The following is a 144,179-nucleotide window of genomic DNA, read 5'->3' on the forward strand; positions in this document are numbered from 1 at the left end:
AGGTTTGTCAGCACCATACCCGTGCTCGTGGGTTTCACCGAAGTGGTAATCGTCTGGGACCTGCATTACTTTGGGCTTTCCCCCCACATTAAGCTGACACGCCGTGATATAACTGGAATACTGTTAAAGCGGCGTTAAACGCAACTCACTCACTCACTCTGGGCCCATCTCAATCTCTGACGACGATGATGCGCTATCAATGACGTGCATGCATGCGTGCATGCGTGCCTGCGTGCCTGCGTGCGTGCGTGCCTGCGTGTGTGTGTATTTGTGCATGTGCATGTGCGTGTGCTAGCCTGGACCATTGCCGATTTAATAGCGTTAGCGCCAGGCAGGGTAACAACAAGGATCATCGTTTAACGTATTTTGGTAATACTCGGCCGGGGATCGAACCCCCGTTCTTCCGCTTTCCGGGCAGACGTTCTACCATTAGACCACGGAGGTGGTCGAAAGTTAAAATAAACAAACATCTACGATTGGAACAATGGTAGATTTAACAATTCTCTGAATGACAGGACATGCTTGTCTATGATACTCACATCACAAGAGGAGGATCCTTATGTTTATGTCTGTTATGTGTGTATCTGCTACGATCAATACGTCGTCGCATACTAACCTACAATGTAGGGTCTGTCGGGTAGCCTAGTGGTTAAGCGTTCGTTCCTCACGCCGAAGACCCGGGTTCGATTCCAGACATGGGTACAACGTGTGAAGCCCATTTCTGGTGTGATATTCCTGGAATATTGCTTAAAGCGGCTTAAAACCATATCACACACTCACTACAATGTAAAGTTGTTATAATGGCATGTCATTTATTTATACCTACTATATGATGTTCCACTTCTTTTGCATTCGACCTCGGATATAACAGGCTTATAAACAATAATTGGGATAAGTGATGTCACAGATTTGTGGAATGCAACCTTTTCCACAGCATCGGTCATCCGATTACCATTAATGCCATCCTGGTTGGATAACCAGCAGGAACGAGAATCTGTAGGGATTGCTGATCTTGAGACTTTATTGAGATGTTCTAAAATGGCCTTTGATACGGTTCTAAAGAAGGAAAATATACCAGGTGATTCAACGACAGCAATTGCGCCGCCGTCTTTGGGTCTGTCTGGAAATGTGTGAGTATTATCATTTCTTCTAAACTGAATACGGGTGGCCCAGTCGTCTAAGGCGCCGCGATTCGCTGTGCAGAGTTGCGTCCCTGGACACGCCAGAAACCTATGATTGTGGGTTCGAATCCCGGTTCGCCCCGATTATGTTTCTAGGTTTGTCAGCACCATACCCGTGCTCGTGGGTTTCACCGAAGTGGTAAACGTCTGAGACCTGCATCACTTGGGGCTTTCCTCCAACATTAAGCTGACACGCCGCGATATAACTGGAATAATGTTAAAAGCGGCGTTAAACCCAACTCACTCACTCACTAATTAGTTTGGGTTACGTCATATCTACCGGCAGCTTTACACATTAACACCGAGGAGAAGACATATTCTGAGTAGGGAATATATTATATTTTTGTCAGATTAATATTTGCAGGTTGTATACGTCCTGGGTCCACTTGCACAAAGCGATCTTAGCGTTAAGACTATTGTAGGCCTATGTTAATGTATGGTAGTTACGATCATTTTAGCGCTAAGATCGCTTTGTGCAAGTGGGCCCTGGTATACTAAGTGGCGAAATAAGCGGTAATGTTATCGTACAAGGAAACAAAACAGCAATATACAGGATTGGATTAAATGAATATAGTTTTGTGATACATTTATAGCGTTGATACCAGTCTGCACTGAAAATCACGAAAAGATTTGGAAAATACATGCTTTGCAAATTTTGCATTCGACCGAAATCTGCACGGCAGTTTACGAACCGGATGTCGCTTCGTTACGCGCTTCGGTTTGGACTATGCATGGACTCATTAGTCCAGCAAAAATGTAACTCAATAATTCTAGCCTAGTTCGGCAGTCAGTTAACTCCTTTGCCTCGGGAAGATGGTTCTTTGTATATACCATTACCATAGTCTCTTCGAACTGTCTGAACCTCAAGCATGTTTTTGTGGCCAGCTCCTTAAGACACATATCATGGAAGATTTGAATGGACAGAACCAACTTTTGTAATATAAATAAGGATTTATGCATTTAATGGTTGTTCTAACACGTATTTTCACCCTGCAACTGGAACATATTCTTGTCTGGACTCAAATTTTCGACCCATTTCATTGACCAGCAGCGTTTGCAAAACCACGGAACGTATTGACAACAAGTTGACATGCTTACATTCCAATACTTTATACAGAAAAAAACTTCCATTCATCATCAATGCCAAATGTTTTGCCTTGGAACGTTCAGCACATCTGTTCTGATATTTGAAAAGTATATTCAAACCAATTTAATCCAAAAATTGACTGCGTATTGACTTCATGATTATGGAACCTTTTAAAAACTAAATCGTATCGTATTCAACCTCCATGTATAAGAATACTGCCTATTTCCTATGCTAATACAATCTTGTCACTAGAGCCGTCCTCAGCAATATTCCAGCTATATGACGGCGGTCTGTAAATAATCGAGTCTGAACAAGACAATCCAGTCATCAATGTCATGAGCATCGATCCACGCAATTGGGATCGATGACATGCATCAACCACGTCAGCGAGCCTGACCACCCGATCCCGTCAGTCGCCTTTTACGAAAAACATAGTCGCCTTTTACGGCAAGCATGGGTTGCTGAAGACCTATTCTACCCCGGATCTTCACGGGTCTCATCAAGACTACCAGACAACAGTTCAATTTCCTGCATAATCAAATCCCATTTTAAACTCTCTCAAACATATCAGTAAACAAGGCAAACACTAGCAGTTTATAATAGGCAATAAAAGATATTGACAAATTCACTTTTACTTGAAATTGTTGAATGCTAATGGCCAATACCACTTCATTTTATTGTTCGAATTCGTTACCCGGTTATGCTGGAATAATTAGTAACATGATGACTGATACTGCAGCAAAAACAATTACTCAACAAATCTGTGACATCACTTTTGATCCTACTCAATGATTACAAGCCTGTGATTTGATCATATTTGATCATAATAAGAAGTGGGACAGCCTCGTAGGTATTAATCATTTACATGAAATTAAACCAGGTGTCGGTTACTTGAGTTGTCCGTCCAAATTTGAAGATGTCATTGTGCGACATGTCGTGTTGGCCATTCTCTGCGTGAAGTCCATTTCTGGTGTCCCCCGCCGTGAAATATTGCCGAAAGCGGCGTAAAACCATGTTCAGTCACTATTGCCCATTCTCGTTTTACGCATTAAATTAATTTCTTTGAAGGGTGAGGATCCTCCGTTTTGCATCCCTTGTGATGAGAGAATCAGTCAAGCATGGGTTTTTTCCAGCACAAGGGATAAATAGTCCCAATAATCATCAACAAGGGTTATTTTAATCAAATGTTAGCATTCATTTTATAAAAAAATTTAAACAGAACTAGAACTATATCGTGAATTTTGATTAATAAGTGTTGTATAACATAGATTAGCACCTAAGATTTTTAGTGTCTGTATCTAGGAAGGGGCTTAAAGTAGTGTAAATGTATTGGTCGCCTAAAAGAATACGGAAGTTCCACATCCATCACAGGACATATGAGCCAAACGCGTTTTTATATCGTAAATTTTCCGGCTTAAAATGCCAAAAAATTGCCAGCAACTGAAGGGATTTTGAAAATCCTGCTAGGTTTACCGTGCATATGGCACCAGTTCCGTAATTCTGGTGATCCATAGCCCGCTTTTATAATGACAAAGTCTTATGGTAACAAACTAGTTTATAAATCTGCCAAAAGAAGAGTCAATTGTACGATTCCGACTACATCACGAGCATGTGTTTATAAATCACTATCACATAGTGATGATACCAGGTTTTCGCGAAAAGATAAGCATATCCTGTCACACCGGTTGCATCCGTCACAAACACATGTAAAGGCAAGTCAAGTGTTCACCTGAAAAGAACACCGAAACATATGGTACAAAATAGGAAATTGCATTGGACATCATTTTTAACATGGACCCGTGAAGATCCGGGATTGAATAGGTCTTCTGCAATCAATGCTTGCTGTAAAAAGCGACTTACCTGATTGGGTGGTCAGACTCGCTGACTTTGTTGATGCATGTCATCGTATCCCAATTGCGTGGATTGATGTTCATGATGTCAATCACTGGATTGTATGGTCCAGACTCGATTATTTACAGACCTCCGTCATATAGCTGGAATATTGCTGAGTGCGGCGTTAAACAACAAACAAACAAAAACCAGCAACGAACTAAAGCTTTATTAAAGTCCGAGTTTCTCTTGATCAGAAACTAATAGGTATTTTGTTTTGCATGTATAATGAACGTCTTTAATCAAAGCGCAAAATCGCACGTAGAAATTTCGTTGCGTTAGTGTGGGCTTGCCTTGATAGTGTTCTGAATTAACTTCTGTTTTCATTTGGACACATATAGTTAATCGAATCATCATGCTCAAAAACATCCTCTAACTGCAGCATAGAATGTCGAGACACAATTCGTACATCACCAACAAACCTCTCAAAGACAACCAAGGAGCCAGCTGTGAATTTAAAACGGACCAGCAATTGACAGCCATGCGATAAGTATCATATACACGTAAATCGATCAGCAGCTCCACTGTCAAATCCCTTTTTCAAACTGATGTGCGTACAAGTATTAGTATCTAAACAGTTACCTTAGTAATTCCATCCCTAAAAAATAGATATGTGCTAAAAAAATGCACGGTTAAATGTTTAAATTTCCTTTCTTTATTATATTTCTTTTCAAATGCAGTGGTCTGTAAATCTCAAGAAACTCCAAATCGGCCCTTTAATCAATAACAACATTTAAAGCTTAAAAGAAGGACCGTCATCGCATCACGTGTAATTTTACTAATGCTCTAGTCAGTGTATGTTTGTTCTTCTTGAATTGATATGGTTGTGCACTGGGTAGGAGAACTGCCAAACCTAATGAATTTAATGTTTGTTTGTTTGTTTGCTGTTTAACGCCGCACTCAGCAATATTCCAGCTATATGACGGCGGTCTGTAAAATAATCGAGTCTTGACCAGACAATCCAGTGATTGACATCATGAGCATCGATCCTCGCAATTGGGATCGATGACATGCATCAATAAAGTAGCGAGACTGACCACCCGATCCCGTAAGTCGCCTTTTACGACAAGCATAGTCGCCTTTTACGGCAAGCATGGGTTGCTGAAGACCTATTCTACCCCGGAATCTTCACGGGTCTAATGATTTTAATGAGTTCGATGACAGGCAACGTTATGCATTCCATTTTAAAGGAAATCCTGACTTGTAAGAATTGTGCAACAGCAACATGCATATAGGTTATAAGTTAAACAAGAACATATTTACAGTACAACTTATGACAAGAGAGCAGCATGGCACATGGTCAGTTATGCAGTTGTGTGCAAGCTGTCCCTGTCAGCCATAGACGAAACAGCAGAGAGATGTTTTACAAAGAGTTTACCAAAGTTGACAATGTGAGTCCTACATTAAACTACCCCGCAATTCCAATGCGCACAAAGAAACCTTAATTACGTTCGCTCAAGAAATAGATATTCGCGTTTCAATGCAGCTTGTATCCAAGCAGCCCCGGTGCTGAATTTCTTAGCATTGCAAACAACGCAGACATTCTTGTTAAACATGAAGCTGATCAAATCAGTGTTTAATTGAGTTTCTCAAACTTTTCATTTGCTGAAGAACCCCTACAAACGTAATTAAATGTGTATCGTTTATCACAGTTCCGTAAATATAGCTCTTGTACAGAAAACATTAGGATATCAATTTGGAAACGTAATTACATTTGCTGAAAAGGTTTTACATTCGGTGACCCTCTGTTGTTAGCGGGATTCTCGTGGGTATGATTGCCTTCCCTTTACACCCAAAACAGATTACTTCCGTTCACCCCTGCCACCCGTATTCCTGTGAATCTCTCACATGATCAAATGTTAAACGACCTCTCAACCCTGCATCCGTCGTAAGAGATATCAGCAAGAACGCTTAGTCTCTCAATCGTTGATCCCCTGAGCTTCAGCGCAACAAAACGTAAAATACAGATCAAAATAATTATTTTTTAAAAATTTATCATGGCTATTAGTACATTATTCTCAAATTGACCAACATCTTACGACACAATGCCATATATACACATTCGATATCTCCGCACAAGATTTTCATGTCAAAGAATAAAACTGACTTAATTATTCGACGCTTCTTTGACTGACACCAAGGCAGGCTCGCGTCGAATGGTAAGAAGCCTGTGTGCGCACAGCGAGGTTCTAATCAAATTTGATTGGATAAATTTCAGAAACTAACGCCTTGAAGCCGCAAAAGTTTCGTAATGGGGAATATTAAATCAAGTTCTCGCGATCCGATCAACACAATGAGCCGACCGTTGTAAATTACATTTAGAACGTTCTTAAAACCACCAGCTAACACAGATGGATAGCTACTTCCAGTCTCGACTCGTAGAGGATGAGGACCCCACCCTCGGACCTGACCGACGCTACTACCACCTGGGGACGTCCATGACGGACTTCGGCGTGCGCCCAACCCCTGGGCCCTATTCTGTCAATGGTCTCCTTGCCCCGTCACAGCCTACCAACAATCACCACCCCAACACTCCACCCAGGGAAAACACCATCCATCCAAGCCATCCGACTAATGGTTTCGACGATAGATATTTAGGTAAGTCTTTTGGGCTTGATCGCTTCCTTAAAATTCTTTTTTTCTCTGTACATAACAGTGATGTCAGGAACGCTTTTTGACATCAAATTAAGATACATGTTGTACTGTTGCCAAAATGATGCATAAGTGAATAGGGTCAAATGATGTGGTATTATTGCGGTAAGATTCTCACAGGTGAGGTGAGGTGAAATGGGGTTTCAACGTCGCGTCCAAGATTATTGCACTTATATAGCGACGTGCATGCACGTGTATGTGTGTGTGTGCCTGCTTATACTAGTCGGACTGATGCCGATTTTTAGTGCTAGCTCACTGAGATACCATGCCGCAGTTTAACATGAATACCCCACTCAGACACAGTATACTGACTCCGAGCCGACCAGTCCTTGTTTAATGCCGAGCGCCAGACAGGGTAACAACAAGTACCATCTTTTAACGTCTTTTGGTATGACGCGGCCGGGGATCGAACCCCGGACCTTCCGCTCCCCTGGCGGACGCTCTACCACTAGACCACGGTGGCGGTCTAGATTCTCACAGAATCTACGCTACATATGCATAGTATCCAGTTTATATTGAGGAAGAGAGGGGCGCTGGGATAGCCTGTTGTATAAAGCTTTGATTGCACAGGTTCCTTTCCCTGCGTAGGTTAAATGTGCGAAGGCCAATCCTGGCGCTCACGACTTAAAAGGTTGGAAAAGTGCTTAACGGGCGTAAAACAAAAGTCATTCACTAACCTTAGGCGGACGAATAAGTTATCATATCCAGTTTGTGTAATCTGCTGAAAATGACAGCTCGCGTTAGTTTTATTTTTTTATAAAAGCCCCAACGTCCAACAACAATTGAGGATGTTTTGGTAAAGCCGTGATGTCGGGATGTATGAAACAATATCTTTCAATCACTTTCCTCTGTGCAGTTTTTGTTGTCACGTATATAAAGCGCAAAAACCGTTTCCATAATCATATGGAATTTCTTCTGAAAGTACAGCCCATTGACGATTCCGACTACGTCATAAGCATATGTTTATGAATCACTATCAAATAGTGATGACACCAGGTGTTCACGAAAAGTTGCGCGGAGCCTGTCCAACGGTGTCACCCGTCACAAACACATGTAAAGGCAAGTCAATAGTTCACCTGACTAAACACTGGATCACATGCTGATGCGTCAAACTTGGAGATGTCCTCCACGTTTTGAGAGCTTTGCGATGGTGTAAACCTGATCAAACAATTTGTCAAGCCATACTATGTTACCGCGTCATTAAAAGCTAACCATAACTGTAAGTTCATCTAATTACAAAATGAGGAATACCTCAATACCACTTGAGGGCCGATGGAGTAGCCTGGCGGTAAAGGTGTTCGTTTGTCACCTCAGAGTCTGTGTTCCATTTCTCACATGGGTAAAACCATTTTTTTTTGCGCCGTCCGTGATACTTGAATATTGCTAATGCCTGCGAAACATTCAACTCATTTACTCATACACAGACCTGAATCTGTTCCTCTCACTCACACACAGACCAAAATCTGTTCCTCTCACACACAGGCCTGAATCTGTTCCTCTCACTCACAAACAGGACTGAATCAGTTCCTCTCACTCACACACAGACCTAAATCTATTCCTCTCACTCACACACAGACCTGAATCTGTTCCTCTCACTCACACACAGAACTGAATCTGTTCCTCTCACTCACACACAGACCTTAATCTGTTCATCTCACTCACACACAGACCTTAATCTGTTCATCTCACTCACACACATACATGAATGTGTTCCTATCACTCACTCACAGACCTGAATCTGTTCCCCTCACTTACACACAGACCTGAATTTGTTCCTCTCACTCACACACAGACCTGAATCTGTTCCTCTCACTCACACACAGACATGAATCTGTTCCTCTCACTCACACACAGACATGAATCTGTTCCTCTCACTCACACACAGACATGAATCTGTTCCTCTCACTCACACACAGACCTGAATCTGTTCCTCTCACTCACACACAGACTTGAATATGTTCCTCTCACTCACACACAGACCTGAATCTGTTCCTCTCACTCACACACAGACATGAATCTTTTCCTCTCACTCACACACAGACCTAAATCTGTTCCTCTCACACACAGACCTGAATCTGTTCCTCTCACAGGACTGAATCTGTTCCTTTCACTCACACACAGACCTAAATCTATTCCTCTCACTCACACACAGGCCTGAATCTGTTCCTCTCACTCAAACACAGAACATGAATCTGTTCATCTCACTCACACACAGGACTGAATCTGTTCCTCTCACTCACACACAGACCTAAATATGTTCCTCTCACTCACACACAGACCTGAATCTGTTCCTCTCACTCACACACAGACCTGGATCTGTTCTTCTCACTCACACACCGACCTGAATCTGTTCCTCCCACTCACACACAGACCTGAATCTGTTCGTCTCACTTACACACAGACCTGAATCTGTTCCTCTCACTCACACACAGACCTGAATCTGTTCCTCTCATTCACACAGACATGAATCTGTTCCTCTCACTCACACACAGACCTTAATCTGTTCCTCTCACTCACACACATGCCTGAATCTGTTCCTCTCACTCACACACAGACCTGAATCTGTTCCTCTCAATCACACACAGACCTGAATCTGTTCCTCTCACTCACACACAGACCTGAATCTGTTCCTCTCAATCACACACAGACCTGAATCTGTTCCTCTCAATCACACACAAACCTGAATCTGTTTCTACCTCTCTCAGGAAAGAAACAAGTTACAGAAAAACGTGAACTTTCAAACGTGAACACAAACAGCAACTAACGAGAAACGGACAACATGTACCAAACTTGTCATCAAACTCGAGTAAACAATAATCATGATGCAATGTTGTCATATATGCGTATCTCAATATTTCGAATGTCGTGCTTTTATAGTTATTTCGGGAATGCTGTGATATTTAACTCCCTGTCAAGAATAGTTTAACACATTCTGATGCTCGTGAAGAAAGATTCGTATTTCACTTACACATTCATCATTGATTATCCCGTTAGTGTTAGGTCTTTCACGTTTTTCTGATTTGTCTATGGATGCAATTGTTTGTTTCTTTGTTTATTTGTTGTCTAACACCACACTAAGCAATATTCCAGCTTTTTGACGGCGGTCTGTGAATAATCGAGTCTGGACCAGACAATCCAGTGATTAATATCATGAGCATCGATCCACGCAATTGGGATTCGATGACATGCATCAACCAAGTCAGCGAGCCTGACCTACCGATCCCGTTAGTTGCCTCTTTCGTCAAGTATGGTCGCCTTTTATGGGTTGTTGAAGACCTATGCTACCCCGGAACTTCACGGGTCGGTAGAGAAATGTGTGAGTTTAATCACATCGACAGTATTTCAGTCATATCGTGACAAGAAAATGTTATTAACACATAACACCAATTTACTGAAATTTTTCAGCGATGGACACTATAATAACTAGCAATATATCACATTTATGTTTTAAAACCACTTAAGGAACATTTAAAAGAGGAAACAGTTACTTAACACAAGATAAAATGGGTTATAGATCCCCAGCAGCCAAGGTTAGGCCTCATTCAATGAAGTGAGTGAGTATGGTTTTACCCCGCTTTCAGCAAAATTCCAGCAATATCACGGCGGGGGACACCAATATGGGCTTCACACATTGTACCCATGTCGGGAATCGAACCCGGGTCTTCGGCGTGACGAGCGAACGCTTTAACCACTAGGCTACCCGACCGCCCCACATTCAATGGAAGACAAACGTGTTATATCAAAGTAAGATTAGGCAGATGTCATAATGTCAACCTCTTTTTATATCGCCAAATATTCGTCCACTTTGCACAAAGCGATCTTAACTATGGACATTCAACTCTCATATAGATGTTCCGTCCCAATGATATCGCTTTAGTGTGCTGAGACCAAGTCATATTTAATCAAGCTGTTTGCTGTTAATGACGAAAGGGACATCAACAGTTATATTAAGAGGATTAAGAACCTGATAATATCAGCGACATACTATTGTAGCAGAGGTATCAGAGGCACCCTAAGTCCCGATTGTCTTTATTATTGTAGGGGGCACGGGTGGCCCGGTCGTCTAAGGCGCCGCGATACGCTGTGCAGAGTTGCGTCCCATGGGTACGCCAGAAACCTATGATTGTGGGTTCGAATCCCGGTTCGCCCCGATTATATGTTTCTAGGTTTGTCAGCACCATACCCGTGCTCGTGGGTTTCACCGAAGTGGTAAACGTCTGAGTCCTGAATCACTTCGGGCTTTCCTCCCACACTAAGCTGACACGCCGCGATATAACTGGAATACTGTTAAAAGCGGCATTAAACCAAACTCACTCACTCATTATTATTGCGGTCTTCCTTTGATTGCTGGCGATCTATAACCCGGTGTTATATTGCACTGTCAAATAATAGTAAGAACATTTTAACCACCGTCATATAGCTGGAATATTGCTATATGCAACGTTAAACAGCAAACAAATATAATATTAAATGTCAGTGCAAGAGAATAACCATTCTTGATTGACACAGATACTAATAAACAACTAACATAACTCTAATACCAGTGTTAAATCAAATCAAGTTATTGAACTGTCCATCGTCGACAGGTTTTAATAAATTTACATGCTCTGGCTGATATGCTGCGATGTGACTGTACAATTTAACTCACTCGCTGACATAACATGATGGCGCTTATGTGTCTAATACTGTAGAAATAAAATGTCCCGTGGCAGAAACACGTAGTTAGAAATTATCTGTAATTATGTTATTAAATTCTAGCAATAATAAACAATTATATAAATTAGCTAAAATAGAGTTTGTTTCTTTGTTGTTTAACGCCTCACCCAGCAATATTCCAGCTATATGACGGCGATATGTAAATAATCGAGTCTGGACCTGACAATCCAGTGATTAACATCATGAGCATCGATCCTCGCAATTGGGATACGATGACATTCATCAACCAAGTCAGCGAGTCTGACAAGCACAGTCGCCTTTTACGGCTAGCATCGGTTGCTGAAGACCTATTCTACCCCGGATCTTCACGGGTCGGTTAAAATTAAAACAAAAAAAAGGCATTAATAACAATATCGTCTCCCATTGGTATGCAAGCATGACTAAATTGTTCCTAACATAATTATATTTTTTGTTACGTCGATGTGAGGATCACCTCGTGGTGTTAACTGAGATTGAGATTCGGGGGATTATGCGGAAGCCATAATCATAACAGGCGTGCTAATGAAATTCGGAGACCAGACCAAAATACAATCTTCCGAGAGACATGTACAAAAGTTTGTATCTCGCCGAACACACCGCCGCTCTGTCTCAAGAAGCTGGCAATGGCTTCATTGTCAGCAAGCTTGACGTATAATCAGCGATCAGCCAAATATCCTCCTAACTTAATACCGTGAAGCCAAAATGGTTTCGACAGCTGAAATACAGCATAAGGGCGAGCGGGACCATCTTGATTGCAATCATACCATATATCGAGACTCAGTGTCGTTGAGGAAATTGACTACGGTGATAGAATTGTAACAGAGGGTAGCTGCAAACTTTGGAGTTGAAAATAGTTTTCTTTCGATAGTTTCGCTGGGTTTCGCTGACACTCGAAATCATTTCGAATGTTCTGTAAATTCGATAGAGCAATGTGAGAACACAAAAGATCTGTCTCGACGACAGCCTGAAATTGGGACACCACCATGCACTTGTATTGAAGGAGAAGTGTTAATAACACAGTTTCGTGTCATGGCAATTAACTACACAAGTGTATGGATGTGTGTGGTGAAAGCGTTCCCTTAAAATGAGAATTTTACAGTAATGATGACGATGATTTACAATGAATTCGTATTCCATTAAGGCAATATTTTCTGGTTGGTTGGTGTGTTGTTTAACGCCACACGCAGCAATATTCCAGCTATATGACGGCGGTCTGTAAATAATCGAGTCTGGACCAGACAATCCACTGAGTAATATCATGAGCATCGATCCACGCAATTGGGATCGATGACATGCATCAACCAAGTCAGCGAGTCTGACCACCCGATCCCGTTAGTCGCCTTTTACGACAAGCATAGTCATCTTTTACGGCAAGCATGGGTTGCTGAAGACCTATTCTACGCCGGAATATTAACGGGTCCAATATTTTCTGATATTCTTCTAAACTTAAACAATAATTACATTTACAGACTTGGTATCTATGCTCTGCGTGTTATACAACTACAGTTTTGTACTTTTCGTGATACCTGATACCTGAAATCTTAGGTTCCTCAACGTTGTCAAGCCAACATCGTACTTGCTCATAAACCCACCTGATTTTGTGAGTAGATTAAAGTACAGCCATTCTTAAAGTTATCTGAAGGTAAAGTAGTGTATATACAGCCCAATATCAGCCATCACACAGTCCATATGCTCAGACCCGTGATGATCCGGCGTAGAATAGATCTTCAGCAACCCATGCTTGCCGTAAAAGACGACTATGCTTGTCGTAACAGGCGACTAACGGGATCGGGTGGTCTGACTCGCTGACTTGGTTGATGCATGTCATCGTATCCCATTTGCGTGGATCGATGCTCATGGTATCAATCACTGGATTGTTTGGACCAGACTCGATTATTTACAGACCGCCGTTATATAGCTGGAATATTGCTGAGTGCGGCGTTAAACAACAAACCATCAACAACAACCATGTGCTCAAATGAACGCGTGTCTTTTAAAGAATCCTCGCGTGTATTAGACGTCACAAGTTGGAAAGACAACATGCTTCTCGGACAAACTTGACGGGATTCTGCCGTCGACTGTCGCGCACTGCCAACGCTAACCATGTGGTCAGTGGACAAATGAAACCATATATGTTAATTTGTAGGAATATGTAATCCGTTATAGTCATGTCCTGTAGACTTGACTTAATGCTAATGGACATGGGAAGATTGGAAGGTTTCAGTCTAGGGCTTGGTGAAACTGTTTTCTTACACTGATGCTTATTCAGAATAGGCAATCTTGTTATTAAAACGGGAAAAAATTCTGCAAGGCAAAGAAAATTCAAACAAAAAGGTCATCTCGTGTAACCTTAATTTACTACTTTGGAATAAAGGATAAACTGTATAACAGTGTATAACATTGTTTTGTGATATAATAGGATCCCAAAATGAATAGACATTATCAAAACAATTTACACATACAGATTGTTTTGAAACAGATGGTTCCTTGTATTCTTGGAGGTTTCGTGATTTAGAAAGATTACTTATGCTTTTGGTTGGTTGGTTGGTTTGTTGTTTAACGCCGCACTCAGCAATATTCCACCTATATGACGGCGGTCTGTAAATAATCGAGTCTGGACCAGACAATCAAATGATTGATATGAGCATCGATCCACGCAATTGGGATACGATGACATGCGTCAACCAAGTCAGCGAGCTTATCCACCCAATATCCTTAGTCGCCTCTTACGGCGAGCGTAGTCGCCTTTAACGACATTTATGACCAACATATACATACAAACAGTAATTATATAACTGTCGTCCGGTAAGTTGTAAAATGTAATGAATGTCTGACGTAACCTCAGAACATACAACCGACACTGAGCTAAACTATAACCAACATCATAGCATGTCATGTACAGACCCAACATAACAACCAAAATACAATTAAAAACATAACCAAAATACAACAAACGTCACAACGGAAATACAACGAAAATATTAAGGAAATACAACCAACATAATAACCAACAAACAAGCAACATTATTACTATAATGCTACCACAATAATATCCATACTACAACTGACAATATTCAAATTACAACTAACGAAATAACATAAATACAACAAACGTCATAACGGAAATACAACGAAAATAATAACTTATATGTAGCCACAATAATCGCCAAACGAAAACTGACAAAGGAACAATACCACCAACATCATAACAAAACATTTAATAATCATAGCATCAACAATACAGCCAAAATTAAATACTTAATATAACTGGACTTAAATACAACCAACATAATATCAAAAAAGCAACCAACATCATAACTCAAATAAAACCACAATATAATTCAAAATACTGCCAAAATAATCACTTAAATACAACCGACAAAATACACAAAAGCAACAAACATAATAACTAAAATGCAACCAACTAAAACCATCATAATAACCAAACAACCAACATTATGACTCAAATACATTCAACACAATTACTAAAATACAACCAAAAAATGATATGGGAAAGATGTTTCAAACAGGTTTAAAACAATAAACTGAAATGGATTTGGAACACATCCGTGTGGAGAAAACCAATAATATAATGTATTGTATAATCATAGTTTATTATTTTACACACACCGTCTTTTTAACAAATGCATCCAAGTTCTATAAGGTTTCATGTCTTTAGATGATGTCGAGAAAGTGCCAAAACCTGCTTAAATATTTTTTACACAGCGTAATGTCTAATATTCACCTAACTGTAACATTGTTTCTATAGTTTAGTCTAAGTTAATTTTATTTTTATGGTATTTTATGTAAAATAGTCACTCGTAGTTCCGAAAGGAACGGCTCAATGATTGCTAAGTATATGCTTAGAAATATTTAATTGTCCGATAATATTTTGTGACCCTATGTGTTCTGTATAAAATCCTGCAAGTTCACTGATCCCTCAATTTAAAATCCGTTGATATACATAAAAATGTGTTACGATAATTGATATAAATTCAAAATTATTACGAAATGTCTTCGGTGTATTGACCAATAAACTACATTTATAGCAGTGTGGCTTTTCAAACGTTCATATTTGTTTCTAGGTTTCACTCCAAACTCAAGTTCCTCCTCCTCGGCCAAAGAAGACAACGAACCAAGGCTTAATAACTTCGATATATTCAACCCAGAGTCTAAAGTCAATTTTGATGCGAGCACTGTTCGTAAGTATTCATTATACATAATACCTCATAGCGGACGGACTGGACTGACGCCGTTTTAAACGTATTTCAGTTACATGTATATCACGATGTGACAACCTCATGTAGGAGGAAATATTGTAACTCTAACGCCAGAGAGCAATCAGTCGCAATTGTTTGCCCAAACAGATTCCTCTGGTCGTAAAATGCAAAATAGTCATGAAAAGTATAAGGTATATACTGATTGTCCTGTCCTGTATGAAAGCCCGTACCCTGCATGTCCTGTCTTGTATGAAAGCCCGACGCTGCATGTCCTATGAAAGCCCGGACGCTGCATGTCCTGCCCTGTATGAAAGCCCGGACGCTGCATGTCCTATCCTGTATGAAAGCCCGGACGCTGCATGTCCTGCCCTGTATGAAAGCCCGGACGCTGCATGTCCTGTCCTGTATGAAAGCCCGGACGCTGCATGTCCTATCCTGTATGAAAGCCCGGACGCTGCATATCATTCCCTGTATGAAAGCCCGTAGGCTGCATGTCCTGCCCTGTATGAAAACCCGACGATGCATGTCCTCCCCCGTATGAAAGCCCGACGCTGCATGTCCTTCCCTATATGAAAACCGTGACGCTGCATGTCCTGTCCTGTATGAAAGCCCGATCGCTGCATGTCCTTCTCTGCATGAAAGCCCGGACGCTGCATGTCCTGTCCTGTCCTGTATGAAAACCCGGACGCTGCATGTCCTGTCCTGTATGAAAGCCCGGACGCTGCATGTCCTGTCCTGTATGAAAATCCGGACGCTGCATGTCCTGTCCTGTATGAAAGCCCGGACGCTGCATGTCATGTCCTGTATGAAAGCCCGGAGGCTGCATGTCCTGCCCCGTATGAAAGCCCGACGCTGCATGTCCTGCCCTGTACGAAAGCCCGGACGCTGCATGTCCTGCCCTGTATGAAGGCCCGTAAGCTGATGTCCTGCCCTGTATGAAAGCCCGTAGGCTGCATGTCCTGCCCCGTATGAAAGCCCGGACGCTGCATGTCCTGCCCTGTATGAAAGCCCGGACGCTGCATGTCCTGCCCCGTATGAAAACCCGATGCTGCATGTCCTCCCCTGTATGAAAGCCCGGACGCTGCATGTCCTGTCCTGTATGAAAGCCCGGACGCTGCATGTCCTGTCCTGTATGAAAACCCGGACGCTGCATGTCCTGTCCTGTATGAAAGCCCGGACGCTGCATGTCCTGTCCTGTATGAAAGCCCGGACGCTGCATGTCCTGCCCTGTATGAAAGCCCGTAGGCTGCATGTCCTGTCCAGTATGAAAACCCGACGCTACATGTCCTCCCCTGTATGAAAGCCCGGACGCTGCATGTCCTGCCCTGTATGAAAGCCCGACGCTGCATGTCCTTCCCTGTATGAAAACCGTGACGCTGCATGTCCTGTCCTGTATGAAAGCCCGAACGCTGCATGTCCTTCTCTGCATGAAAGCCCGGACGCTGCATGTCCTGTCCTGTATGAAAACCCGGACGCTGCATGTCCTGTCCTGTATGAAAGCCCGGACGCTGCATGTCCTGTCCTGTATGAAAGCCCGGACGCTGCATGTCCTGTCCTGTATGAAAGCCCGAACGCTGCATGTCCTTCCCTGCATTAAAGCCCGGACGCTGCATGCCCTGTCCTGTATGAAAGCCCGGACGCTGCATGTCCTGCCCTGTATGAAAGCCCGTACGCTGCATGTCCTGCCCTTTATGAAACCCGGACGCTGCATGTCCTGTCATGTATGAAAACCCAGACGTTTAACAACGTGGTGAAATCCACGAGTAATGTGACGACAAACCAAGGATGTCCTTCTGGGACTATTGATCGAACACATGATCACCGGATCCTGTCACGACTAAGGGACACAATATTGCGTGTTGTATTGCGGCACCTCAGCGCACATGTCTTGTAACTGGGAGTACAGGGTTAGAATAGGTTCCCATCATCCTCTGCTTGTCGAAAGGGACCACTACATTGATCGGGTGGGCAGGCTTGGTGACGTGGTTGATATCGTGTCTTCGAACCTGTGGGCGTGCATCGTTGCTCATGATATCAATCACTGGATTGCCTGTTCCAGACTTGATTATTTACAGGCCCCAGTTTAACGTGTAGCTGATACAATAATGTGCGATGTTCAAAGGTACATTCGTCTTTGATTGTTGGTTTGTTTGTTTACTTGGCTGTTTGTTTGTTTGTTTGTTTAACGCCGCACTCAGCAATATTCCGGCTATATGAAGGCGGCCATATTGACAAATTGATCACATTACACTTGAGACTCTAAACTAGAAGTTAAATATAAACAGGACAAGGAGTATTGTTATATATAGCAACGTCTTGACAATACTTCTTGATGAGAGTTCGTGCTGCTTCATTTCTAGGTAGAAGTTGTTATCCATACTAATACTCCACAATACACTTTATATATATTACAGGGAATAAACAATAAAGCGCATACCTTATTTGTCATCAGCACGTAATGCATGCTTCTGTCAAAGAACATTTCGTTTTTTCATTGATATTATTTTATGTTACCACCTCATCAATGAAATGATGAAAAGAAATTATGACCTTGAAATGAGAACACATGCTATTGTTAAAATTCCCATTGTTGATATTTATATAATACGCGTATAATTCCCATAGTTGGTATTTATAAAATACGTGTATAATTCCAATTGTTGGTATTTTTATAATACGCGTATAATTCCCATAGTTGGTATTTATATAATACGCGTATAATTCCCAGTGTTGGTATTTATGTAATACGTGTATAATTCCCATTGTTGGTATTTTTATAATACGCGTATAATTCCCATAGTTGGTATTTATATAATACGCGTATAATTCCCAGTGTTGGTATTTATGTAATACGTGTATAATTCCCATTGTTGGTATTTATATAATATGCGTATAATTCCCATTGTTGGTATTTATATAATACGTGTATAATTGCCATTGTTGGTATTTATATAATACGTGTATTATTCCCATTGTTGGTATTTATGTAATACGCGTTTAATTCCCATTGTTGGTATTTATATAATACGTGTTCAGTATTATGAAGTCATATCATACACTTCCATCGCTCATGATATAGCCGGAATCGTACAATCGACCCTGCTTTATGCAGAGATTTCTATTGCATATGGAAATGGTTTTGTCGTTTTTTTCATTGATTTCTTCACCCTCACACTTTGTCTCGCAATACGATATCATTTTATACTCTTTCATACGACAATGACGATAAGAAATCCCAATTCCAAAACACAATTACGCACTAGTTTTATAGAAAATCATATGTCGACATTCATATGTTTTAAGACCTGTGAAGATTCCGGGGTAGAATAGATCTTCAGCAACCCATGCTTGCCGTAAAAGGCGACTATGCTTGTCGTAAAATGCGACTAACGGGATCGGGTGGTCAGGCTCGCTGACTTGGTTGATGCATGTCATCGATCCCAATTGCGCGGATCGATGCTCATGCTGTCAATCACTGGATTGTCTGGTCCAGACTCGATTATTTACAGACCGCCGTCATATAGCTGCAATATTGCTGAGTGCGGCGTTAAACAACAAACAAACAAACAAACAAATCATATGTTTTAAGGATTAACAAATCACCAAAATGGATGACACGTTATAAACATTACACAAGATACGTATCAAACCTTCCCAAAGATGGCAAGCGGCGCGAAAGAACAAAGCCAAGCCTGAGCTTTTTCTTCAAAGGATATCGATTGCGCTGGAGCGAGCGCCTCGGCATGACAAAGCCTGGTTACAGCGGCTTAGTGTCGTGCTGTGTGATACTGTTAGGTTTCAACGCTAGCGGGACTAGGATCAGATGTCCCCTTGAGATAAAGACATGTTTGGTCACAATTATCCCACACGCGCTGCGTACGTTCAGTGTGGCATTTGAGCGAAGTCAAATAAAGGGATGTGATCTTGAGAGCTCTCAATCGCCGTAGTGTTGTCATTTTCCAATCATGGTACAATTACGATGCCTGTAAGTGGGATTGAATGTTATTGATGCCCCTGCATCGGAATCCATACCCACAGATAAATATATTAACATGTCGGTCGGTTAACATGAATTAACGGATCGGTTAACGTGTGGAGAATCTGTGAGAAAATCCGGAATAGGTATGTGATTGAATTAACAGAACGATTAATGAATCCAAAATACAGCCGAGCCTCTTTATCTCGAACTTGTAACTTTGAGATATCCGGACATTCGAGATAACGAGGCATGTACATCCAGATAGATCAAGTAACCGTGTCGTAGATCCATAGCAATACGATTGCATAAAAATTAAGAACTCACCATGACAAATTGAAATGTATTTCACCGGAAATGATCAATAACAATTGTGACAGACCCGTGAAGATCAGGGGTAGAATAGGTCTTCAGCCACCCTGCTTGCCGTAAAAGGCGACTATGCTTGTCGTAAGAGGCGACTAACGGGATCGGGTCGTCAGACTCGCTGACTTGGGTGATGCATGTCATCTATCCCAATTACGTGGACCGATGCTCATGATATCAATCACTGGATTGTCTGTTCCAGACTCGATTATTTTTCAGACCGCCGTCATATAGCTGGAATATTGCTGAGTGCGGCGTTAAACAACAAACAAACAATTGTGACAAATTATGTAGTAGATGTAAGTTTGACAAAACATGTACAAGTACCTTATACGACATGGCAGCAAACACAAATTACCAACAGCTGAATGAGTGGCACGAGTTATTAAGCTATAGTCTGTTCACTTGACAAACACAACGACGTGTCACATAAAACGATTGAATCATTTGAACGATTGGATAAAATTGCTACGATAAGTAAATATAAATCCACGATGAATGAATGGCTTAATGCAAAGATCTAATTGACATTTACACAAAATTAAATAATGGCATACGGTATGCATGTCCGAAATGGCCATTAAAGTGTTCTGAAAGATATTTTACCGTTACTTCAACGTGTCGAAATAGGGAAGTAAGAACTGTTAAGGTCATGTGAAAGCTTTAGGATATTTTATATGTGTAAAAAACAGCCATGTTCTGATCAAAAGTTTTAATTATTTGCTCAAAATAGCGCAGGCGATGTGGAACTCCGTTCTCTGTTTGTAGCTTTATAAAATAACATACAAAGGCCGACAACTTCTGTCTGAGGAGAGAATTTGTTTGGCTTCATCCTTGCGCCATCATGCCTCACAGCGCGTTCTACAATCACGTGACCCCCGGCCGTGTGAGTTCCGGTGCTGGGAGACAATTTCGCTGACTGAAGGCCTACAAGAGACAGCGCGAACAACAAATGTAGGGGAATCCGTACTTGCGTAAACTCTGATTATATCCAATGAACGCTGCAGTGGTAATTTGACAAATATTGTTAGTTTAATTAAGTTTGCGAAATGAGAAGAAATATAACACCTCCAGTCAATTTATTTTGTTATAAACAACGTTACTGAAATTACGACAGTGGCTGCACAGCCTATCTGGAAACATAACAAACAAATCAGTTTTACCCTCGAAGTAAATGGAAATTATAACTTGATTTTACCCGGCAATGGTGGTGTTTTGATATGGCAAACAAATGTCCGACTGTCTGTTTTCGTTTACTTCCTCATCACACCTTCTTTAATCCTATTTTCGATGTCTCATACCTTGTGTTGCTCTTGTCTGTTGCGGCATCTCCTGACTCATCAATCCAGTCCCCTGGTGAGTGAGTGAGTGAGTTGGGTTTAACGCCGCTTTTAACAGTATTCCAGTTATATCGCGGCGTGTCGGCTTATTGTGGGAGGAAAGCCCGAAGTGATGCAGGTCTCAGACGTTTACCACATCGGTGAAACCCACGAGCACGGGTATGGTGCTGACAAACCTAGAAACATAATCGGGGCGAACCGGGATTCGAACCCACAATCCTAGGTTTCTGGCATGCCCAAGGGACGCAACTCTGCACAGCGAATCGCGGCGCCTTAGACGACTGGGCCACCCGTGCCCCCATGTATTATTCCGTCAGTTGTGTACGATACTGGGCACCGTTCCTCAAAGCGATCTTACCGCTACGACTATCGAAAGCCAGTGTTATAGAATGGGAGTTACGATCACCTTAGCGCTAAAATGGCTTTGTGGAACGGGGCCCTGGTATGAAATAATTTTATTGTGTATTAGTACACTGTAGAACATGTGCTTAGTTCCCAAACACAAACCTAAACATGTTCATTGTCCCATAGTTTTGACGCGTTTAGGTCTAAACATGTTTAGAATCTGACCATGTTTAGGAGCTAAACGTGATTTGGGTCTTAAGGTGTGAAGTATATTTTACATCTTATCCATATCTGACTTAATGCCCAATGATATGGACTTGATCTGAACATGTTTAGATTATTAGGATCATACACAATTATATGCATTTTGCGTAAACATGTTTTAATTCTAAACATGTTTAGATTATGGGGATGTTGTGTTCAGGTGCTTTAAATAGGCTGTGAGACGATAGCTCATTTCATGTGCTCATATACCCTTAACGTGTTAGATAGAACACGTCAATGTGTATTCCGTTTAGGATTTTAACACATTTCAAAAGATGTTTAGATCTAAATATGTCTTGCATTTTAAATTTTAAACACGTTTTACAGTGTATCCACGCGAAGTAATCTGATAAAGATGTTTGAGATTCATAATGTGCCATAAATTCTTATCTGATATGATTGTAAAAACGTTCAATATAACACTCGAATTTAAATATAAACTATATAATTTCGACGCCTATTTTGTTGTACAATGTAGTATATACTACATAAATGCGAAGTTCAATTATGCGAATATAGACCACTCGCATTTTTCGCATTTAATTCACGCTCGCGTCTTTTTCAAGATTTACAGTACTCGTTTAATATTAAATGATAAATACTAGCCTGTCATATTTAACTTTTACCTAATATATGGCTAATGGGGGCATTTGTTCATAACATAATTAAAAAATACTGTGTTATTCGTTAGTGTACTTATAATAATTGATCTTATTGACGTCATTTACGTGTTTATCCACTTAAGACTTAGACTTTACTGTAGTGAGTTATACCGCGTTTTGAATCCGTCGTGTTGGAGTTGGAGTTTTCTACGAAGGGAGCTAACTCTTGAAGCCTTATTCGTTAAAGCTCACGAGTTGCGTATACTTTGTTTGTTTATTTGTTGTTTACCACTGAACTAATTAATATGAAGGCGGTCTGTAAATAATCGAGTCTGGACCAGACAATCCAGTGATTGACATCATGAATATCGATCCACGCAATTGGGATCGATGAAATGCATCAACCAAGTCGGCGAGCCTGACCACCCGATCCCGTTAGTCGCCTCTTACGACCGGCCACTTAAGTCGCCTTTAGCGGCAAGCACGGGTTGCTGAAGACCTATTCTACCCCGGATCTTCATGGGCCGTTTGCTTATTGTGACGATTACGCCAGTTATATTACTCCTTCTTACAGAAACAGCAAACAACAGTAAAAAGATAATAAATGGATCACTGAAATCAGTGATGACACCAGGTGTTCGCGAAAAACGTATGCATGTAAGCTCAATCTATTTCGTCCTCCATATTGGATACAAAATATCCTTTTTTATATTAACAAACTTATTTCGGATGGTTCTTCGACACGTGTACTCATTCATTTTGATGCGCGCATTCTGATTGGCTTGTGTGCAGAGAGGGACGCATTCGTGACCAACTCGTGATATTCCGGGACAAGCTTCTTGCAGGTTACGGAAAGGGGCGAGTAGTGACGAATGAAAGGGAAGATGTCGAGGTTACGGAAAGGGTCGAGTGGCGACGAATGTTGTGTTATTACTACGACGTATGAATTTGAGACCTCAGTAAATGAGTTTTGTAATGAATTTCCACCAGCTGACAGTCAGTGATTTGTAATTGAATTTGGTAACGTCATTTAGATAGAGATTATGCCGGTTTGAAAGTCTCGGCACAAATTATCCCTTTTGAGTGATACGGCCGTTTAAATATGTTTAACGAATGTATTTATAGAAGGAATGCCATCAAAAGCACAGATACGACACATAAGCTTATGTATCATTGACTGTTTGCAATGGACAGGGAGAGAGCACAGTCCAAACTCACAAAAGGTGATGCCGTGTGTCGATGCAAGTGATTGATTGAAGCGCACGTAATATCCAAAATATTTGCCAAAACGACTTTTGTAATCCCTTGATGCTGTTAATCGCATGGACCTAACTTTAAGATGACACTTGATCTTTACAAAGAGTAATGTTTGATGTGATGTGTAGGAAGTGGGAACACCTCGTCGTCTGGGTTTCAGTTATCCAGCCATGTGATTTTCAACACTGTTTTGCCTTTTCCGCCCCGTGGGACCTGTTTCTGCAGACATTCGAGTCTGATTATCCACTGGTGCTCACGTTGTATGTCATATATTGATATATCGTCTATACGAAGTCATTCATTTAAGAAATAAACCACGATTGGGAGTTATTTGCCGTACAATAAAACGATGCAGAGAGAATAAACCATAAGTGATTTATTCACCCTGTGGGGTTTTATTATACGATAAACAACGACCACGAGTCGTTTACTTCTTATGTGAGATATGAACATTTTGTACAGCCTCTTAAAGATGTTAATAAAATGTACAAGCTTTAAAAATGCTTAACCGTTTTTGAATAATGAGGAGTCCTTGAATACAATCCGACCTCGGCAATGTCGGACAAGTCCATTTTATGAACAGGGGGTAACGGTTTGGTTGTTGAACTCATCAGTTGAACATGATATGCCATGTTGTGTTATTGAATATTGTGTTGCGTTAGTTGGAATCCTATATAGACCTTTGTGTGAGCTGGCATTTTTTTTAACTGGACAGGTAATCTCTCAGACTTGCCAGTCCGAATTCTAGCTGTAATTATCTGAATTTTTAACACTGCATGTATTTGTATTTTCTAGATGGACAAGCTAGACGCAAACAACGACGCTACCGCACTACTTTCACCAGTTTCCAACTTGAGGAACTTGAAAAGGCTTTCCAAAGGACACATTACCCGGATGTATTCTTCCGCGAAGAGCTAGCACTGAAAATAGACCTGACAGAAGCGCGTGTTCAGGTGCGTTTTGCTGAAGTTAACCATAACTGAAGGGTTGGTTGGTTGGTTTGTTGTTAAACGCCGCACTCAGCAATATTCCAGCTATATGACGGCGGTCTGTAAATAATCGAGTCTGGACCAGACAATCCAGTGATTAATATCACGAGCATCGATCCACACAATTGGGATTGATGACATGCATCAACCAAGTCAGCGAGCCTGACCACCCGATCCCGTTAGTCGCCTTTTACGACAAGCATAGTCGCCTTTTACGGCAAGCATGGGTTGCTGAAGACCTATTCTACCCCGGATCGTCACGGGCTCATAACTGGAGGGTGCCATTGTACACGTGTAGTATCATGTAACGTCGTATTCCATTTATGGAACACCGGCCTGTATATTATCTAGTTTGGATCAGAAAAACGGGCACGATGACACACAGTCAGCTGAGTCGAAGCTTACCACCATATGAGTCGACAGAGAGGTTACTGGGGATTAATTCTACTTTTTGTTTTCACTGTAGAAAAGGAATCACGTGTCCTTTAAATGTGTCTTCATTTTTGCTTTTTAGAGTCAAAGACGATGCAATGTTCATGGGCCTAAACGCCAAAATACCTTGATAAATAAGTACAAGTAGAACTGTTTCTTATTCGCATACCATCAAACGGCGTTAAACGCTTATGACATATGAAGTTAGGATTAAAAAGTACCCTGAATTTTGCTACGGTGATATTTAAGGTTGATACGGGCGGCCTGGTAGCCTAGTGGTTAAAGCGTTCGCTCGTCACGCCGAAGATCCATGTTCGATTCCCAACATGGGTACAATGTGTGAAGCCGATTTGTGGAGTCCCCCGCCGGGATATTGCTGGAATACTGCTTAAAGCGGCGTAAAATCATCCACACTCACTCGATCTGGTATTAACTTATTGCTGTTTTGTCACAGTTATATCTAAGGACGTGCATTTAGTCATACTTAATTACAATGTGTCGATAATGTAACTTTCATTGACATGTTATCTTGACCGGGATGTATTTCTGTTTTGGGTACAACCAACTCCCCCCAATAGGTGTGGTTCCAGAACAGACGAGCTAAATGGCGGAAACAGCAGAAACAGCAGGGCAAGGAGCCAGAGTCATCACAAGGTAAGAGGTCGCTTAGCTACCTGGGTGTCATTTCACAAAGGCTCTTAGCGCTTAGATCGCCTATACCACGTCGTAAACTACGTCATAACGTTTAAGGCCGTTTCACAAAGCCTCTTAGCGCTACGACCTCCTATATCACGTCGTAAACTACGTCATAACGTTTAAGGCCGTTTCACAAAGCCTCTTAGCGCTACGACCTCCTATATCACGTCGTAAACTACGTCATAACGTTTAAGGCCGTTTCACGAAGCCTCTTAGCGCTACGACCTCCTATATCACGTTGTAAACTACGTCATAACGTTTAAGGCCGTTTCACAAAGCCTCATAGCGCTACGACCTCCTATATCACGTCGTAAACAACGTCATCACTTTTAAGGCCGTTTCAGAAAGCCTCTTAGCGCTACGACCTCCTATATCACGTCGTAAACTACGTCATAACGTTTAAGGCCGTTTCACAAAGCCTCTTAGCGCTACGACCTCCTATATCACGTCGTAAACTACGTCATAACGTTTAAGGCCGTTTCACGAAGCCTCTTAGCGCTACGACCTCCTATATCACGTCGTAAACAACGTCATCACTTTTAAGGCCGTTTCACAAAGCCTCTTAGCGCTACGACCTCCTTTATCACGTCGTAAACAACGTCATCACTTTTAAGGCCGTTTCACAAAGCCTCTTAGCGCTACGACCTCCTATATCACGTCGTAAACAACGTCATCACTTTTAAGGCCGTTTCACAAAGCCTCTTAGCGCTACGACCTCCTATATCACGTCGTAAACAACGTCATCACTTTTAAGGCCGTTTCACAAAGCCTCTTAGCGCTACGACCTCCTATATCACGTCGTAAACTACGTCATAACGTTTAAGGCCGTTTCACAAAGCCTCTTAGCGTTACGACCTCCTATATCACGTCGTAAACTACGTCAAAACGTTTAAGGCCGTTTCACGAAGCCTCTTAGCGCTACGACCTCCTATATCACGTTGTAAACTACGTCATCACGTTTAAGGCCGTTTCACAAAGCCTCATAGCGCTACGACCTCCTATATCACGTCGTAAACAACGTCATCACTTTTAAGGTCGTTTCACAAAGCCCTCTTAGTTACACTACGTCGTAAAATCCCCCTAAATCTGCGACAGCCCAAGGGCCCTCCTAAGTAGTTGGGACGGTCGGGTAGCCTAGTGGTTAAATCGTTCGCTCGTCACGCCGAAGACCCGGGTTCGATTCCCGACATGGGTACAATGTGTGAAGCCATTTCTGGTGTCCCCCGCCGTGATGTTGCTGGAATATTGCTAAAAGCGGTGTAAAACCATACTCACTCACTCACTCCTAAGTAGTTACAACCTCGCAATTTCAAACCATCATGGCGACACATGCATTCCTTTTACATATTATTGTTTCAATATGTGCTCCGACGCCGGCCAAAGGATCTTCAATATCCCAAAGTCCAAAATTCCTCTTCCGCTTTTTGCTTTTGATTGATGCGTCCACAATATGTTAAACCTTCTCGCTGGACAAGATTGACGTCTGCTTTGCCAAACAAATCAGGGTTAGGGTTAGGGTTGGGGTTTGGGTTAAATCTTGTTTCATTTTTATTATCAAAGAAGAAGTGTTAAATAGATTACACTTGAATAAAATTGTCCCTTAAATAATCTCCGACATATTGATCGTTTATTTTGGAAATATATATGATTAGCGACAAATAACCGAATAGTGCTTTCCGTATAGTGTTTTTAGCCCATCCTAACCTTTTAAATCTCTGGAACGAGAACTGTCTCAGTGTACAAACGTTCAGCCGATCAAATTGACAGGTGCCCTTTTACTTCCGGGACCCGTTGCTTTGTAAAACACGATGTTGTACCGTTTTGCGACATCCTGGTTTAGGAGTTTAAGATCAACTTAAGGACGTTGTTAGGATGCTTTCGTGAAACGGTCGTAAGAAGATGCTTAAGAGGGTCGGAAACCGTGTCGTACCGGTTAGGAGGTCGTAGCGTTAAGAGGTCTATTGGTAGAGCGTCCACCAGGACGAAGGAAGGTCGTGGGTTCGATCCCTGGCTGCGTCATACAAAAGGACGTTAAAAGATTGTTTTACCCTGTCAGGCGTTCGGCATTAAGGGACTAAAACAAGACTATGTCGGCTCAGAGAAAGTACACCGTGGGCTAGCACGGTAACCGTCCGGACTATTACAAGCAGCCACATGTGCATGCACGTCGCTGTATAAGTCCAATAATCTTGACGTTAAACCAAATTTAACCTCTCCTCACCCTTGGTCTTTCAGCACCATATCAATGCCCGTGGGGCCACCAAAGTACTCAGCGTATGAGACATGAATCCTTGTGAGTGAGTTGGGTTTAACGCCGCTTTTAACAGTATTCCAGTTATATCGCGGCGTGTCAGCTTAATGTGAGAGGAAAGCACGAAGTGATGTAGGTCTGACGTTTACCACTTCGGTGAAACCCACGAGCACGGGTATGGTGCTGACAAACCTAGAAACATAATCGGGGCGAACCGGGATTCGAACCCCCAATCATAGGTTTCTTGTGTGCCCAAGGGACGCAACTCTGCACAGCGAATCGCGGCGCTTTAGACGACTGGGCCACCCGTGCCCCCGAACTTCGTACCATGTATTCACCAACTTTATAACCCAACGTACTGTTGATGAATACGTATACTAATATAACGGCAATATTCATCTTTAAGTGTTTATAAAATATATAACACAAGGACGATAATGGTTATTCTAGTGTTGTAAAGACTTTTTACTTGACGACATGTCCATCACAAGTGGTTGTTTTCACAGTGCTTCCACCAAATTCCAAGATCCACCGGAACTGTCCGTCCAATGGCCTCCAAAACACCAGCGTCCCCCCAATCACTGGAGTTCCTCTTCCCAGCATGTATTTCCATGGCAACCTGAGTGTTGATTGGACTCCCCCCTTCAGTACATCAGTCAGCCAAACATCATTGTCATCTTTCTTCGCCAACGCCGGAAAGTGCCCCAGTAGACCCGTGCAATCGGATGGTAAGTGTCCTTAGTAGTGCCCCGGTAGAGCCGTGCAATCGGATGATATGTTTCCCTGCAAGTGTCCCACTAGACCCGTGCAATCAGATGGTAAGTGTCCCTGCAAGTGCCCCGGTAGACCCGTGCAATCAGATGGTAAGTGTCCTTATACGTGCCCTAGTAGACCCGTGCAATCAGATGATATGTTTCCCTGCAAGTGCCCCGGTAGACCCGTGCAATCAGATGATATGTTTCCCTGCAAGTGTCCCACTAGACCCGTGCAATCAGGTGGTAAGTGTCCTTACAGGTGTCCCGGTAGACCCGTGCAATTAGATGGTAAGTGTCATGATAAGTGCCCCGGTAGACCCGTGCAATCAGATGAAAAGTGTCCTGATAAGTGCCCCGGTAGACCCGTGCAATCAGATGGTAAGTGTCCATAAAAGTGCCCTAGTAGACCCGTGCAATCGGATGGTAAGTTTCCTTACAAGTGCCCTAGTAGACCCGTGCAATCAGATGATATGTTACCCTGCAAGTGCCCCGGTAGACCCGTGCAATCAGATGATATGTTTCCCTGCAAGTGTCCCACTAGACCCGTGCAATCAGATGGAAAGTGTCCTGAAAAGTGCCCCGGTAGACCCGTGCAATCAGATGGTAAGTGTCCATAAAAGTGCCCTAGTAGACCCGTGCACTCGGATGGTAAGTTTCCTTACAAGTGCCCCGGTAGACACGTGCAATCAGATGGTAAGTCTCCTTATACGTGCCCTAGTAGACCCGTGCAATCGGATGGTAAGTGTCCTGATAAGTGCCCTAGCAGACCCGTGCAATTAGATGGTAAGTGTCCTTACATATGTCCCGGTAGACCCGTGCAATCAGGTGGTAAGTGTCCTGATGAGTGCCCTAGCAGACCCGTGCAATCGGATGGTAAGTGTCCTGATTAGTGCCCCGGTAGACCAGTGCAATCGGACGGTAAGTGTCCTAAGTGCCCCGGTAGACCCGTGCAATTAGATGGTAAGTGTCCTTACAGATGCCCCGGTAGACCCGTGCAATCAGGTGATAAGTGTCCTGATAAGTGCCCTAACAGACCCGTGCAATTAGAGACTGTAAGTGTCCTGAGAAGTGCCCTGGTAGACCCGTGCAATCAGATGGAAAGTGTCCTGATAAGTGCCCCGGTAGACCCGTGTTATCAGAATGTAAGTGTCCTTATACGTGCCCTAGTAGATCCGTGCAATCAGATGGTAAGCTCCCTTACAAGTGCCCTGGTAGACCCGTGCAATCAGGTGGTAAGTGTCCTTATACGTGCCCTAGTAGACCCGTGCAATCGGACGGTAAGTGTCCTTACTAGTGGCCCGGTTTACCCGTGCAATCGGATGATATGTTTCCCTGCAAGTGCCCCGGTAGACCCATGCAATCAGATGATATGTTTCCCTGCAAGTGCCCTAGTAGACCCGTGCAATCAGATGATATGTTTCCCTGCAAGTGCCCTAGTAGACCCGTGCAATCGGATGGTAAGTGTCCTTACAAGATCCCCGGTAGACTCGTGCAATCAGACGGTAAGTGTCCTTATACGTGCCCTAGTGGACCCGTGCAATCGGATGGTAAGTGCCCTGATAAGTGCCCTAGCAGACCCGTGCAATCGGATGGTAAGTGTCCTAACAGATGCCCCGGTAGACCCGTGCAATCAGGTGGTAAGTTTCCTTACAAGTGCCCCGGTAGACCCGTGCAATCAGATGGTAAGTGTCCTTATACGTGCCCTAGTAGACCCGTGCAATCGGATGGTAAGTGTCCTGATAAGTGTCCTAGCAGACCCGTGCAATCGGATGGTAAGTGTCCTGATAAGTGTCCTAGCAGACCTGTGCAATCGGATGGTAAGTGTCCTGATAAGTGCCCCGGTAGACCAGTGCAAATCAGGCGGTAAGTGTCCTAAGTGACCCGGTAGACCCGTGCAATCCGATGGTAAATGTCCTTACAAATGCCCCAGTGTTGCTTAACGCCGCAGTCAGCAATATTCCAGTTATATCCTTGAAGCTTATTAATATATAGAATCTTGCACATGCAGACCATTGACCATGAACAATGACCCACGCCATCAGACTGACATTGTATACATTCGCCAAGCTCGCTGAACCTCATCCAATTCAGTTTTGTCGATACTTGGTGCTGAGGCGTGTTCGCTCGACCATGAACACTACAATGTGAGACGTCGCTTGTCAACATGATACAATCCCATGTTATAACCTTTTACATGGAGTTTTCACACCTTACTCACAGGGGCGGTCGGGTAGCCTGGTGGTTTAAGCGTTCGCTCGTCACGCCGAAGGCCTGGGCTCGATTCTCGACATGGGTACTATGTGTGAAGCCCATTTCTGGTGTCTCCCGCCGTGATATTGCTGGAATATTACTAAAAGCGGCGTAAAAGCATACTCACTCACTCACCTTACTCACAAGCACTTACTTTGTTAATGAAAATTGTGTGAATGGTGCTTGCACTTTAGCGTACCCGGGTGTCATCACTGATTTTCAGTGATCCATTCATAAAACTTTAATCACTATTTGGCTGTTTACGCCTTAAGGAATCTGTTTCGGCAGATATTCGAGACTGATTTTTCTCTGGCGTTGTCGGTGTTAATGGGTCTGGTATTGATTGATTGTCCACTTAGCGTCTGAAGTACATTTACATCTGCCCTATGTTTTATTGAAGGACGGGAGTTTACTGGACACGACACACTGAACCACAATGGAGTGCATCTGGACAGTGGCAAGTGTATGGGCGAGGCCAATCCTAGGTCCTCAAGCATCGAACAGCTTCGCCTGAAGGCCAAGGAACATTCCCAGGCTCTTGCTATTGCCCAGTGAAGATTCCGTCAAAGCACCCTGTACCGTTCTCTGTGTACATGGGTTGTCTATAAATCTATATAAAATAATTTGCTATATGGCCAAAAGCAAACATTCAGTTGACGTATACGTACCTCGCCTCATATATTAGCTCTACCAGTTGTCTCTAACTTGTTAACTTATGACACCAACGCGATAGTTACTCATAAACACATGCTTAAGATGTGGTCTGAATCGTACAAAGGTTTTAATTTGCTAATGGAAAGGGTTTTGTCGCTTTTATTTACGTAATGTCTTTCGGCATGATACCTCACATATTTAGCTTTACTCCATTCATAATCTGAAACGTGCATGCTACATTTACCCACGTGTAGTAAGTGATGTGATATATGCTAAATGCGGGTCTAGGCTAGAGTAAACTAGCAGTCCCAGTACATTTGATTTAAGTTTGACTGCTGGTTCAATTTCATGAGGGGGCACGGGTGGCCCAGTCGTCTAAGGCGCCGCGATTCGCAGTGCAGAGTTGCGTCCCTTGGGCACGCCAGAAACCTATGATTGTGGGTTTGAATCCCGGTTCGCCCCGATTATGTTTCTAGGTTTGTCAGCACCATACCCGTGCTCGTGGGTTTCACCGAAGTGGTAAACGTCTGAGACCTGCATCACTTCGGCCTTTCCTCCCACAATTAAGCTGACACGCCGTGATATGACTTGAATACTGTTAAAAGCGGCGTTAAACCCAACTCACTCACTCACTCACTCAATTTCATGATGTTCATCAATCTAGCAGTTGATGCCTAGCCAAGCTATACAGAGACACTTTACTAATCACAATGTCACGATTGAGACAGACAATGGACAAACAACAGCACGTTTACCTTACTTCATCTTTAAATTAATATATGTCACATTTAATTCTTAGTGCGATAGATATTTCGCGAATAATCACATATACCCCTGGAGATAGAAAATGAACACAATCATGTAACAGGCAGTGTATTAATGAGTAAGTACTCACCTAAATGAATGTAAAATTTTACTGTTATCTGGTTTTGATCGCTTATGGTGATTCGGCATACGATATATCTTGATAACATGAATACAATTATACAGAAGCCACCTACACGAAGCTATTCTTGCACTGAGACAAATATATACTATCATACTGTAACGTAATTTTACGTTGTAGTGCTAAACTCGCTTTGTGCAGGTCGGTCATGATGATTGGTAAAACTGTTTAGAATTATGATTATACTGACATCGATAAGCATTTGTAATTGGCGCATATGCATTCGGTTTTTTGTTAAGCAAACCTTTGAAACTCTCATTGAGGATTGAGGATATATTAAAAAATATACTCACATGTTTCTTTCAGTTTGTTACAACTAGACTATACAAATGAACGTCAGTCGATAGGTAAATTGATAGTGTTAAGAGGTCTGTACTGAATACAACAGTTTTCACATACTGAGTCTCGTGATGAAACATGTGTTAATAAAGGCTAGCTGATGGCTATAAGAAACAGGCATGGTTGACTTATAAACTACCTCCTATTATCCCGCCGGTTTATTTAATTAGGTCTTCACGCATTTTTTTATACGGCAAATCATCAACAAAGACATTCTTTACATACCAACATGTATCTGAAGATGAATACAAGAATTATTCAAAATAAAATCATTCCAAAAACAACAACCCCTTTCATCCGTCTATTAAACAAACACATAATATTCTAGAGATTTTTCTAGCATATTTCAAGGCGCATTACCAACATCTTCACGACTGGTTAAACAGAAACAATAATGCATTCGCGTGAAATACGAACGGACAGAGATACACAATCGACCGTTGCAATGTCCCATTTAGACCGATTGGTGATACAATTTCTAAACAGGTGCAAAATGCACGGTGATGCGCGTTGAAATATATACAACAGTTGATAAAGTCAGTATATATAAAAAATCACATCCTCCCATCCCCTTCATTGCAAATCATCACAACCTAATTCTCTGAATCGTGATCTTGTGCTTGTAGTTTATAATTAACAGCATATGTAGTATCGGTTTTATTGTGTATACAAGTTGAACTGTGTAAGTGATGATCCAGTGATATATGTGACCAATATATACTACTCAAAAGAAGTTAAAGAACACTATAGTTATTACTATAGCTAATCTGTCACTTCTTTAAGTATCTGTCCTTAATCCAGCTTATTCCTGTTAACATGTCAGTAGCAAGGGACACATACAAAGCACATTTTGTTCCCTGGGTGCGATCAGGTTGCAAATACCCATTTGCAACAAAATGACATGTTTCCTCGAGTTCATCACAATTAATATTCTCATGGGAACGTTTTCAAAATTGTAACAAGTATTAACGTAATCTATTAATAAAGTATGTCATAATATCTTGGATAACGGGAGTTTCTAAATTTAAAATTTAAAAAAAAGAACATATAAACAATTATGTACTAACTTGTCTCTTCAAAGAAGTGTCGGTCGGGTGAAAGAAAGCAATACAAAAATGGAAGAAACATGTTTTTTTGGAAATGGTTTGAGGGTCTATTGGTCTACTTTTAAATTTTGTGTAAGGATTTTATGACTGACATACATACTCAGAACTATGAAAAAGAGAAACTTCTCAAAGTTTATGTATTCCACAAGTGTTGAAAAAGCACGATTTTAAAAACAAAACGCGTAAATGTAAAGTAAAATATTCGGGTGCTGTGCCGATCCCTTCAGTTGTTATGATAGCTGCGTCTTCATTATTGTATAAACAATCTTCATCACACTAAGCAAAGATGTGTTCAACAGGTATAAAAAAAATTCAAACTGACAAGGTGTCAGGTTCATGTTAACGGAAAGATTTTGTTTTGGTCGAAACTAGTTTGATTCATAACCAGATCGTGTTGCGTTATTTCAAGCATGAAGCAATCATGCTCACTGAACACAATGAGCCAAGAAAAGTAGGAACATCGACATTTTGCAGCAGATGCTGGAAATTTATCTATTAAAATGGGTCAGGGCCTACACCAATAATCTGATTATGTAGTTATGTCAGTGTGTGATGTGTGTAAGAACTACAGCCTAATGTATAGGGAAAACACGCCTCCGAGGTTTAAGTTGAAAATGTAAACACGATTTCCCGACTCCCTTGTGTTAACCGTCTAAAGAAATATACTCAAGAAATACCAGAACGTTATAAAACATCGGGATACCGTTTAGTGAAACAATACAGTGTGTCGCGATGTAAAGGGAATGCGATCAAGACCTGCGATAGAAAGACCACGTGCAGCAAGCAGCACAAACTGAAGTCATGACAAGTAAAATGTAACAACATTTCATTATTTGTTCCGGTGGCTCAGTGGGATACAGTGGGTTACGAAACTAAACACGATATGCGCAGGTTCGATCCCCGTCATCCATAATTATAACCTTCATTTTTTGTCTTCGATTTTAGAACATTGGGCGTTTGAAACACGTTTGGAAACAAGTACATATTTCATCTACATGTACTTCTCAACTCACCAGGTCTTACTATGAAAAAGTAAATCTCATTCTAGGTCTTACTAGGAAAACGTAAACCTCCCAAGATGTTATTACGAGGTAGGAAGATACCTAAAATACAATAGGCAAAAGTGGCAATATATTTATGAAAGGAGTGCACGTTTACCTGACGAGCCCAGGGAGCCTTATGTTGTCGAGAGTCAAAGGTCACCTAGTTGTATAAGGCATCTCAATATGCTTCGTTGAGTTGCGCCCCTTAGTCGAGCTAGAATCCTATGATCATGGGTTCGATTCCCAGATTTGCGTGTGTAATATTTTTTGGTTTATCAGTATTAGTTCATTACCAGCACGACTTGAAAGAAGATATTACATGCACATGTGGTATTTAAAGCGTTATTGACATAGTTGGAGATGCAAAATGTAACCCCTTACACGGATTGTAACCACGTGATCGAAACTCAGTGATGTTTATCGCCAACAAAATGGATATTTTTTTATTTGAAAAGAGCACTTGAGAAGCTGTAGAATAATGGAACAATTGGAACGACTTCTACCACAATACTTAACCTATTAAGCAGAAAATATCATAATAAGAACATTAACATAATTGTATTATCGTATCCAAGAAAATTATATCAGACTTTCGTATGAATCAAACAGTTTATGTGAAAGTGATATATGTGTGTGATTATAGTGGGACCTTGTGGATGTTCTGTCATATTGCATAGTAAACGCATTATTGTAAACTGACCTAATAAAGTCATCTAAGGAATGTACGCTGATTGTTTTGTTTCAAGTGTTTATTGCTGACCGTATGTGTTTCATTCATTCTGTTTCGCTTTTTATATGAACCTGAGTTTATTTCAACCTTTTCGTTACGTGACTGAGACAGCGTCTATGAGACGTTAACTTTCCGGGACGTTGGATTTGTTTGTTTGTTTGTTGTTTAACGCCGCACTCAGCAATATTCCAGCTATATGACGGCGGTCTGTAAATAATCGAGTCTGGAACAGACAATCCAGTGATAAATACCATGAGCATCGATCCACGCAATTGGGATCGATGACATGTATCAACCAAGTCAGCGAGCCTGACCACCCGATCCCGTTAGTCGCCTTTTACGACAAGCATAGTCGCCTTTAACGGCAAGCATGGTTTGCTGAAGACCTATTCTACCCCGGAATCTTCACGGGTCTACCGCACTCTGAGTGGGCGGAGCTTATACTAGTGATCGGACAGGTCAGTATGACGTCATGCTAACGCAAGTTTCATTAATTAATGCGTAAACGGGTGACGTCATGTAAACACTCACCCACGGGGGCCGTTTGACAACAAGGACGTAAGTTTTAATGGTAATAAATATCCATCAAACGATTCCAAGACTTTTCAACAAACGCGTAGGTCTTTGGTTTCAAAACCTTCCTGCCATGTCGTCTTAACATCTCATAAAATGATACTGTATGTGGGATGTCCACGATTTATCCAACACAGTCCAACACACAAATAATAGTTCTGCACTATTCTCTGGACGAGAACGAAATACGTTTGTCGTGATGAATAAGGGCAGCGTAATTGAAAAAAACAACATAATATACTGAACAACAAAAGTTCTGTGACATTGAATAAGATTTAATGCAAAGTTATGTTTTTTACCAAATCTGAAATAATTTCGGTTTGAAATAGATAAAAGACTCCTGTAAGTGTTCAAATGGTTTAATTTGCCATACTCACTTCAGAAATGCGTGATTTAAAAAAAAAACATGAACATGCCAAAATGTCAATTTACAAATCAATAGCGTGTGTGGGTTTCCCTCTACCACTATCAAACGGGTCCTCTGTCTTGCTGTCATCCCACTCCATACCATAACGCTGCCGCCCCTGAACCGATCTTCTTCCATGACACAATGATTGACGTAACGTTCACCTCGACGTCGGTACACTCGAATCCGTCCATCGCTGTGGCTGAGGTGAAAACGAGACTCGTCAGTGAATAGAACTTGTCCCTACTGCATGGCCGTCCAGCGCAGACGTTGTCTGCACCACTGTAGACGTGCTTGACGGTGGTTTCCTGTCAAAATGGGACGTCTTTCGGGTCTTCTGGTGACAATCCCTGCACATCTGAGGCGACGACGTACGGTTTGTGAAGATATTCGTCGAAGGCCAGGGATGCTTCATGCAGTCACTGTTGCTGGCTGGAATCGATTTCGAAGGTGTGTTGTTCGAATCCAGTTGTCTCGTCGATTATTGGTTACGCGTGGCCTGCCACTCCGAGGATCGTCTCTGACTGGATTCGTTTGTTGCCAACGTTGCCATCAACATCAAATGGTGTTTCTGTGGACGTTAAATTGTCTTGCAACATCACGTTGACTCGATCCTGCTTCAAGCATACCAATGGCTCGCAGACGCTCATTTTCGGACAGGCGTGGCAGTTCGTCATGTTGAATAATTGCGTAATTTTGTTCTTTTCTTGGGTGGTTGTTGTCAGCACGATGCTAAACAATGCATATGGAATCTCATTAACGCACATGTTTTTTATACCCATTCTTGGGTAGTGAAATGCATGGGGCTTGCATAAAAGTCAACTTTTGCATGGAATGCATGCTTTTCTGTAGCAGTTGCGTTTTTGTGACTTGATTCCATACATGTACTACAATACTGAAAACCAAACTTTACTTGTTTGAAAAATACACTAAAATATTTGTGTCACAGGAACTTTTGTTGTTGAGTATATGTATCACGGCACTAATCGTAATCTTGTGGTGTACGGTATATCTAGATCTGCAGTTTATGAATAGCATTTCTCACAATACATTCGGTGATTTTAACAGTGTTTGTTTCGTTGTGTTCGTCTTGCTTTCATCTTGAATCTGGATGACAACGATCGTGTAAAAAAGCCTCATAATGTCCAAAAAATATTTTTAAGTGGTGAAAGTAGTTTTTTGTCGTTTCCGTTACATGTTTTCATTGCCCAGTAGTAATGTGTTTTGGCAAAGTCACACTTGTCCGAGAGATCCTCATGCCGAAGTCACTCGATCCGTGAAACTTGGCGGGTCCCAGTGACCCAGTTTCCCTGTTGATTGCTATGCCAAGTGTCTTTTGCATAAGGCCATCGGTATCCATATTTTGTGTATGTGTTTCTCCCCTCAAGCCTCAACTAACTAGAGAGAGGGCGGGCGAAATAAACTATTTTACTTATTGAAAAATGTATTTCAATAATTGTGTAAATTATCTTATGACATTCAAAAAAAAGTTTAAACACTTGGTACTAGAATCTAGTCTATGAATTTATTTATGATGTAGATCGAGTCGCTTTCCTTCGGAAACGAATTTTTAATATACAACTGAAGAACGATAAAGTTGACCTGGTTCTTTTATGACGAGGCAATGATAGATCTAGTAGCATTTCTTTTATTAGATCGGTGCAAAATTCTCCACAGCGGCAGGAAAATTAAGACACGGACAAGTGTGGATCTAAGTGTGGATCTAACTCAATTTCGTGTGTGAAAATTCTGTGAAAGAAAGGGGGCACGGGTGGCCCAGTCGTCTAAGGCGCCGCGATTCGCTGTGCAGAATTGCGTCCCTTGGGCACGCCAGAAACCTATGATTGTGGGTTCGAATCCCGGTTCGCCCCGATTACATTTCTAGGTTTGTCAGCACCATACCCGTGCTCGTGGGTTTCACCGAAGTGGTAAACGTCTGAGACCTGCATCACTTCGGGCTTTCCTCCCACATTAAGCTGACACGCCGCGATATAACTGGAATACTGTTAAACGCGGCGTTTAACCCAACTCACACACTCACTCATACACTGCCTCTGACACAGGACTTAGCTCACTCACTCACTGTGAAAGAAAAGGAAATCCGTAATAGGTTTTCTTGGAATATGTGTATTGGCGTTTTCGTTTGTCGTAAGTACAATATTATCTAGATGGGCCTGATGTAAGTCAAAACATCTAGTATATTTCGTTACTTATTTAGGCCTATCAGTTGCTTATGTGCATTGTTTTGTTGATACACGTGACATATTCATATTTTGTAGTCAAGCTTATAAATATTGGCGCAAATTCTGGTGCTTCTTCTTAAACACTAGATGAAAAATATGTCTCATAATTTAAGTTTTATAAATATAATATGATGATTTTGTGTACAGATCTAACTGTTGAATGCAAATGACTAAATCTAAACAAATATCTGTTAAATCCGGATTGAACTGAAAGAATCTTGTCGCTATTACTTATGTTACTAACGTCAATTTCGTATTTATGTATCGTTACTGTTACATCAACTAAAACTGTTGTTGTGCTGCTGTGCTGCCGTAAATATATACACCACAATACACTTTGAACACAAGGGGGGCATTGGTGGCCCAGTCGTCTAAAGCACCGCGACTAGCTGTGCAGAGTTGTGTCCCTTGGACACGCCAGAAACCTATGATTGAGGGTTCGAATCCCGGTTCGCCCCAATTATGTTTCTAGGTTTGTCAGCACCAACCCGTGCCCGTGGGTTTCACCGAAGTGGTAAACGTCTGAGACCTGCATCACTTCGGGCTTTCCTCCCACATTATGCTGACATGCCGCGATATAACTGGAATAATGTTAAAAGCGGCGTTAAACTCACTCACTCACTCACTTTGAACACAAATGCATTGAATGTGTCACATGTAAACATGACCATGTGCTTTGCTATTGATAGCGTAACCCTAAATGAGCTCCGCCCACTGTGATTGATGCAGACGCCAGACACGATCGATTCGATGTTTTTTGATAAAACTACAGAGAATGTACTGTCTTATATAGATATTGAGCCATCTGTGGTATCTAAGGTTTGTCATTCAAGTTGATACAAGTTTGACAGTCAAGGTGATTTCGTTTGCGTACGGGTTTCAAAAAGATTCTCCCAACACTCGGTTGTGTTTACATTGTCAGTCAACGTCGAAACTGAAACAGTGGCCACCTTGCGGGATATTTATAGTCAGTTTGGGCTTTAAAGATTAAATGTGTTTAATAAAACAAATTGAGCGTTTGGTGCCAAGAAAACAATATGCATCTGCTCACAACCATGGCTGAGAGACAGTGGTGAGTGAGTGAGTGAGTTGAGTGAGTGAGTTAAAGCTTTACGTCACATCGGCAATATTTCAGCCATATCGTGACGAGAAATTTCACTTTTTAATACATGTTTTAACTAAATTAAAACCAGTCGTCGATGGACAGTAAAATTACTAGAATATCACAGATTAATATTTAAAACTAGCATACAACTATAAAAGATATCACTATATATAACGGTACAATATAAAAAGGGCTATAGATCGCCAGCAGCTGAAGGTAGATCACCATGCTAGGGTCCATGGGGACTTACAGTACTTTTGCTAGAGACAGTGGTAAATCTGGCATACCATGTCAGAGGTCACGCGCTTCTTGACTGCCACAATGTTGTGTTTGGGAGCTTGATTTATTAGGAAATGTTCTTGCCACATAAATTTCGTATATCATTGCCAGACATTAATGTATTTTCCTGTCGTGTCACCTCAAAACAAACTATCCCTACTTGTTTGGCATTGTATATTTGGCGAGTTCAATTCGGCCTACGAGAAAGGTTAACACGGATCTTAACCTCTATAACAAGATCTCTAGATATAGTTTTATAAATCATTTCTCACTGTTTACTGTGACCTTGTGGGAAATATTTTACTAATATTTGACGTAGTCCTCGTTTTCATTAATTTTAAGTTTTGGTTTTGGTACGTCGGCTCATCGACACTCGTGGCAATTATGCGGACATGTGTGCCGTCATTTACACCAAATACGCCAGGAAAGCCAGCAGTTGCCATGAACGCTGTTTGATTACGTTGGATGTCTGTTCGTTGGTTGGCTGGTTTGTTGCTTAACGCCGCACTCAGCAATATTCCAGCTACATGACGGTGGTCTGTAAAGAACGGAGTCTGGACCAGACAATCCAGTGATTGATATCATGAGCATCGAGCTACACAATTGGGATCGATGACATGCATCAACCAAGTCAGCGAGCCTGACCACCCGATCCCCAGAACGGCAGTATAGTTAGTGATGCTTCAATAGTTTCATTCACTCACACAACCATTTGTTTGTCCGGTAACTCAATTGTATTTTAAAAAGCCGACAGTTTTGGATCCACAAGAGATTTATTTTAAAACATAACTGTAAGTCTTTATAGTAGATATAAACTGTCAATGCAAGAGAATAACCAATTTAGATTATCCGCCAAAGCAGATAAAAATGGTGCAAAGGGGAAAATAGCTGTGAAAAGTATATGAGTGGACCACTGAATATCAGTCTTCGACACCAGGTGTTCGCGAAAAGGGTAGGCATGCTCTGCCCTACCGGTAGCCCCCGCCCTTCACACAATTAGCATAAAAAGAACGTATTTCATGACGCAGCACAGCAATACTCCCGCCATGTGACGACGGTCTGTGAATCAGCGAGAAAATCACGTGATCGAGGAACCAGAAAAGCAAGTGTATGTTTGTTTAACGCCGCACTCGGCAATATTCCAGCAATATGACGGCGGTCTGAAATAATCGAGTCTGGACCAGACAATCAAGTGATTGACACCATGAGCATCGATCCGACGCAATTGGGTTGATGAGTGAGTGAATTAAAATTTAACGCCACATCGGCAATATTTCAGCCATATCGTGACGAGACGTTATACATTAATAACACATATATGTAGACTTTATAAAAATATATCATCAAAGGACAGTACAATAACTAGAATATCACAGAGTCTATGTAAAATTAGTTGAAAATTGGGTTTGTTGGTTGGGTTGTTGTTTAACGCCGCACTTAGCAATATTTCAGCAAAAATGGCGGCGTTCTGTAAATAATCGAGTCTGGACCAGACAATCCAGTCATTGACATCATGAGCATCGATCCATGTAATTGGGATACGATGACATGCATTCCACGCAATTGGGATACGATGACATGCATCAACCATGTCAGCGATCCTGACCACCAGATTACGTCAGTCGCCTTTTACAAGCATAGTCGCCTTTTACGGTAAGCATGGGTTGCTGAAGACCTATTCTACGTCGGATCTTCACGGGTTGAAAAGCCAGTGACACAATGGTGCATCCACTGACTCTGTGGAAACCAATAAAAACGATATGTTAACTTTCAATAACGTCTGCAGGGTATAAAGTAATGAAATGCACGGGTTCTGCGGCTTATAGGAACAGAACACCTTTTCTAACACAGAGTCACGGTAAATTATCTTAGGCGGGCCACCCGATGACCTTGACCGCATCCAGTTCGACCCAGTACTGCGCAGCGGTACCACTAGTAGTTATCCATAACTGGTCTGTCGCATAATTAATCTGTAAAGACAATAAAATTAATCATTTTTGTTTGTTTGTTTGTTGTTTAACGCCGCACTCAATAACATTCCAGCTGTATATGATGGCAGTCTGTAAATAATCCAGTCCGGACCAGACAATCAAGTGATTGACTTAATAACCATCGATCCACGCAATCGGGATACGATGACATGCATCAACCAAGTCAGCGAGTCTGACCACCCGATCCCGTTAGTCACCTCTTACGACAAGCATGGGTTTTTGAAGACCTATTCTACCCCGGATCGTTACTGGTCAAGTTCATTGCAATGAAGCCAGAAAATGTGGATTTCAAATTCATTTATGTAATTCATTGAAAGGAATTTATTACATAAAAGAACTTGAAATCCACATTTTTTGGCTCCATTGACAAACGCTACAATTCGTTGTGCACAATTGAGTTCCTTACCGTGCAAGACACATATGCATATGACAATGTATGTTAAAATCCTCCCAAGTTTGGCCTGGATTATATTCACACATATACCCGTTCATGTAGGTTTTATCCAAATAGTAAATGTCTGGAATCTGTACCACTTCGGTCATTCCTCAAAAACAGTGATGAAATACTGTTCAAAGCACATTCTTCATTCTTCAGGGGCGTTAACGAGTATCCTAACATTTTGGGTATGGCACAGGCACATGGAATGTACATCATTGGTTGGTTGGTTTGTTGTTTTACGCCGTACTCAGCAATATTCCAGCTATATGACGGCGGTCTGTAAATAATCGAGTCTGGACCAGGCAATCCAGTGATTGATATCATGGGCATCGATCCACGCAATTGGGATCGATGACATGCTTCAACCAAGTCAGCGAGCCTGACCACCCGATCCCGTTAGTCGCCTCCTACGACAAGCATAGTCGCCTTTTACGGCAAGCATGGGTTGCTAACCCCGGATCTTCATGTAAATCAAGTTAGGGAAACATATATATACCTGTGGCGTTATCGAGTTAATCCTGCTTGTTGTGATCTTAATCAACTGAGGCGTGGTCCATATAACACCCCAGGTTCCGGTGTGTCTCTTCGCTGAGATCTCCTTTATACCTCCTGCATTATAAGTCTCATAAACGTCAATCTGGAGGATGAACATCAGTTGGGCAATCTTTACCTGGAAGTGCACAGGAGAATACAAGATGAACATTTAGGTTATCTTTATTTGGAATTGACCCGTGAGGATCCGGGGTAGAGTGGGTCTTCAGCAACCCAAGCTTGCCGTAAAATTGGTTGGTTGGTTTGTTATTTAATGCCGCACTCCGCAATATTCCAGCTATATGACGGCGGTCTGTAAATAATCGAGTCTGGACCAGACAATCCAGTGATTGATATCATGAGCATGGATCCATGCAATTGGGATCGATGTCCGTTCATCAACCAAGTCAGCGAGCCTGACCACCCGATCCCGTTAGTCGCCTTTTACGACAAGCATAGTCACCTTTTACGGCAAGCATGGGTTGCTGAAGATCTATTCTACCCCGGATCCTCACGGGTAAAAGGCGACTATGCATGTCGAAAGTGCCGACTAACGGGATCGGGTGGTGAGGCTTGCTGACTTGGTTGATGTATGTCATCGTATCCCAATTGCGTAGAACGATGCTCATGATGTCAATCTCTGGATTGTCCATGCTTGCCGTACAAGGCGACTATGCTTGTCGTAAAAGGCGACTATCGGGATCGGGTGGTCAGGCTCGCTGACTTGGTTAATGCATGTCACCGTATCCCGATTGCGTGGATCGATGCTCATGATATCAATCACTGGATTGTCTGGTTCAGACTCGATAATTTTACAGACCGCCGTCATATAGCTGGAACATTGCTGAGTGCGGCGTTAAACAACAAACCAACCAACCAATCTGGATTGTCTTGTCCAGACTCGATTATTTACATACCGCCGTCATATAGCTTGAATATTGCTGAGAGCGGCGTTCATAATGTAACCACTAAGGTGTCATAACTGAATAGTCCCTATTGGTCGACAGCAAACTATGCGTGTCGTAAGAGGCAAAATAAATTGGTGGTCAGACTCTGTCAAGATTGATGTAATCGTACACTGATGGATGATTGCTCATAATATCATTCATCGAGGGTATTTTCCAGATTTCATTAATTATTGACAGGCCGCGGCCATATAGCTTCAATATTGCTGCTGCGGTTTTGAACAACAACCCTAATTAGTATCATATTTTCACCTTGATCCACTCATCGCCCTTGCTCCAGTTTTTCGATGCCCAATTTCCCGCCAAATCACCATAATTGGGGTACACGTCCGGCGCTCCTGTTATTTTAGCTGCGCCATGGCTGAAAGAATTATTATTTATGTATGAGTATTTACAAGGATATGTTTGTTTGTTTGTTGTTTAACGCCCGCACTCAGCAATATTCCAGCTATATGGACCCGTGAAGATTCCGGGGTAGAATAGGTCTTCAGCAACCCATGCTTGTCGTAAAAGGCGACTAACGGGATCGGGTGGTCAGACTCGCTGACTTTGTTGATACATGTCATCGATCCCAATTGCGTAGATCGATGCCCATGATATCAATCACTGGATTGTCTGGTCCAGACTCGATTATTTACAGACCGCCGTCATATAGCTGGAATATTGCCGATTGCGGCGTTAAACAACAAACCAACCAACCAATCCAGCTATATGACGGCAGTCTGTCAATAATCGAGTCTGGACCAGAATATCCAGTGATTGTCATCATGCGCATCGATCCACGCAATTGGGACTAATGACATGCATCAACAAAGTCAGAGAGCCTGACCAACCGCCTTTTACGACAAGCATATAGCTGGAACATTGCTGAATGCGGCAAACCAACCAATGATTGATGATTTAATGTCTTCCTCAAAAAGCGAAGGCAAATATGGACACTTTAGGGGATTTGAACTAAAATATGCATTCAAAAATGTGTATTAAATATTAAATAAATGTATAGACCTTTGTATTTAATAACTTAAACAAACAATATTTTCCACTTGACAGTTAGACCGGTCAAAATGTTCTCATTACATATTTTCTGCATGTATTATTTTATGGAAGATACATATATACATGTATATAAATATACAAAGTAACAATGTTTTGAAAGGAAAGTTTACCATAAGCGAAAAAAGTAGAGACATGTAGAAATTATTATATTAATTTTCTTATGAAGCTCAAACATGATATTAGAATAGACCAAACTGGAATAGTTCAAAATTACCTAAAGAAAACAGATGTAGTATTCACACTGATAATCATTACCAAAAAATATAACTACTTTGCATGTGATTAGTATATGATTATGCAGTATGAACTATCTTTCTTCCGTCCTGGGGCGATCGGTAAGCCTAGTGGTTAAAGCGTCCGCTCGTCACGCTGAAGACCCAGGTTCGATTCCCGACATGGGTACTATGTGTGAAGCCCATTATTGCCGTGATATTGCTGGAACATTGCTAAAAGCGGCGTAAAACCATACTCACTCACTGACTCTTCCGTCCTAATGAAAGGACTGACTCATACAATACCATTAGGACAAATTGAGTTGTCTTTATCTATTGGGTCATATTGATTTATTGTATCAAGAAGTACAAGAAGATTAAAAATCTTAAAACTATTGCTGGAGGGGGACCTGGTCCGAGCAGACTAAGCCCTGTGTCAGAGAGGTCCGTGAAGATCCGGGGTAGAATAGGTCTTCAGCAACCCATGCTTGCCGTAAAAGGCGACTATGCTTGTCGTAAAAGGCGACTAACGGGATCGGGTGGTCAGGCTCGGTGACTTGGTTGATGCATGTCATCGGTCCCAATTGCGTAGATCGATGTTCATAATATTAATGACTGGATTGTCTGGTCCAGACTCGATTATTTACAGACCGCCGTCATATAGCTGGAATATTGCTGAGTGCGGCGTTAAACAACAAACCAAACCAAACCGAAAACCTGTGTCAGAGGCAGTATATGATGTGCTTGGACAAACAAATGTGAGCATCAGTGGAGTTGAAGGAAGCTTCGATTGAACCCTATTCCCGGGCATGGACATATTAAACAGGTAAACATTTTTTTTCTTTTGGTGATACAAAACCTTTATGATATTTATGTTATTCTTAATCGCTCAAACATTAAACAATTTCGTTTCAGTTGTCAGGAAGCAGCAATCCTTGGCTTTGAATCTGAAGCTTGTGGCGCCTTGCCACATGGAGTACAAGCCCAACCTCAACCCAGCTGTACTTCAGCCTCAGCTGTCCCCTGCACAAGAAAAAAAGACCTAGATGACAAACAGCTTCTAAGAAAAAGGACATTATTAGAGATTGATGTCCTTGAACTTCAGAAAGAAATGCTAACCCTAAAATTAGAGAAGATGAGAAAAGATCAATCTTATAATTGAATAGTAAGTCACATTCTGTGCTAAATTAATTCAAGAAATCAGCTGACTTTACAGGAATTTAAATTACATTTCACTTAAATTCGCATAATCAAGTTTTGTTTAGCAATGTTCTTTCATTTCAGTTATTTCACAAAAAGTCTATAATTAGAGGTAAGAAAGAAATTTTGGTGTTAATTCATAAGAAAAACTATTGCTCATTTGGTTCACATATTTTATCAATTTCTTTTAAAAAATGTAAGAGCCTATTTTTGGCTATATTTCTTTGGGCTATGGAACATTTCAACATGAGAATATTCTTATGTGTCTGTGCTTTTTTGTGTGCTTTGAAGAGTTCTACAGAAAGAAATTACAGATCATGTTTGGTTGCTCACAAGTTTTAGAATGTTATCATATGGGCTATTTGCCATCATGCATCACAAGGAACTTGACCCGTGTAGATTCCGGGGTAGAATAGGTCTTCAGCAACCCATGCTTGCCGTAAAAGGCGAGTAACGGGATCGGGTGGTCAGGGTCGCTGACTTGGTTGATGCACGTCATCGGTCCCAAGTTCGTGGATTGATGCTCATGTTGTCAATCACTGGATTGTCTGGTCCATACTCGATTATTTACAGACCGCCGTCATATAGCTGGAATATTGCTGAGTGCAGCGTTAAACAACCAACCAAACCAAAGCCATCATGTATACTATCACCCATTAAAACATTACACATCAGGCAGCCGGTAAAGAATGTCACAATATGCTTTCATTAAAGTAATAGCAGGAAATATGAGTAAAAGGATTGGCAACAAAAATTTCAACAACAGTATTAACATGAACAATTTCTATATCTTTCATGTAAATATATCAAGTTAAAACTGATTTTAATGTTTAAACCATTTAACCTAAATCAAACTTTTGCATCATAATATGGTAATTTTATTGACTTGCAATTTAATAATATAGATCTCATACTAATTATGTTTGAATGTAGCACATGTATGTTGTCTTTTGGCATAAATCGTGTGATTATTTTGAGAATTCCTTTACATATATAAATATGACATATGTGTCAAAGCAAATACAATTCAAAGTTTTTGTTTTCGACCCAAAATCAATTATAATCTTGTACATTTAGTAGGTAATATTTTCTTATCAAATAACATAAATATCATCATCATCATTCCAATTGTTGTTTTTATTTTACGTAAACCTGACACACTAATGATTTTGGATTTTATTTGAGGAATGTCCTGCATGATTTTAATAGAAACCCGTGTAAAAGGGAAATTACTCTAACCATCAAAATTTAAAGGGGATCTTGATTTGGTTTGTTTGTTTGTTGTTTAACGCCGCACTCAGCAATATTCCAGCTATATGACGGCGGTCTGTAAATAATCGAGTCTGGATCAGACAATCCAGTGATCATCGATCCACGCAATTGGGATTGATGACATGCATCAACAAAGTCAGCGAGCCTGACCACCCGATTCCGTTAGTCGCCTTTTAAGACAATCATAGTCACCTTTTACGGCAAGTATGGGTTGCGGAAGACCTAATCTACCCCGGAATCTTCACGGGTCAAGGGGATCTTGAGGACCGTGCCCATTTTAGGCTTGGCTAAAGATGTCTGAGTATCTGTCATTTGGCAAAATAGTGAAAGGGATATGTTTACCATTTTTAAAAAAATGTTAGTAAAACATTGTTGTGATGGGAGGAAGCTTAAGATCAGATACATGTTTTCTTTTTTTCTACAATTTGGTTTAAAAGTATGTAACAGCAATGACAAACTAATTTTCCCATAGTTTGTTTTAAATGTTACAAAAGCAAAATGAAGAATGATTAAGCTTGCATAATTTGGCATTAACAATTGACATGTTCATATCAAGTTCATAAGCTGAAAAATGGCAAATGGCGATAAGGTGGTAACTTGTTTATGAATAATAAGAATGAATCCTACACATATGATATAAGTTCTATAACAAAACTAAATATATTATGCATACATACTTTGAAAGTGAATGTAAGCAAAGTTCTCACTAAACAAACAACCATCTCCCATAACCTGTGGCAAGTGGTTGGGAGGATTGTTACCATCATCACTGTTGCTGTCATCATCACCAGCACTCCCTGGCAAAAGGATGTTCCTCTGTTTGCATGTATTGTGTTTTAGGTTTGCTGTTTCACGCCGCACTCAGCAAAATTCCAGCTATATGACGGCGGTCTGTATATAATCGAGTCTTGACCAGACAATCCAGTGATTTACATCATAAGCATCGATCCACGCAATTGGAATCGATGACATGCATCAACAAACTGTTAGTCGCCTTTTACGGCAAGCATGGGTTGCTGAAGACCTATTCAACATCGGATCTTCAAGGGCATATATATTGTGTAAGGCACACCCGTGAAGATTCCGGGGTAGAATAGGTCATCAGCAACCCATGCTTGCCGTAAAAGGTGACTATGCTTGTCGTAAAAAGCGCTTAACGGGATCGGGTGGTCAGGCTCGCTGACTTGGTTGATGCATGTCATCGATCCCAATTGTGTGGGACCCGTGAAGATTCCGGGGTTGAATAGGTATTCCGCAACCCATACTTGCTGTAAAAGGTGACTATGCTTGTCGTAAAAGGCGACTAACGGGATCGGGTGGTCAGACTCGCTGACTTGATTGATGCATGTCATCGATCCCAATTGCGTGGGACCCGTGAAGATTCCGGGGTAGAATAGGTCTTTAGCAACCCATGCTTGCCGTAAAAAGTGACTATGCCTGTCGTAAAAGGCGACTAACGGGATCGGGTGGTCAGGCTCGCTGACTTGATTGATGCATGTCATCGATGCCAATATTGCGTGGATCGATGATCATGATGTTAATCACTGGATTGTCTGGTCCAGACTCAATTATTTACAGACCGCCATCTTATAGCTGGAATATTGCTGAGTGCGGCGTTAAACAACAAACCAACCAAACAATTGCGTGGATCGATGCGCATGATATTAATCACTGGATTGTCTTGTCCAGACTCAATTATTTACAGACCGCCGTCTTATAGCTGGAATATTGCTGAGTGCGGCGTTAAACAACAAACCAACCAACCAACCAACCACAATTATCACCATGCAAACCTTCACTGGTCTGACCCGGCCGTGCAGTATATGAAACCTTTGAAGTTGTCCTATACCCCTTTCTACCACACACCTGATGCGTTTGTGAGCTCTAGAAATACAAATGACATCAGTTTTAGATAATGTATTGGTCACAAAATACATAATATGTTTTTTCATTCAATATTATATTGATACTACAACTACATTACATTTACTTTTTTAAATAATTGCAATTTTATTTTAATATTTCATTTTCAAAATTCCTACATTAGCTTGACTTATATACATAATTGTGAAAATATTGTTTAAAATGTTTTCATTTTTTTAAAGTATTTCATAAATAATAAAATGTCTAGATCTAAATTAGTGTTACTTTTTACAATAATTATCAATAATAACAATTGAAAATTAATAATATTGTTTTACAGATTTTTCAACAACACAAAAATGCGATATTCAACTCTTACATTTTCTGTTATTAGATACTTTGCATGTCAGCATACATATAAATTTTTAAATTATTCATCCAAAAAACACAAACTTTACATTTCATTCTTTTCCCCACAATATTCCCGTATTGATATCACGGGGAAGTCACACTAATACATAGTGCACGAGTGACAGATTTGTAAACAACTATAAATGCTACGAATGATTATAACGTAGAATCTTTTGATATTATTGTTATAAGCAATGACAGTAATTCGTCGGTGGGGTTAACAACTTCACGTACCTGTTGTATCTAGTTTCTGGACCGGGTTGGGGGTCTCCGGTAAGGTGTCAACAGCCTTCTTCGACACGAATAGCCGCTGTCTCCGAGCAAATGGCAGCCTTGAGGGATAAAATGTCGTTCGAATGCTGTTCGGACACCGCTCTCGTTTAAAATTCTTGCATCATGATCCTGGCCACTTGGCAACGATGTAAAGTATGTTGTAGTGAGCGTCAAATACTATCTGCACATTAATGCTGTGGAAATGTTTCCTGCAAACGTACGTCGGCTCATCGACACTCGGGGCAATTATGCGGACATGGGTGCCGTCAATTACACCAAATACGCCAGGAAAGCCAGCAGTTGCCATGAACGTTGCTTGATTACGTTGGATGTCTGTTCGTTGGTTGGTTGGTTTGTTGTTTAACGCCGCACTCAGCAATATTCCAGCTATATGACGGCGTCTGTAAATAATCGAGTCTGGACCAGACAATCCAGTGATTGATATCATGAGCATCGACCCATGCAATTGGTTGGTTTATTGTTTAACGCCGCACTCAGCAATATTCCAGCTATATATGACGGCGTCTGTAAATAATCGAGTCTGGACCAGACAATCCAGTGATTGATATCATGAGCATCGATCCACGCAATTGGGATCGATGACATGCATCAACCAAGTCAGCGAGCCTGACCACCCGATCCCGTTAGTCGCCTCTTACGACAAGCATAGTCACCTTTTACAGCAAGTATGGGTTGCTGAAGACCTGTTCTACCCCGGATATCTTCACGGGTGTCTGTTCGTAGTACAGGTATTTTGACAAACTGTCGGACAATAGCCGGTGTTGACAATGCATCAATTGTTTCACTGACAATACGGCTAATGGATGGTGGACTTATTCCAAGATCATCGGCATTACATAGATGCATTTTCCCAGTTGCATGGTAACGCAGCATGACAGCTATTTCCATCTCCGGGGTCAGCAATTTCTTTTTGAGGGGAGGTAAGCCTATCCCTGATTAAATTCGTGACAAATAATATGCCTGCACCGTGCCTGAATACACACTGAAAATGTTTTTCCCTCAGCCTAAAAGTTCTCAGCTGATGCAGCTGCGGTGTCCCAGCTGCCGCCATATTGGATATAAAGTCTTCTTGAGTTCTCTTAGGAGTACTAGCTCTTAGATCTAGTGCTAAACGTTTTTATGAATATGACTAAAGATTGGTTTGTCGCCTTTTTACGACAAGCATATATTAATATGACTAAAGAAAATTTTTAGATTTGAAGTAACTTTTGAAATTTCTTAGAATTTTCTGCGACTTAAGACCTCTTTAGCTCTCTAAGACTTTTTATCCCCCCGGCATATAATGCGGGGGGATATAGCTACGGGCATGTCCGTCCGTCCGTCTGTCCGGCTGTCTGAATCGTTTCCGGAGCAGAACACGAAAACCGTTAAATATTTCTTCATCAAACTTTGCATTTATATCATTTAAGTGGTGAAGTTGTGCCTTTTGCTATTTTTGAATTTTTCCAATTTTTTTATTTTCCAATTTTCATGAAAGCATGCTGGACACGGGCTAACTTTGTGAGTGATGTTGGTTTCCGGAGCAGAACTCCGAAACTGTTAAACATTTCATCATCAAACTTTGCATTTATATCACTCAAGTGGTGAAGTTGTGCCTTTTGCTATTTAGGAATTTTTATAATTTTTTAATTTTTAAGTTTCCATGGCAACAAGTTGGACTTAGGTTCTATAAGGGTGATGTTCATTTCCGGAGTGTAACTCAAAAACCGTTAAATACTTTCTTACAAAACTTTGCATGTCCACTAGGCACATACTGAACTGGTGCCTTTTGCTATTAAGGAATTTTATAAATTGTTATTTTTTTACGTCTCCATGGTAACAAGTTGGACTTAGGTTCTATAAGGGTGGTGTTCGTTTCTGGAACGTAACGCAAAAACCGTTAAATACTTTCTTACAAAACTTTGCATGTCTGCCAGGCACATACTGAACTGGTGCCTTTTGCTATTTAGGAAATACCAGTAAAGGTATCAGGTGCTGTAATAGACATACATGAACCACAGTCGACAGCAGCGAGTAGACCTCTCCAGAATGTATATTGTATACATGAACATGACAGATTGATCGTGTGAGAAGTTTCTGTTTCTTTTGTTTGTTGTTCAACGTCGCGCTTAGAAATAGTCCAGCTATATATGACGGCGGACTGTAAATAATCGAGTCTGGACCATACAATCCTGTGATTGACATTATGAGCATCGATCCACACAATTTGGATACGAAGACATGCATCAAGCAAGTCAGCGAGCCTGACCACCCGATCCCGTAAGTCGCCTCTTACGACAAGCATAGTCATCTTCCACGGCAAGCATGGGTTGCTGAAAACCTACCCCGGATCTACACGGGTCGAGACGTTTCTGGATGAGACAGTTTCCAGAAGGTTGGCTGTTCTTATATTTGAGCGACAAGCGATATTTTGACCTGATTTGTTTCTGTTTTACTTGCCAAGTGGGGACACCTATGTGGAAACACCGAACTCCTGCCTGTGTCCAACACAATTCTGAGACCGCCTTCGTGGTCTAATGGTAGAGCGTCCGCCCGGAGAGCGGAAGGTCCGGGGTTCGATCCCCAGCCGCGTCATACCAAAAGACGTTAAAGGATGGTACTTGTTGTTATCCTGTCTGGCGCTCGGAATTAAGGGGCTAAAACAAGGACTGGTCGACTCGGGAGTCAGTATACTGTGTCTGAGTGGGGTATTCATGTTAAACTGCGGCATGGTATCTCAGTGTTCTAGCACTATAAATCGGCATCAGTCCGGACTAGTACAAGCAGGCACACACTAATACACGCGCATGCACGTCGCTATATAAGTGCAATAATCTTGGACGCGACGTTAAACCCCATTTCACCTCACCTCACCAACACTATTCTGGCCGAAAGAACGGAAACAAATTTAACTCTTTCAAATCATTCAACAGTGACAATATTCTGAATATTCGTGAGGGCACTAACATTTAGTTCTGGAGCCTGTATGGCCGCTGCTACTTATTTGATCCATTCTTTTTCATTCTTTATTGTGAACGTGAAGCGATGTGTTCAAATGTCACTATTTGATTATTCAATAAGTTCTGTACGTATCTTTTTTCTGGGTTCGCGACATTGAACCCTATTTTTCCTCATCTTAATCTTTACGTTTCAAAAGATCGATCCTGTCTGTCAATCAAAACTAGCGCATGCGTGAGAACGAATTTCCGCACTTTTGCACATATGCATAGATCAATACGAGGAAAAGACAACACGTAGCAAGTAAAGATTTTACGTATGCTATAAACAGAGATAATGCTTGTAACTACAAAATCATTTTTGAATTATGTATTTTGGCAACATCGGGCATTGATTAGCAGGTCATATTGCTGAAATGAGACACGCGAGACGGCCGTCACACACTGTAAACAGATATGACTGATCTGATTTCGGTTAGTGCAGATCGAAATCTACGATTATTTACACTGAAGTACAATCTGGTGGAAATTGTAGTCCTCTCTCTTAGATATTATTTATTTTGTTAAAGATTTTTTAGATGATTTTAATTTCAAATTCACAAAAATTACAATAAGCCTATCTATTAATATTGCAAATTACTCGAGCATAACATTACAAATTACTCCTTCAAAAATAATTCTTTAAACAGAGAAATATAATCCTTGTCAATGGTTTTCGTTCCCGCAAAACCTTTCATTTTAATTCATATATATATTCCAATTAAATATTTCAGCATTTCTATGAAGAGGGAGGACCCATGCAGTAATTAATCCTATTCTTGTGAAATGGAATCATCCGTTCAAGGTTAGAAAGCAGAGGAAAATTTCGAGAGAAGGAAGTGACTTACTGAAATATTTTGACAGATTGAAATAAAAAAAAATCTTAGTTAATATGAGAAAATTATTGGTTTAGAACTGTTTAAAACACAAGTTATTCCCTGGTAGTGGAAGCTTACTGATATACATTTTAGTGAAATAATACAACTGTTAAAAACGATTATGTCATTTTAATTAATTTACTTAAAATGGTAGAAAGATTTTTATGAACTTAAGAGAAACATCGTTAAGTAATTATATACATTATAATCTGATCAACTAATTAATGATTATTCCAACCAAATATGTAATTGATCCCGTATCAAAGTCAGAATAACATGATTTAATTGCAGGACCAACAAACACCAAATGATTCATGGTACAACATCCACCTGGTATAAAACTTAGCTTGTTGGCTCTTTCTTTTGGACATAATAAACTAAGCGGCAAAAGAAAGTATAGGTTGGCAATTTGTAACTTTCCTAAAAACAGCGATAACTAGTGGAAAGATGGTATTGGGAATATGACTGCCCAGGAAAGGTAAAAAAAAAAAACCTCACCCGAACGCGCCACTTTTGACGGCGCTCGTGCGGTGACAAAAAATGGTGAAACAGGTTTCCCGCCTATGGCCTAAACTGCACGTGCATGTTAGCTGTATAAATGCGTTCGTATGCAGGGTATAGCCACACGTGATAAAAGCACACAAAAGAAATGCCATGACTGTCACAGGAGCAGAGAGAGAGAGATAGACATCGGTATGGCCGAAATGGGGGCAACACAGGTCCAAATTGCCAGAAGGTTTGGTTGTACACCATTGACAGTAGCCAGGCTGATTCAACGGTACAGGCAGACAGGGAGGACACAGGACAGGCCTAGAACCGGACGACCCCGAGTGACAACACCACTGGAAGACGGTCAGATACGGCTCATTCACCTGCGAAACAGATTCGTAACGGCGACGGCGACGGCAGCAACAGCGTTGGGACATCCAATTAGCCAACGTACAGTACTACGACGACTTCGTGCTGCTGGAATCCGAGCGTATCGTCCTTTCCGAGGAATGGTACTGACTGCTCAACATCGACGCCTGAGACTGCGATGGGCGAGGCAGGTTCGACGCTGGCAAGTGAGAAATTGGCGTCGAGTGCTGTTTACTGATGAAAGTCGGTTTAACTTGTTTCGAAATGACGGCAGAGAACGAGTTTATCGACGCAGAGGGGAACGTTTGGCTCCGGCGTGTATTCGAGAGGTCCATCCATTCGGCGGGGGAGGTGTCATGGTGTGGGGCGGTATTTGAGGAGATCAGAAGACTGATTTTGTGATTATACAGGGAAACCTGAACGCTGTGCAGTACAGAGACCAAGTGTTGCAGCCAGTTGTGCTTCCGTTCTTACAAAACCAACAGCCTGAGCAGGGGACATTGTTTCAACACGACAATGCCAGGCCCCATACCGCAAGACTGACTCGGAACTTTCTAAACCAGCAGAACGTTGACGTTTTGCCCTGGCCTGCCCACTTACCCGATATGAATCCTATTGAACATCTGTGGGACAATCTTGACAGACAGATTAGAGCACGCATCAGCCTCCCGTCAACAGACAAGAATTGCAGCAGGCCCTGGGAGACGAGAGGCAACGGATTCCAGTCCACGTCATCAGAAGACTGACGTCATCGATGAGGCGGCGTATCACAGCATGCATTGAGGCAACTGGAGGTCATACACGCTATTGAAGGCAACTGTGTCGACAATGAACTTGTAGTGTGTCTGACAATTCTTTGGTGACATTTCAGACAACTTTTGAAAATAAAATTTCTTACCCCACCATCGTTTACCTTGAGCTTACATTACCTGTGATTGCACAATTTCATTCAAACTGTGGTTGATCAATCATTTGTTACCCCTCCCTAGGATATATTATAATTCACAACGAAACCTCTTCTTGTTATTTTTTTATCGGTCATGGAACTTAGTTTATTATTTTTTTAAAATAATATTTATTTTAAAAAGATAGTGTTGAAAGTGATAACCAGTATAATAACGCATTAAACATATTTCAAGATACAAAGAATTTGTAAAAACAAAGACAATATCTCTTTGCCACACCCTGATCAGGCATAATCCAGAGTGCCTGATCAATTCTGATACAGAATAAATTCTACATACATTTCATACATAACTGTGATGAATATTGAAATGTATTTAACCCAAAATTTAATTTTTTACCATGATTTGAGGAGATTGTCAATATTTGATAATTGAACAAGATCTGGTATTTATTGAGGATGTTAGTTATGTACATATTGTTCAAGATTTGGTTATGATTATGTTGAGAATTAACTTCATATTTACTTCACAGTGATATTGCTGGCTTCAGGCCATTTTCATGTAAGTTTTTTTTAACTTTTGATAGGACTTTACCACATTTTAGAACAACTTTATGACATTATGGATGACAATCAGTCAGTATCCTAGAAAATGAACTGGTCTGAAAGTGTGGCCATGGATCCGTATCTTAGAATTCCAAACTAAGTGACCTTGGCAAACATATTGGGAACAAAAACTTAAAACTTACGAACCCCTGAATCCGGGGTAGGATAGGTCTTCAGCAACCCATGCTTGCCGTAAAAGGCGACTATGCTTGCCGTAAAAGGCGACTATGCTTGTCGTAAAAGGCAACTATGCTTGTCGTAAAAGGCGACTAACGGGATCGGGTGGTCAGGCTCGGTGACTTGGTTGATACATGTCATCGATCCCAATTGCGTGGATCGATGTTCATGTTTTCAATCACTGGATAGTCTGGTCCAGATTCGATTATTAACAGACCGCCGTCATAGTGACTGGAATATTGCTGAGTGTGGCGTTAAACAACAAACAAACAAACAAACAATCTTCATTTTTTTAGGATGGCATAGATGTTAAAACTTTTGAAGAGGGAAAGTTTAATCACCTGGTGATAATGTATATTAAGAATCAATAAGAAGCTGTAGTATCAGTGAAATATCCCAATTATGGAATTCAACAGCTATATTCTTCCAGTGCTATGACCTTTTATCTATCAAGTAAAGGAATTGAAATCCTGTTTTCAAAATAGGTTGTCACAAACTAAGCGTACTGCCGGTTGATATCTTTTTGTGACATGTAATGTAAGTGGGGGGAATTATTCAATAATATTGTTATTGAAATGTTTGTGGAGTACGTGTTGCCTTCGCTTTGGCTTAAAGGAACTTATATCAGAAGATACACTTACGCAACATCATACTCAGATGAAAATTCCGTGACGGAATCTATCCAGAGTTCTGTAGGTTGCGCAGTCGGAGCAGGGATCCGAGTTCCATCTGCAATATGAAAAACAAGGGTATATATACCTAAGTCTAGTTAGAATCGATGACTAGACAAGATGATAATAACACTTATATCTATAATGATCATTATGATAATAAGACTTTACTGACTGACTGACTGAGTATGGTTTTACGCCGCTTTATAAATATTCCAGCAATATCACGGCGGGGGACACCAGAAATGGGCTTCACACATTGTACCCATGTCGGGAATCGAACCCGGGTCTTCGGCGTGACGAGCGAACGCTTTAACCACTAGGCTACCCTACCGCCCCTATAAGACTTTACAAAAATTAGACTCCGGTCTAAGAAACATCAATTTTCAACGCTCTAATTCAGTACGCCTCAAGCAACCGAGCATGCTCTTTCTACCAAGAGGCACGGGTGGCCAAGTCGTCTAAGGCGCCGCAATTCGCTGTGCAGAGTTGCGTCCCTTGGGCACGCCAGAAACCTATGATTGTGGGTTCGAATCCCGGTTCGCCCATGTTTCTAGGTTTGTCAGCATCATACCGGTGCTCGTGGGTTTCGCCGATGTGGTGAACGTCTGAGACCTGCATCACTTCGGGCTTTCCTCCCACATTAAGCTGACACGCCGTGATATAATGTTAAATCTTGTTCAGAAGTTGTTTGATCAAGGTTACAACACTCAAGGCCCTCCTAGTAAAGCTTTCGAAATATTTTATTGTAGGCATGGGAGAACATTTCCAAATTTGACGCATCAATGACCAAAACGTTGTCCGATGTAATTCCTTATCTTCAATTGTATCATATGTTCCCCTGGATTTTTCTCTCGTGTACAATTGACTTGCCTCTGCATGTGTTTGTGACGGGTGCCACTGTTGGGGCAGGATATGTTCACCTTTTCCCGAACAGCTGGTATCATTAAAATTTGACAGCGTTACACAAACATCTTCTTGTGATATAGTCGGATTCGCACAATTGATTCTGCTTTTAGCAGAAATTTCTTGTAACTATAGACAGTGTTTTTGGTCGATTATATTTATACCAAGTTAGGCTACATATCTCCGTAAAAGAATCAAATGAATTCTATTTGCTTGCATAGATATCTGCATGTAAAATGATTTTTAAAAAACCCAGCAAAAACAATACTGTATTTAAAAACCCAATGCAGCCTTTTCAGCTTCGTGCCGGTATTTTCTAACTTATCGTGAAAGAGCTACCTCTCACTTATTGTAACTCGATCACACAGATATCACCGTTGTGAGCTTGAAGTGCGGTTCGGGTGATTTTCGGCACAGGGGTTCACGCGAAAGTGGAATCCAAACAAAACTGGGTGCGAAAAGCAATGCCTCAAACACGAAATCAAACACGTTATTTTGGGCATGTGACGGAGGTCTGTAAATAATAGAGTATGGGCGAGACTTTCTTGTGATTGAAATCATGAGCATCGATCCACGCATTTAGAATATTGCTGAGTGCGGCGTTAAACAACAAACAACAAACAAACGAGGGCAGTCAGTCATAGATAATACGTAACAATAAATGATCAATTTATTTCCGTATCCAAGTTCGTTTAGTTTTGTGGATCTCCCTCACGGACAGATGCCTCAAAATGCAAGAATAACAATCTGGTCGGTTTCCATTTTCATCCTCGCTGACATCGTTTCATCCAAACTTTCCTCCTCGCTAAGACATTTCAAGACATGACACTTGGTACTTATGTTTGATGAACTTGTACAGCCCCACACCTAAACACTGCACATTTTTGTGTCTTCAATACGTCGAAGATAACAGAAAATCACTCCTTTGTCATGTAGATTAAAGCACTTTAAACGAAACAAAATGGCGGACGTCTCTCCACTATGACGTCACAGCTACAGCTCGTCCTCTTGCTGGTGGTTTCAATATGCATAGGCGCTGGTTGTGGGAGCAGGGTAGTAACAATGAAATCTCATAGGACTCTTTTTTGGTGTAAATGTGTACTTCGTAAGACCCTTTAACGTGTTTTTAAAAGGTTGGGTTTTTTTCAATAGATTTCCTTTATAATTTTCTGGTATAGCGTTGATAGACATAGTTCAATAATGGTCAAATAAGCGATTCCATTCCCTTGATTTAACTACCTGAATTAGAAATAACGGAGACCAGTAAAAGAGCCTCAGGTCGAACAATATTCCCACAATCCAGCATCCCCATTCTTCGAAAATTTCAAAGAGCGTCAAACGACTCTTCCTAAATATGTGTTTGATCAGTGTAACTACTACATTCAAGGCTTTGTAGCTTTTAAAAAGGTGTTTGGTAGACACATGAAGGACGTTTCCAAATTTGACGCATCAGTGGCACAAAGTCCGATGCAATTCCCAGTTTTGACTTGTACAACGTTTTACCGTGTATTTTCAGGCGAGAAGCTGACTTGGAAGTGAATCATAAACACATGTTTAGGATATGATCCGAATCGTACTGTACGTTATGCTTTAAGACCCGTGAGGATCCGGGGTAGAATAGGTCTTCAGCAACCCATGCTTGCCGTTATAGGCGACTATGCTTGTAAAAGGCGACTAACGGGATCGGGTGGTCAGGCTCGTTGACTTGGTTGATGCATGTCATTGTATCACAGTTTCGTGGATCGATGCTCATGATGTCAGTCACTGGATTGTCTGGTCCAAACTCGATTATTGATAGACCGCCGTCATATAGCTGGAATATTGATGAGTGCGGCGTTCAACAACAAACAGACAAACAAACAAAAAGATTATGCTTTAAGCATATTTGTGTGTGATTATGGATATTTAAATAGATCATGAAGGAATTCTTAAGCAAAAAAACATGTATACTCACCAGTGAAGTCATAACCAAACCAACCATCATCGTCCAGCATGGTCAAACTACTCAGGGGACGAGAGCTGAGGGTACACAACCCTGTACTGTTTTCTACAAAGAACGCCAGACACTCCTCTTCGTATGCACATTCCTTAGCACAGTCAGCGTTGTTTAATGACACAAAGCTTCTTATTTTATAGTTGATTGGCTTGACGTCTACAGACCCTGGTGAAATAGTCTTATTATAACAGAAACCAAGGCTGTGACACGGATCAAGAAATGGTAAAACAGACAATATTCCCAGTAAGTCTAGTCTTGATTCCATATTGTCAGCTTTCGAATAATTGAACTTATGCCATCGGATGTGTGAAGTCGACTGATAACCTGTCGCCAACCCTCTGGAAACTACAATCTTCATGTGATGTTATCTTGAATAGATTTTCCCTTGAGGGGAGCACTTCAGGTAAATAGGTCTGTTTAACAGTCAAAGGATTCTTTGTAACTGATGAGTTTTATCGATCCCATCTTGTCCAATCTTGCATCTTCCATTTATCTACCGACATCGATTGTGTTTTTTTGTGATATAATGCATTTTATCTCGTACGAAAAGCACTTTCACCTTAGACTAATAAAATATTCAACAGGGGTCGTATGGCACAATGGGTAGATTGTCTGCGAAGGAAAGACGTAGCTGACAGTGGCTTTCAATTTACCGTTTATTGGAATTAAATACACGTAAATGTACAGCTGTGTACAAAAAGTAGGTTTTTGTTGATCTGAGGCATAGCAGCCATGTTAGAAAACCCTATGTGTGGCCATTAATCAGATATGTTAGTAACAATGTTAAAAATGTTTTGTTTTTCTAAATGATGTATATTTGGACGTTGATAAGGCCTTGCTCTTATATTCTCTCCAAATGTCTTGCTCACATTGTAAAGATCGTCTCCTAAAACCCCGCTGATATTGTAAAACTGAAATTTCTCAGGCTTGTTCCCACTAAAAATGACACCTTGTGTGTTCACGAGGGTAGATTCCGATTTTTACTTTTGCTGCCACAAACAAAAACAATTTTAGCCATTACACAACTATGTTGTGTTGAAAGTGTAAGTATTTATTTTCTATGAATATTTAATTTGCAGTTGGACTCGTAAAATGCATTGTGCTTCTGTAAACATCTTCTCCTCTTAAACTCTGGTATGTATATATCTCCTTACAATGTCATCATATTGTTACAGTAACTGTTGTTTGAGGTCCTCTGTGCACGTGTTTAAGTAAAAAACATTAAAAATCAATATTAGTGCTGACATAAACTTTTGTAAATGGCTGTCTTTGTTGACATATATACCGTGAAGATCCTGGTTAAAATGGGTCTTCAACAACCCATGCTTGTAAGAGCAAAAATCCACCTTTGCTTGATGCATGTCATCTTATCCCAATTGCGTGGGTCGATGCTAATGGTCACTGTGTTGTCTGGCCCAGGCTCGAATATTTACAAACCGCCCTTACATAGCTTGATATTGCCGAGTGCGGCGCTAAACAACAAACAAACAAAAAAACAAATTGACATATAAAAAAGTTGTCTACACATCCAGGTGAGCTACAGTCCCGCTATTTCTAATCTAATATAATCAATATAATTGGTACGTAAACACATTATTTTTTTCCTGAGGCCCCTTTAACGATTGCAATTGTAGATAGACTGAAAGTCATCTGAGCCTTTTGTTGACGATGTGAATAACAATAACATGACGAGTGTACAGTACCGTAACGAAGTGGTCGTTTCAAACTTCACAGCAAGTCACGTAGTACAAGCACATGCTTCATATTTATCGTTGTTTGGTTGGTTTGTTGTTTAACGCCGAACTCAGCAATATTCCAGCTATATGACGGCGGTCTAAATAATCGAGTCTGGACCAGACAATCCAGTGATTGATATCATGAGCATCGATCCACGCAATTGGGATCGATGACATGCATGAACCAAGTCAGCGAGCCTGACCACCCGATCCCGTTAGTCGCCTTTTACGACAAGCATAGTCGCCTTTAACGGCAAGCATGGGTTGCTGAAGACCTATTCTACCCCGGATCTTCACGGGTCTCGTATTTATCGAGTAAAACAGCACACCAAATTCTACTATTCTAACAATAAAAGTTATTGCTCACAAAGTATTTGATAATCAGTTAACGTACATCAATGCGAGAATACTTTTAAGATTATTGAATTACATATACGTGATATTCATGATGTTTACGTGGGCCACGACGAAACAAACGTGTTTACACAAGTACCATATGTAGCTTTTAATTCCGATTTAATCTGGTTTTTTTTATGATTAGAAAAACAGCGAGCCTGTATAAAACCAATGCATTATTTTAAAAGGTTTGGAGTAATAATATTTACATTGATATGAAATTGTCACGATTTTCTAAGGATTGATTGTCTTCATGTTAGGTTGTTGATTTTATTTTAATCTAAAATGTGCGTCGGTACGCAAATGTTTTTACATGGCTTTCTTTCTATCACGTGTTTATAGATGTATTGATAATTGAAGTGTGCCGAATACAATAGCAGAATATGGTATTGTACATTCCGTTGTCGACAAGTTCTTACGATATTAATAGATGAAGATTTGGTCACATCCCGCTTTTTAGATTTTAGCGAACACCTTGCTTCGTCCCTATTTGACGGTTATTCACAACAACATGAAGTATGAAAAGTCAGAATTGTACAATGGAATCGATTATAGAAAGGATATTGTCGCTTTTATGTATATTGTAACTCATTTACTTACCATTTTACTGATCATGATTTTCTTGAAAATATGTTGCCACTTAAGTATACATCCATCCACATACACAGTAAGTGAGTGAGTTGGGTTTCACGCCGTTGAACAGTTACTATATTTCAGTAATACCACAGCCCGTCAGCTTGACGTGGAATGAAAGCCGGCATTCGTGACCAACTCGTGCTATTCCGGGACAAGCCGAATAGCGACTCGTGCCCCTCTCATGGCCATTTTAGCGACCGGGTTCCGTCTGAGCGCAAACGGGCATACCTAAAACAATTGTCACCTCGTTGCGTAATGGTTTACATATATTTCCCCATTTATTATATATATTTCAGATGCAATTTAAAGCACATCGGGACATTATACAGCATGATTGAACACATTTAACTGTGTCTTGGGTATATGTTTAGATGCAAGACATATGTAAAATCAAACATTATTTCTGAGGGATTCTTTGACGAAGAACTTGAAATCACACGCGCATTCTGATTGGGTTGTCGTATTTTCGCATATAACATTCATCAATAGGGGGACGAGTCTTCTTGCAGGTTACGGAAGGGGGCAAGTGGTGACGAATGGAAAGCCGGGTATGATGCATTCTTTAGACCGTAGCTACTGTGGTGAATTCCACGATCACGGCGTTACCCTAAGCAACTTCGAAATTCCCCCTTTTCACTCAGGAGCAAATGGGTACACGGCAGGAGGTTGGTTAGTTGGTTTATAGATAACGCAATAGTCCAGCTATATGACGGCGGTCTGTAAATAATCGAGTCTAGACCAGACAATCCAGTCATAGATATCATGAGCATCGATCCACGCAATTGGGATCGATGACATGCATCAACCAAGTCAGCGAGCCTGACCACCCTATCCCGTTAGACGCCTCTTACGACAAGCAGGGGTTGCTGAAGACCTGTTCCACCCCGGATCTTCACGGGTCACACGGCAGGAGGAGATGGTGAAGTAACTGCAGAAGGATCCACAGGCGATTAACTTGTGTCATATTCACTGACAGTATTGGATCAGGTCTTGCTTGATGATTGTTGTGTGTATATGAACTCAATTAGTACTCTCACTAAAAGAATTCAGACGCATTTACATTTTCACTTTGACTACTGTGATATGAAGCTGAAAACTTTGACTTCTGTGATATGAAGCTAAACACTTTGAATACGGTGATATGAAGCTGAACACTTTGACTACTGTGATATGAAGCTAAACACTTTGAATACGTTGATATGAAGCTGAACACTTTTACTTCTGTGATATGAAGCTGAACACTTTGATTTCTGTGCTATAAAGCTGAACACTTTGACTTCTGTGATATAAAGCTGAACACTTTGACTACTGTGATATGAAGCTGACCACTTTAACTACTGTGATATGAAGCTCAATTCTTTGACTACTGTGATATGAAGCTGAACTGAACCATTTGACTACTGTGATATGAAGCTGAACTCTTTGCCTACTGTGATATAAAGCTGAACACATTGACTACTGTGATATGAAACTGAACACTTTGACTTCTGTGATATAAAGCTGAACACATTGACTACTGTGATATGAAGCTGAACTCTTTGACTACTGTGATATAAAGCTGAACACATTGACTACTGTGATATGAAACTGAACACTTTGACTTCTGTGATATGAAACTGAACTAAACACTTTGACTACTGTGATATGAAGCTGAACACATTGACTACTGTGATATGAAATTGGAACACTTTGACTTCTGTGATATAAAGCTGAACACTTTGACTACTGTGATATGAAACTGAACACTTTGACTTCTGTGATATGAAACTGAACACTTTGACTTCAGTGATAGGAAGCTGAACACTTTGACTACTGTGATATGAAGCTGAACACTTTGACTTCTGTGATATGAAACTGAATACTTTGACTACTGTGATATGTGAAGCTGAACACTTCGACTTTTCAAGTCTGTTATGTCAGATTGAAGACATTGACTGTTATTGTGTGAAGCTGAATACATTTACAACTATTCTGTAAATATGAACACATGTGAATACTACTGTTGTGTGAAGCTGAACACTTATACTAGTTTCATGTGAAGCTTAACACGTTGACAGGGGCGGTGGGGTAGCCTAGTGGTTAATGCGATCGCTCTCCACGCCGAAGACCCGGGGCCGTTTTCCCTGGTGTCCCCCGCCGTGATATTGCTGGAACATTGCTAAATGCGGCGTAAACCATCCTCCCTCACTCACTTACATTGACGACTGTCATGTGAAGATCAACATTGCACTTAGTCTGAACACATTTACTTCAAGAAACTGAGATGGGTTATTGAGCACATTGACTTTTGTTATAGGATTCTCAAGATATTATGTGGTTACCCTTCAGTGACACATCACACGAGAACCATTGTATAATGATCTAAAACGTTTTATTTTATTTTGCCCAATTACAGAGAAACGAGATAAAATTCAACACCAGTGTTAGCGTCCTGCCTTCCTTCGAGCTGGTATTCCCCTGTACTTCATGACCAGGTAGTCCAATAAAGAGGTTGGTAGGTAATTCTTCCACACTGTCAACAGCTGTAATTGATGCACGCACACGTTAGACAACCCTACTTATCAGTGAATTGGATGAACTGGCAGTTTATACAAATCTACACGCGTGGAAGGGCGGCGGGGTGGCCTAGTTGTTTATGTGTTCGCTCGTCACGCCGAAGGCTCGGTTCGATTCCACACATGGTACAATGTGTGAAGCTCATATCTGGAGTCCCCCGCCGTGATATTGCTGACATTTGTCAGCAAAGTTTAGTTTTATTATTTTTAGTAATAACCTTAATATATGAATTCATTTGGGATGACATGAATAAACAATAACAATATAATAATTTGGCTGAGATGGCTTGGATCGAGTACGTCCAGACAGTTTATTGTGAACTGAAATATTGTCCGTTAAAGGGCTCGTTTCTTGGAGATAGGTGATGGACAATGTCTTGTATACTGCCACAATAAGCATAGCATTCATTCTTTTTCGAATTAAACCAAATGACGGAGAACATAAAGTTTGTTTGTGAAGTAAAAGTGCTCTCGCCAAAATTAAAATAAGCAGTTATCTTGATCAGAATATTTAATTTTGTAATTAAATGACGGTACATTTGTCAACCTGTAACTTGATATGGTAAAGATGTGTACCACACAGACTTGGCCGCCTCCTACGGGCTAACAGAGCTGAGCTTACAGTACAAACCAACCGTGCAAAAACAGTTTATCTGCAACATACACGTACTCCTGGGTTGCTTGCCGTAAAAAGGTGACTATGCTTGTCGTAAAAGGTGACTATGCTTGTCGTAAAAGGCGACTATGCTTGTCGTAAAAGGCGACCATGCTTGTCGTAAAAGGCGACTATGCTTGCCGTAAAAGGCGACTATGCTTGCCGCAAAAGGCGACTTTGTTTGCCGTAAAAGGCAACTATGATTGCCGTTAAAGGCGACTATGCTTGTCGTAAAAGGCGACTATGCTTGCCGTAAAGGGCGACTATGCTTGTCGTAAGAGGCGACTAATGGGATCGGGTGGTCAGGCTCGCTGACTTGGTTGATGCATGTCATCGATCCCAATTGCGTGGGTCGATGCTCATGATATTAATCACTGGATTGTCTGGTCCAGACTGATTATTTACAGACCGCCGTCATATAGCTGGAATAATGCTAAGTGCGGCGTTAAACAACAACAAACCAAACCAAACCAAATTTCTGGGTTGTTTACCTGCAAGTATTTTGTGTTTCTGCCACGTTTATTTCCCGACATGATATCGTTGTCGTTGACTCGGTTCATTATATGTGGAGATAATTATAATGTAATATGAATTTGATGAAAACAATCAACTGAAAGGCTCACCACGTCAATATCCAATAAGGTGCTTCCTCCATGAGTGGCGTACCTGTACGCTGGGCGCTGATTGGTTAAGGCATCTACAAAGTCATCAAGCAAGGGGTCAATGTTGCTACGCGAATAGGTGGTGCCTTCCTTGAACATGGACAGCATTTGGTCGAGGTAGTCGTCACCGTAGGTAGTTAAAGCCTCGTCTGTAGCACCCGACGTCATGTCTGCCATTTCCCGTCTTAAGCGTTCTGTCTGCAATGTCAGTTTCATAACACTGTGACTGACATACAAACTTGTCTCTTTCTCATTACATTAAGCTGGACCCGTAAAGATTCCGGGATAGAATAGGTCTTCAGCAACCCATGCTTGCCGTAAAAGGCGACTATGCATTTCGTAAAAGGCGACTAACGGGATCGGGTGATCAGGCTCGCCGACTTGGTTGATGCATGTCATCGATCCCAATTACTTGGATCGATGCTCATGATAGTAATCTGGTCTGGTCCAGACTCGATAATTTACAGACCGCCGTCATATAGCTGGAATATTGCTGAGTGCGGCGTAAAACAACAAACCAACCATCCAATCCTACATTAAGCTGTGCTAGACATGACAGCCACTGCACTTGGTCAAGGGAACTTTGTAACAAAGTGCTTTTTTTCTAAGGTACTACAATAACTTAATTCACATTTTAGGATAAGGGTTCAAAGGGGCCGACTATTCAGGAGATAACCTTACTGTGTTTTGAAATTTTAGGTAGTCAAACTGTAAATTAGATACCTCTTATTTTAATTTGGAACCGATCGCTTTGGCGGTATGTAATTTACAGTAAAGACTAACAAAAGGTCTTAGTACGTGTGAGTGAGTGAGTTTGGTTTAACGCCGCTTTTAACATTATTCCAGTTATATCACGGCGTGTCAGCTTAATGTTGGAGGAAAGCCCGAAATGATGCAGGTCTAAGACGTTTACCACTTCGGCGAAACCCACGAGCACGGGTATGGTCTTAGTACGTACCTAAAAGTAGTTACAAGTAGTGGCAAACATAAATCATGTTCCTAATCAAGTTCAAAATCAATTACTTGGCTGGTTCAAAATAACAGTTACAAAATACATAGTTTTTTTCAAAACCAACTGATGAATTAACCCTCCATAGATATAGATAGTTATATCGCCTCGTCACCGGACCGCCTCCGTGGTCTAGTGGTAGAGCGTCCGCCCGGTGAGCGTCATACCAAAAGAGGTTAAAAGATAGGACTTGTTGTCTGGCACTCGACATTAAGGGGCTAAAACAAGGGCTCGGAGTCAGTATACTGTGTCTGAGTGGGGTATTCATGTTAAACTGCGGCACGGTATCTCAGTGAGCTAGCACTGTAAATCGGCATCAGTCCGGACTGGTACAAGCAGCCACACAAACACACGTGCATGCACGTCGCTATATAAGTGCAGTAATATTAGACGCGACGATAAACCCCATTTCACCTAACCTCTAAGGGGGCACGGGTGGCCCAGTCGTCTAAGGCGCCGCGATTCGCTGTGCAGAGTTGCGTCCCCTTGACACGCCAGAAACCTGTGATTGTGGGTTCGAATCCCGGTTCGCCCCGATTATGTTTCTAGGTTTGTCAGCACCATACCCGTGCTCGTGGGTTTCACCGAAGTGGTAAACGTCTGAGACATGCATCACTTCGGGCTTTCCTCCCACATTAAGCTGACACGCCGCGATATAACTGGAATATTGTTAAAAGCGGCGTTAAACCCAACTCACTCACTCACTCACCTAACCTCTTAATTGTGTTCCGAGCGTCATTATTGAAGGTGTAGGGTGTCAACATATGCCAACATGCGTCAATGGTATGAGTATGTTGACAATAGCATCACCAGTTGAAGAACCAGTTGTTTATGCTGTGTTGCACTGACTGGATGCTTAAATATGGTGAACGACTATTAAAAAGTGCATAATCGAAGGTATTGCAAAACGATGCCCCAAATACACGCCTGAATGCAACCAGGGGTTCAGCTCATACGCGTGCAATACATGACAGTGAGTGAGTATGGTTTTACGCCGCTTTTAGCAATATTCCAGCAATATCACGGCGGGGGACACCAGAAATGGGCTTCACACCAATACATGACAGTACAAGTAACAGTCAATGTAGATATTTAATGATCATGATTCATTCCAGATGCAACTGAACTACACTCGACGAAGTTCGACGGTTTTTTAATACTTTTGGCTCTAAGTATCTGTGTGACCCCTTAATAATGACGCTGAGTATATGTATTCTGAAATAGACTACATCCTTTTTGCTAAGCTGTTGAGACCAAGTGTTTGTGCAGTGTATTAGTGAGTGACAAAAGCATCTGATAATATTCCGATATCGAAAGTATACAATTCTGATGAGTTATCGACAACCATTGTTACATGCAGTGAAGCGTATGCTATCGAAAGATCAATGTATTCATACCCAAGGTCTTTGTGTGAAAAGACTTATTAGTTTTGATGTGTCGAAAAGCATTCTTCAGTGTCATGGTAAAAATATTATTATTTGGGGGTTTATTAGGATTATTCTTTTAACAGTTTGTTTCAGAAAATACTTTGAAGTCTATTTTTGACTCAGGTCTAACAAAAGGAAATAAGTAGTACCCTGGGCATGTTTGACGTCTAAGAAAAAATCGTATGCTTTGAGCAAATCCAAGCTGCGATTTAGACAATACCTTTGTTGGTTTGTTTGTTTGTTGTTTAACGCCGCACTCAGCAATATTCCAGCTATATGACGGCGGTCTGTAAATAATCGAATCTGGACCAGACAATCCAGTGATTGGTATCATGAGCATCGATCCACGCACTTACGATCGACGACATGCATCAACCAGGTCAGCGAGCCTGACCACCCGATCTCGTTAGTCGCCTTTTACGACAAGCATCGTCGTCTTTTACGGCAAGCATGGGTTGCTGAAGACCTATTCAACCCCGGAATCTATACGGGCCCAATACTTTTGTCATCGTATTTCAAACTACAAGTATTTGTAACCAAACTGTGTGTTTGTCCCACCAATGACACTGCAATATTTTAATCAACCTGTCACTTTACAAACAACATGTTACCTGGCCATGCGAAATACTTGGAAAAGTGTAGATTTTAACAGCTTGTTACATATTTAGCGTTGTATTTTAAAGTCTGTATTTATGTTATCTTTCAGTGAAGTTGATCTACATAATAACATCATGCTTTTGTCTTCTAACGTTAATGCCATGGTCACCTCTAGGTCAGGGAGAGTACGGATGTGTAGCAATTGTCGTCGATCAATCTAGGCCATCTTAATGAACTCCTCACGAATTGAATAAAGTTCCGATCTCGTATGTTGAAACACGTGGTAGGCTAACGTCCGGGATTAGCCTGAATTCATTTTTCTTTCTTCAAGCGAAGTGTGGCACAAGCCTTAAGCGTATTGATTGAACACAAAACAAATACAGCTGAATAGATTATGCTTTTGCAATTGCCTCTGGACGCATTTGCTTTTTAGTTCAATAAACAATAAAGGTGTTTACCTTGTCATGACCGTTACAAAGGAAAAATGCAATTAGAAAAATGAAAGCAGAAACAAATCGACAACTTCAAATGAGTTCACAGTGTACTGTCTACTATTAATGAATAATTGTGTTTTGTCAAGGATCAAATGTCCGTCTTCAACAAATAACGAATTAAATATGAATTATATACAAACTCATCATCCATCATAATGATTATGCACAATCTAATTATAGTGTATACAGAAAATGAACCAAACATGTACGTTGGTTTGTTTGTTGTTTAGCGCCGCACTCAGCAATATTCCAGCTATATGACAGCGGTCTGTAAATAATCGAGTCTGGACCAGACAGTCCAGTGATTAACATCATGAGCATCGATCCACGCAATTGGGATCGATGACCTGTATCAACCAAGTCAGCGATCCTGACCACCCGATCCCGTTAGTAGCCTTTTACGACAAGCATAGTCACCTTTTACGGCAAGCATGGGTTGCTGAAGACCTATTCTATCCCGGAATCTTCACGGGCCCACATGTACGTAACCCATGTGACAAACAGTATTAGTATTGGATGCCGATAACTGTCATAGTTTTTTTTCCAAGCACTGTGAGTATATATGTTTTGTTTGTTTGTTTGTTTGTTGTTTAACGTCGCACTCCAATATTCCAGCTAAATGACGGCGGTCTGTTAGTAATCATGTCTGGGCCAGACAATCCAGTGGTTGACATCATGAGCATCGATCCATGCAATTGGGATACGATGGCATACATCAACCAAGTCAGCGAGCCTGACCACCCGATCCCGTTAGTCGCATTTTTCGGCAAGAATGGGTTGCTGAAAACCTAGTCTAACCCGGTTCGTCACGGGTCAAGATATGTAAACAAAAATAGTTTTTGCCATCCTTTACAAATTAGATGAAGCCTTTTAAAGGTTAAATCGATTAAGCAAATGAATGAATATAATTTAGAAATAATCAAAATCTGACATATGTAAGGAGATACACTAGTACTTGTAAATTCGATGTAAAGGGACAGTCGACAAAGGCAAACTCGTTTAATCCAGTTAACCCGCGTCTAACGGCAGTTAAGTGGTATTAACCACAACTTTAACGTTTAATCAGCATGGAACTAGTTTTATCACTAATTTGCCTTTAATGCCCTATGCAATCTGTTTCCGCGCTTACGCGAGATTATTCTCTGGCGTTGACAGTTTAAATTCGTGTAGAGATAGCTTATATGTAATGTGTTCAGAGAAACGTTGTATTAACGTGGTATTAAAGATGACACTCGAGATGGGACCGCCTATTTTGTATTCGCGGCAAGATGGGGTGCTGGATCACGTCCGGTGTTTTTTAACAAACCCGAGGCAATTTTTTCACATTTCAAGTACTTTTTTATCCATTTAAACTCCTCCTCTTCGAGTATATATCGGGGTGATGAGGTAGCCTAGTGGTTAAAGTTCGCTCGTCACGCCGAAGACCCGGGTTATATTCTCCACATGGGTTCAGTATGTCAAAAGGATCAATATGCCACTTCTATTGGTTATGTAAAGGTTTTTCTCGCTTATATTTAATTATAATGTCCCTGAGAATGTATTTGTTCTTACATTACTTTCATCCCATAACGCCGTCGCTCCTCCGAAGTTTCCGGGTTCGACAGCAATGACCTTCACGCCAAACCGTTTCATCTCGAGGCGTAAGGTGTCCGTCAATCCCTCGGCGCCATATTTGGAAATATTGTAGGCACCAAAGCAGGGGTAGGCACACAATCCTTTGACACTAGTGACGTTCACTATTCTCCCTAAGCACAAAATTGAAATAAAATTAGTCAGAAATCTAACGTGGTACCTTGACATTATCCACATCTGTTGCATATGTATCCTTATCGTGTACGTCAAAGAAGCATAACGCCGATAGGTTATGAACAAACAAATATAAGGTATTCAATAAGTGTTTTATCAACATATTTCGCTTTGATCTAGATGGAAATATTTTGCATTTTTTAAACGATTCTATGATGTTGGGAGGTGATCATGGGTGGCCCAATGACGCTATGCAGAGTTACCTCCCATGAGGGTGCCAGGAACCTACGATCGTTGGATCAAATTCCAGATTCGCCCTGGGTGCGTGAAAACCATGGAATTCAGCAAAGGTAGAAGTCGATTTTCTTCCTTACTAAGATGCACGCCGTGACGTCACTGAAATAGTGTTAATACCGGCAATAACTCAAGCTCACTCTGTCACTCTGAAATAATGATTCATCATCACCTTGTGTATATCTAACAAGGGGCAGGAAGGCCTTCGTTACCCTTATTACGCCAAGGAGGTTGACGTCCACCACTCTCTGAAATATATCCATGGTAGTCAGCTCCACGTCCCCGAAGCTGACCACTCCCGCGTTGTTGACCAGGCCCCATAAGCCTGAAGCATTTAACAGTCATATAATTAAGGTAAGGTGAAATGGGGTTTAACGTCGCGCCCAAGATTATTGCACTTATACAGCGACGTGCATGCACGTGTGTGCACGTGTGTGTGGCTGCTTGTACTAGACCGGAGTGATGCCGATTTATATAGTGCTAGCTCACTGAGATACCGTGCCGCAGTTTAACATGAATACCCCACTCAGAGACACTGACTCCGAGCCGACCAGTCCTTGTTTAAGCCCCTTAATGCCGAGCGCCAGGCAGGGTAACAACAAGTACCATCTTTTAACGTCTTTTGGTATGACGCGGCCGGGAATCGAACTCCGGACCTTCGAATTCCGCTCTCCGGGCGGACGCTCTACCACTAGACCATGGAGGCGGTCAGTAATATAAGGTCAATGAGATAGAATATTAAAACCCAGATTTATAGGTGTATTCATATTTCTATCCATGGAAAGAAAGGAGTAAAACAAACGGAAATGCATCTTCAAGAAACCACTGGAACAAAGAATTATTCAGCTATAGTATCACCCCTGGTGATCGCGATAGACGGACACGAACAGACGTTTTCGACGTTTATTGATGATAGAGGAGCAAAATATAAATAGACACACAAGTCCAAAACACGTGAGCACCTGTTGACAACGAGTTGGCGGTGCACATTCTTTGCAAATCCTGCAATCGACCGAAATCAGTACGACAGTCTACGAACCGGATTTCGATTTCGATGCACGATTTTGATTGGACTATTCATGGACTCGTTAGCCCAGCCAAAATGTAACTCCGTAATACCAGCCTAGTTCGGCAAGGATGGAAACTGGACTTTTATAGTCAGTTAACTCCCTTGCCTCGGGAAGATGTGTGAAACAATATACTGAGTTAAATTACCATAAGGCCGATAATTTTGTGATGCGATCCAACAGTGAGATATATTAGAACAGTTATATCACTTAAAAATATACATTGGTTATAAAAAGTTATATGGGAGTATTGACTATTGAGTGAGTGAGTGAGTGAGTTGGGTTTAACGCTGCTTTCTTTACACGTTGAAACAAGGATGGATTGAGTAAGACAATTACATTGATCTAACCCCTGTATTTACCATCAGTGGTTTTGAACCTATCCATGACCACCATAAAGGACGCCTGGCACTGAGGGTAGAATCCCTTACCTTTGGGTTTCATCGAAGCGTGATAAAGAGATGTACAACTTGGGTACTGACCACTTGGTATTATGGGATGAGACCTTGAGTTTTTATAAATTGAACTCAGGTTTGAAAATGAACGTTCACTGGCCTTGATGTTGTTGGATCCCAAATCAAAGTTAGACTCTCTCTTTTTCAGAGAAAGAGATTGTATCAAATTATGTCTCAAACATAACATCGCATTATAATAAGTCAGTGTAAAATTGGCCTTATATCCTGTCACCAAGTATTTGCACGTCTCGCTACATATATACACAGGTGTTCAGCAACCCATGCTTGCCAAAAAAGGCTTGTCGTAAGAGGCGACTAACGGGATCGGGTGGTCAGGCTCGCTGACTTTGTTGATGCATGTCATCGATGCCAATTGCGTGGATCTATGCTCATGTTGTCAATCACTTGATTGTCTGGTCCAGACTCGATTATTTACAGACCGCCGTCCTTGAACGCACTTATTCCCAGACTGCAGACTAGTGAGTGAGTGACTGAGTGAGTTCGGTTTAACGCCGCTTTTAACAGTTTTCTAGTTATATCACTGCAGCTTAACGTGGGAGGAAAGCCCGAAGTGATGCAGTTCTCACGAACCGGGATTCGAACCCACAATGATAGGTTTCTGGCGTGCAACTCTGCACAGCCTAAGACGACTGGGCCACCCGCTCCCCCTGGTCTGCAGAGTAATGTACATTACATTTAAAACTAGACAACTGTATGGTATGTCCGGAACAAGAATGTAAAAGTCTTGGCTGAAAGCTGCTTAGTGTTGAAGATCCCCTGATGTTGAGAGGTTGAATTTCCAAGAGAAGCTGGTATGAAGGGAGAACGCCTGTATTACGCATGGTTCACTAAACCAAACTCACTTACTTCCACCCTCAAAAGATACGATGATAGTGGCGTTACTGCGTATTCGTTCTCACAGGTAAACGACCTGGCGTCGTTCAAAACCCAATCTGCGGATCGATGGAACACACGGTAATCACCCGACATCTTATGGACAATTTATTGAGTGGCGCACACGTGCGGTCGCAGATGTGTGCGGGTGCAATTAAACACCACCGTAAGCTTCTTAATTTAATTCACTTTCAGTACTTAATGTGAATAATACATAACTGTAATGCTAGAAAACACCTGACATCCGTCGAAGGCTCCTTGACAATTGTATTTCTTTATTTTTGTATTTGTGGTTTAACGCCGCACAGCAATATTCCAGCTATATGACGGCGGTCTGTAAATAATCGAGTCTGGACCAAACAATACAGTGATTGACACATGAGCATCAATCCACGCAATTGGGATAGGGTGACAATTGTAATAACCTGGTTAGGCCACAGTTTGACGGGACGATAGAAGAAATAGGATACCAAATGTTTGGGTCTCTGTAAAAAAACATATAGTCTCATTTTATTGATGCTGCTGTGTGTAATAGACTATGATTGAAGTGATGACATCTCTGTAAACCAATTGCGTGGATCGATGCTCATGATATCAATCAATGGACTGTCTGGTCCAGACTGGATTATTTACAGACCGCCGTCATATAGCTGGAATATTGCTGAGTGGGGCGTTAAACAACAAACAAACAAAACATCTCTGTAAAACGTTACAAGAAATTTTAAAAACTAACATTCAGGATTAATTGTTTTATATTATCACATGATATTGTGTTTTCAAAAGGGTATCTCCCAGTTTTAGTATAAACCTGGTGAGAAAAACATTTAAATTGGGCATATGTTATTCATTATTATTTCACAATCACACGATTAAGATAGAAGGATGTTCACAAAGACACCTTGAATGAGGAATATGAGAAGGTATCACCACACGTTAAAGCATTCTCGTGGGTTTCACCGAAGTGGTAAATGTCTGAGACCTGCATCACTTCGGGCTTTCCTCCCAAATTAAGCTGACACGCCGGGATATGGAATACTGTTAAAAGCGGCGTTAAACCCAACTCGCTCATCCACTCACTGAAGCATACTATCTCGGTCCTGATCATGGATGTACTTTAGACGAGAGATAAATTCTGATAAAAACAATTATTCATATTGGAGTAACCAAAACTAAATGATACAATAACAATTCTAGTTTGGAGACCACGTTAATGTTACTTGCTGCTTGAAACGGCATCTGATAACGTCTCAGCTCAGTGGCTTTCATCCCTTATGCCGAGTCAACTACGAAATGGACCCGTGAAGATCCGGGGTCGAATAGTTATTCAACAACCCATGCTTGCCGGGCTGACATGATTGGGAGGTCAGGTTCGCTGACTTGGTTGATGCATGTCATCGTATCCCAATTGCGTGGATCGAAGCTTAGGATGTCAAACACTGGAATGCCTGGTCCAGACTCGATTATTTACAGACCGCCGTCATGTAGCTGGAACATTGCTTAGTGCGGCGTTAAACAACAAACAAACAAACAAACAACTACGAAATGAAGCGACAAAAACCCTTTCCATATATGATAGAAACCTCTGCATAGTGCAGAGTCGATTGTACATTGTTAATGAATCACTGTCAAAATGGTGTTTGCGAAAAGGTGAGCATATCCTGCCTCACCTGTGGCACCCGTCACAAAAACATGCAAAGGCAAGTCAATTGTTCAGCTGAACATACACGGGAAAATATGGTACAAGTCAAAATAGGGAACTGCATCGGACATCATTTTTGTCTCTGATGCGTCAAATTTGTAAAGGTCCTCCACATAAACCGTAAAACGTTCTGAAAGCTTTACTGAGGCCTTTGAATGTTGATCAAACAACTCCTGAGCAAGAGTCGTATGACGCTCTTTGAAGTCATGGTAGAAAGAGCATGCTCGATTGTATCTCAAGAGTTGTGAAATGTGAACACCCAAGGCTGGATCTGTTGGAATATTGCTCGATATGAAGGGAAAGTTGACTACATATACAGTAAAGTACGGTTATAACGAACTCAAAGGGACTACTAATTTTAGTTCGTTTTAACCGTAGTTCGTTATAAGCATATATACAGCATAACTACAGCAAAAAGTCGGGACCGAAAAAGTAGTTCGTTATATCCGTCAGTTCGTTATAAGCGTGTTCGTTATAACCGTAGTTTACTGTATTGTATATGAAAGTTGAAGTCATCCCTCTTGTCAAACAGTCTTGTGTAGAGTGTTTTGTCACACTGAATCTTTGTGCACAGATCTAAATATGAAATATGTGAGGCGGTCTCATTGGGCCGAGACATTAAAACTGCTTGGAACTATAGCAGGAGATTACACATTTGATAGAAAGTTCATACCTACCCGTTCCTTTGCATATTTTTCTTGCTCTTTCAAAACACAGCTCCACGCTTTCATCGGAAGTGACGTCAAGTCTTATGACGTGGACACGGCCACTTCTGTTCTTCTTCAGTTCACGAGCACCTGGCCCCTCAACGTCAAGACATGTCGCTATGACGGTGAACCCCTCTAGAAGGAGCCGCTGTGCCAGTCCGTAACCTATTCCTTCATCAACATGGAAACATTGTTTATTAATAAGATTTAGGTATTTTCCAAACAGACAACATTCCCAAGCATGTATGGGGCGGTGGATAGCCTAGTTGTTAATGCGTTTTCACGTCACGCCGAAGACCCGGGTTCGAATCCCCACATGGGTACAATGTCTGAAGCCCATTTCTGATGTCACCAGTCGTGATATTGCTGGAATATTGCTAAAAGCTGCGTCAAACCATACTCACCTACTCCAAGCATGTATGGGTATTTTGTCGCAGAACATCAAGAATAGCGCATAACTCTTGGCAGTGAACGGAATGGTTTTACATGTACACAGACCCTAAAAATCGGGGCGGTCGGGTAGCCTAGTGGTTAAAGAGTTCGCTCGTCACGCCGAAGACCCGGATTCGATTCCCGACATGGGTACAATGTGTGAAGCCCATTTCTGGTGTCCCCCGCTGTGATATTGCTGGAATATTGCTAAAAGCGATGTAAAGCCATCCTCACCCACTCACCCTAAAAATCGCCCCCACCCTTACGTTTTCTATTTGCTTAACCAAACAAATGTATAGAATAGAAGAATTGGTACATTTGATTGATGTGTGATGTCTCGTGTTTCTTAAACCGAAACCATTATTCACAAGGCAACATTTCACCATGCACGTAGTACAAATGTGTAAAGCATGCTTTTTTACGAACCTGGGCAGGACAAAACCTTTAAAACTCTAAAAACGCATGTCACAACTCAGTTCCATTGCTCTCGTAGAAGTGAATATTAAAACACAGCGACGTTTTGGTTGAAAATGTGAAATCTGTAGCCGGGGAAAAGCGAGAGGTGGACAGTCTTCTGAACTGTTTGATTCGGTTGAAGTTTGACATATCTTGTTCCTTTCGTCACCATACGGAGCATGACTTTGTTGACACGGCTCGTGGACTGTTACGGTCACGCATCAACGTAAGTCTCGACATGGTGTTGTAACACGCTTGAAAACATGTTCGATTTTATGCTGCTGGTGTACAGAGTTTTATCATAAGCAGCATTTATCAAATATACTGCAAAAGAAATGTTTGGACTGAGACATTGAAACTGGAATCTCAGGCCCATTAGAATCTCTTTCTGCGGATAATCGAGACTGGTTATTCTCTGGCTTTGATAAGGATCTGCATTCAATTCATTGACCGGTATTGTTTTATGAAATAAACTATGGCCTGATTCTATGTCATACAGAGTGTGTATAGCTTTTCTGTGGCAGAGCATCTAATAAGATTATATTTTTTCAATCCAAAAGTGGTTCCTGAAATCGAATCAACAAACATACACATGGTGTGTGTGCATTGACATGTATACACAGTAAAAAAAGTGTTGCACCCCCACATTAATACGTTTGATACATCACAACATTTAAAACGCCCGACTCTGGTTTTAATGGTAGGTATTCCTTGGGGATCTGATTTTAAATGTGTAATGTTTTCGGAGGGAAGATGATCACCAAAACGTAGCAATCAGCACGTGAATTGCATGGTGCATGACATTTGCAGATTGCAGTATCTTCTTAAGCTCAACATCGCCTATAAAAGATGTTCTCTGACAGCCCAGTTTATTGTAACCCACAATGCCGGGTAGACGATTGTCAGAAGCAGTCAAGTGGCAGATTATTGGCCTTCATGGAGCAGGTCTTTCGTTCAAGGAGATTGGCAGAAGAACCGGACATCACTACTCAACAATAAGCCGTTTGGTCAGAAAACACGCACAAACTAATGATGTAAGGAATCGCAGACCCTCTGGCAGACCACGTAAGACCACAGTTAGAGATGACAGAGCGTTGTTGAGGGTGGTAAGGCGTCATCCATTTGCTACAAGCACAACCTTGAAACGTCTTTGGCTTCCTCGTCAACAGTTCAGTACCCAGACCGTGAGAAATCGTCTTAAAGCTGCAGGGTTGAAGTCCAGAAGGGTTATCAAGCGACCTAAACTCACAGACAACCACAAACGACTACGTCTAGCCTGGTGTAGACTGAGACAGAACTGGAACTTGAGGTCCTGGAGAAGAGTCCACTGGTCGGACGAAAGCAGGTTCCTTCTGCATGTTGTGGATGGCAGAGTGAGAGTATGGAGGCGTCCTGGAACAGCTTATACTGCAAGAAACATCATGCCAACTGTACCATATGGAGGTGGATCTGTTATGGTCTGGGGATGCTTCTCATTTGATTGTAAGCTTGATTTAGTGACCATACGAGGCAAGTTGACAGGGGAGCGCTACATCCAAGAGGTGCTGAATCCAGTTGTGGTGCCCCATTTTGACAATCATCCACTGGCCACCAGACCGATATTCATGGATGACAATGCCAGACCACATCGTTCACGAGCTGTGACCCAGGTTATCCACAACAATGCTCTGACGCAGATTCCATGGCCAGCAATGAGTCCAGATCTGAATCCTCTGGAACATGTATGGGACATTTTGGGACGCCTGATTTATCGTCGGGACCCTCCTCCACAGAACTTGCGTGAATTGGAAGCAGCATTACACGAGGAGTGGCAGCAGCTGCCCATGGAGCGATTCCAACGTCTGGTGAGGAGTATGAGACGAAGACTTCAAGCTGTGATCCAAGTGCTTGGTGGAAGTTCTCGATATTGACTTACTGTGTTCGTCAAATCTCCATATGACATTCTTACGCTATTGGATGAATTTGGTCACTAAAAATTATTGAGATGTCACCATACTTAATGCGTCTTTGTTGTTCGTTCATTTTTCGTAAAAGTTCAGCATGAGATTATTACATGCCATTAGGTCATGGAATACCCCATTTAAGTTCATTGTATAGACAATACACTGGTTTGTTGGTATACACGAAATCCTGCTTATAATATTAATTCGGTTATCTTTACACCCTTTCAAAACACCCCTCCATGAAAAAGTATAGGGGGTGCAACACTTTTTTTACTGTGTATATATAAACATACGTGCAGTTCTGTATATTGTACGACTGCTTCAAATATTGTTGTCCAGTGAATGTGAAACATGTTTATGAGACCCTGAAGATCCGGGGTAGAATAGGTCTTCAGCAACCTATGCTTGCCGTAAAAGGCGACTATGCTTGTCGTAATTATATGAGGCCATTAACGGGATCGGGTAGTCAGGCTCGCTGACTTGGTTCATGCATGTCATCGTATCCCATTTGGGTGGATCGATGCTCATGATGTCAGCCACTGGATTGCCTGGTCCAGACTCGATTATTTACAGACCGCCGTCATATAGCTGGAATATTGCTAAGTGCTGCGTTAAACAAAAAACAAACAAGTACATGAAGTGCTCTTAATATAATAATGAAAGAGTTTTTTTCGTGTGTTTTGAGTATATCCGTTCCGATGTGAACCATCGGTTCGATGTTGGTGTAACCAGTCGAGGGAAACAGTTTCTATACAACACGCTACATTAACATATTTGAACGTTTGGCTGCAGTTATTGATCGTCGCCATGGGGTAAAATGGATTAAGGTTCACATGTACCTGTATCACAGCCAGTGATGAGGACGGTCCTGCCATATGCTGACAAACTCCTTACACGCTTCCTCTGTAGAGCCGTAAAACAAATGTATCCAATAGCAAGGCATAACACTGCCAGGAGTACACAAGGTTGAAGGGCAGCATATCCTGAACTCAGGACGGAGATGAGCAAACCCACTTGGTATATAGCAGCTTCCTCCAACATCTTGCATCACAACTGCAATCAAGTGCATAAAACATCCATCAGATAAGTCAGTATTGGGAAGAAATTGTAAGTTCGATAATGACAAAAACATGTGAAATAATTGAATGGTAGAAAATGTAATTTCATAAAGAATGAGAAATAGTTTTATAGATGTGGTTGGTTGGTTGGTTTGTTGTTTAACGCCGCGCTCAACAATATTCCAGCTGTATGACGGCGGTCTGTAAATAATCGAGTCTGGACCAGACCATCCAGTGATTAATATCATGACATACATCAACCAAGTCAGCAAGCCTGACCACCCGATCCCGTTAGTCGCCTCTACCACAAGTATAGTCGTCTTTTACGGCAAGGTTGGATTGTTGAAGACCTATTCTACCCCGGATCTTCACGGGTCTGAAGTCAAAAGAATCAACCTATATATTACGATAACAGCGGTAGACATACAAGCACAGACTGTAAGACATGTTTTCGTTATTTGTTGCTCGTTGACCTTTTGACGGAGGATCTGCGTTATCTGAGTGATCTATTTCCTGGCCTTACATAATAATTGTTTACGCTAGAACATAACTATATTGTCGATAAGAAACATAAAACTAAAGCATGTTTGAACACATTTTGTATCTAACATCAACATCAGCATCAAGTCTACATAGTTTCAATACACATAAGATTAACCTTATTATTATTATTTTATTATTAAACATGTTTTATTGTCCAAAAAGACAAAGGGATTTGGCACAAGTGCAGCACTTATTACCGCCTTCTCCCTAACCTTTCTTCGATCCCGTGAAGATACCGGGGTAGAATAGGTCTTCAGCAACCCATGCTTGCCGTAAAAGGTGACTATGCTAGTCGTAAAAGGCGACTAACGGGATCGGGTGGTCAGGCTCGCTGACTTGGTTGATGCATGTCATCGATCCCAATTGCGTGGGTCGATGCTCAAAAGCTGGAATATTGCTGAGTGCGGCGTTAAACAAAAAACAAAAAACAAACCATAACCTTTCTACCTGTATTTCCAGATCAGTGGATCAGCTCGTGGATCAGCTCGCGAATATCACTGGTGTGAGCTTACCCTCTGCGTGTTTTCAGTTTTTCTCGTCAACACATTCTACCCGCGTCACAAAGAAACACGACTACGTTTTCCATAAACATACCTGAGCAGAGATTCTGCAAAATATCAGACGGCTTATCTTAACACGCACCTGTTTCATGTAATCTTCGTAACGTTGAACAGTTGAACAGCTGTTGAAAGGTCAGACTAACTGTACCACGTTAGCCTGAACCGTATTTCATCATATTTAAGTGAGGGTCTGATACTATTTGTTCACTTCAAAAATCACACTGGTACTTTTCAAATGAAAACTATTCCATCTTTGGATTTCTGTCTATTTTATTTCATGAGTATTTCATGTCAATTCATGTCATGTCATGTCATGTCATGTCATGTCACAGCTGTTTCATGTCATTTTATTTCACTTCATTTCATGATTGACTGCAAATAAAGCAAAAATACCATTACTTTAGATTGTAAATACAAATAAACTATACTCAGAAACATGTCTTTGCAAAAGAACATTGATTTTAGGACACATTAGGAAATTTATGGTTATTTACCAGAAGCAATGTAATTAATTCAAATACATAACATCACAATTATACATCAAAAACTAAAGATATTAGTAAAAATGCTGTTGTATTTACCTAGTTGTTGACCTATTTTATCACATCATGTGGCTACCTAGCCAGCTGCCATGTGGCTCTGTGCATGCCTTACATGCCATGATTACATGCATGTATAAATAGACTAGTGCACAGCGCACCCTATTGGGCTTAAGAAAATGAAAATAGTCTACCTTGATACCCAGGCCAACTGAAGCATCATAAAATGAAGACATCTTTAAGCTTATGACCATTACACTATTAGTTATCAAATAGTTCCGTTTAGTACAAATAGTTCCGTTTAGTACAAATAGTTCCGTTTAGTACAATCCCGACTTTACATTTGTACGTTTAGATACGTTTTGAGTCGTCAGGAGTTGATTGTGAGGAGTGAAAATATCTATGTCACACAACCAACCCACAGGGGTAAAGGTATATACTATTTGCACGTAGTCCCCAATTTATCAGACTGCTCATAATTGTAAAGTACATGCATGTCCAGTGCAAAAATACTATTTACTTGGGAAGTAAGTAATGTCGACTGGAATATTGATGAGGACTAGCCTCATTCAAACATTAGACGGAGGCAGTTTGATGTATACCCGTGCTCGTGGGTTACACCGAAGTGGTAAACATCTTGGAGCAGCATCACTTCGGGCTTTCCTCCCACATTACGCCGCGATATAACTGGAATAATGTTAAAAGCGGCGTTAAACACAACTCACTTGCTTTCCTTGGGCACGCCAGCAACCTATGATTGCGGGTTCGAATCCTGGTTAACCCCGATTATGTTCCTAGGTTTGTCAGCACCATACCCGTGCTCGTGGGTTTCACCGAAGTGGTAAACGTAAAGACCTGCACAACCTCGGGCTTTCCTCCCACATTAAGCTGACACGCCGCGATATAACTGTAATACTGTTAAAAGTGACGTTAAATCCAACTCACTCAATTAATGACGAGGCGTATTTAATGATAACTGTTGATAATGATAACATCTAACCAGCTCGCAGTTGAACGTCAATGGTGAGTCGGAAACACAGACTGACTTATACAACATATACATGGCTTATATACACATGAACGTTCTGTTTGTTTGTTGTTTAACGCCGCACTCAGCAATATTCTAGCTCTATGACGGCGGTCTGTAAATAATTGAGTCTGGACCAGACAATCCAGTGATTAATATCATGAGCATCGATCCACGTAATTGGGATCAATGACATTTATGAACCAAGTCAGCGAGCCTGACCACCCGATCCCGTAAGTCGCCTTTTACGACAAGCATAGTCGCCTTTTACGGCAAGTATGGGTTGCTGGTTACCAAGCCATGTTGGTATCAAAGGTAACACAATGGCCGATGCTGCTGCAAAAGCAGCCCTCAACAAATCTGTGACACCACTTCTGATCCCATACACTGATTTTAAACCCTTGATTCGATCTTACATCAGAGATCTTATGCAACAGAAGTGGGACGCCCAAGTAGGTATCAATAAATTACATGAAATTAAACCAAATATCGGTTACACCTACTTGGGCTGTCAGTCCAGATTTGAAGAGGTCATTATGCGACGATGTCGTATTGGCCACAGCAGATATACGCACGAATATTTATTACAAGGTGAGGATCCTCCGTTTTGTATCCCTTGTGATGAAAGAATCACGGTCAAGCATGTACTGCTTGACTGTGTTGATTTTTCCATCGCAAGGGATAAATATTTCAATGTAAAAACAATTAAGGACCTTTTTAATGATGTTAATTCTCGTTTAATATTATGTTTTTTAAAGGAAATAGAGCTTTTTCATAAATTTTGATGTGTTCAATGTATTGTTTTACAAATTGGTAGTGCGAAATTCATAACTTAGATTGTTAGTGGCTGTACCCTTGAGGGGGGTTGAAGTAGCGTAAAATTATTGTCCCCCTAAGAGGGTATGTAAGTCCCAAATCATTCGAAGTATTTTTCTGCACACTAGGCTTTTAAACGTAGTATCTTCGTTATTTTAATCTAAGGCTTAACTGGTACACTGTCGCCAGTGACTGAAGGGATGATATAAATCCTGCCGGGGTCCATGCAGGAAGCAAAAGTACTGTAAGTCCCCATGGTCCCCAGTATGGTGATCTCCCTTCAGTTGCTGACGATTTCTAGCCCATTTTTAAATTGTGATGTTCATTAATGCTTACTGCCTTTTAATATTCTCAACTAGTTTTAAATCAAGTCTGTGATATTCTAGTTATTCTACTGTCCTTCGTTGACAGCTTTTTATTCAGTTTAAATATATGTATCATAAATGTATCATAAATGTAATTTCTCGTCACGATATGGCTGAAATATTGCCCATGTGACGTTAAATAATAACTCACTCACTCACTGCTGAAGACCTATTCTACCCCGGAATCTTCACGGGTCCCGGGCAATTGGGATCAATGACATGCATGAACCAAGTCAGCGAGCCTGACCACCCGATCCCGTTAGTCGCCTTTTACGACAAGCATAGTCGCCTTTTACGGCAAGTATGGGTTGCTGAAGACCTATTCTACCCCGGAATCTTCACGGGTCCCGGGCAATTGGGATCAATGACATGCATGAACCAAGTCAGCGAGCCTGACCACTCGATCCCGTTAGTGGCCTTTTTACGACAAGCATAGTCGCCTTTTACGGCCTTTTACGCCTTTATAAAAGTCAGAAGGAATGTGTGCATTGTCAGAAAGAAATGGGAACATTAGTAACTTGTAGCGAAGTTAGAGAGTTTTCGGTATTTTTTGTTATTAAACAATATATCACGTGACTAAACACGGGTCCGGGTAGTCCTGTGGGTACCCGAGTCCTACTGAGGACCCACCCGATCCTAGTGCCCGTGTTACCCGTCCCAGCCCTAGGTTCAGTCGATAGCTTTATCGAAGAATAGTTTCCTGTAATGCATGGATCACAAAGCCATACGGATCATGCTGACATGAAGAGTCCCTAAAATACCACCAAGACACTAATGCCAACCAATGTAACGAGTTCGTGTAAAGATCGCTGTTAATTATCAGCTACACCTGATCCTCACGTGCAGCTTGGCGGAAACGTTTTGGTATGTGTCCTACTTCCACATGAAGGAAGGAAGGAAGGAAGGAATGAAGACGTAAAAGGATCGGGTGGTCAGGCTCACTGACTTAGTTATTGCATGTCATCGTATCCCAATTGCGTAGATCGATGATCATGATTTTCCTGGATTATCTGGCCGCACTTGATTATTTACAGACCGCAGTCATAGAGCTTGAATATTGCTGAGTGCGGCGTTAAACAACAAACCAACCAACCAACCAACCAACCAACGAACAGATATCCAACGTAATCAAGCAACGTTCATGGCAACTGCTGGCTTTCCTGGCGTATTTGATGTAATTGACGGCACCCATGTCCGCATAATTGCCCCGAGTGTCGATGAGTACGTTGAGTGCGGCGTTGAACAACAAACAAACAAAATTCTTTTACGGTCCTACCGTCGGGACCCGCCGCACTCAGCAATATAACAGCAAAATGACGGCGGTCTGTTAATAGTCGAGTCTGGACCAGACAATCCAGTGATTAATATCATGAGCATCGATCCTAGCATTTGGGATCGATGACATGCATCAACCAAGTCCGCGAGCCTGACCACCCGATTACCAACTGTTTTCATGTTCTTTGAGATCCGTGGTAGAATAGGTCTTCAGCAACCCATGCTTGTCGTAAAAGACGACTAACGGGATCGGGTGGTCAGACTCGCAGACTTGGTTGATGCATGTCATCGATCTCAATCGAGAGTGATTATTTTCTGACATTGGCGTTTTGTATGGACAGCTTTTGTGATCAATTCTCATCCCGAACAATACGATTATTTCTGGAAGATACCAACTCCAAATCACGGTTGCAGATAGCTTTTCCTTTGTACGTTACACGCGACACATTGTCCGCCATATCATTCACGACCTATTGGTGTGAGTATTGATTCCGCTCTGATTGTACATAGAACTGACACTAAATGAGATACTAGTATGTTAAATATACAGTAGTGATGATGGAAGGAATTACTATTGGCTTTTCACTCAACGCTGATGGTAAACCAGGCACTGATTTAGTTTTGCCAGACCGTTACCCAAATAAGAAAACATTCAATTTGACCATGAGTTCTCTTTCGGGTGAACATTCATCTCGCTATAGCCGTTAAATACATACTTCGTTACCCGCGTGAGTTTTATGATAATATGTGGTAATGTGCTTCAGCATGCCCTCTGTATATTTCTTCATGTGAATGTTCATTTTTCGCTGTGCAGAGTTGCGTCCATTTGGGCACGCCAGAAACCTGTGTTCGTGGGTTCGAATCCCGGTTCACCCCTTTTATGTTTCTTGGTTTGATAGCACCATACCCGTGCTCGTCAGTTTCAACAAAATGGTAAAAGTGTAGGACCTGTATCACTTCGGAGCTTTCCTCCCACATCAAGCTGACACGCTGTGATATCTCTGAAATACTGGTCCTTCACTTATTTTTCATAAGATTGCAAGGTTCTGTTTCTTCCGATATTTTCTCATGTTTGAACCAGAAAAACAAATTTGCTCTCTGGGCATGATGGATATCCTGATAGAAATATACAATTCAGTTCTTGGTATTCACAGAAAAAAAAAGTTCCGTGTTTTGATACAGTGACGGAAAAAAATGAATTGTTGTAACCAGTACACATTTATTCAGAATACTTCAAACATTAAACTTTATGTCTTTGTTCAGAAGTTTTTTTGTGAACACGTCTTACAAACTGCTGATTCCTTATTGTGCAATTAACATGTGTACTCAAAAACATGTATGAATTAAACAGATAATCAAACATTGTTGTAAGTAACTGCTGTTGATCTATCTGCTATTCCTTTTCAAAACGATAATTACTTTGCTGGGACTTAAATAAACAAACAGGACAAATTGGGTGATAGTTGATAAAATAACATTCGTTAAACGATTTTGGCTTTGCCAATTATTACCTGTAACGATTCCATCATGAACGGATTGTATTCCTGATGTTATAAAATAATTACATTCAGTTGTTGAAGTTGAAATTTGTCAATACCAGAAATACTAAAATGTCGAACGTCCAGGTCTACCGGTACACCGTACAGTCATCCCAGGTTAAAACGGGTTGCCACGTTTTTCTCCAGCGGCGGAAAATGTGGTGTTATAACCAGCATGGCATTATAAAAAGGGAGACAGAAACCAGACGGTATTGGTTTGGTTTGGTTTGTTGTTTTACGCCGCACTCAGGAGTATTCCAGCTATATGACGGCGGTCCGTAAATAATCGAGTCTGGACCAGACAATCCAGTCATTAACATCATGAATATCGATTGGAATCGATGACATGCATCAACCAAGTCAGCGAGCCTGACCACCTGATCCCGTTAGTCGCGACATAGCATAGTCGCCTTTTACGGCAAGCATGGGTTGCTGAAGACCTATTCTACCCCGGAATCTTCACGGGTACTGACACGATATATGTAGTCCTGATATAGTGCTTGTCAAAACTCCTTTATCCACACAAGATCTTTCGCCGGTCAACGGCTCTTCAGGTGTGGTGAGGTGAGGTGAAATGCGGTTTAACGTCGCGTCCAAGATTATTTCACTTATATAGCGACGTGCATGTACGTGTGTGTGTTTGTGTGGCTGCTTGTACTAGTCCAGACTGATGCCGATTTATAGTGCTAGACTGAGATACCATGCCGCAGTTTAACATGACTACCCCACTCAGACACAGTATACTGACTCCGAGCCGACCAGTCCTTGTTTTAGCCCCTTAATGCCGAGCGCCAGATAATAAGGGTAACAACAAGTACCATCTTTTAACGTCTTTTGTTATGACGCGGTCGGGTATTGAAACCCGGACCTTCCGCCCCCCGTAGGACGCTCTACCACTAAACCACGGAGGCGGTCTCTTCAGGCGTAATGAAGAGTTTAACTTTTGTGGTTTAACATTGTAGTCCTAGGCTATGTATTTAAGATTAATATAGAAAATGATATTATCATAAACGTCAAACTAATTTGTTTATTTCTAATCCCGTTAGTCGCCTTTTACGACAAGCATAGTCACCTTTTACGGCAAGCATGGGTTGCTGGAGACCTATTCTACCCCGGTATCTTCACGGGTCGAAAAAAAATGTATTAATTTTTATGATTCAACATAACCTTTTGATAGTGTTTTTTAAATACAGTGAAAATATCAGTGACAACATTTTGCCATTTTCTGTGAGATGGCCCGATTATTAGATCATGTTTTGCGGTAATGAGAACTAAGATCTGTTTTAATTAGCTTGAATGTGATGCATTTCTCAAGTCTTCCTTAACGAGCTTTCGAGACAGATGACAGGAAGGAAAAAGTATTTTGTTTGCTCAAATGGAATTGAACAATTAAAAGCGAATACACTAAGTTTTTTAGGCCTTGATCATGAAAAACGTTTTACATTAAAGTATCATTAGTCATTGATTGTTTAACGACGACGTTGTTTTATTCCTCCATTAACTAATTAAACATTAAAAATTTAACAATTAGGATTTAGTTAACCAATAAGTTGATGATGTTTTGACACAACGGGGTCGGGAATGTGCTTCATAAAGGTACATATCTTTCAAGGCCAACGACAATAATGGATAGCATTCTAATAATTGGTTTATTCAGCGATAAAGGAATGTGTCGATATCCACATGCTATTTGCCATTTGAAAGATTCGATTCTTTTTATGCAAATGTTTATTCTAGATCGCACTCATTTCGGATTTATACGATTTTTGTTTGTTTGTTTAACGCCGCACTCAGCAATATTCAAGCTATATGACGGCGGTCTGTAAATAATCGAGTCTGGACCAGACAATCCAGTGATTGATATCATGAGCATCGATGACATGCAACAACCATGTCAGCAGCCTGACCGCCCGATCCCGTTAGTCGTCTCTTACGACAAGCATAGTCGCCTTTTACAGCAAGCATGGGCTGCTGAAGACCTATTCTACCCCGGATCTTCACGGGTCTGGACAAGCAGAGAGGAGCAGAGTTGAGTAGAATGGAAAAGGCGAGATCTGAGATCGAACGCAGCATTAAATGGACACTTTCAGTTACAGTATATGAAGAATTACTATGGCAGAAAACACAACATAGCAATCCACCTTTGATTGTAATCGCCATTACGAATATCCACATCAACATATTTGATCGAAAGCAACTTTCCATGTAATCCAGTATAACGCCTGAAATAGTTGGACATCTTCTATAACAGTCCGTTTGAGGGTACGTTCGTGTGAATCCAACCCGTGAAGAATTGGTCTTCAGGAACCCATGCTTGCCGTAAGAGGCGACTAACGAGATCGGGTGGTCAGGCTCGCTGATTTGATTGATGCATATGGGGCGGTCGGGTAGCCTACTGTTTAGAGCGTTCGCTCGTCACGCCAAGACCCGGGTTCGATTTCCGTCATGGGTACAATGTGTGGAGCCGATATATGGTGTCCACCGCCGTGATATAGCTGGAATATTGCTAAAAGCGGCGTAAAACCGCACTCACTCACTCACTCACTCACTCACTCACTCACTCACTCACTCACTCACTCACTCACTCACTCACTCACTCACTCACTCACTCACTCACTCACTCACTCACTCACTCACTCACTCACTCACTCACTCACTCACTCACTCACTCACTCACTCACTCACTCACTCACCCACCCACCCACCCACCCACCCACCCACCCACCCACCCACCCACCCACCCACCCACCCACCCACCCACCCACCCACCCACCCACTCACTCACCCACCCACCCACCCACCCACCCACCCACCCCACCCACCCACTCACTCACTCACTCACCCACCCACCCACCCACCCACCCACCCACCCACCCACCCACCCACCCACCCACCCACCCACCCACCCACTCACTCACTCACTCACTCACTCACCCACCCACCCACCCACCCACCCACCCACCCACCCACTCACTCACTCACTCACCCACCCACCCACCCACCCACCCACCCACCCACCCACCCACCCACCCACCCACCCACTCACTCACTCACTCACTCACTCACTCACTCACTCACTCACTCACTCACTCACTCACTCACTCACTCACTCACTCACTCACCATCCAGACCTAACCTGTGACGGCTTACACTTAAATGGAATAAAAACATGTCATGTCATTCAGTTCATGTAACCTCGTGTACTGTGACAAACATAACGATCAACTGCATCGCGAGAAAAGGTTCATGAGAACGAGTGATTATATAATACGTCTTGTTTCAGTATTCCCTACAGTAAGATCCTTTACGGTTTACATTTAGAAGTGGTTAGATGTGTCTTTGAATACTTCCATCATGATATGATCAACTGTGACAGAACTTCCCTATAGATAGGATAATAAATGATGTTTGTAGGTTACAAGCAGTGGACGCGAGTTTCTCGATCGGTGAAACAATTAACAAATTATATGATTTTAAAAGAGCAGGTGGTGCTTTGTGCCTTTTAAATCGATAGCTCTCATTAATCTTACTGTACGTACTTGAAGTTAAAGTTGAAGTTAAAGTTTGCTTCAATTTACATACTCAATTGGAAGATATTTTAGTCGTATTGGATACCAATTCATGGCTACAGGAGGGATGACTTAAACCTTTTAATATATATGCAGTCAATTGTCCTTTTTGTTGAACAATACTCCAGCAGCTGCAGCCTTTGGTGTCTATATTTCGCAGCTTTTGAGGTACAATCAACGATGCCCTCTACGAAGATTTCATAGCAATGAACGACATTTCGGATTTATACGATTTTTGTTTGTTTGTTTAACGCCGCACTCAGCTATATTCCAGCTATATGACGGCGGTCTGTAAATAATCGAGTCTGGACCACATCATCCAGTGATTAATATCATGAGCATCGATCCACGCAATTGTCCAGCGGCGGAAAATGTGGTGTTATAACCAGCAAGGCATTATAACAAGGGAGACAGAAACCAGACGGTACTGGTTTGGTTTGGTTTGTTGTTTTACGCCGCACTCAGGAGTATTCCAGCTATATGACGGCGGTCCGTAAATAATCGAGTCTGGACCAGACAATCCAGTCATTAACATCATGAATATCGATTGGAATCGATGACATACATCAACCAAGTCAGCGAGCCTGACCACCTGATCCCGTTAGTCGCCTTTTACGACAAGCATAGTCGCCTTTTACGGCAAGCATGGGTTGCTGAAGACCTATTCTACCCCGGAATCTTCACGGGTACTGACACGATATATGTAGTCCTGATATAGTGCTTGTGAAAACTCCTTTATCAACACAAGATCTTTCGCCGGTCAACGGCTCTTCAGGTGTGGTAAGGTGAGGTGAAATGCGGTTTAACGTCGCGTCCAAGATTATTGCACTTATATAGCGACGTGCATGTACGTGCGTGTGTGTGTGTGGCTGCTTGTACTAGTCCGGACTGATGCCGATTTATAGTGCTAGACTGAGATACCATGCCGCAGTTTAACATTACTACCCCACTCAGACACAGTATACTGACTCCGAGCCGACCAGTCCTTGTTTTAGCCCCTTAATGCCGAGCGCCAGACAGGGTAACAACAAGTACCATCTTTTAACGTCTTTTGTTATGACGCGGTCGGGTATGGAAACCCGGACCTTCCGCTCTCCGGGCGGACGCTCTACCACTAAACCACGGAGGCGGTCTCTTCAGGCGTAATGAAGAGTTTAACTTTTGTGGTTTAACATTGTAGTCCTAGGCTATGTATTTAAGATTATAGAAAATGATAATATCATAAACGTCAAACTAATATGTTTATTTCTAATCCCGTTATTAGTCGCCTTTTACGACAAGCACAGTCACCTTTTACGGCAAGCATGGGTTGCTGGAGACCTATTCTACCCCGGAATCTTCACGGGTCGAAAACAAATGTATTTTATGATTCAACATAACCTTTTAATAGTGTTTTTTAAAAACAGTGAAAATATCAGTGACAACATTTTGCCATTTTCTGTGAGATGGCCCGATTATTAGATCATGTTTTGCGGTAATGAGAACTAAGATCTGTTTTAATTAGCTTGAATGTGGTGCATTTCTCAAGTCTTCCTTAACGAGCTTTCGAGACAGATGACAGGAAGGAAAAAGTATTTTGTTTGCTCAAATGGAATTGAACAATTAAAAGCGAATACACTAAGTTTTTTAGGCCTTGATCATGAAAAACGTTTTACATTAAAGTATCATTAGTCATTGATAGTTTAACGACGACGTTGTTTTATTCCTCCATTAACTAATTAAACATTAAAAAATTAACAATTAGGATTTAGTTAACCAATTAGTTGATGATGTTTTGACACAACGGGGTCGGGAATGTGCTTCATAAAGGTGCATATCTTTCAAGGCCAACGACAATAATGGATAGCATTCTAATAATTGGTTTATTCAGCGATAAAGGAATGTGTAGATATCCACATGCTATTTGCCATTTGAAAGATTCGATTCTTTTTATGCAAATGTTTATTCTAGATCGCACTCATGTTTATTTCGGATTTATACGATTTTTGTTTGTTTGTTTAACGCCGCACTCAGCAATATTCAAGCTATATGACGGCGGTCTGTAAATAATCGAGTCTGGACCAGACAATCCAGTGATTGATATCATGAGCATCGATGACATGCAACAACCATGTCAGCAGCCTGACCGCCCGATCCCGTTAGTCGTCTCTTACGACAAGCATAGTCGCCTTTTACAGCAAGCATGGGCTGCTGAAGACCTATTCTACCCCGGATCTTCTCGGGTCTGCACAAGCAGAGAGGAGCACAGTTGAGTAGTATGGAAAAGGCGAGATCTGAGATCGAACGCAGCATTAAATGGACACTTTCAGTTACAGTATATGAAGAATTACTATGGCAGAAAACACAACATAGCAATCCACCTTTGATTGTAATCGCCATTACGAATATCAACATCAACATATTTGATCGAAAGCAACTTTCCATGTAATCCAGTATAACGCCTGAAATAGTTGGACATCTTCTATAACAGTCCGTTTGAGGGTACGTTCGTGTGAATCCAACCCGTGAAGAATTGGTCTTCAGGAACCCATGCTTGCCGTAAGAGGCGACTAACGAGATCGGGTGGTCAGGCTCGCTGATTTGATTGATGCATATGGGGCGGTCGGGTAGCCTACTGTTTAGAGCGTTCGCTCGTCACGCCAAGACCCGGGTTCGATTTCCGTCATGGGTACAATGTGTGGAGCCGATATATGGTGTCCACCGCCGTGATATAGCTGGAATATTGCTAAAAGCGGCGTAAAACCGCACTCACTCACTCACTCACTCACTCACTCACTCACTCACTCACCCACTCACTCACTCACTCACTCACTCACTCACTCACTCACTCACTCACTCACTCACTCACCATCCAGACCTAACCTGTGACGGCTTACACTTAAATGGAATAAAAACATGTCATGTCATTCAGTTCATGTAACCTCGTGTACTGTGACAAACATAACGATCAACTGCATCGCGAGAAAAGGTTCATGAGAACGAGTGATTATATAATACGTCTTGTTTCAGTATTCCCTACAGTAAGATCCTTTACGGTTTACATTTAGAAGTGGTTAGATGTGTCTTTGAATACTTCCATCATGATATGATCAACTGTGACAGAACTTCCCTATAGATAGGATAATAAATGATGTTTGTAGGTTACAAGCAGTGGACGCGAGTTTCTCGATCGGTGAAACAATTAACAAATTATATGATTTTAAAAGAGCAGGTGGTGCTTTGTGCCTTTTAAATCGATAGCTCTCATTAATCTTACTGTAAGTACTTGAAGTTAAAGTTGAAGTTAAAGTTTGCTTCAGTTTACATACTCAATTGGAAGATATTTTAGTCGTATTGGATACCCATTCATGGCTACAGGAGGGATGACTTAAACCTTTTAATATATATGCAGTCAATTGTCCTTTTTGTTGAACAATACTCCAGCAGCTGCAGCCTTTGGTGTCTATATTTCGCATCTTTTGAGGTACAATCAACGATGCCCTCTACGAAGATTTCATAGCAATGAACGACATACGGCTCTTGTTGGGGCGGTCGGGTAGCCTAGTAGTTAAAGCGTTCGCTCGTCACGCCTAAGACCCGGGTTCGATTCCCGACATGGGTACAATGTGTGAAGCCCATTTCTAGTGTCCCCCGCCGTGATATTGCTGGAATATTGCTAAAAGCGGCGTAAAAACCATATTCACTCACTCACTCATACGGCTCTTGTTAAAAGATGCTTGATGACGATCACACTATTCAAGGGCTGAGTAATATTTATGGTATGACAGTTTTATGGTAGACTTGTGGAGAACATTTCCAAATCTGATGCTTTTCTGACCAAACTGATGTCCCATGCAATTCCCTATTCTGACTTGTATCATATGTTAATGGGGTTTTTTTCAGGTGAACAATTGACTTGCGTTTGCATGTGTTTGTGACGGGTGCTACCGACACCTGCTATGACACCTGGTGTCATCACTATTTAAAAGTGATTCATAAACACATGCTCATGATATAGTGACTGAGTCAACGTGACGGTCCGGTGAGTCACTGTCGGAATCGCTTTTAACAGTGGTCTCCTATGAATATAGAAAGGGTCGTGTCGCTTTTATTTACATGATTTGTTTGTTTGTTTGTTGTTTAACGCCGCACTCAGCAATATTCCAGCTGTATGACGACGGTCTGTAAATAATCTAGTCTGGACAAGACAATCCAGTGATTAATATCATGAGCATCCACGCAATTTGGATACGATGACATGCATGAACTAAGTCAGCGAGCCTGACCACCCGATGCCGTTAGTAGCCTTTTACGGCAAGCATGGGTTGCTGAAGACGTATCATACCCAGGATCTTCACGTGTCCTTTTATTTATACTGAACAACAAAGGTTCCTGTGACATTGAATTAGATTTAATGCAAAGTTATGTTTTTTACCAAATCTGAAACAATTTCGGTTTGCAACTGATATAAGACTCATGTAAGTGTTCAAATGGTTTAATTTGCCATTCTGACTTCAGAAAATGCGTGATTTTCATGAATACATGAACATGCAAAAATGTCAATTTACAAATCAATAGCATGTATGTATACCTCTGGTTGCGATGCAAGCAACACATCTTCGTCTATGGGATATCGGTCCATATCTGCTGGAGCATCTTTCGAATTTCGAAGTTGCTGGAGTGTCTGTGGAACAGGTGATTGACGTTGAAGGCGCCGATCCATCTCATCCCACATGTGCTCGATTGGTGAGAGATTAGTGGAGCCAGCCGGCCTAGGGATGACATTCACGTTGGTTTGTTGAATAGAATCCTGAACAAGTCGAGCAATATGAGACCGGGCGTTGTCATGTTGAAAGGTAATGCCAGGGTCATGACGACGCAAAAACGGTAGAACAACAGGGCCGATGATCTCGTCGCGGTAGCGCTGTCCATTGAGATTTTCCTCTAACAGAAGCAAACGGGTCCTCTGTCTTACTGTAATCCCATCCCATACCGTAACGCTGCCGCCCCCGAACCGATCTTCTCCAATGACTCAATGATTGACGTAACGTTCACCTCGACGTCGGTACACTCGAATCCGTCCATCGCTGTGGCTGAGGTGAAAACGAGACTCGTCAGTGAATAGAACTTGTCCCCACTGCATGGGCGTCCAGCGTAGACACTGTCTGCACCACTTTAGACTTTACTTGTTTGAAAAATACACTAAAATATTGTGTCACAGAAACATTTGTGGTTGAGTATATGTGAAGTAGCTATCGATCGGAATGCCTGTAGTTTCATTACTTGCGTGAAAATATATACAGCGAGTCCACCAACATCAAAAATAAATTAAAACAATAGATTCATTTGGATCTTTAGGATGTCAAAGACGAGGCCATTTCCCAAAGAAAAAAACATGTTTCCTTTCTTGTAACTTTCTTGTGATCATCGCCTGTTGTGATTAAAATGTTTTCATTCCCCTAACACGCATTGGCAAAGGGAGGAACTGTATCACTATCTGTAGCAGCACTAGCACTGCTCGTATCTATTCATCTTCAGTTGGTAGAATAGGTCTTCAGCAACCCATGCATGCCGTAAAAGGCGACTAACGGGATCGGGTGGTCAGGCTCGCTGACTTGGCTGATGCATGTCATCGATCCCAATTGCGTGGATCAATGCTCATGATATCAATCACTGGATTGTCTGGTCCATCCTCGATTATTTACAAACCGCCGTCATATAGCTGGAATATTGCTGAGTGCGGCGTAAAACAACATACCAACCATCATCTTCAGTTGCCGGCCTCACGCAGTGCAACTCGTGTGCAACCCGTTGGTTAATGGCCATGGTGTGCAACCCGAGTGCAACGCTTTGAACACGCGTACGCAGCCCGTCCGCCACGGGCGTGCAACCCGTAACCCAGGAGTATCGGGGGAACACACTTTTGACAAAGGATTGACCCGTGTGTGCCTGAGATATTTTCTGATATCTCACATTTACATGAGACAAAGTAGCAAAGTAGGAAACAATTTTCTATGAATCACATTGTCAATCTGTTTAATTTAAACAAAAATATTTTTTTGTAATGTTGTTGAGCTAAATGTTGCCCCTGATAATATTATTGTCAGTGAAAAGTCAACATGATTTGCCCTTTAGTGCCTGCGAGACAACATACATTAAAAAGAATACTTATGTGAGGGCTCCCGAGTCCGGCACTTTCTTTATTTGTCCCTAATTGCTACAGCTGTAAATCTATTTGTCTCCACAAAGACCCTCAGGCCCCAATGGGTTAGGCTTGTCTGTCTCTTCCCTTGTTTGATTTGGAACATGTCCTAATATTATTGGTTAAAGCTAGTATTGCCTGCATCCAGTTTGAGCTATATCTATCGTTGTTTATTTACGACTGTAGGCGGAACAGGGTGGAGGCAATGCTGGATGTTGCCATCATATTTACTGGCTCTTGTTGGAGCAGTGTGCACCACAGAATTACACAGACAGGAAACGGTATGGCCAATACTGATTATCCTCATTCGATTTCGTTTGGGGCGAGAAATACCATTTAATTGGACCCGTGAAGATTCCGGGGTAGTATAGGTCTTCAGCAACCCATGCTTGCCGTAAAATGTGACTATGCTTGTCGTAAAAGGCGACTAACGGGATCGGGTGGTCAGGCTCGCTGACTTGCTTGATGCATGTCATCGATCCAAATTGCGTGGATCGATGCTCATGATATTAATCACTGGATTGTCTGGTCCAGACTCAATTATTATTTGACCGCCGTCATATAGCTGAAATATTGCTGAGTGCGGCGTTAAACAACAAACCAACCAACCAACCATTCAATTGGCGGATAGATTAAGGTATCTTGAAATGTCTCGATATTAATGACAAAAGGATAATTTCTTGATACGATTGTACCCGAATTGTCAACAGTTTTTATCCATTTGTTAGGTGATGTGATATTTTAGGAAGTATTATTTTCTGTCCATACTGCAAGAATACTTCTTCTACAAGAAATTAACCTTACGCCCTGAAGGATGGAAAATGTCAATTTAACAGTGGGTCGGCATAATACTCAACGATATGCTAAAACGTTGTGATACATATATTTGTTTTGTCTACGAGTGTGTTATATCCGTCATATGGTACGTCATATGATGTATGTGAAAAGTGACAATATTGTAATTTCAAAGAATCAAGTTTGGTTTACTGACACTTGGGCCTGTTTTGATAATTATAATATTATATCTTTCCACCAATCAGTGCTCCTCTGTTGCACTGTCGTGTATATGTTACATAACATGTGATACTGGATCAGGTCGGCCCAAGGAAAGAGAGGCAGGTGACCGTCATGACGGAACCACTTGGGCCAGCTCTACGCCTGGCCATCACTCCGCTACCTGGCTATCTACTACAAGAGGGCGGTCGGGTAGCCTAGTGGTTAAAGCGTTCGCTCGTCACGCCAAAGACCCGGGTTCGATTCCCGACATGGGTACAATGTGTGAAGCCCATTTCTGGTGTCCCCCGCCACGATATTGCTGGAATATTGCTAAAAGCGGCGTAAAACCATACTCACTCACTCTTCTACAGGACCCTCGAGCTCGGGTTCTGGGTGTGCAGCTGCACAATCTCCCGTATTGTGCTAGAAATCTGCAACGCCGTCGTCGACAGGACAGGAGTTTATGAAGGAATGAGTGAACAATAAAATAACAATATGTAAATGAATAATTATTATAATAATCAATTTATACTGAACCGCACAAGAAACGACACTTCATGAAAATAGTTCATGAAAGTTTCCCATTGAAATATCAATGCATATTTTGGAGATATCTCATTTATGACATTAGTCTATATCAAAATTTAATGTTAACGGCCGTAAAGTGACACGATGTGTGTCTGTAATGGGTCGCCAAAACACAGTTTAACAAATGTCCATGATACAAAGTCCCGGATGCTTTCCATGACAATCAAACTCCACTTGCGTTTCCTTGTGCCAGTTCTGATAAACGGCACCCCAATACGTGGCTCCAACATTCTTATATAGATACTAGCATCATGTCAAGATTTACGAAGCATCAGAGAAACCAGACTTTGGGACGACTGCATGTAGGCCAAACTGCATGTATGGTTGCCGATGTTTTAAATGTCCACGTGGGAACACCTACAGATTACAGAGACCGCCTCTGTGGTCTAGTGGTAGAGCGTCCGCCCGGAGAGCGGAAGGTCCAGGGTTCGATCCCCGGCCGCGTCATACCAAAGGACGTTAGAAGATGGTACTTGTTGTTACCCTGTTGGCGCTCGGCATTGAGGGGCTAAAACAAGGGCTGGTCGGCTTGGAGTCAGTATACTGTGTCTGAGTGAGGTATTCATGTCAAACTGCGGCATGGTATCTCAGTTGGCAAGCATTTTAAATCGGCATCAGTCTGGACTAGTACAAGCAGCCAAACACACACACACACACACACACACACACACACACACACACACACACACACACACACACACACACAAACACACACACACACACACACACACACACACACACACACACGTGCATGCTATATATATCTTGGACGCGACGTTAAACCTCAACTCACAGCTTATCAAACACACATAATATTCATTCAAACTAGTATGGAAACACCTACATATTGTACCATTCTACAGTCATGAAGCTGTGTGTCTTGACATAACACACATTTAATGCTGTAGGTAACATACCGAACAGTGGGACACTCCATGCCTCAATATCCGAAGACCCAGGTTCGATTCCCGACATAGGTGCAATGTGTGAAGCCCGTTTCCGGTGTCCCCCGCCGTGATATTGCTGGAACTATGCTAAAAGCGGCGTAAAACCATACTCACTCACTCTTTTTGGTTTTGTTTGGGAGACTGGTCTAAAGAACAGTCTTCGGACACGATGTTGCACATGTCGACGTTGGATGTCAGGATAAGGAGAAAAGCTTCACCCAAATGCAACACTGCACTTGCTTTCCATGATGTCTATAGATATGCGGCACACAAGGCTGGATCCAGACATCGTCTGTATCACAGGTTTGTTCCAGACCTATGGATAAGTCAAGGATCGACCTCGTTCTAGCAGACCAAGATCAACCACCCGAGCTGATCACTGTCATGTCATTCTGACAGCTTTATGCTAAAGTTGGATGGTTGGTTGGTTGGTTGTTTTACGCGGCAATCAGTAATATTCCAGCTATATGACGGCGGTCTGTAAATAATCGAGTCTGGACCAGACAATCCAGTGATTGACATCATGAGCATCGATCCACGCCATGGGGATCGATGACCTGCATCAACCAAGTCAGCGAGCCTTACCACCCGATCCCGTTAGTCGCCTCTTACGCCTGCTTGTGTTTGTGACGGGTGCCACCGGTGGGGCAGGATACGCCCACCTTTCACGAACACCTGGTATCATTACTATTTGATAGTGATTCATAAACACATGCTCATGACATAGTCGGAATCGTACAATCGACTCTGTCTTTGACAGATATTTCTTATGAATATGGAAAGGGTTTTGTGGCTTTTATTTATGAAATGAAACTACTTGTTTCGGAGGTGATATTTATGTTACCTTGTTCTCAGATGTGACCACTGGGCGTCCATACTCGATCGCTATTGAATGAATTCTAATACAATCATCATTTTCTGTTGAATGTAGTTTGTCTTTGTGTGTCCCATAACAACCCCAGGGTGTTCCCATACTTGTTTGAATGAGTATTATACAAAGGCAAGATGTAGCGCTGTCCAACATACATTAAACTAAATGTGAGTCAATAAATCTTCTGTCTAAACTATTTATACATATACGGTATATTAAACAAAAGGCGTGTCAGTTCAACTATATAACACGTAAATATATAAACAATGTGCCACTTACGCAGAGTTCCACTATATAACACGTAAATATTTGAACATTGTGCTACTTACGCAGAGTTCCACTATATAGCACGTAAATATTTGAACATTGTGCCACTTACGCAGTGTGAAAGAGAACTCATTGAAAACGCATTTGGAGGACTATAGGGCCCGTAAGTCTCGCAAAGCACTACTTCCGGTACCAGCATTTCCGGTGACATGCCAATACTCATGAACTAGTTCTGCTTTCGAAATGCGCGACCGCCAAAGCTAACTCTGTAGACGGGACCAAGTATACTACCACGCTTGGTTGTCACTGCGTGGGATTGCCTAAAAGTCGGGCCGGGCCGGGCCAGCGGTAAATACTAAAAATGGATTGCAGAATAATAAAACGAAACACGCATAACTAGGCAGATCTCAAATGTCCACAAACGTATAGTTTTGCTCATTTAATTGAGTTTGAATAAAAATGCACCTTCAACAATGTAATAAACTGATAATTATGACTACATACCGTGAGTCTCGTAGAAAAGTCAGTGTCTTGACTGTGTGTATTCTTTAATGAGAATGCTTCTCACCGACCTTAGCGTGTAGGGGTGTGATGTCCTGGGCAGGAAACGACAGTGTTTGACTACTCTTCTTTCGTTAATTAACGTGTTGGGCATCCCTAATTAACCTTTACTAATTCGTGTTAAACCAACACAGGATGTTTTCTGGAAGTGGATATTCGCGAATGTCAAAGGACTGACACGACACGTGTTAATAACTGTTCAAGCACTTCTAAAGTTCCTAACATTCTTTATATCTAAAGACTAGTATTTTATCTAATCATATACCCCTTTATTGTCTCTTATTTCTGTAGTTAAAGAAAACACAGTGCTCAAAGTGAAGCCTTTTTCACTCTACATTCTCAACATAGTCTCTATCAGAAGTGTTTGGCTTGTGTTGGTTCTGACTTGGCCCGGGCTGTCAAAATGCACTTTAAACACACAAATGTATCATCAAATGTCTTTAAATCTATAGACTAGCATTATATCTACCTATATACCACTTTATAGTGTCTCAGTTCGCTGTATTTAAAGAAAACAAGGTGCTTAAAGTGAAGCCCTTTTCCCTCTACAATCTCAACATAGTCTCTATAAAAAGTGTTTCGCCTGTGTTTGGTCCGACTTGGCCCGGGCTGTCAAAATCACATTTAAACACACAGATGTATCTTCAAATGTGTTTACATCTATAGAATAGTGTTATATCTACCTATATACCACTTTATATTTACACTTCTGATAGAGACTATGTTGAGAATGTAGAGGGAAAAGGGCTTCACTTTGAGCCCCTTATTTTCTTTAAGTACAGCGATCTGAGACACTATAAAGTAGTATTTAGGTAGATATAATACTAATCTATAGATGTGAAACAATTTGATGATACATCTGTGCGGTTTAAGTTGATTTTGACGGCCCGGACCAAGTCGGACCGAACACTTCTGACATAGATTTTCTTAAGAAAATACAGTAAAAATGCTTCACTTTGAGCCCCTTGTTTTCTTTAAATACGATGTACCGTGACATTATAAAGTGGTATATAGGTAGATTTAATACTAATCTATAGATGTAAACACATTTGAAGATACATATGTGTGTTTAAAGTAGATTTTGACCGCCCGGGCCAAGTCGGACCCAACACAAGCCAAACACTTCTGATAGAGACTATGCTGAGAATGTAGAGGGAAAAGGGCTTCACTTTGAGCCTCTTGATTTCTTTAAATACCGCGATCTGAGACACTACAAAGTGGTATTTTGGTAGATACTATACTAGTTTATAGATGTGAATCCATTTGAAGATACATATGTGAGTTTAAAGTTGATTTTGAGAGCCCGGGCCAAGTCGGGCCGAACACTTGTGTGACTGTTGAGAGTATAGGGAGAAGAGGTCTACTTTAACCAACGTGTCTGCTTTAAATACGATGAACAGTGACATTATAAAGTGGTATTTACTTAGATATAGTACGTTCCTATAAATATAAACGCTATGTCGACAGATGGAAATTTGTATCACGATAGCTAGAAGTATTTGATACGTTTCAAATCTTATTTCGTTTAACGATTGCTCTTTTACATGTTACCTAGATCAGCGACGCTTACACACAGCTCCGACATCGCCGATAATGAAGTCATTAGCCATTAACACTTTGGCCCGTCTTGGCCCGGCCCGGCCCGGCCCGACTTTTAGACAATGCCTCACTGCGTGCACAGTCGTAAAAGTTTACTTATTTCGGAATAATATGATCTGTTATTTGTCATTCCTGCAAGGTTTGGTTCCTGACTGACAACTGACAACCATAGGACCGTTCATAAAATAATTTTAACAACCAGTGCGGTACTATCGTCTCAGAAGACAGTGCTTTATGATTACGGAGGATCTGTTACATGTTTATGTGATGCTAGATTATTTATGAAGATGTAACTACTAATAGGTAGGCCACATTACCCAACTTACCACGGTATTCTGGTATCTGACAGCGTGAGCAGTGTCATGGAAGCCGTGCCTTTGACAGTTTGAATAAGCATTGAATTACTTGGCAAGATTTTTGGTGGATGAAATTTGCAAAAATCTATTCTTTGAACATATTTTTAAACGTGAAATTTACTTTAGGATATACCATTAATTTGATTTTTTAGTAATTATAGTACTTAATAAACCAGTCATATGTTTGAAACTTAAATTTGAAAATGCTTTATATTTGGTGATATTTACTCTGTTACACACCTGTGATAAAGTGAATAATTTTCCATTCTGAAATTTGTTAGTTTTGATAAGAAATTTATTTTTAAAATATTTTTTATGAAGGAGCAGTGTAGTAAGCTTGTGCATAAATTGTTGTGTAATTATCAAAATTAGTTTGTATATTAAATATGAATAGATATGATAACATGCAGATGTATTATTTCTTGCACTTTGGTAGGCTTGCACTAAAGTTTTACTCTCATTTACAGGATGACAGAAATTAAAACTTATTTTACTTGCATAATTCAATTACAGACCTCTAGGTCTTAGGTGGTTTCAGGTTTGTGGAACAAGTAACAATTGTTAGTATTCCATATGAATATTCACAGTGATATACGTGTACTTATTTATCAGATTATGTAAATATGATTTGTTAAGTCCAGTGATAAATAAAACTGGTTTTGGACAATGGTAATGTTACACCGTGCATGTACTTGATGTCTTAGTTCTGTGTTGTTGCTCTGTTAACCATGTGCAGAACTTGAATGGTTTGTTCTTGGTTATGCAAGAGTGAATTTCTGCTGTACAGTAACCAACTGCAACCAAAAGATGAAGAAGATCCAGCATACGACAACTTCAAGTAAAAAAATGCAAGACAAATACACTGAATTATGGAGGCGATAACCAATGGCATGTCCTACACTAAGAAAGATACTTCCCAATAAATGAAGTGTAATGTTATTCTGAAGGAAAAAATAAAAAGTGTGTTACACCTCGTCAGCAATATAATTGTTATAACACTGCAGACTGTGATTGACTGCAAGGGAAAAATTAATTGTGATGAACGGTAGTGGTTTTTTAATAATATTTCTGGTTGTGAGGCTCAAACGATCAAAGTAAAAAAGATTGCCAGGAGTCCAAAACATTACTACATTCAACTTATCACTCAATGAACACTGATGAACACAATTTAGTACAACAACATTGACTTGATGCAGAGATAGAAATAATTGTACCTATTCTTCATATATTTTTTTATTTAAATATTCTGCCAATAAAGCCAAGTTAAACAAATTAGGTGAGTGACATTTCACATTTTCCAGTGTCCATATTGACCAATCTGTTATAAGATTACTGGTCAAGAATAATGTGCATTCGCAAGTGTCCAATGAATCAGTGTATTTGCATGCTGAACCCTAATACAGCTGATGCAAAAGGAAGACATGTTGATATTTCAACAAATTAATTTCATAGAGCAACAACTGCTAATCCATTGGTTATGTTTAATTTTCATTGGTGAGCATCTGTTGTATTTTCTAGGAAGATTTTGAGCCATAAACTGAAAAACTATTATCATACATTCAGTGTGCTTTGTTATGATATTATATTTAATATCAATTCAGTATCATGGCTGATACCATAAATATGAAAAAAACACTTTCTCTTGTATGGCATTATCTACACTTGAAAAACAATAAAAAGCTTTAGATTTATTCAGTAATTTTATTACCAGGTCATGATTATTCTCAAAATATCAAACATTCTTGTCAAATATTCCCAAACGCCAAGCCTGAACATATAACTGTGCCAGTGTGAATTGGAATATTTTCAACAGCATGCACTGTCACAAGTGTCAGTATCTAGAGTCACACTGGACTTTATATGAGAGTCCCAAGATGTTCTGCAACACCATGTTGATGACAGACAAGTAGGTCCTATTCCAGCAAGTGTCCAGTGTACATGGTGTATTCTGATGGTCACGGAAATCATTTACAGAACCAGTACTTCAGATAAGACTTTAATATGTTCACAACTGTATACACAACAAAAGTTGTTCTCTCATAGGCAGTGTATTGCTTGACCACAAAATATTCAAAGAAATCTGAAGATCTGTTACAGTCCGAGATGATTTCTCCCCTCAAACATGGAAAGCTCGTCCAACTGCAAAAGATAGATAACTCTTATGAGACCATATAATATATACTTCTAAAAAACCAACAATTTCTTACAATGCCTGCATCAAAATATAATAAATGAATTAAGCATGTGCATATGTATCGTCAACTGATTATGCTAAACAAATACTAAATGGGGTTGTAATGATCAAGTCTATTCACATACAGAATGCGTGGCCTAGTGGTTAAAGCGTTCGCTCGTCACGCCGAAGACCCGGGTTCGATTCCCGACATGGGTACAATGTGTGAAGCCCATTTCTGGTGTCCCCCGCCGTGATATTGCTGGAATATTGCTAAAAGCGGCGTAAAACCATACTTACTCACTCACGCACCCAAACTGCGTTGATCGGTGTCAATCACTGGATTGTCTGGTCCAGAATCGATTATTTACAGACTGCCGTCATAGAGGTGGAATATTGCTGAGTGCGGCGTTAAACAACAAACAAACAAAACAAATTACAAGCAAAACTGATCAGAAAACAGAATACATTTAAGTGAGGTCACTTTTCAGAGATCTTAAAAACAAACATTGCAAGGATTTCATCATTATTTGAATATGATTAATAGTTTGTTTGTGAAGAAAAAAACTGTTTTTCAGTGCACATAACATAATCATCATGATATGACACATAAATTTTTTTTATCAACACTAGAGTCCATATCTGTTTTATGGTCTCTGTTAACACAGGCACCCCTATAAGTCTCTTTGGACAACATTATTACTCAGATATATTACAAGCATTGACAAAAATTCAAAACAATTTACATTGCCAACATGCACATAATAGGCCTTCTTATGACTATAGTTTGTGTCTTCTACCCAGGACCCATAAATATAATTCTGTGACGTGCCTTGTCAGAGCTGAACATTTAATATTGGAAAAAGGCTCTGGATAGATGTATTGGGAATTTGCCATAACATTTGATTGTATGACGCATAAACTGGGAGCAATTGCAATATTACCGTCTTTATTTTTGACAATATACAAATTCAATCAAACGACTGTTTATGCTCATATTTCAACGCCATCATCACTGTAAGTGTAATGATTAACCGATGAATATTGACTTATCAACACTGACAATACCAGCCTATCAGAAGTGTGAGAAGAGCGAAAACGTACCTCAATATTTATGAATGGGCATCGGCTAGGTTGACATCGATCATAGGACGTCTTGACAACACTGCAACTGCTTTGACAAGCCAACACTTGCTATTCATGCCACCTAACTTGAGTGTTTTAATGCCTGTGACAATGTCATGTTTTTCTAAGCTGCACCAGAGTGTTCCGAATATGATTAGCCGGGCCATGTCCGACGTAACGCTGCTGTCGCCACTGCCGTGAGACGTTGTTTGTCACCGGAAGTACTAAACAACGTAAGGTCTCGAACAGTCCCGTGACCTACTCACCCCCTTAATTGTGTTCACGGTCAAAGTGCTCTGCATGAACTCTAAGATGCCCATCATAAGCTGCGCTTGAAAAGTTAGCATCAATAACATGTTAAATTTATTTCATTGTGAGCTCTTCATTCTCGTTACTAAGGGAGTTTCTAAACATTATGTAGTTCTCGATTTTCTAGAGGTTTATTTTGAGAATTTGAGTTCACAAAACTGTCAATAGCAAATGCAAATCTGAAAAAGGTCATGTTTGTTGACATTTCAGTAATTGCCTGGAGCAATCACTCCAAGTGAAGTCAAACAGATGTGCGACAGATATGATGGCATGATGAAGTCATGTACTTTCGTAACAACTCAAACTCAAACAGGCATGCGTGACCTTTAGCAGAATGTCGAGGCAAAGATACGAACCTGTAAATAGAAGCTTTAGAAAAAATGATCAAATTGATAATGCATACAGAAATGTGTTTTTGTACCAGAATGAATACAACAACACCAATCCTTTCAAATTAGTGAACCTATTAGCGGAATTGTTTTAGCGGCTTCTGTTACCTAAAGGATTACATTACCTCTGGATTACCTAAAGTCTAACAAGGGCAAATATTCGAATAACCTGAGGGCCAACCAGAAAAAGCAAAATATTTCTACATGTAAGCATAACAGTAAAACTTTTGTAGTTGACTCAAACTAATTGATAGATGCTACTTAGCTTATAATGATACACAGGGACCTAAGCCCAACAGAGGAAACGTCGACCTATTTCAGGAAAATATAAAACAGATCTAAGGCGCCGCGATTCGCTGTGCAGAGTTGCGTCCCCTGGACACGCCAGAAACCTATGATTGTGGGTTCGAGTCCCGGTTCGCCCCGATTATGTTTCTAGGTTTGTCAGCACCATACCCGTGCTTGTGGGTTTCACCGAAGTGGTAAACGTCTGAGACCTGCACCACTTCGGGCTTTCCTCCCACATTAAGCTGACACGCCGCGATATAACTGGAATGCTGTTAAAAGCGGCGTTAAACACAAGTCACTCACCCACTCTCCCGTCAGGTATGTATGCACTATTATATTTACGTGTGTCAAACAGCTTTTGGACATTAGTTAGGAGATGTGTCAACAGCATATCATTGTCTGAACATCGGAGTAGATGAGAGCTTCGTCAGTCTGGTTGAAGTCTGACTCTCAAGCTTTGTCTTTTAAAGATCTATTTTAACAAAGGGTAGCCAAGCCCATTCCAGTGTCATCCCGATCGGTCGATTATATATTGTTAGGTATCGACTTCCAAAGTGAAACAATAAGTTAACCAAGAAATCACCATCCAAAATTTAACAAATTGGTGTTTAAAGGATTTTAAGGTGCCACCATTCTTGGTTGCTGTTTGCTGGTCGTAATTCCGTTGTTGGTTCAAGTGGTTCAAGGCCAATCTGTCCCAGGGATCTTCGATCCAAGTGGTAGTGTTTGTTTGTTTGTTTGTTTGTTGTTTAACGCCGCACTCAGCAATATTCCAGCTATATGACGGCGGTCTGTAAGTAATCGAGTCATCCCAGGCATTCCAGTGATTGACATCACGAGCATCGATCCACGCAATTAGGATCGATGACATGCATCAACCAAGTCAGCGAGCATGACAACCCGATCCCGTTAGTCGCCTCTTACGACAAGCATAGTAGCCTTTTACGGCAAGTATGGGTTGCTGAAGACCTTTTCTACCCCGGATCTTAACGGGTCGCAGTGATGTAGACCACGTACTTCACAACGTGTTCTCCCTCTGGACTCTCTTTGATGGTGTCGACTAGTAAATACAATAGCGCGGTGCATCTAACTACTTGTCTATACTCACTTCTCGTTATATATAAGAAAGTATAGGTTGGCATTTTGTAATTTTCCTAAAAACAGCGATAACTAGTGGAAAGTGGGTATTGGGAATATGATTGTAGGGTATAGCCACACGTGATGAAAGCACAGAAACGAAATGCCAAGGCTGCCACAGGAGCAGAGAGAGATTGCCATCGGTAAGGTCGAAATTGGGGCAACACAGGTCCAAATTGCCAGAAGGTTTGGTTGTACACAATTGACACCCTCGCCATTCGTGTGAAGTTTACTGAGAAAGCAATATGAGTAATGTTGGACTGACACATTGACAACACCTATGTAACATTTTGGGGTAAGACTTTTAGGCAAGAGGTAGGCATCCCAATGGACACGAGTTACCAGGTAGCAGCTGAGTTTTATAAGTTTCAGGTATATGATCTGATATGGTTCAATAACCATTAAATAGCCAATTCCCTTGCACTGATTTCTTAAGAAATTAAGGAGAACAGTGAGACCGCCTCTTCAGTTTCATAATAAGATCTATGCATAAAAATTCAGAGTGACAAAACACTATCCACAAGACAAGAGGGATGACTTCAACTTTCCAATAGTCAACATTCCATTTGTGTCGAGCAATATTCCTGCAGCTCCAGACCATGATGTCTACAATTCCTAACTATTAAGGTACAATCGAGCATGCTCTTTCTAACCAAGATTTCAAAGAGCGTCATACGACCCTCACTCAGAAGTTGTTTGATCAAGGTCACAACATTCAAGGCCTGAGTAAAGCTTTCAAAACGTTTAACGGTAGACACGTGGAGGACATTTCCAAAGTGATTCCTTATTTTGCCTTGTACCATATTTTCCCGTGTGTTTTCAGTTGAACAATTGACTTGCGTTTGCTTGTGTTTGTGACGGGTGCCAAGGGTGGGGCAGGATACGCCCACCTTTCACGAACACCTGGTATCATCACTTTTTGATAGTGATTCATAAACACATGCTCATGATATAGTCGGAATCGTACAATCGACCCTGTCTTTGGCAGATATTTCTTATGAATATGGAAAGGGTTTTGTGGCTTTTATTTATGACATAAAACTACGTGTTTCGAAGGCGGTATTTATGTTATCTTGTTCTCAAATGTGACCACTGGACGTCCATACTCGATCGCTATTGAATGAATTCTAATACAATCATTAGTTTCTGTTGAAAAGTAGTTTGTCTTTGTGTGTCCAATACCAACCCCAGGGTGTTCCCATACTTGTTTGAATGAGTATTATACAAAGGCAAGATGTAGCGCTGTCCAACATACATTAAACTTTAATGTGAGTCAATAAATCTTCTGTCTAAACTATTTATACATATACGGTATATTAAACAATAAGCGTGTCAGTTCAACTATATAACACGTAAATATTTTAACATTGTGCCACCTACGCAGAGTGAAAAGAACTCACTGAAAGCGTATTTGGAGGACTATTGTGTTCACGGTCAAAGCGCTCTGTGTGAATTCTAAGATGCCCATCATTGCCCGCTTGAAAAGTTAGCATCAATAACACGTTCGGGCTCCCGATCTGAATTGTAGCAGCGGATCCTGCTCTCCAGCTACAAAATCGCACTTTGGTTATACAGAGTACTAAAACCATTGAAACTGGGTTATTAATGTCCCTAATCTTGGCTGTTTTGACCCCTGTATCGGGTAGCAGGACTAAAAACATTTTCAAAAATTCAAGGTCACCATGGTCACGGCGTCAAGGTCATTTAGGTAGTCCGTTAAACGAATATGTACTTTTTTTGGCGAGCTTAGACGCGAATGTTATTGTATGTACGGTAGAAGCGATTGGTGTTCATGCTTTACCCCGACCTGTTGTATCATATGTATAGGTCAAATCTGACGAAAAATATGTCCGCCGTTCGTCCGCGGAACTGCCCACTAAAACCTTGTTTTGTCATTTTCTCACGAACTATGTAACGTGCAATGCTGAAACTTTGCAGGAATCTTCCAACGGTCTGAATCAAATAGTCCTGTGAAAATCTACTCATTTCGATGTCAAGTTTGGTTTCCATGGCAACCTGACGAAACGAATCTTAAATCAAAGATGGCGGCCAAACGGTTGGATGTAGCACTTTTCACACACACACACACACACACACACACACACACACACACACACACACACACACACACACATCGAAATTGATCAGTATCTTATGACGATTTCACATGCAAAAATCTGGAAAACTATTGGACTAATAGTGGCGGACATATATGATGTTTTCTGCCGTTTTTATCACTTTTTTTGCATTCTGACGGTCTTTAATCCATTATGGCCGCCAAATGACGCAACCTTTGACAAAGAGCTAAGAACATGACATGTTCAGCGTCTGATGCTGGTGCATAATAGTAATTTGTAGTACTATCCATGAAGAACTTTAGTAGATACGTAGTTTGCAAAGTAATTTTATTAGAGGCTACCAAAATCCAATATGGCCGCCACACCACGTGACTTTTGGCATAAGAGCAAGAAGAGAACTTGTTCAGGAACCAAAGCAAGATACAACAGTGGTTGTTCAAGTGCTTTACCTGATAAGTCTCCAGTGCCAGAGCTTGCTAAAGTAGTCCTGTCAAAAGTTTGAAAATAACTTTGGGCCGGAAGTAAGAGTCAATATGGCGACCATGGAAGACATATCTCAGCATGTTTTGATTGTATTGTACTTGGGCACAACGTATGGAAAGTGTGGTAGCTATTGAGCTGGTAGTTTGAGCAGAGCACATTTTGGGAGACAAGTATTGAGAAAAATGGTAAAAAAAAGAGCCAAAACCTTTAATCCAATATGGCGGCCAAACGAAGCCATTTAGCGACTTTGGACGTCGAGGTAAAGTTGTTGGGTATCTGATTTTGCACCTGTACAAGAAATGTGGAAGTCATTGGAGCTTTAGTTTCGGAGATATTAGCTGTTAAAATTGCAATTTTTGAAATTGTTTTGAGTTACCTGCCCTTAGTCCTTGAGCCTAGAGCCTTGAGCATTTTGTGGTATCTGCTTCAGGACCATGGGTATCTGGGTACAAAATTTTCAAGAGCTCCCGACTACTGGTTCATTAGGTAGGATTGGAACAAAACACGCCGGATTAATAAATAATAGCCCTAATAAATCGAACGATTACAATAGGGCTCTTGCCTTTTAGGCAGGGAGCCCTAATTATATCCTGAACATTTCATTGTGAGCTCTGTATTCTTGTTACTAATTTTAAGGTGTTTCTAAACATTATGTAGTTCTAGATTTTCTAGAGGTTTATTTGTGAATTTGAGTTCACCAAACTGTCAATAGCAAACGCAAATCTGAAAACAGGTCATGTTTGTTGACATTTCAATAATTGCCTGGAGCAATCACTCCAAGTGAAGTCAATCAGATGTGCGACAGATATGATGTCATGATAAAGTCATTTACTTTCGTAACAACTCAAACACGCATGCGTGGCCTTTAGCAGAATTTCGAGGTAAAGATACGCAACTGTAAATAGAAGCTTTAGAAATATTGATCAAATTGATAGTGCATACAGAAATAATATTTTGTACCAGAATAAATACAAAAACAGCAGGCCTTTCAATTAGTGAACCTCTTTTCGGAATTGTTTTCGCGGCTTCCGTTTGGATTACCTAAAGCATAACAAGGGCAAATATTTGAATAACCTGAAGACCAACCAGAAAAAGCAAAATATTTCTACATGTAAGCATAACAGTAAAACTACGTAAAACGGCCAAAGACACAAAATGTCACGACATACATCGACAATATGTAAAACACGGCATTCATTTATGTGAATTATTTGATTTCACATATGTGTTCTACAATGTAAGTAAAATGGGATCGTTTTGACTTTGAAACGAAATGCATGCACATGTACATGTAAGTTAAAAGAGGGAACGTTAATCGCATCTGATTAATGTACTTTGTACTCTACTCTACCATAGTCTCCTTAGTGGTACAGGAGTTTAACACCAAACTAAAGTTCTTTACAGCAGAATATTATACGTGTTCACTTTTTACATTAATAAAGTAAGTTCCGTTCATCCAAATATTAATCATAGCTTTTTTCGCTTTGATTTAAGGATTGGTAATGGTTCTCTGAGCCTCTTGTTATACGGCGACCAGTTCTGGTTGCCGTGGTGACAGCCTTAGCACCAAAGTGACATCTCGTGATAATCTCTATTTTACCTCGAACGTCACTTTTGGATAATCTTACTTGAAAACATGGAAACTAGAACCACAATGTAAGGGTCGCTAGTTACTGTCACTTACTCTTTACAAACACTTACTCACTTTTAACCGTAAACCGTGTCAGTCTTTGTGTATTTAATTGTCAGTAACATTCATTATACTACAAGGGGCGATCGGGTAGCCTAGTGGTTAAAGCGTTGGCTCTTCACGCCGAAGACCCGGGTTCGATTCCCAACATGGGTACAATGCGCGAAGCCCATTTTCCGGTGTCCCCCGCCGTGATATTGCTGGAATAGTGGTAAAAGCACTCACTCACTCATTCAATATGCTACAGTTCAATTATTAGCTAACACATTTGATGTTGCACGCTTGACTAGGTTGTCCACACAAAAGCATTGTAACTAATGATGAACTACTGACTGGCATGACACCTTAGGGGCACTAGACAGTGGCTTCTACTCGCTACCCGCAGGCGAGTTTTTGAAGAATGAATTGAAACTTGATTGTAGTGTGGAATTTGACAGGGTGCATAGAAAGAGAGCTCCTCGGGCTAGAAAACCTAGACTGTGGGAGGAAAGTCCGAAGAGATGCAGGTCTTAGTATATTCAAATTGCAGAGACAGGGGTGTTGTCATACGTGAAGCCTTTGTACAACTCACTTCTAAGTACATAAACTGTTCCTCGAGGAGATAGAAGATAGACAGAAACGGTAATATCCGCTGCATCGTGTGGCAAATCATAGAGACGATAATGTACGCTAAACTGTATGTATATCAACGACAGTGAGTGAGTGAGTTGGGTTTAACGCCGCTTTTAATAGTATTACAGTTATATCGCGGCGTGTCAGCTTAATGTGGGAGGAAAGTCCGAAGTGATGCAGGTCTTAGACGTTTAAGACTTCGGTGAAACCCAGGAGCCCGGGTATGGTGCTAACACACCTAGAAACATAATCGGGCGAACCGGCATTCGAACCTACAATCATAGTTTTCTGGCGTGCCCAAGTGACGCAACTCTGCACAGCGAATCGCGGCGCCTTAGACGACTGGGCCACCCGTGCCCCCATATCAACGACAGAATATTCGAACATGGGAGGCCCTGTCCCCGATTCAAAGAGCGACGTCCTGAGACGCCATCACAAACTTTGCCTTTTTCGACCGACCTGATCAACTTCATTCTAGGTAGTCGATCGATTAGGATGTAACCGCCAAATCGATCCTGATAATTACAGAAGCATTGCTATTTATACCTGCTACGGTAAGCTTTTCCAAGCGTCTGCAGAAATTTTCTGCAGCTGATTATACTCATTTTAAAGGGGAAACCCAAGCTGTGTTTCGTAAGTCTTACTCTATAATATATAATAGTATGTACGTATGTATGTACATAATCCTTGACATTTTAGAACTTTTGAATTATCTTTCTACTGGCCAATGTGACATCGTCTTGCTGGTCACCAAGTCATGTAGGCATAATTGGTAACTCAAAAGCTTGAGTCGACAACATCGTCAACAATGACTGCATTGGTGTCGTCAACACGGGTATGGCCTCAACTGCGATGGAGAGATGTCTGGTTCAGCGACGAATCAAGATTTCTCCTCTGTCAAGGAAATGGATTGGTTGGTTGGTTGGTTTGTTGTTTAACGCCGCAGTCAGCAATATTCCAGCTGTATGACGGCGGTCTGTAAATAATCGAGTCTGGACCAGACAATCCAGTGATTGACATCATGAGCATCGATCCACGTAAGTGGGATCGATGACATTCATCAACCAAGTCAGTATGCCTGACCACCCTATCCCGTTAGTCGCCTTTTACGACAAGCATAGTCACCTTTTACGGCAAGCATGGGTTGCTGAAGACCTATTCTAAACCGGAGTCTTCACGGGTCAAGGAGATGGAAGAGCACGGATCTACAGACGTCGTGGAGAACGTTATGCCGGAAACTGCGTACAGGAAGTAGAAAGGTTTGGTGGGGGTAGCGTTATGATGTGGGCGGCTATCTCTCATCATGGCAGGACAGGTTTGGTCCATATCCAGGGCAATCTTACGGCTCAACGATACATAATCGAAATACTCCTACCACACGTCCTCCCGATTGCAGCCAACGGCAACGGTGTATACCAGCAGGACAACGCTCGACCGCATTCAGCACGGATCAAAAGAGCCTGTCTACACAACAACAACAACGTTGATGTTCTCCCCTGGCCCTCCAGATCCCCGGATTTGAAACCGATAGAGCACCTGTGGGATGAATTGGATAGTAGGCTACGCCGACTTCAACCACAACCCCAGACGTTGCAGCAGTTTGCTATTGCGTTGCAGGCCGAGTTGGCTACTATTCCCCAGGATGTGACTCGCATTCTCGTCTCTTCCATGGGCAGGAGATGTCAGGCCGCTATCGATTCAAACGGGTGACCTTCACCTTGGACTTTTCCTGTGTATCGATAACTAAGTTGGTTGGTTGGTTGGTTGGTTGGTTGGTTTGTTGTTTAACGCCGCACTCAGCAATATTCCAGCTACATGACGGGGGTCTGTAAATAATCGAGTGATTGATATCATGAGCATCGATCCACGCAATTGAGATCGATGACATGCATCAACCAAGTCAGCGAGCCTGACCACCCGATCCCGTTAGTCGCCTTTTACGACAAGCATAGTCACCTTTTACGGCAAGCATGGGTTGCTGAAGACCTATGTGATAATGCCAACATCTGAAGGTTACAACTGATATCTTTATGCAACGAGATTTCACAACGTAACATTTAAACCAGGACAGCAAAGACATGTTTCCGAATTGGTTGCTGTGTGTTAATGATAGGACACGCGCTCCTAATACTGAAATAACAGTCACGACGCGCGGGGCTCCATTGCATTGAGGCTCACTACTTTTACCCATGTAAGGTGCGTATTAGAATATCGTATAATTTATGAAACATACTGTAACATGATGAAGTCTTTAGTTCAGTAAATATTCAGATTCGGTCAGTTTTTGAAACCTTGAACAACATATCAGGAAAGGCGCCGCGATTCGCTGTGCAGAGTTGCCATCCCTTGGACACGCCATAAACCTATGATTGTGGGTTCGACTTCATGAAAGCAGAGTGAGTGAGTGAGTATGGTTTTACGCCGCTTTTAGCAATATTCCAGCAATATCACGGAGGGTGACACCAGAAATGGGCTTCACACATTGTACCCATGTCGGGAATCGAACCCGGGTCTTCGGCGTGACGAGCGAACGCTTTAACTACTAGACTACCCGACTGCCCCTCATGAAAGCAGAATGTCATGGTTGAGCACATACATGTTAGTATGACGCCAAAAATATTTTTTTTGTTTTGGGGATGTTTCGCCAATGTCCTGTAGATTATATGTTTACAGTAACTATTTCAATCCCATGTGTTTCTGTTTCTGTGGCGCAATTCGCTGTGCAGAGTTGCGTCCCTTGGGCACGCCAGAAACCTTTGATTGTAGGTTCGAATCCCGGTTCGCCCCGATTATGTTTCTAGGTTTGTCAGCACCACACCCGTGCTCGACGGTTTCACCGAAGTGGTAAACGTCTGAGACCTGCATCACCTCGGGCTTTCCTCCCACATTTAGCTGACACGCCGTGATATAACTGTAATACTGTTAAAAGCGGCGTTAAACCCAACTCACTCACTCACTCACTCACTGCTTCTGTGGATTCGAGACTGGTTGGTGTTTTATATTTTCCTGAAATGGGTCGATGTTTCTGCTGTTGGGCTTAGGTCCATGTGTATCATAATAAGCTAAGTAGAATCTATCAATTATTTTGAGTCAACTACAAAAGAGCCGTGAAGATCCGGGGTAGAATAGGTCTTCAGCAACCCATGCTTGCCGTAAAAGGCGAATATGCTTGTCGTAAGAGGCGACTAACGGGATCGGGTGGTCAGGCTCGCTGACTTGGTTGATGCATGTCATCGATCCCAATTGCGTGGATCGATGCTCATGATATCAATCACTGGATTGTCTGGTCCAGACTCGATTATTTACAGACCGCCGTCATATAGCTGGAATATTGCTGAGTGCGGTGTTAAACAACAAACCAACCAACCAACTCAAAGTCCTATGTATCTAAACATAAACACTCGCCAAGACGATACTGCCTGTCATTCAACGCCTGCTATTGACATGCGCACGGACTCTTCATGCGACTACCGTCTCTGGAACAGCAGGGAAGCATGTCAATTTCAAGACGCAATCAACATGTGAATATGTGAATACAATACTTGATAAACTGAACATGTGTAATTCTAACGTTAACAAGAAATGTTTATCAGATATTGTTGTAAATGTTAACAAAGTTTTTGTTAATGCTGCAATGTGAAGTTAGCCGAGGGAAGTATCTTCAAACCAAAACTACTTTCATTAGGAATAAAACGTGTGGAATTAAGCAACGTCTATTAAATGCAAGTAGATCCTATAAGATGACTTTACGTAAATTTTATAATCGACACAAAAATACTTTACAAACTAAAATATCATCAGTTAGATCAAATGATGCAAAGTCTTTTTGTGAAAGTCTTGTAACGAGTCGCACTTACCTCCTTTGCCAACATTCTATGAATATTTTAAAATTGTTTGTTTGTTTGTTTGTTGTTTAACGCCGCACTCAGCAAAATTGAGAATAATTGTGATAATGACTCCTCGACTTATGAGTTTACTGATCATAAATCTTTTAACTTTGACCATTGTTATGTTTTAGACAAAGAATTTACATCATTGGAAATTCAAGACGCCATTATAAGACTAAAACAGGACAACTCCTGTGGCCCTGATGCAGTCGTAAACGAATAAATTATAAATCCCCCGAGGTTATGATGCCTGTGTACGTTAAACATTTTAATACAATTCTAGACACACGTGAGTTCCCTGACCAGGGGCTTACAGGTCTTATGAGACCAATGTATAAAGGGGAAGGATATCCATACAAACCGGTGAAATGTCGTCCTTTAGTCTAATTAGCTGTCTCAGTAAATTATTCACTGTTCGTCTCTGGTCTAGAATAAACACTTACTTGGAAAATGAAAACATTCTTTCAGAAGCACAAGCAGTATTGAGAGATTAAATATGCTACCATTGATCACATATTCACACTCCATAGCTTAATCGAGTTGTTCAATTGTTCAATTGTTCAATACGGAGAATTGGTCTTTGGTGTAAATTACTAGCCCAGAGAATAAATGGAAAATGCTTTCGTATTGTAAGATCAATGTAGGATGGTATCAAATCATATGTGCCTGTGGATGGTTTAAAGTCAGAGTTATTTGATTGTAATATTGGAGTCAGACAAGGGGAAAATTTATCGCCAATTCTTTTTACCTTGTATTGGAATGATCTAGAATCCTATTTTACGCAACATGATTGTACAGGGTTGCAGATCGATTAAACTTAACTTGACTGTTTTGTAGATAGTGCTCTAGTTTTATTTGTACTTCTGTATGCCGGCGACACAGCTTTTTTGGCCCTGACACGTAAAGACAGAAATCACTTAAATTAATTGTTTTGAAACTTTATTTAAATTGTGGAAACTAACTGTAAACACATTAAACAAATAAAACGAAGGTCCTTATTTTCGGTGGTATTAAAATTGACAAAAGAAGGAAATTTATTTTGAATGAAAATTATTTGGATTTTGTGGATGAATATAAATATGTTGGTATGTATTTCCAATGCATGGTTGAAATCATATGTCTCTAAAACTCTCTCTGATACATTCTGGCAATCTTGGAAAACGGATATTTCAAATTCTAGTCTGCGTCTTTGTCTGTTGTTTAACGCCGCACTCAGCAATATTCTAGCTATATGACGGCGGTCTGTAAATAATCGAGTCTGGACCTGACAGTCCAGTGATTGACATCATGAGCATCGATCCACGCAATTGACATCGATGACATGTATCAACCAAGTCAGCGAGCCTGACCATCAAATTCTAGTAAATGGTCCTCATATCGTATTTTCAAAATCGCCAATAAACTTGAAACACATATGCATGTAATAAACATTTCTCCCCAATTATCCTTTAAATTGCTATTCTTTAGGCCATCTTGTCACCGCCTGCCAATAGAAAGAGGAAGATGGAATTATACTCCGTTGAATAAACGTTTATGCAAGTTGTGTGATAGTTTTGACATTTTGGATGCATTCCATTATATCTTCAAATGAACAAAGGGACACATGTACATCACAAAACACTATTAAAAAGACCAACTATGTTACAACTACAGCAATTATATACTGCCATAAGATATCTGTCCAAAGGAAACTACGTACATTTGTTGCCATTATAATACAAATTGTAAAGGTTCCGGTCAACCTCTCTGCCCATGGCGATGTAAAACACTGTTTGTAACTCATACGCCGATGCACTCGGCCTGAGAGAAATAAAGTGGTTGATTGATTGATCATTAAAAGGTTTTATAGGTGTTCGGGCAACTAGGCCCATTTACACCTTGCCTATAAAAAAGGTTTTCTAAGTACCTAGATATTTTATAAAGTATCAAAACTGCCACACGCTTTAATATAAGCGAGAATGACATTCTGAACGTTATTGTGAACAATATTCCAAGAACATAAAATACCAGACAATGAGAAGTCAATATTGAGAACTGTTAGAGACTCCACCATTGCCTTACGCTGATTAACATACTTTTGGCAATGCAATATAAAATGAGCTACATTATCAAGCTGATTACACACTGTATAATGTGGAGAAATGTCTTTATTAATAACATTTCAATAAGCACCAAGACCACAATGTACAAGACGAAGTCTGGTTAAGAGAACCTCCTCTCTCTGATTATTTCTAGATATGTGTAATTTAGTGATAAAAGGATCGATGTCATAGAGATGACGTCCTTTAGAAGTGGTGTTCTGTTCTGTAGCGACCAAGAGGATTCGGGGTAAAATAGGTCTTCAGCAACCCATGCTTGCCGTAAGAGGCGAACATGGTTGTCGTAAAAGGCGACTAACGGGATCGGGTGGTCAGGCTCGCTGACTTGGTTGATGCATGTCATCGATCCCAATTGCGTGGATCGATGCTCATGATATTAATCACTGGATTGTCTGGTCCAGACTCGATTATTTACAGACCGCCGTCATATAGCTGGAATAGTGCTAAGTGCGGCGTTAAACAACAACCCATTTAACCAACTGTTCTGTGGCACTATTTATGGCGAGTGCTTCCAGGACACCTGGTGCCATCACTAGTTTTCAGTAACCCATTCGTATAATTTTCACCATTGTTTTGCCTTTAAAGCAGACATTTCTTATGAATATGGACAGCGTTTTGCCGCTTTTATTGATATAAGAAAATAAAAATGATGTTTATTCAAAAGGCAAGTGTCAATGTCTGAAATGTATTCAAACTGGTATGTACGTTTAAAGAAAATTGGCGAAAATAATCAAGACCCCCCCTCGTGACGAGTTTGCATTGAAGTCACATCAGAATTTACTGTTATGCCTTATTGCCTTATGCCACTGTCTGTAGGGGAGTGGGACCCGTGAATATCCGGGGTGGAATAGGTCTTCAGCAACCCATGCTTGCCGTAAGAGGCGACTAACGGGATCGGGTGGTCAGGCTCGCTAACTTGTTTGATTCATGTCATCGATCGCAATTGCCTGGATCCGGGGTAGAATAGGTCTTCAGCAACACATGCTTGCCGTAAGAGGCGAATATGCTTGTCGTAAGAGGCTCGCAGACTTGTTTGATGCGTTTCATCGATCCCAATTGCGAGGATCGATGCTCATGATATCAATCACTGGATTGTCTGGTTCAGACTCGATTATTTACAGACCGCCGTCATATAGCTGGCGTTCAACAACAAACCATCCATCCATCTGTAGTTGAGTGCATTGATTCATTTCACGCAAATTAATACTTCGTCGACTGTACATATGGTTATCATGTAACACAGAGGCTGACATAATTGTATTATATTTTTCAAATAAAATGTTAGTCGAATGGGGACTTTAAGCAGTTGGTAGGTGTTGAAGGGGGGGGGGGGCGATAAGGTGTGTGTGTTTGCGTGCGTGCGTGCGTGCGTATGTGTGCGTGCGTGTGTGTGTATGTATGTATATGTGTGTGTGTATGTGTGTGTGTGTGTATATATGTGTGTGTGTGTGTGTGTGTGTGTGTGTGCGTGCGTGCGTGCGCGTGAGTGTGTGTGTGCGTGCGTGCGTGCGTGGTGTTTTGCTGTATCGTGTGTGTTTGTCTATGCGGTTTGTGTTTGTGGTATGTGTGTTGTATGGTGTGTATGTGTGTGTCTACATATGGTGTGGATGTGTCTGTATGGTGTGTATGTGTGTGTCTACATATGGTGTGGATGTGTCTGTATGGTGTGTATGTGTGTGTCTACATATGGTGTAGATGTGTCTGTATGGTGTGTATGTGTGTGTCTACATATGGTGTGTATGTGTCTGTATGGTGTGTGTCTGTATGGTGTGTATGTGTCTGTATGGTGTGTATGTGTGTGTCTACATATGGTGTGGATGTGTCTGTATGGTGTGTATGTGTGTGTCTACATATGGTGTGGATGTGTCTGTGTGGTGTGTCTACATATGGTGTGGATGTGTCTGTATGGTGTGTATGTGTGTGTCTACATATGGTGTGTATGTGTCTGTATGGTGTGTATGTGTGTGTCTACATATGGTGTGTATGTGTCTGTATGGTGTGTATGTGTGTGTCTAAATATGGTGTAGATGTGTCTGTATGGTGTGTATGTGTGTGTCTACATATGGTGTGGATGTGTCTGTATGGTGTGTATGTGTGTGTCTACATATGGTGTGTATGTGTCTGTATGGTGTGTATGTGTGTGTCTACATATGGTGTGGATGTGTCTGTATGGTGTGTATGTGTGTGTCTACATATGGTGTAGATGTGTCTGTATGGTGTGTATGTGTGTGTCTACATATGGTGTGGATGTGTCTGTATGGTGTGTATGTGTGTGTCTACATATGGTGTGGATGTGTCTGTATGGTGTGGATGTGTCTGTATGGTGTGTATGTGTCTGTATGGTGTGTATGTGTGTGTCTACATATGGTGTGGATGTGTCTGTATGGTGTGTATGTGTGTGTCTACATATGGTGTAGATGTGTCTGTATGGTGTGTATGTGTGTGTCTACATATGGTGTGGATGTGTCTGTATGGTGTGTATGTGTGTGTCTACATATGGTGTGTATGTGTCTGTATGGTGTGTATGTGTGTGTCTAAATATGGTGTAGATGTGTCTGTATGGTGTGTATGTGTGTGTCTACATATGGTGTGGATGTGTCTGTATGGTGTGTATGTGTGTGTCTACATATGGTGTGTATGTGTCTGTATGGTGTGTATGTGTGTGTCTAAATATGGTGTAGATGTGTCTGTATGGTGTGTATGTGTGTGTCTACATATGGTGTGTATGTGTCTGTATGGTGTGGATGTGTCTGTATGGTGTGTATGTGTCTGTATGGTGTGTATGTGTGTGTCTACATATGGTGTGGATCTGTCTGTATGGTGTGTATGTGTGTGTCTACATATGGTGTGGATGTGTCTGTATGGTGTGTATGTGTGTGTCTAAATATGGTGTAGATGTGTCTGTATGGTGTGTATGTGTGTGTCTACATATGGTGTGGATGTATCTGTATGGTGTGTATGTGTGTGTCTACATATGGTGTGTATGTGTCTGTATGGTGTGTATGTGTGTGTCTAAATATGGTGTAGATGTGTCTGTATGGTGTGTATGTGTGTGTCTAAATATGGTGTAGATGTGTCTGTATGGTGTGTATGTGTGTGTCTACATATGGTGTGGATGTGTCTGTATGGTGTGTATGTGTGTGTCTACATATGGTGTGGATGTGTCTGTATGGTGTGGATGTGTCTGTATGGTGTGTATGTGTCTGTATGGTGTGTATGTGTGTGTCTACATATGGTGTGGATGTGTCTGTATGGTGTGTATGTGTGTGTCTACATATGGTGTGGATGTGTCTGTATGGTGTGTATGTGTGTGTCTACATATGGTGTGGATGTGTCTGTATGGTGTGTATGTGTGTGTCTAAATATGGTGTGGATGTGTCTGTATGGTGTGTATGTGTGTGTCTACATATGGTGTGGATGTGTCTGTATGGTGTGTATGTGTCTGTATGGTGTGTATGTGTGTGTCTACATATGGTGTGGATGTGTCTGTATGGTGTGTATGTGTGTGTCTACACATGGTGTGGATGTGTGTCTGTATGGTGTGTATGTGTGTGTCTACACATGGTGTGGATGTGTCTGTATGGTGTGTATGTGTGTGTCTACATATGGTGTGTATGTGTGTCTGTATGGTGTGTGTCTGTATGGTGTGTATGTGTGTCTGTATGGTGTGTGTGTGTGTGTGTCTGTATGGTGTGTATGTGTGTGTCTACACATGGTGTGGATGTGTCTGTATGGTGTGTATGTGTGTGTCTACATATGGTGTGTATGTGTGTCTGTATGGTGTGTGTCTGTATGGTGTGTATGTGTGTCTGTATGGTGGGTGTGTGTGTGTGTCTGTATGGTGTGGATGTGTGTGTCTGTATGGTGTGTGTGTGTGTCTACATATGGTGTGGATGTGTCTGTAAAACCACAGCAATAGTTAAGGGAAAGGAGTTGGAAGGGGATCATGATAAAATAATGAAGTCTGGTTTGATTTATGTGCATGTATATGAAATGTGTGTTTGTCGGAATACGCATCAGGACAATTCAGAAAAAAACCATATATCCACCTATAATCCTTGGCGATTAATTTTTTATACGACGTGTTTTACAAAACAATTTTTTTAAACACATGTGTTGACGAATGCAAGTAAATAACTAGTATTCATTATTTTCTCTGTCTTTTCGTTCTAACGTAGAGACAGGTGGTTGACGTGTATTAAGTATGAGATGGTAAATAACTGTTTACAATGCCAACTCACAGTGCCATGTGTATACAATCCTTCCTTTACAATCAACCATTAGATGATCGAGATTCGTGACAATACAACATGTTTACAATTAATGAATAAAACATTTCTAAACGATTACATCGATAGTGCGACTATTGTTCAGTGTTACTTTCCAAATGTTTTACAAATTTTTTTGAATGCAGATAATGACGTCGTAAACGGTTATCTAGTACAAGCTATTTAGTTTATCTTTCTCTTCTAGTTATGTTCATTATCACATCGATAGGTCTACAAATGTTCTACCAGATTCTAATGCCGTGTCTGTATTCAGGGTAACAAAAGGTCCGAATAACCTCATGTTTATCATAAGCCCTAACTTAAATTAACATGATTGTGTCTTCTCAAACCAACGAATAATTGCTACAATAATCAATCAATAATATGTTTTGGTTTTGTTGTGTCAACCTATGTTGGACGTTTCAAGTGGTGTAGTGATCGATAAGAGTGCGACTGTATTAACGGGTTTTTCTACCTTTGCATGTCTCAAAATAATGTATGGAATCAATATCATTACTGTCTCGCGATCAGTTTTGCTTGTAATTTGTTTTGTTTGTTTGTTGTTTAACGCCGCACTCAGCAATATTCCACCTCTATGACGGCAGTCTGTGAATAATCGATTCTGCACCAGACAATCCAGTGATTGACATCGATCCACGCAGTTTGGATGCGTGAGTGAGTGAGCATAATTTAACGCCGCTTTTAGCAATATTCAAGCAATATCACGGCGGGGGACACCAGAAATTGGCTTCACACATTGTACCCATGTCGGGTATCGAACCCGGGTCTTCGGCGTGACGAGCGAACGCTTTAACCACTAGGCTACCCGACCGCCCCCACGCAGTTTGGTAACGGTGACATGCATCAACCAAGTCAGCGAGCCTGACCACCCAATCGCTTCTTGCGACAAGCATAATCGCCTTTTATGGCAAGAATGGGTTGCTGAAGACCTATTCTACCCCGGACCTACACGGGTCTGCTTGTACCCTTGTACCATCACTGCTTGAACATGCTCCACAAGACTATATGACAAGAGAGATGATCCATTTATGTCGAGCAATACTCCAGCAGCTCCAGTCCTTGGTGTCTACATATATATTTCACATCTTTTGAGGTACAATTTAGCATGCTCTTTCTACCTTGATTTCAAAGAGCGCCGTTAGACTCTTGCTTAAAACCTGTTTTTTAATCAAGGTTACAAAATTCAAGGCCTCATTAAAAGCTTTCAAAAATTTTTATAGTAGACATGTGGAGGACATTTCCAAATTCGACGCATCAGTGACAAGAATGGTCTTCAAGCAAATCCCTTTTTCGATTTTACCATATTTTACCGTGTTTGTTCAGATGAACAATTTACTTTCCTTTGTATCTGTTTGTGGCGGGGACCGCCTCCGTGGTCTAGAGGAAGAGCGTCCGCCCGGAGAGCGGAAGGTCCGGGGTTCGATCCCCAGCCGCGTCATACTAAAAGACGTTAAAAGATGGTACTTGTTGTTTCCCTGTCTGGCGCTCGGCATAAAGGGGCTAAAACAAGGACTTGTCGGCTCGGAGTCAGTATACTGTGTCTGAGTGGGGTATTCATGTTAAACTGTGGCATGGTATCTCAGTGTGCTAGCAGTATAAATCGGCATCAGTCCGGACTAGTACAAGCAGCCACACACATAAAAGTGCATGCACGTCGCTATATAAGTGCAATAATCTTGGACGCGACGTTAAACCCCATTTCATTTCACCTCACCTGTTTGTGGCGGATGTCACTGGTGGGTGAGGATACGCTCACCTTTTCGCTTATTTGACAGTGATTCATAAACACATGTTCGTGATATAGACGGAATCGTACAATGGACTCTGCTTCGGCAGAGATTTCTTATGGATATGGAAAGGGTTTTGTCGCTTTTATTTATTCTTATTGTGAATATGGAAAGGGTTTTTTTTCACTTTTAATTCAATGTGCTGCAAAGACCATGAACGAGTTGTTTCTTACCGCAGGGGCCTACGTTAATAAACATAAACAGTGTCTCTTGAAACATGGCAACACTCTACGCTCAGGAGTTCCTCGGGGAATAAAATGCTACATTACATGTGGAGTACTAATATTTGTCTGTGGATGCCCTTTGTGAAACAAATCCTTGAACGCAAACGAGCGTATCTCCGCGTTACTGAATATTTGATGGTACTAAAACCTCAGTCCTTTATTATGGCGGAGGAGTTGTTCCTGCTGAGGCAACATCAGCAATCAAGCAGCTCTTGTCACCGAAATCGTATGGAAGAAAATACAATAAAAGTGACACTGAAAGCCACATGCATATATCATAGTCAGAGGTAAAATACTTCCTATTCAAATTAATTTCTTCCATACTGATAAAATCAGCTTCAGATTATAAGGAACTTTAGTTTTTTTAATTCATATATGATATGGATATTAAAACTGCTAGATATGTGCAAAAACATTCCTGTTAGACTTTTCAAAATATTTTAGCAGTAAACATGGAACCTCCATCAGTTAATCCCACAGAAAAGTAACAATACGTTCATATTAACCGTTCCGTCTGACTCTATATCGCCACCTTTTGATACTTCAAAATAATCTTCTATCAGTGTGATACTTCCTAAACATCCACATTAAGCTGACACGCCGTGATATAACTGGAATACTGTTCTAAGCGGCGCTAAAACCCACCTCACTCACTCCCTAACTTTCTTGTCGGTACAAAAGGGTAATACTATTTATAATAGACTTCATTTTTTCAACAGTTCCAAATCGACACCAGGTTATATGGTTAAATGATACAGGGTTTTTTCAATTCTTTTATAACTATTTTTTTGTGATTTGCGAGATGAAACACAAATAAAAGAATCAATTATCAATAGAGGATTTCCCCATCCTCTTTAGTTCCTGTCTTAGAAGATGACATCTAAGGAAATATATTATCAGATATCAGGAAGGCAAGGCCCAAGGGGCCGGAATATTGTTATCCTATGACTTGGGACTACACAATAACATCTGAGGAATCATATCTTCCTTTAAGTCGATTTTCACCAAGAGACGTGTCTGTTTTGTTGTAAACATGAACGCGTGAGTTGGGGTACTTAGAAGGGTGAGAATTTATGGTTGGTTGGTTTGTTGTTTAACGCCGCACTTAGCAATATTCCAGCTATATGACGGCGATCTGTAAATAATCGAGTCTGGACCAGACAATCCAGTGATTAATATCATGAGCATCGATCCTTGCAAATGGGATACGATGGCATGCATCAACCAAGTCAGCGAGCCTGAACAAATCAATAGATACACAATTTACAGATAGCGTTTTCAAGTTGGGACACGGGTGGCCCATTCATCTAAGGCGCACCGCAAATCGTTGTGCAGAGTTGTGTCCCGTTGGTAAGCAGGAGACGATGATTGTAGGTGCGAATCCTGTTCGCCCCGATAATGTTTCTAGGTTTGTCAGCACCATACCCGTGCTCGTTGGCTTCACCAAAGTGGTAGACATCAGGCCCACTTCGGCCTTTTCTCCCACTATAGCTGACACGACGTGATATAACTGGAATACTGTTCAAAGCGGCTTTAAACGGTTAAAAAAAATAAAAATAATAATAATAATAAATAATAAATTAAAATTTATTTTTACCCTACTTCTTCAAATACGTAATACTATCATTCGGTGACATCATTAACTCTCCACACAGGACACACAGATACAATACTTATACCAAGATGTGAGTTTATCCGCCTGCGGCATGTCTATATAGACGACAAAGTTACACATGGATGTCAGGAGCATATTTGACGCGCGGCGAAGACGGTGCAAATCAATATTATTTATCAATATTGTTACATGGCATGAACGCATGGAGAACATTAGCTGGTTCCAACTGAAGTGTACATGAACCAAGAGAAATATGTTTGCTGTAAATATTTCCCAACAATAATACCCTTTTTTATCTTGCAGTGTATTATATTCAGCCAGTTTCACTTATTTATACGCGTGATTTACTAGTCTGATAATTAGTCTGTTACTCATCTAAAAACCCACACATTTGTGCTTTAATTTAGTAATACTATTCAAAATACGAATTCCTTCAATTAGGGGCGTGCAAATCAGATTGATTTCGTTAAACCGAAATAAAGATACTGAGTGAGCAGAACATGTGAATACATACACGTCCCATAATTGTTAATATAGTGAGTGGGTAAGTTGGGTTTAACATCTCTTTTAACAATATTTCAGTTATATCAAGGCGCGTCAGCTTGATGTGGGAGGAAAGCCCGAAGTGATGCAGGTCTCAGACGTTTACCACTTTCGTGAAAACCACGAGCACGGGTATGGTGCTGACAAACCTGGAACTGTAATCAGGGCGAACCGGGATTCGAACCCACGAACATAGGTTCCTGGCGTGCTCAAGGGACGCAACTCATAGTGAATTCCGGCGCCTTATACGCGCTCGTCACATTGGGAAAATTCGCTTAATAAAGTGTGTACATCAGTAAGTCTGGACATGCAAGGGATAAATGCATGAATAAATTTGAGCAGAAAGTTGTGACAAGAGACCCCACAGACTGGATGTTGGTCATATGGATATCCCAAATAACCACCAGGCGTTGTTTGCTCTTCTGTCTGGATGAATTTGACAGTGACTCCGTCAGCTGGATTCTCTCGTGAATGTGTGGGAAAAAAGATTAACATAATCCACTTCACGTTTTTGAAAAAACATTGGGGGTGTTTTTATAAAACACTTTTTTTAATTTGAAGGTTTGTGTTTTTGTTGTGTTTGTTTATTTGTTGTTTGATACAAAATCTCCAAAGACTTTTCCCTTGTACCCTTATAACCAGGAGGGCAAAGAGTGGTAAGAACTGTGTATCAAACCGATCGGTGTTATTTAGGTATGTTTACTGGAGATAAATACCGACGGTATATTTGTTGTTTAACGCCGCCCTACGATGACATGCATCAACTTAGTCAGCGAACCTGACCACCCGATCCCGTTAGTCGCCTCTTACGACAAGCATAGTCACGTTTTATGGCAAGCATGGGTTGCTGAAGACCTATTCTAACCCGGATCTTCACGGTTCCTGTAATGTGTATTTTGATACTCTTCTAAAATTGAGAAAAGGAAAACGTACAACTTTTTTATAACAACTTCTGGTGTATTGCATATAGCGATGTTTTGATTTTTATTCTATTATCAAGCTGGGGTGACAACTAAGTGACATTGGCAATATTTCAGCTAATCGTGACTTTCAAAGGTTATACATAATAAATACATGTAAACTATAAAAACCTGTCAACAAGGGACAGTAAAAGAACTAGACCTATCACAGATTATAATTTAAAACTAGCATGGAACCATAAAATTACATCACTAGACAGAACAATACATTATAAAAAAGAGCAATAGATCGCCGGCAACTGAAGGTAGATCACCATACCGGGGACAATGGGGACTTACAGTACCTTTGCTACCTGCATGGACCCCGGCAGGATTTACATCATCCCTTCAGTTGTTGGCGACGATTAGGAAATTCAGCCGAATTTAAAAGAACACATATTCTACGATTAAAAGTATGATAGGAATAAAGTACTTCGAATGATATGGACATACTATGCCCTCTCAGGGGGACACTAATTTTACAGTACTTTAACCCCCGTCAAGGGCACAGCCAATAACAATCTCAGTTCACAATTAGACACTTTCAATTTAAACAACAACTATGTACATCAAAATTTATTTATCAGTTCAATAATTAAATGAGGACTAATATTAGTAAAGGTCCTTAAGAGATGATGATTTGAAATAGTTATTCCTTGTGATGGAAAAATCAACACAGTCAAGCCGGACATGCTTGACTGTGATTCATTCATCACAAGGGATACAAAACGGAGGATCCTCACCTTTAAGTAAATATTCTTCGTATATCTGCTGTGGCCAATACGACATCGTCGCATAATGACCTCTTCAAATCTGGACTGACAGCTCAAGTAGGTGTAACCGATATTTGGTTTAATTTCATGTAATTTATTGATACCTACTTGGGTGTCCCACTTCTGTTGCATTAGATCTCTGATGTAACATCTAATAACAGGTTTGATGTCTCTGAATGGGATCAGAAGTGGTGTCACAGATTTGTTGAGTGCTGCTTTTGCAGCAGCATCGGCCATTGTGTTACCACTGATTCCAACATGGCTTGGTAACCAACAGAAAACGATGTCGTATTGGCCAGTAGCAAGATCATTAAACAATTCAAAAATTTCTATTAAAAGTGGATGTGTGGAGGACATGTTTTTAATAGCTTGAATGCAAGAAAGATTTATCTGGTAATCTGGTTGAGATAGTTCTGGATCCAATGACGATGGCGCTGGCAACAGCGTCACCATCCTTGGATCCATCTGTAAACATAGATTTATGAGTATCATACGTGCTTCGTAATTCATTATATTGCTGTTGATAAATTAGTGATGAGAGGTGTATATGCATGGTATGTTGTGATAAGCAGCATATTAACATTGGCACCAACAGGTAATAGATAACAAGTAGCATACAGATAATAGGATGGAGCCAAATGTACAGTAAGAATAATAAATAGTACACAGGTAATGAAGCACACAGGTAATGAAGCACACGGGTAATGAAGCACACGTGTAATGATGCCAGATGTACAGTAAGGATAAGGATAAAATGACTAAACAGTTGTGACAAGCTGACTGCATACACATAAAAATAAGGCGACTATGCTTGCCGTAAAAGGCGACTATGCTTGTCGTAAGAGGCGACCCGGTTGAAGCAAGTCATTGATCCCAATTGCGTGGACCGATGCTCATGATATTAATCACTCTATTGTCTGGTCCAGACTCAAATATTTACAGACCGCTGTCATATAGCTGGAATATTGCGACGTAAAACAACAAACAAACAAACCAACTAATAAAATTAGTCAATTGCTTGATAAGATCTTCATTGGCAGACGTAATACCCTTGATCTCTGTTGATCAAAGGTTTGTGACGGCGGATTTTTATAGCTTCTGAGAGTTGGTGTGAAGTCCTCATGCTTGGTTGAGAGAAACAACTTAGATCTATCTTTAAGACATATCCTTAAAGCCCCAGCCTGACTATAAATAGCCCGCAAGGTGGCGGTGTTTCAGTTTCGAACAATGACTGACAATGTAAACACAACCGAGTGTCGGGAGAAGCTTTTTGAAAACCATACGGGAATAAGATCACCATTGACCGTCAAACTTCATATCAACTTGAATGACAAACCATGGATACAACAAATGGCTCCATATCTAGATATAAGTCAATACATTTTCTGTAGTTTTATCATAAAAAATCGAATCGATCGTGTTTGGCGTCTGCATCAATCACAGTGGGCGGAGCTTATGTACGGTTGCGCTATAAATAGCAAAGCACATGGTCATGTGTACATGTGACATTCAATGTATTTGTGGTCAAAGTGCATTGTGTGGTATATTTTTACGGCAGAACAGCAGCAGAACATCGGTTTCGGTTAATGTAACAGTAACGATACTTAAATACGAAATTGACGACACTAATCTTTCAGTTCAATCCGAAAATTACAGATATTTGTTTAGTTTTGGTCATTTGCATTCAACAGTTAGATCTGTGCCACACAATAATCAGATTATATTTATAAAACTTAAATTATTACACAGATTTTTCAATTAGTGTTAAGGAAGGGGCCTAATTTGAAGCGCCAGAAGTTGCGCCAATATTTCTCAGCTTGACTATAATAGATGAATATGTCACGTGTATCAACATAACAATGCACATAAGCAACTGGTAAATAAGTAACGAAATATACTTGATGTTTTGACCTACATAAGGCGTATCCAGATAATATTGTACTTACGATAAACGAAAACTCCAATACACATATTCCAAGACAACTTTAATTATGAATTTCCTTTTCTTTCACAGAATTTTCACACACAAAATTGAATTTGATCATTAGATCCACACTTGTCCAATGTATTTTTTGTTCGGGGTATTTGGATACACTTCGTGCACAAGTGTTAAAATACAATCTGGGATCCCTTTCCTGTTTTGTCCACACCAATCCTTCATCTACTGAAACGTTTAATATCCGTTTCTTCAAGTCCAAGTATCTGCGATCTCTCCAAACACTTCGTTTATTCAGCTAATCCAGTAGCAATGTGTTCGAATCGACGAATTTCTGCAACATTGTTGCCGCACCATTCCCTAACTGCGATTGCCTGTGTCGTGTCACGCATGGTTGACAAAAGATGTGTGAACATATATATTCGGCTTCATCTGGTTCCACAATGAAATCTAGCTGTGACACTGATTCACTACTCCCAAGAATCGTCACTGAATTTGTCAAAGTTTCTGTTGCACTTGCAAGGGCGGGAAGAGAGGCGCCATCTTGTCGATTCGAGTTGTGAATCGGAATGATGTCATCTTGAATTGGAACTTTCTCCACGAGAAAGTCACCAATGTCATAATCGAAATGACCAAAGACTCCCTGATCATCTCGAACAACTCTTCGTCAAATTAGGATATACATGTAAATGTTATGTTGCTCATATTGAAGACAAGCGAAATAAGCCATTTCATCAACAAGGCCAAACTACTAAAAATAGAAATTTAGATACTTCCGCTCTATTTTGGGTTCGCGCATGCGCGAAAAACGAGGGACAAACATTGCCATTTTGTCCCTCTTCCGCTTGTTAGAATCGTAGCGCGGTTTCGGATATTTTAACACGATGCCAGCTAAACACTGTGCGTATGGGATCTGCCGAAGTGACAACCGCTATACGGATAGGCCTGACATGGCAGGGATCCATTTTATTTTGTTTCCTAAGTTTCACAAGCAGCCTGAGAAGTGTACAAGGTGGGTTCGCGCCTGTCGTCGAGAGGGCTTTACGACGGACAAGGTCAACAAGTACACCTACATATGTTCAAAGCACTTTATCGGCGGGAATGGTCCTTCACTTGAACATCCCGATCCTATCCCGGCAACATATACATTTGATCAGGTACGTGTTATTATTTGTGTATTTTTTTCATTATAACGTCAGACACATAGATCTAGATCTATGTCGATACCACCATAGGTAGACTAGGCCTAGAAGGTCAAATTAATGTTCGATGTTCAAAGTGTTTACTGGATATGTCATACCACATTTTGTCAATTTGGTGAACAGTTTTCAGATTTAACAACTGATTTAGATTTATTTAATTAGGAATTATGACAACATTAATTTGGGTTCAAATGTCATGGAAAATTGATTAAAGCAACCATGTGAGCAATAAGTAGATTCTAGGCCCATGTTCCAAACATAGTGGCAGATTTGTGCAGTCCATATATTATTTTTTTTCTAGGTGGTGAAATTTTCTAAGAAAAGAAAGAGCCCTGTGGAGAGATGTCCCCTTCCATGTAAGGTATCCAGGTTGGAGCCCACTTCTACAGCAGGTGATGGCCTATCTTTACTTGCAGTGTGTGCAGCTGACCACCCATACACCTCTAGAAAGCACCTGGAGTGGCAGGAAACAGTCAATACTGAATTGGTATGGACCAAATTTTGTATTGCCATAAATGTATTACATTTGTAAAGTTTTTTTTATTTAAGCCTGTAATCAGATGTAAAATGGGCTCTGCAATCATATTTAACCGTGTAAACAATGGTAAATATTAGATCCATATTTTGTTTAAGTAAAAAAAATTATGGTATGCAATTTTGGAATGTAAACCATTAATAATGTTATCCTAAAGGAATATTTTCTTTGAATATAGACATAGTTGCAAGTCAGCGTTAGCTTCAGCAGATAACTTGTTTATGAAAATGTCGCCTTACACCTAACCTTAAAGGGTTAGACTCATTAATGTCATTTCACCATGGCTAGATAATAAGCAGTTGTAATTTAAAAGTTATTCCCTGCCCTTTTCATTTTCATTGAAATTGATAACACTGTTTTCATTGATGCATTAAGCATTTAAGCACGTTGTGTGTTTGTTCACCATTTGTTTATCTTATTAATAGCAGCTGATGCAATCATTGTAATAGGTGGTATTATGGTATTGTTGAAATAATAGATTTTACAAGTATGACCTCAAGGCAACAGGAGGGGCGGTGGGGTAGCCTAGTGGTTAAAGTGTTCACTCGCCATGCCAAAGAATGGTCTCGATTCCCCACATGAGTACAATGTGTGAAGCCCATTTCTTGTGTCCCCTGTCGTGATATTGCTGGAGTATTTCTAAAAGCGGTGTAAAGCCATACTCACTCAGGCACCAGGAACTTACTTCAACCATGACATTGCCACTAAGATACAACAATTTCCTAACCATGCCTTAGATGTTAATGATCAAACATTATGTATCATTAGTTAATTTTTATGTCAACAGGAACAGAATGTCTGTGCTACTGGTGCTGACATAGAAGAGGCTACCTTGACTGAGCTCAGGTCCAGTGATGCTGCCTGCCAAGCAATGCCAACAACGAAGCATGAGTCCAATCAGACTGAGTTTGTGTGTTCCAGCATTCTGGTATCTAAAATTTATGAAAAGATGACAGCACAAGTCCCTGATTCAGATTGTGAAATAAGCAGGGATCTTGACAACAAAAGCTGTGATTTACTATTTAATAATTTGGTATCTAATAAGAAGAAATTCAAGTACTATACTGGCATGAAAACTGTTCATTTTAATCATCTTTTTGCTTCCCTTGGTGACAGTGTAAATGACATCTGTTACTGGCGTGGAAATAAGATAAGTTCCAGTAAACCTGGCAAGTGCCGGGTTTTATCAATCGAAGACCAGCTTGTTTTGACACTTGTCAGATTAAGGAGAAACTTTCCAACAAAAGATTTATCCTATAGATATAACATCAGTGTCGGTTCTGTTTCCTGTATCATTACCACTTGGATTCAGTTTCTGTACATGAAATTTATTACTTTGAAAGATCACATCTTTCCTTCTAGACATCTTATCAGGAAAACATTGCCATCTGTGTTTAAAAGCTTCAAAAACATCAGAGTTATTGTTGATTGTTTCGAAGTGTTTTCTGAGCGACCAAGTGATTATGGTGAGCAAGGTAACATGTACTCTCAGTACAAAACTCACAACACCTTGAAAGTTTTACTTGGAATTTCTCCAACTGGTGCTGTTACATTTTTGTCTGATGCATATGAAGGTAGCATATCAGACAGAGATATTATCAGGAAATCAGGCTTTCTGGAAAAAATTAACCCCGGTGACTTGATCTTAGCCGATAGAGGCTTCAATATCAAAGATCTCCTCATGAGCCGTAGAGCACATTTGAATATTCCTCCATTTCTAGGCAAAAGGGACAAGCTGACTCCTCAAGAAGATATCTTGACTCGATCTATTGCTAGAACAAGAATACATGTGGAGAGATCAGTGGGAAGGTTGAGGGAGTATCGTATATTAAACACAGTTATTCCTCTTTCAATGAAACACTTAGCGTCCCAGATAGTTTTTGTTATAGGAATGCTTTCCAACTATCAGCCACCACTTGTTAAATAGGGCATTAGCCCATTACCATGATTGAATTTATAATACATGTGATAGGAGGTACGATAATTCTAGTCCGAGTAGTTGTCGTTATCGGCTGATTATTTTTCAATATCTCATAAATACTACTTTTTTTTTACAATAAAAAGCGCACTAAAACATGTACATCATGAACCAAGTCATCACTCAGCATCTATCGCCAGGTTCCATTTGCGATGCCATATATCGGTGATCAATCATGACTTGTCACTACCTGCATCAAGAAATAATAACAAAGAGTAATATTGCGCGTCAAATTTTTATTGACACCTCATGTATATGTCCACGGCTGGCGCTGGTGAACAATTTTAGACTCATGTCTGTTTCAGTTTTCACTGCGTCCTTATCAAATAGCTACTAATTAGTTAATCAGTTTTATTTTTGTGAATGTAGATGTTTGAATCATTCACAATTGTGATCTGTTCTGTGTCATAATGTTCATACATATTATCCCAGAAAATCGTTTTTGGAATCATGCTAAACTTTCTTCAAAGACATGCAGCCATCATCATATGAGCTTTGAACCACTTTAATATTTAACAGCATTGTTGGCTGTAGTACTTCACCTGTGTTATTACATGTCCCTGAAGGTGAGATGTATCGTCATAACTGTTATTAGAATACAAGGTATTACAATTATTTCACTGTTTATCAAGGTATTTTTCCCAACAACTGCAGCATGTATTGGAATGATCATTTGAACATGGTATTGTTGTACAAATTGATATGTCTGTCCTGGGAACAGGCCTGAAACATTGACCCAGTCTCCGTATAGGAGGTATGCACACTTTTGTACAGCGTGAATAATTGACATGTCAAGACTACAAGAGTAAACATTACGGAGGTATCACTCAGCGAGAAGTATGATTCGTGGTTATATTAAAAAAAATACACACTCACAACCATTGTTTCAATTGTAACAGTATCTGCATGTCTCCACTGATCTAGTTTATGATAAAATAATATTCCAACAATGTAACTATTACTTTGAAAATAGTAATAATGAAAAATATTAATAACATTACCGCTGTAGATATGCAAAACATTTTTATGCCTTTCAGCCCAACCATTTTGTCACCGCCATAATTGTTTGTTAAACTCTAAACAATGAAAAATATGTTCTGATTGTGTCAACTTAGTACTTCTTGTTCCTTGAAAACAATAAATGTTTCAGGAAGTCATTACTGGTTTTGTTTTCATGATATGATTGTTTCTATTACATATTATGTATTTTAAACTCAAATGTGTCCTTTTCTCCTTCCTGATTCTGAAGGTACCACATGCAATTTTGAATCTTCGTTACATATGTACGATTTATGACAGTACATGTACTTGCATCAGTAAGTAGTTATGCGACAAAATCTCTTCATGCTGTGTTGATCAAAGTTAACTTGTATCCACATTTGTGAAATACTTAGTCCATGAAGTATAAAAATAATTACAAATGACAGTACTTCACATTTTTGGTAATTTACATGGTTGTAAATCGAGGCAAATAAACACTGCAGAAATCTAAAATTGGTGTTTTTTAGTTATCAAATGTATTCGTAAGAACATAACTTGAATACAGTTAGTTGCTTTGCTAAAGCTGTACACCATGCATACTAGTTATTAACTTTCATCATTCTCACATTGCATATGTACAATTAGAAGTGAAAAAATGTTGAAATGTTTACTAGCTTGAATAATGAGAACAAGTACTAGCCCTCACCATACTAACTGGGAGCAAAGGTGTTTCACTTTCTTTATGAATGCAGCACAAGAAAAATATTCACCATAAGTGTGGTACGATATGGAGCTCACCTAGTATAATGTCAAGTTTACACATGAAGTATATTGTACTAATAATCATGACAACCTCACAGGGATACACTGTACAGTGTATTAAAAAAAAGCTGAATTATACACAGGGATGTGAGCAGGTTTTCCCAAAAGAGGAAAATTCTAGGGGGTCTGGGGGCATTCCCCCCCCCCCCCCCCAGAAAATTTTTAAACATTTGATTGCATTTTAAGCAATTTCGTGCAGTTTGGACAACATTCACACCAAGAAATGTAAAAAGTCAATGGCAAAAGTCAATAAGTCAAATAAACAAGACGGCAGATGCAGTAAAATTTCGAAATAATACATCATGTGATTCAGTTCTATGATCAAAGTAATGTTGAAGTGAATAAATGTAACACACTGACCATTAACTTCTGTGTCTTGTTTTTTATGGACATTCACTCATGTTACATGTTTGTTATGCTTACTTGGACAGATCAAAGGGAAGTAGCTTTCTTGGTACTCTCATTTCAAATATCTCAGGAACTAGAATATTTTTGTAAAATATTTTCAAGAGGCGGTATGTCTGTTCCCAAAATAATTTATTGAAGGGTATTCTTTCTACTGACACCCTCAGGCGACCATATTACAAAGTCACAAAAAGATTTTTCACAGATGGCCATTTGCATTTGACATTGGAAATAATATTTATGATTCCTTTTCAATTTCAGTCTGCCATTTTCGAAAGTGCTGCAAAATGAATAGTATTGCTTCTTTGTAAGTTTTTCTTTTGCCTCAGTTGGATTAATGTTTTCAAGTACTGATGGGCACTTAATTTCTAAAACACCATCAGCCACATCTGTACTGAGAGACTGTAAGATGCCATCAGGGCTACATCCTAGTTCAGGATACTTCGAATTTATCCAGAAACCACTTGCAAGGCAGGTAAATGTTTCTACATATTTTAATGAATAGTCTTCAAAGGCTTTTTTTTCATTATGTGATCCATACCTCATGTCAACAGTATTAAAACAATCAATACCCCATACAAGCGATATCTACCTCGATCTGTGGATACCATAGAACAGTCTTTACAAATAGATGCTGTCACTCTGTACCACCTGGCATTATGCCACTGATCAGAAATTGCTTGACCCACCGTACCAGGTACTTCACAAGGGCCAACTCCATACTCTGAAATACTTTCTTTCACATTTTCAATGAAAACATCACATTTATCCATGAGATATAACTTCAAGTCATTAGACAATTCATAATCATCATAAGTAATTTCTAGGATACTCTGCCATGAAGTATTTGTATCCAAGGCAAGTGCAGTAGAAATGAAAGCAGTTGCAAAACTACTGTCAGCTCTGTAAGACTGATCTACAACAGGACATGGGTCATGATCAATAACACGGTTAGGAGCTCTCTTATTGCTGTACTGCAAAGTGTGGGCAGGTTGTGGGTTTCTAGTTTTGTTTCGGGGTTTATTCCAGGAACAAGAGAAAGAAGTACATGAGGGTGCTGTATAGCCAAAGTTGACAGTATAATCCTCTAATGCAAACAACAATCCTGCAATGTGGCTACAACGTCCAGTGGCTGAACCTACACAATCACATGATGCATCCTGGATGACTGCAAAATTATCAAGAGTAACATGTACATGGTACATCATACCTAGTCTGTATGATGGAAGACATTCACATTTAAGATAATAATACTCATTTTTAGAACATGTTTGAATATTTTGTATGTGGCCACTCTTAAAAAAAGCTCGTCCCTTCTTCATTGGCTTTGCAGTGCTGAAGGTGTTGTCCTGATCATCATCATCACTGTCATTGATAGGAGTGACTTGTGGTAGAGGCTGTAGTCTGGCTGATGCAATGATATACTGGTATATATCGCCATATGAGAAGGTTGGTGGGATGTTGCCAGAAGGGAAGGCCTTCCATCCAGTGATAGGTGGTGTGGGAGGTTGCCTCACAGCCGAACACGGACTTAAACTGTAAAACAAAGAGAAAATAGCGCAATACACAATCATGACACATGTATCTATTTGGCTATATAATTCATGCACCAGTGCAACATATTATTGTAACATGCAACCTAATATTGATGTCAAAATGCACTAAATGCATGTAAAATTCCAAATTTGTGTGTCTATAAGTCTAACCCTTGTGTATCCACACATCAATCTTGGATCACATTCAATACCTGTACAGTTTATTTACCATACTACATAACTAATCTGTGTTATTTGTAATTTGTCATGATTTCGTGGGCTTGACATTGTCACATTGTGGGTACTTCTAGATTGTGTGCAAATGTTCCTATTACGTTTCACAGCAATAATCCAAAAATAAACAAGACACGGGCAGCAGACCAGCCTGTTTCAACTTTGATATATTTATTGGACCAGGGGACAAGCTGATTTTGTTTGTTGCAACTGGGTTTTCATGTCAACATGCACCTGGTGCAAGTATAATCAACTTCCTTAAAACCGAGCTATGTGACATTGTAATCACATATATGTGATGCAACTATTATCTTTCTTAAGGGACCAATTATTTGATTTAATTTGCGGGTGGGGTGGGGGTGGGTTCCTGGGAATTCATGACAGAAGACCCAAAGGATATTGTTTTCACAACGCCAATATTAAGACATGAAGCTTTTGAAAATTAAAATATTACGAACATTTTTATGTCAACCTGATGGAAAAATATTTTCGGATTCCTGTAACAAATTCTTTTATGAGTTGATTAATTCAATTACAAATGTATTTAAGTGATTAATATAATTTTCTCAGAATAAATATGCTGTGAACAGTAATGGAAATTCCCTTACATTTTCTTTTTGGGTACTTTTTAAATGATGTTCCATTACAAATGTTGTTCACAATATTAAATCCATTTGACAAAAGTTAACAGAATTCAATGCCATTTCAATCCAGAAATGGAAATGCATCAATAATATTTCAACCCATTCTTACGCAGTCTTTGCATTTGGTCAAAGATAAAATCTGGAATTGAAACCTCATAGTTACCTGTTAACATGGTTAAGAGATGCCAAAACATCCTGAACCTTTATTTGGTACCATTTCCCATTATCAATGGAAATGGCAATGTTCGTGTTCTGCTGACCTGTGATGCACTCTTGACATCTGTGTGAAAACAATGGATAAACATCAGTTATGTTACAATTTCAGATATTGATTAATGAGTAGATGAATTCAGTTTCCAACCCCTGAGCTTACTAGTAAATGATTGCATGATTACTTTCCATCTATATTATTACTAGTAATATTAGTCCAATCACTTTAAGGGGCAGTCGGGTAGCCCAGTGGTTAAAGCGTTCGCTCATCACGCCGAAGACACGGGTTCGATTCCCGACATGGGTACAATGTGTGAAGCCCATTTCTGGTGTCCCCCACCGTAATATTGCTGGAATATTGCTAAAAGCGGCGTAAAATCATACTCATACTCATACCAATCACTTTAATCATTGTTATTGGGTAATCATGATAATAGGATCAAGTTTTTTGCAGAGTATAGTAATATACATACTTTCTTTTTTTAAATAGCAATTTCATGAAGAATACTGACAAGATCAATCACCCCTTTACGATCATTAGGGTTAGGTACCCGTTTTATTTCGAAAATGCCGAAATGCTCTTACTCGTGACCTGAAGCAATGGTGTCATATACTGAACCAGTTGTCATTTTGAAGTAATAATTATGCATATAAGTAAATAAATTAATTGTATACTTATGTTCACATAGCCCAAGTGTGTGAAGAAAAACACTACATAGAGATGAAAATGGCTATAAATTATATATTTTCGCGTGGAAATTTTCGTTGTGTGGGATAATTTATGCCTTAAAAAATCTGGAAAATAATAGTAATAATAACAAAAACGTTTGCATGTGTAAACAGAATCATTGACAGAGGTACATATAGTATTGGGGCTGCCAGACCAGGTTGTGGTCATCATGTGAGTATAATAAAAATAATATAGTAATTACCGGATTATAGCCCAAGCTGTTAGATTAGAAGGGTCATGGACGCATTAGGCCTAAGTGTCCATGAAATGGTGAAAACTGGAACAGTTATTGCCCTTTTTCAGACGAACGTTTAGTGCCCGAATTCTCTCATCCAGGCAAATGTCATGCTGATAACGAATACGACAGATTTCTATTATTCCCACATACATTTATGGAGTTGAAACACACAAATGTATTTCAGTATTATCCGTTATTAGCATAAACAAATATTACGGAAATCACTTCCGGTTTGGATTTTGATATGACGTCTGTCTCGTAAATTATATGCACATCGGGTTAATCATCAGAGTACCGTAATACCATTGTGATAACAATCACGGCACGATACCTTTACCAAGATATATATTTCATAGATTCTCATAACTTACATATACTATTTTTAACGAAAACCAATAAATAAGACGACTTACCTTTCGACGAGTTCGGTCTTCCTTCCTGTCATCGGCAGGCCTCGGCACTCCAACCACCGTTTCAGCTGAACAACTGAATGTCTGTCGACGTCTGGATAAATAAACTGAGCTCCAGGGACATCTTCAGGCAGCAGAGACACGTTAAACAAAGGCGATGTAGAAGCCATGTTAATACGGATGCGGGTAAACGTCAAAACAACTGTCAAATAGAGGCGCGCGAAAAACTGCAATGTTTGTCCCTCGAAATATTATTGTGTATCACGTGACGCGTATGTGCACATAAACTGTGACGTAATCGATGAAATGGCTTATTGCAAAGTTCCTGACAGTTGTAAGCAGCAACTCGATGCGCTCATGGGGCGTGGTTGCTAGGAGATCGCGTGGTCAGAAAGGGGAAAACAAAAAGTTTTAGAAAGTAATAAAAGAAATCCGCAGTGCAATCCAATAGTACCATGTACAGGATATGTTTTAATTATAGTATTCACACAAAAAATCTTTTCTAAAAGTGCAAATTAATTTATTAATTCATCCCAAGGTCGTAACCCTGATCAGGGGCGGTCGGATAGCCTAGTGGTTAAAACGTTCGCTCGTCACGCCGAAAACCCGGGTTCCATTCCCGACATGGGTACAATGTGTGAAGCCAATTTCTGGTGTCCCCCGCCATGATATTGCTGGAATATTGCTAAAAGCGGCGTAAAACCATACTCACTCACTCACTCGTAACCCTGATCACGTGGTGGGTATTTGGAAGGAATCTTGTGATGACGCCGTGATTGAGGCCGTGTGTATTACATTGTTGAATTCAACTGACCAGGAAGATTTTTGAGGCACATTATGACAGATGCACGTCATGGATGGGGATAAAAATGTATCTTAGAGAAACATTGTTGCTTTGAGCTTCGAGACAAAACATGTGTTCATGCCGAAGTAGTTTACAAGAGAGGATGATCTGTGCAGCCAGCGACCTGAATAAGCTTGATGAAAATAATGTTGAAATCCATTTTCTCGCACATGACAGAATTAATGTGTTGGTTGATTGGTTGGTTTGTTGTTTAACACCGCAATCAGAAATATTCCAGCTATATGACGGCGGTCTGTAAATAATCGAGTCTGGACCAGACAATCCAGTGATTAATATCATGAACATCGATCCACGCAATTGGGATCGATGACATGTATCAACCAAGTCAGCAAGCCTGACCACCCGATCCCGTTAGTCGCCTTTTACGACAAGTATGGGTTGCTGAAGACCTATTCTACGCCAGAATCTTCACGGGTCCAGAATTAATGTGAACAAATATTAATTGAACATCGTTTCGAAGTCTGTGAGGCTGTCCGTATTTTAATATTTTTATTTTCATTCCGACGTGAAATAATATAATGTTTTCGTGTCTTAATTTTGCTGCCGCTGTGGAAAATTGCGCACCGATCTAATAAAAGAAATACTACTAGATCTACAATTG

At 40.8% G+C, this 144,179-nt stretch overlaps 4 protein-coding genes across 7 annotated transcripts; 2 read left to right on the top strand and 2 right to left on the bottom strand.

The window, feature by feature from the left end:
* Nucleotides 1-6,407: 6,407 nt before the first annotated feature.
* Nucleotides 6,408-32,250, top strand: LOC124140475 (retinal homeobox protein Rx3-like). Its single transcript, XM_048381316.1, has 6 exons — nucleotides 6,408-6,756; nucleotides 15,591-15,707; nucleotides 24,671-24,828; nucleotides 25,875-25,950; nucleotides 28,750-28,971; nucleotides 31,649-32,250. Exons 1-6 carry the CDS (start codon nucleotides 6,510-6,512, stop codon nucleotides 31,801-31,803), a joined length of 975 nt encoding a protein of 324 aa, XP_048237273.1. The 5' UTR covers nucleotides 6,408-6,509; the 3' UTR covers nucleotides 31,804-32,250.
* Nucleotides 32,251-42,269: 10,019 nt separating this feature from the next.
* LOC125372159 lies at nucleotides 42,270-61,284 on the bottom strand. The gene is made up of 5 exons (XM_048381328.1): nucleotides 60,836-61,284; nucleotides 57,946-58,033; nucleotides 44,851-44,959; nucleotides 43,599-43,772; nucleotides 42,270-42,642 (listed from the first exon to the last, which is right to left on the bottom strand). The coding sequence occupies exons 1-5, from the start codon at nucleotides 61,233-61,235 to the stop codon at nucleotides 42,541-42,543; spliced, it is 873 nt and encodes a 290-aa protein (XP_048237285.1). The 5' UTR covers nucleotides 61,236-61,284; the 3' UTR covers nucleotides 42,270-42,540.
* Nucleotides 61,285-65,999: 4,715 nt separating this feature from the next.
* On the bottom strand, nucleotides 66,000-83,569 carry LOC124140460 (17-beta-hydroxysteroid dehydrogenase type 6-like). 4 transcript variants are annotated; one of them, XM_048381325.1, is made up of 7 exons: nucleotides 83,480-83,569; nucleotides 81,577-81,790; nucleotides 77,877-78,077; nucleotides 73,257-73,409; nucleotides 72,596-72,789; nucleotides 67,479-67,715; nucleotides 66,000-66,167 (listed from the first exon to the last, which is right to left on the bottom strand). In XM_048381325.1, exons 2-7 carry the CDS (start codon nucleotides 81,776-81,778, stop codon nucleotides 66,069-66,071), a joined length of 1,086 nt encoding a protein of 361 aa, XP_048237282.1. In that variant the 5' UTR covers nucleotides 81,779-81,790; nucleotides 83,480-83,569; the 3' UTR covers nucleotides 66,000-66,068. The 4 variants fall into 4 exon arrangements, with proteins under 4 accessions (XP_048237282.1, XP_046363973.2, XP_046363975.2 ...); XM_046508017.2 differs by lacking the exon at nucleotides 83,480-83,569 and adding an exon at nucleotides 82,786-82,951; XM_046508019.2 differs by lacking the exon at nucleotides 83,480-83,569 and adding an exon at nucleotides 82,851-82,943.
* Nucleotides 83,570-133,548: 49,979 nt separating this feature from the next.
* Nucleotides 133,549-138,673, top strand: LOC124118638. Its single transcript, XM_046480832.2, has 3 exons — nucleotides 133,549-133,946; nucleotides 134,293-134,478; nucleotides 135,314-138,673. Exons 1-3 carry the CDS (start codon nucleotides 133,674-133,676, stop codon nucleotides 136,451-136,453), a joined length of 1,599 nt encoding a protein of 532 aa, XP_046336788.2. The 5' UTR covers nucleotides 133,549-133,673; the 3' UTR covers nucleotides 136,454-138,673.
* Nucleotides 138,674-144,179: the final 5,506 nt, after the last annotated feature.

The sequence above is a fragment of the Haliotis rufescens genome, unplaced genomic scaffold (genome assembly GCF_023055435.1).
Source record: "Haliotis rufescens isolate VD_foot unplaced genomic scaffold, xgHalRufe1.0.p SCAF_37, whole genome shotgun sequence".
Taxonomy (NCBI): domain Eukaryota; kingdom Metazoa; phylum Mollusca; class Gastropoda; order Lepetellida; family Haliotidae; genus Haliotis; species Haliotis rufescens.

What these genes read in the sequence shown, in the direction of transcription:
- LOC124140475 (XM_048381316.1), top strand. Translation starts at nt 6,510, where the DNA reads ATGGATAGCTACTTCCAGTCTCGACTCGTAGAGGATGAGGACCCCACC. An exon ending in TTTCGACGATAGATATTTAG is followed by an intron (nt 6,757 to 15,590) that starts GTAAGTCTTTTG and finishes ATTTGTTTCTAG; the next exon opens with GTTTCACTCCAAACTCAAGT. An exon ending in GGAGCCAGAGTCATCACAAG is followed by an intron (nt 25,951 to 28,749) that starts GTAAGAGGTCGC and finishes TTGTTTTCACAG; the next exon opens with TGCTTCCACCAAATTCCAAG.
- LOC125372159 (XM_048381328.1), bottom strand. Translation starts at nt 61,235, where the DNA reads ATGAAGATTGTAGTTTCCAGAGGGTTGGCGACAGGTTATCAGTCGACT. An exon ending in GTTTGGTTATGACTTCACTG is followed by an intron (nt 58,034 to 60,835) that starts GTGAGTATACAT and finishes TTCATATTGCAG; the next exon opens with ATGGAACTCGGATCCCTGCT. An exon ending in AGGGCGATGAGTGGATCAAG is followed by an intron (nt 43,773 to 44,850) that starts GTGAAAATATGA and finishes GTGCACTTCCAG; the next exon opens with GTAAAGATTGCCCAACTGAT.
- LOC124140460 (XM_048381325.1), bottom strand. Translation starts at nt 81,778, where the DNA reads ATGTTGGAGGAAGCTGCTATATACCAAGTGGGTTTGCTCATCTCCGTC. An exon ending in CATCACTGGCTGTGATACAG is followed by an intron (nt 78,078 to 81,576) that starts GTACATGTGAAC and finishes ATGTTGATGAAG; the next exon opens with GAATAGGTTACGGACTGGCA. An exon ending in CGTTATGGGATGAAAGTAAT is followed by an intron (nt 67,716 to 72,595) that starts GTAAGAACAAAT and finishes CTGACATTGCAG; the next exon opens with ACAGAACGCTTAAGACGGGA.
- LOC124118638 (XM_046480832.2), top strand. Translation starts at nt 133,674, where the DNA reads ATGCCAGCTAAACACTGTGCGTATGGGATCTGCCGAAGTGACAACCGC. An exon ending in CAACATATACATTTGATCAG is followed by an intron (nt 133,947 to 134,292) that starts GTACGTGTTATT and finishes TTTTTTTTCTAG; the next exon opens with GTGGTGAAATTTTCTAAGAA. An exon ending in AAACAGTCAATACTGAATTG is followed by an intron (nt 134,479 to 135,313) that starts GTATGGACCAAA and finishes TTATGTCAACAG; the next exon opens with GAACAGAATGTCTGTGCTAC.